Source organism: Eumetopias jubatus, unplaced genomic scaffold, assembly GCF_037043125.1.
Source record: "Eumetopias jubatus isolate StellerSeaLion01/CBP00866 unplaced genomic scaffold, mEumJub1_p1.0 scaffold_1, whole genome shotgun sequence".
NCBI classification, from domain to species: domain Eukaryota; kingdom Metazoa; phylum Chordata; class Mammalia; order Carnivora; family Otariidae; genus Eumetopias; species Eumetopias jubatus.
In genome coordinates this window covers 7,551,801-7,695,979 of record NW_028274807.1, presented here as the reverse complement: position 1 = coordinate 7,695,979, position 144,179 = coordinate 7,551,801, and the positions used below count along the sequence as shown (strand labels likewise).

At 43.8% G+C, this 144,179-nt stretch overlaps 2 protein-coding genes, 1 long non-coding RNA gene and 1 pseudogene across 6 annotated transcripts; 1 reads left to right on the top strand and 3 right to left on the bottom strand.

The window, feature by feature from the left end:
• The first annotated feature begins 44,558 nt into the window (after positions 1 to 44,558).
• Positions 44,559 to 124,277, top strand: KCNJ15 (potassium inwardly rectifying channel subfamily J member 15). 4 transcript variants are annotated; one of them, XM_088023877.1, is made up of 5 exons: positions 44,559 to 44,835; positions 56,659 to 56,712; positions 62,629 to 62,728; positions 114,530 to 114,629; positions 116,917 to 124,277. In XM_088023877.1, exon 5 carries the CDS (start codon positions 116,937 to 116,939, stop codon positions 118,062 to 118,064), a length of 1,128 nt encoding a protein of 375 aa, XP_087880003.1. In that variant the 5' UTR covers positions 44,559 to 44,835; positions 56,659 to 56,712; positions 62,629 to 62,728; positions 114,530 to 114,629; positions 116,917 to 116,936; the 3' UTR covers positions 118,065 to 124,277. The 4 variants fall into 4 exon arrangements, with proteins under 4 accessions (XP_087880003.1, XP_087880005.1, XP_027951181.1 ...); XM_088023879.1 differs by lacking the exon at positions 56,659 to 56,712; XM_028095380.2 differs by lacking the exons at positions 56,659 to 56,712; positions 62,629 to 62,728.
• LOC148164964 (uncharacterized) lies at positions 78,584 to 101,381 on the bottom strand. Its single transcript, XR_015768311.1, has 3 exons — positions 101,223 to 101,381; positions 89,861 to 90,040; positions 78,584 to 79,260 (listed from the first exon to the last, which is right to left on the bottom strand). It is a non-coding gene; the product is annotated as an uncharacterized LOC148164964 (long non-coding RNA).
• On the bottom strand, positions 96,151 to 96,299 carry LOC114202265 (U4 spliceosomal RNA; annotated as a pseudogene).
• A 16,593-nt stretch (positions 124,278 to 140,870) lies between the features above and the next one.
• Positions 140,871 to 142,436, bottom strand: LOC148164963 (uncharacterized). The gene is made up of 2 exons (XM_088021347.1): positions 141,607 to 142,436; positions 140,871 to 141,564 (listed from the first exon to the last, which is right to left on the bottom strand). The coding sequence occupies exons 1-2, from the start codon at positions 142,422 to 142,424 to the stop codon at positions 140,871 to 140,873; spliced, it is 1,512 nt and encodes a 503-aa protein (XP_087877473.1). The 5' UTR covers positions 142,425 to 142,436.
• Positions 142,437 to 144,179: the final 1,743 nt, after the last annotated feature.

Below are 144,179 nucleotides of genomic sequence, written 5' to 3'. Positions count from 1 at the left end.
TTGGCTGGACTCCCCAGGTCCCGGCACCGGCGTGATCTGCAGGGAGGTCAGGCTGGGGGATGGCCTGCCGCCCGGGTCTGGCCCTCCATGGGGACTGGCTGGCTTTATCTTTCGGGACCGGCTCCATGTGTGCCTTCGGCGGCTCCAGCCTTTCTTCTCCCTCCTTCTCCTGCTCTCTCTGCCTCCATCTCGAAACTTCTTGGTTGAGCAGTTCTGGTCCTGCTAGAAAAGGAGTGTTTTCACGCCAATCCTTCGTTCTTTTCCTCAGAAGTTGCTCTCCATCCTTCTCTGATGTTCGGAGGATGGGTTTTTCCCCGGTGACCTGGGGAAGGTCGAGAGGCTGGCTCTTCGGTGCCTTCTTCAGAAAGTTGACAGTGTCCCAAAGCACCAACCTGCTCAGGTGTGTGCTCATTGCTGACAAGCACAGGGCTTTTCTCGGGGGAGGACTGGCCACCACCCCGGGTGGCCTGAGGGCGGCCTCGGCTTGTGTGGTTGGGCCATTCTCCTCACGGCCTGCTCCACACACTTCGTGGCGGGCAGAGTCCCTGTGCCCCAAAGCCTTTGCGCTTCTTCGGGTGAGTCGTCTCTTCACTAGGAAAACCAGCAGCACAGTCCATACCAGCACTGCCCAGAACAACACGGGCCGACTTCCAGAAATCACCAGCAGCGCCCCCCACAGGTGCTCCAACAACAGCTGGCAAAGGGATCCGGGGGCCAACAGGGGGCCCACCATGGCTGCGTCGGGCTCCACAGCTCTGCCTCCGAGGGCCAGTGTCCTGTGGCCACAACTGACCACTCAGAACCCTGTGGAGACTTCCACCTCTGAGGTCAACCGGTGCCCGGCAACCAGGGCAGAGTAGGTGGGCCGGGGGAAGGGAGGCCACACGGGGGAGGGCAGCCAGGTTCCAGAAAACAGTTCTCCCTGATTTTGCTGTGAAGTAGAAAGTTGTCTCAATCACACAAGCCCTGGGGGAGGTGGGAAGGGCTGATGCCAGCCCTGAGCTCAGCCACTCTGGGCCCACCTGGCCCTGCAGCACACCTGGGGGGCTTGGCTGGGTCACGTCCGTCTGTGCACAGAAGAGAATCAGGGCACAGTGTTCAGGCCTCCTTCCCGGGCGAGGCCCGTTCTCCTGATCTTAAGTTTCCCTGGGCTGCAAGGACTCTGGTCCTGTCTGCAAAGGTCCCACGTGCTCCCTCCCTTAGGTTCCCTTCCTTCTCTGTGTGGTCACCGTGGGCTGGCAGGTCACTGTGGGTCTGAGACCGAGAGTGTCCCCAAAGCTATTACCTAAGAGAGCAGGATTCCAGTGCTAACAACTCAGGAGCAATCAACCGGAACCGGCCGGGTCTGACACCTCCGTGGACTCTGTGGAGCCAGCCTGTCCGTGTTCAATGCACGTGTTCCTGCAACGGGGTGACTCTGGTACAGGCGACCCAGTGACCCGGGCTGTTTCCCTCAGAGGGCCCTCCATCTACAGCCCGTGCCTTCCAAGGAGGGCCTGGGGGTGGAAATTTCATCAGCAGTGGGGACAGGAGAGAAAATCCAAAGAACACAACCAGCCCCAAATGGGCCACCATTGAAACGAAGGATAAAATTGCCCCCGTGAGCATTTGCCACGGTCGCTGACCAGAGGCTGGTGTGGGGGGCAGAGCGCAAAAGTGCCTCACGGAGGACAGGAGCAATCCATGGATCTGCTGACTGGGGCCCCTTTCCTTCAGGCTGGATAAGATTTTCGGGAGTCTGAGGATGGGGACGCCAGTCAGGGCCCACTTCCCTCTTCCCTCCTGGCCCTGCAGGGGTGCCCAGGGAAGAGACCGCGGGGCACGGGCAGCCATGTCTGTGCAGCCCCTTCGAGGCTCAGGCCCCCGACGTTCAGAACAGGCGAGGCCTCGGGTCTGGGGTTACAAGGCCCAGGAGGGAGCCTCGCTCAGAAATGCAGAGAGTCACTGCTGGGGCCGCAAAGGCCTGGGTCTTGCCCCGAAGCCTCCTTCTTCCCCAGGGCAGGGGTGGTACCTCTCAGAAGCTGACCCGGGAGGGAGGTGACCCTGCACACACAGGAGCTCGGGAACCCCAAGCCCAGGTTGGGTCAGCGGCCAACGAAGGGCCCTCAACTCATGCCCCCTGCTGTGTCCCCTGGGGAGCTTTGGAAGCAGAGCACAACAATGTCCCCACACCCACCCAGGGAGAGGGCAACTGTCATGGGCCGTGGGGGACCCCAGAGGGAGAAGGCCCTGCAATCCCAGAAACAGGGAAGCTTGTCACCGTCCTTATACTTGTCAGGTAGGCGCCCGAGTGTGGCCAACTGAACCTGTGAGCTGTCTCCTCTCGTCTGTTCTCAGGTGTTTGCTCAACAGCAGAATTGTTATAAAATAGAAACGATAGGATTCTTTCACGTGCAGGTTGCAGAAACTCATCTGCTTAAGGCTCAAAGGGGACTCAGGTTAGGTCCTTTCTGAGACTAGGAAAGAACCTGGGGAACAGCTGAATCAAGGGCCCAGGTATCAAGATTTTGTTCCTTGCTGTTTTTGGCTCTACCACTTTCTCCGCAGTGACTTAGTTCTCAAACAGAATATCTCCAAAAGGGACATCATGGCCTTTGGCACCCCGGCATTCCAGGATTCTTGGTGAGTGTGCTTTCAGAAGGAGAGAAGTCCCCTCTCTCTTAGTGCCTGTATTTTTCTGGGGAAGGGACCTGGGCCTGGTCCTGCTGGGGTCTCATGGCTGTCCGTGGACTGCGGGGTGGAGGTCATTCCCACGTTGAGGAGAGTGATTCCCAGAAGGCAGGAGAAGGGGGCAGAGATGCTGGGGGAACACACCATCAGCCTCCACTCCTGGATGTTTGCAGACCAGCCTCTCCGATGGGACGACATACGGAGGAACCTGGTGATAGCTTACACACAGGGACCAGCGGAGGCCGAGGAGCAATACCGACAGGGCGAAAAGAAAAAAAAAAAGAGCTTCTAAAAACCCCTGCACACCAACAACCTCACAACTCTGAAAATTTGAAAACGTTACCTAAATAGTGACAAGGAAGGGCTTGCACGTCCCTTTGCATCCAGAATAGGCTGTTACAGGAGAACCCAGAGCTTTCTCCAGGCTGCATCCTGCAGATTCATTTCAGATTTGACATTTCAAAGATCGTTCCGCCCATGTCTTTTGGCTGAGGCCTGAGAGTACCTGAGAACTTACTATTCAGGTGGAGAAATGGAACGCTTAGAAATGGAAGGCCTGTAAGGCTGGTCGCCTGGCTCGTGTTTCTTAGGAGAACAGCAAGGAAAACGAAGCAAAAGGCAGAATTCCTCTCTGACATCCTCACTGCCCACGAGGTTCCCAGCTGCGACGAAGCGTGAGTTCTCCCCGTCCAGACCCTGCTGCCTCAGGCTGGGGGGCCACCCAGAGCCCAGAGAAGTGGCTCCTCAAGGTCCGTGAGTGAACTTGGGTGGGAAAAGCTGTGTTTCTATTTTTTCACGAGCTTCCAGCTGGAGTCTAGCCTCTCCTTTCATTATGGAACAGAAGCAACAAACTACAGCAGCGTTAGGAGGCCCGGGGGTGTCCTCACCAGGGGAATCAGAGAAATGTCGTAGCACCTTGTTATTCTGGTGGGATCTGGAGCCTCTGTCCCTGCTCCTCTCTGCTCTGAAATCACAGCAGTCGTTAGAGCTGCCCCTGGATCTTACTACACATGCTTTATTAAAGATGCACATGCGTTGCTTTCTGCAATTATAATTCAATACCCATTTTGGTATTTGTGTGTTATTTGTCATCCTTCTGGATTTTACTTTAGGCATCTAAACATACAGTTCTGGGAAGGGGTCCGTGGGCCTCACTGGCCTGCTGAAGGGAGCCGCGGCTCTGCCTACCTGCTGGGCTGGGCCATGAGTCTGCCCTGTGCTTTTCAGGGAACGCTCACGACCACACCGTCAGGTCGCTCTTGACAATCCCCCCACTTACCAGATGGAAAGACGGAGGCTCGCAGAGGGGACACCTTGCCCCCGGGACGCAGAACAACCAGGGGCCGACTTGGACCTGAACCCCAGGAAACCTGCTCACCCCTTCCTCACCGTCCCACCCGCCAGCACGTCTTTAGACCCCCAAGAGGCCCCTCTCTCCGGAAGCCCCTCTCCCTGAATCCAGGCTGTGCAGGGTCTGTCAGAAATCTTGAAGTGAATGTCACCCGGAGCTAGAAACCCGCCAAAGAGAGATGAGTAAAGTGTTCCGCTCCCTTGATTTTTGAGGGGAAACACGGGGCGTTACCCTCTTTCGTGTTACTTAGCGAGGCTGTTGCAAGTGCTCCCGAGTGAGCGAGCACGTTCAGGTGTCCCTGAGTGCACAGCGCCGGCACCAGGCTCCGTCCGGGCCGGACTGGGTCGGGTTCTGGGCAGACAGGCGGGAAGAGGAGGCGAGGAAGGAAAGGGTGAGCGGGGTGGAGAGAGGAGAGGGCAGAGCAGGAGGCAGGAGGCCAGCGGAGACACGGCCCGTGCGTGGGCAAATCAGAGAAGGCAAGGGAACCTGACCCGCTCTTCTCTAGACGCGGGTTCCAATCCTGCTCTGGCCTCAACGGCTCTGTGAACCCTGCTCTGTGTCCCAGCCTTGGACTGGAGCCTTTGCGCCTGCCTCGGAAATGAGCGCGGGGTTGTCAACTCTGCGTTTGGCTCAGGTGGGCAGCCCGTCCACGGAGACACAGAGGATGTGGGCCTGGCGTCCTCTGGCACCTGAGCCGTTGCTGGCTTGGGCTTCAGGGACAGAACATACTCAGCGTCTTATCCCAGTCTGTGTGTCGCCACCGAAAAGCGCTCCCTGTTCTCCATCTGCTCTTCCCCTGACACCACCCCGTGCTGTGGACCGGACCACACGCCTGCCGCCTCCACGAGCCAGGCATCAGAACAGCAGCGGCGGAACGGGGCTCCCGAGAGCACCAGGGCGACCCAGCTGTGAGCCAGCAGCACCTCTCCTCCCTGGGGTTTTCGGCACAAGGAGCCCGTGCCCCTCAGCCTCTGTTGGCCCAGGCCCGCAGGGGTGACTTGTCATTCCCGCTCCTTCCGTGGGCATGCTCCGCATCCTGACAGTGACCCCCAAATAGTGGAGCGAGTCCAGAATTTCTGCACTTGTCTTCCCATCCCTGAGCTTGAACAACAGCTTGGGTTTCACATTTCACAGCGGCGCTGTCCTTTCCGAAAAAACCCGGCCCAACTCCGTCCCTAGCTGTCACTTCCCGGCAACCTCACTGACACAGCTTAAAACGACAAATAGCAAGTTCCTTTTCCAAACATCCTTTGGGAGAGTACGCACGGCCCTACAAACAAGGCTGAGCCACGTTGTGGGTGGAGCACCGTGAAATTGCCGCCTTGGTCTCCGATTCATGAGGACCTGACCCGGCCGCCTGGCCAGGTACAAATTCCCTGCCCTGAGTGTGGGGCCGGCCCTCTGATTTCCATGCTGGCGGGGACCAGGGCTGAAGAGCACGCCATCACCAGGAGCTCAGGAGGGAAGGCACACGGTTCCCCAGGCTGGTGGCCAGGGCACGGCGTCTTTCCTAGGTGACTCACCCAGACTCCAGGTGGGTCCCATGCTCACCAGGCAGCTGCTGGGCCCAGATGGCCAAGGGAGGAGGCAGGGTCTTCACACGGCTCCGCTCAGGATAGTTGCCGAAAGCCCCCCTGAGGCCCAGGGCATCCACGTCAGGAGGCTTGGCAGAGGCTCTCTTTCCAAAGGGACTTACCCAGGATTGCAGAAGGACGTGGCCTAACATTAAGATGTTTTATGACTCTGATTAACCAGGAGCAGGGAGCTGGAGAGAGGCGGTGATTAATCGTCCCACAGAGGAGCTGGACCCCATCATCCGCACGTGGACAGAGAGACTGGAGCAGCCGGAGGTGTTTGCTGTCGCCCCCCGCCGCGCCCGACGCCCCTCGAAGAAGAAGCCCAACTCCAGGCTACGGGTGAACCCCGGTTCCGCTGGGCGGGCGCTTTGCCTTTCTGAGCGGCCTGCACATTGCAGAGCCCAGTTCCTGCCCTCGGAGGGGGCGCTGCTGAGCACAGACAGACAGACAGACACCTCATGGAGGACAGAGGGGACCTGTGTGGTGGGGGGTGAGACCTGCGTGCTGGGAGCCCAGGGACCCGAAATCCCCCTAGCGAGGGCTGTCCCCGAGGGGTCCTGGATACCTCCTTTGAGATGGGTGTACGAAGGAATCACAGGAGGACACAGCCCGTGACGACCAGGGTCTCTGGTGTGGGCCCCACGGGAGGCTCTTTGACAGCCTAGTCCTGAGCAAGTCCCTCCTTCCTTCAGGAAGGGTGTTTTCTCCCTGGTTGGGTTTCTCTCTCTGCTGGGCCCAGAAAGCCGGGGCCAAATTTGGGAGCCAGGGTTTTGAGTTCTCGCATTCCCATAACGTATACAGAGCATCCTGAGTCCCCCTTGCCCGTCTTCCTGTCTTAGTTCTGTGCCCTGATCCCTCAGGCATTTGTGTTTCTGGTTTTCGGTTTTAGGGCACGCACCCCTGTGTGCATCTCCCATCCGCATGGAATGAGTGTAATAACGAGCTTGTCTGTCTGTCCTGCCCGGCTGGGGGTGTCTCCGCTGTGCCCACGCATGAGACTGTCCGTGGCCCAGAGGAAATCCTCTCTCAAATCCACCCAGAAAGAGACCGGGGGGGTCGGGCCCAGGGCACGCAGTTTTAGAAACCACCCGTCCGGCCCACAGGCGCTGGTAAAGGAGGTCTTCGTGTACAAGACTCTGTTTACTCTCCCAAAGGAATGAACTAGAGCTGCATCCATCAATGTGAATAATTCTCCAGAACAGACGACTGAGCCAAAAATCAAGTGGCAGAAGAACATGTACGAGACGATATTATTCAAAACCTTTTTCTGTTTGTTTGTTTTGTTTTTTTAATTTAAGTGGTGTTCAGCAGTTTGTTTGTCAGATGGCACTCTGGTCGCCAAAGTGAGGACGTGCGGCTTGTCAGAGGACCTGCCTTGAAGGACCCTCGTCCTTCCCATGTTTCCCATGGCTCACCTACATCTGTGGGAATTGACTACTGGGCTCAGGGACACAGACCGTGGTCTTAGCCAAGGCACCAAAAAGTCAGTGGATCTGGGTGGGAGCACAGGAAAGACCCCTTTTTGGAGTTCCATCAGGACAGAATGCTAATCCTTGAACAGAAATGGGACTTCTTCCTGGGCCACCCATGGGAGACAGGAAGCCGTGGCTGGGTGGGGTGAGGGACACCTCACCTCGGGGACAAAGTCTGAGAGGGTGTCCTCTTCAGGCCCATTCTGATGCTGTCATCGGAGAGCAAAAGCAGAAAGGAAAACGTGTCCATGAGAATGTGGAGAAACTGGGACCCTTGTGCCTTTGCCGGTGGGAATGTAAATGTGGTGGCCGCTGTGGGAAACAGGAGGGAGTTTCCTCAAAGAATCAAAGCTAGAGCGCCCATAGGAGCCGTGATTCTTTTTTTTTTTTAACATTTTCTTATTTTGTTATGTGAATCACCATACATTACATCATTAGTTTTTGATGTAGTGTTCCATGGTTCATTGTTTGAGTATAACAGCAGTGCCCCATGCAGTACGTGCCCTCTTTAATACCCATCACCAGGCTAACCCATCCCCCCACGCCCTCCCCTCTAGAACCCTCAGTTTGTTTCTCAGAGTCCATCGTCTCTCCTGGTGCGTCTCCCCCTCTGATTCCCCCCCCTTCATTTTTACTTCCTACTATCTTCTTTTTTTTTTTAACATATAATGTATTATTTGTTTCAGAGGTACAGGTCTGTGGCTCAACAGTCTTGCACACTTCACAGCACTCACCATAGCACAATCCCTCCCCAATATCTGTCATCAAGCCACCCCATCCCTCCCACCCCCCACCACTCCAGCAACCCTCAGTTTGTTTCCTGAGATTAAGAATTCCTCATATCATTGAGGGCAAAGGATACATGTCTTTCTCTGATTGACTTATTTCTCTCAGCATAATACCCTCCAGTTCCATCCACGTCATTGCAAATGGCAAGATCTCATTCCTTTTGATGGCTGCATAATAGTCCATTGTGTGTGTTGTGTGTGTGTGTGTGTGTGTGTATATATATATTTATATCACATCTTCTTTATCCATTTTTCTGTCGATAGGATCCCGTGATTCTGCCTCTGAGTTCACACTCCAAGGAACTGAAAGTCTGGAATCAAACAGATACCTGCACACCACTGTTCCATAGCGTTATTCCCATAACAGGAAGGGGCAAACAACCAAAATGTCCATTGATGCACACGTGAGTGAAAGAAATGTGGTCTTAGCCCCACACGGAATCTTATTGAGGCTTAAAAAAGAATGACATCCTGACGTTCTGACCCCTGCTACGGCATGGATGACCCCTCAAGTCATCACGCTCAGCACAACTGGCCAGGCCCAAAGGACGGACCCTGTGTGATCCCACTTAAATGAGGTGTCTGGAGCAGTCAGGCTCTTAGACACAGAAAGGAGGATAGAGGGTGCCACGGGCGGGGGGCAGCGGGGAGAGGAGAGTGTGTGTTTCCTGGGGGCAGAGGTTCAGTCTGGGAGGACGAAACAGTTCTGGCGGTGGATGGTGGGGGTGGTTGCACAACAACGGGAATGTGCTTCATGCCACTGAATTTTACACTTAAAAACAGGTAGGGGCGCCTGGCTGGCCCCGTCGGTTAAGCCTCCAACTCCTGGCTTCGGCTCTTGTCATGATCTCCGTGTCCTGGGATCCAGCCCGAGTTGGGCTCCAAGCTCAGTGGGGAGTCTGCTTCTCTGCTTCTGTCTCCCTCTCCCTCTGCCCCTCCCCTTACTCCCGCTCGCACACGCTCAGTCTCTAAAATAAATAAATGAATCTTTTTAAAAAATAGGTAAAATGCTAAATTATATATGTATATTTTATAATAATAAATAAATTTAAGGTATGCCAAGAAGACTCCATAATCAAGATAAATATTTGCATGCAATATTATTTTTAAGAATGAAAATTTATGCAGAAAACCCATGATGAGCACAATGGCAACATTTTACACAAAGAGGACTTGCATTTCAGGTTCTCCCTGCTGTGCCCGGGCTCCACAGCGGTGCGCCTGGCACCAAGTTACCCTCTTGGAGAACAACACAAGTGTGATTTCTCCCTTGGGCACAGCCCTGCATGGCCAGAATGATTTATTCTGGTTTCACATGCAAGTAAATGAGGCTCCTTGGACGAAAGTCATGTGGCCCCAGTCAATCCTGCGCCTTTGTCTTCTGCAAAGCTGCCTCCTCGTGCACACCGCTCTGGGCTCAGGGTGCGAGGAGCCGCTATCTATCGGACTCCTCCTGAGAAAGAAGGCTGAGGTCAGAGCCCGAGCTGGAGATTTCCAACCTGGAAGTCCTTCTTGGGAATTTTATAAGAACTGGGTGAATGCGTGGCTTCATCTATTTGTTTGTTTCCGTTGTTCCATCCGTGATGCGATTCTTCCGGCTCTGTAATCTGGTCTAATAAACCCAAATTATTAAAGTTTCCCTGACAGTGCTGTACTCCCTGGCTCCCGGGAACCCGAACCGGAGAGGGACCTTGGCACGGGGTCTTCGTCCTCCCGGGAAGGGCCTGGGTCACCAGCTGCCTCTTGCTCAAGGTCAACGCCTTCCGGCTGGGACCGTGTCTGTCGTGTTCTTAGCGGTACCCAAATGGGCCTGGTGCCTGGCACACAGAGAAGGCCCTTCATAAATCATTCCCGAGTGAGCAAGTGAGTGAATGAAAGATAAAAGTCTAACCAGCATATCACCCTTTACGAAGTACACACAGTCTTTTTGGCAGCTGTCCCTGAAACTTGTACCTGCGGGAATTGTCAAGGAGAATTTGCTGCTGGAAATGAGAAACCGTATCGATTTTGTGAGGCTTCAAAAACCATATTAAATATCTGTATTTCTACTGTTCAGTTTAGGTGAACAACAGTAAAATACATAATCTTTAACTGCAAAAGAGGTGAAAATATACCTTGTTACCAAATCCTTAGAAGATGTGTTTGCATTTGCTGTGTCCATAAGTGCACAGCCCATTGAGTTATCAGAAACCTGCTCAGGGGACAAATAAGGGTGTGTGTGTGTGTGTGTGTGCGCACGCGCGTGCACGTGTGGTGGGAAGGCGTTGACGTATTTTGAAGCTGAAGACTTTCCTTCTTTGCAGAGCTGTTGCTGTGCCTGAGCAAAGTGGTTCCTCCATGGCTGGCCTCCCCAAGAGGCATCTCAAGTCTATGGTTCATTGGGTTCCTCTGAAATGGGCATTGTTCCAGGGACAAGATTGCCCGTGAGGAGAGGAGCCCTGGACAGGGTAAGTGGGAACAGTACAGGTGCACAGGGTGTGCATCCATTCTGCCTCCCGCCCCCACCCTCCCAGCGTTGAGTTTCTGGGCTCCAGAAAGCGAACGGCACAACCTTGCCTTGCTCACCAGACTAGGCTGTTTTGTGCCCCGGGGCTTTGCCTATGATGGGCCTTTTGCCAGAAATGCCCTTGCCCCCCAACTGCCCCCACTCCGATTCCATCATCATGTAAGGATCCTGGCTACTCCCCGTCTGTTCCCAGCATAGACGGCACATGGGGGCCGAGCCGGGTCTCAGCTCCACGACCTGAGGAATCAGAATGTTTCTGGACAAGCTCTTCAAGTGATTCATATGAGCTTTCACTCTTTCTCTTTGTCTCTTTAAAATTTCTCTTTTGAAATTTGTCGTGGTTCCCACTGGTAGCCGCATTGGCTCCATCAGGTAGGACGTGCGCCCCCTTGGAAATCTTCCCCTGCACTCCAGACCCTCCCGAAGCTGCCCCCGGGGTCCCTGTTTTGGGAGCAGCTGGGAGGTGAGACCACCTGCTCAGGAGGACCATCGGGGACGGTGGCAACCTGGCGGGAGCCAGATGGACAGGCCTGCTCCACGCCGCACCCCTCAGAAAGCGGGCTCCCCACTGCGTGCAGTGGGTCCATGCCTTGCTGACTCTGCTCAGGGCCCCACGCAGAGATTTTTCTAAGGGTTCCTTGAGGACGCCCAGACAACACACAGCGATCTTACAGAAAGTGGGAGTCTTCCTTCCTGCCTCTCCTCTGACCCCCCCAACTGCCCAAACACAGCCCCGATCTGTCCTCCCCCTCCATCTCCATGATGACCACCCCAAGCCAGCCCCCAGTGCTCCGTGCAGACCCCGTGAGCCCCCTCCCAGAATCCAGCCCCGTCTCCCCCTCCCCTCGTTCCCTTGTCCCCAAAGCCACGCAGATCTGCGCAGAACACACATCACACCCGTACCCAGCCACCACCCCTGTCTCCAGGTCTACACCCGCCCCGGTGTCTCTACCCTGCACGAAGGAGAGCTCTGGGCAGGGCCCCTGCTGCCAGCCCCCTTCCCTGTCACCTGTGCCCTGTTTCCCCAGCCCCGGCAGCACAGCCCTGCCTCGGCCTTTATACTCCTGTGCTCCCTGCCTGGAACATTCTGTCCCCCTGCCCTCCCAGCCTACCTCCCGTGACCTTCATCTGAGCCGGAACGACCCTCTGGGTGTGGCCCCTGACCCCGGGAGCCGTCACCCTATTCGAATTCTCCGCTGAGCAGAGATTGCTCTTCCTTGTCCCCTTGCTCTGGATTCCCTGGCCTTGCCCCTCGCTAGGACGGAAGCCCTGGGGGTCCTCGGGCCTCGCCCTTCGCGGCAGGACAGTGCCACAGACATCGTAGGAGCTGCAGAGAATCTCACTACATATGTGGGTGCGAATGCAGGCAGTAACACACACAGGCACACTTTGGGTCAAATAGAGTTGTGTGTGTGGGTCCGTCTCCAAATTGCTTCTGGACCCTTTTCTGCCTGCCCTGTGCCCGAGGCGGACTCTCCTGTCTGCTCTCCAGGCCCTCTGGGGGCTGCCCTGCACCAGCAGTCCATGGGGGCCTGGAGGGCAGAGGGGGGCACTTTGCCCCATTCCAGGGACTGCCCCCCACTGGGCTCAGCAGATGCCACCTCCCTGGCCTCCCTGCAGGCCCAGGGGTGGGACCGCCTCCCCCTGTGGATGGAGGCTGGGAGCCCCCTCCTTGGTCCTGCCCTTCTCCCTGCTGCAGCTGGGGACTGTCCCCTGGCCTCCTCCTCCACCGCACCCTGTGTCGGAGAAGGGCTCCTTCCTGGGATCTTCCCTGGGGCATCGGGACACTCTGCTCTCTGTGCAGAACACTAAGGAGTCTTTCCTCTCTTTACACATTGCACACACACGTTTTTTTCCTTTCAGTAATTTATTTATCTACAAGCAATTAATGAAATTGTCAATTTTAGTTTTATATCTTCAGGTACTCACAAAGCAACTACAATAGTCTAGATTCTGCATCCTGGGGTGTGCGCGTGGGCCCACGCCCGCGTGCATGGGAGTGTATGCTTGTCATCGGGAGAAAACTTTGTATTTTGACTGCTTAAAATTCATAAATGTTAAACAATAAATACTATCTTACACAAAACAAAGATTAAGAAAAATCACAGAACAAGGAAGAAACGGTTGCAGATTCTTAAGCTTTCCTATCTATAAATTAAAGATTAAGCTAATCCCATGAATTTAGGACTAAAATAAGAATTAAGGACTAAAAGATGAGTTGAAGGCTAAAATTTGAATTTAGGACTAAAATTTGAATTTAGGACTAAAATCTGACTTTAGGACTAAAATATGAGTTAGGACTAAAATTTAATTTAGGACTACACTAACTATTTTAACAGTTTGAGTGGTATGTTGTTTTGTTTAAGTTTTTTCCTCTCTCTCTTTTTAAGGCAATCACATTTTATTCACATAAATACTGAGTCATTTCTCCGGAACTGTAACCCTAGTCCTAGAGCGCGGGAATGGTCTTGTTGAAAGTCTCTATCCATGTCCACGATCGAGGATGTCCTCAGGCCCAGTGGCATTAATTTAAATCCGAACACCATACCTAGAGCCTAGAGTTCTAAGGCGTCCGGCAGGAAGCTGTGTAGTCACGACAATGTGAACGAAGCTCTATGTGCACAGTCCGCGATGGGGTCACACGGCTCTCCCGCGGAGAGTCACTGTGGCGTCAGTTCCCGAAATAGTAGTCGTTTCACCGGAGAGAGAGCCGTCAGACCTTCTTCACAGAGCTCTGTGAAGATGCTGAGCCGGGCTGTGGCGGCTCAGAGCCCAGCTGCCCTGAGCCCAGTCAGCCCTGCAGGCGACCCGGGGCCCGGGGCCCTCACGGTGGGCCTTCCTTCCCCCCTGGGGGCCCGATGACCCCAGGGACACCCCGACCCTTCCCGGCCTGCGGGGGCTGTGGGCGGAGCACCCGGACCCGGAGGGTCCCTCGGGACCGGCCGGCAGCTGGACTCCGCACCGGCTAGCATCCGCCTCAAGCGATCATTCTCTTTCCTTAGCTCCTGGATCTCTCTCTCTCTGGACGCAGCTTCCATCCAGCTTTTTGTGGCTCTGTCCTGATGGAAGAGGACCACCTTGCGATAGTAGGAGGTGGTTCTCTCCAGCTCCTTGCCCAGGTCTTGAGCCATCTTCTTGTAGAGGTTGCGCATCTGGCACGTGAAGTTCATTTCTCTGTACACGCCGGCCAGTTTCTTCTTCATTTCCAAGCACTGAGCTTCCGCTTGAAACACTTTTCTGTGAAGTTGCAGGATGTATGGGTCCTGTTCATCCAGGGGGTTCTGAAGTTTCAGCCTCAGCTGCTGAATCGCCCTGTCCAGCTGGGAAGTTTCCTTCTGCAAAGACGCCTCCTGGGTTTGCAGGCTGTGGATTTGTGGTGTCAGCCCCGCGGTCTCTCGCCTTTCTGCCCGCAGTTGTCTGGCTCTGTCTTGCTGTTCCCCTTCGGGACTCGGAAGGGACCCGGGGCAGCCAGCACCCTCAGGGACGCCCTTCGGATCCACTGGTGCCCGATGGGCGGGCCCATCACCATTCCCTGCTGCCCTCTTTGGCTGGACTCCCCAGGTCCCGGCACCGGCGTGATCTGCAGGGAGGTCAGGCGGGGGGACGGCCTGCCGCCCGGGTCCGGCCCTCCACGGGGACTGGCTGGCTTTATCTTTTGGGACCGGCTCCATGCGTGCCTTCGGCGGCTCCAGCCTTTCTTCTCCCTCCTTCTCCTGCTCTTTCTGCCTCCATCTCGAAACTTCTTGGTTGAGCAGTTCTGGTCCTTCTGGAAAAGGAGTGTTTTCACGCCAATCCTTCGTTCTTTTCCTCAGAAGTTGCTCTCCATCCTTCTCTGATGTTCGGAGGATGGGTTTTTCCCCGGTGACCTGGGGAAGGTCGAGAGGCTGGCTCTTCGGTGCCTTCTTCAGAAAGTTGACAGTGTCCCAAAGCACCAACCTGCTCAGGTGTGTGCTCATTGCTGACAAGCACAGGGCTTTTCTCGGGGGAGGACTGGCCACCACCCCGGGTGGCCTGAGGGCGGCCTCGACTTGTGTGGTTGGGCCACTCTCCTCACGGCCTGTTCCACACACTTCGTGGCGGGCAGAGCCCCTGTGCCCCAAAGCCTTTGCGCTTCTTCGGGTGAGTCGTCTCTTCACTAGGAAAACCAGCAGCACAGTCCATACCAGCACCGCCCAGGACAACACGGGGAGACTTCCAGTAATCACCAACAGCGCCCCCCACAGGTGCTCCAACACCAGCTGCCAAAGGGATCCGGAGCCCGACGGGGGGCCCTCCATGGCTGCGTCGGGCTCCACAGCTCTGCCTCCGAGGGCCAGTGTCCTGTGGCCACAACTGACCACTCAGAACCCTGTGGAGAGTTCCACCTCTGAGGTCAACCGGTGCCCGGCAACCAGGGCAGAGTAGGTGGGCCGGGGGAGGGGCGGCCACCCGGGGGAGGCCAGCCAGGTTCCAGAAAACAGTTCTCCCTGACTTTGCTGTGAAGTAGAAAGTTGTCTCAATCAACCAAGCCCTGGGGGAGGTGGGAAGGGCTGATGCCAGCCCTGAGCTCAGCCACTCTGGGCCCACCTGGCCCTGCAGCAAACCTGGGAGCCTTGGCTGGGTCACGTCCGTCTGTGCACAGAAGAGAATCAGGGCACAGTGTTCAGGCCTCCTTCCCGGGTGAGGCCCGTTCTCCTGATCTGAAATTTCCCTGGGCTGCAAGGACTCTGGTCCTGTCTGCAAAGGTCCCACGTGCTCCCTCCCTGAGGCTCCCTTCCTCCTCTGTGTGGGCACTGTGGGCTGGAAGGTCACTGTGGGTCTGAGACCGAGGGTGTCCCCAAAGCTATTACCTAAGAGAGCAGGATTCCAGTGCTAACAACTCAGGAGCAATCAACCGGAACCGGCCGGGTCTGACACCTCCGTGGACTCTGTGGAGCCAGCCTGTCCGTGTTCAATCCACGTGTTCCTGCAATGGGGTGACTCTGGTACAGGTGACATAGTGAACCGGGCTGTTTCTCTCTTGGGACCCTCGTACAGCCTGTGTTCCCCAAGATGTCCGAGGAAAGTTCCCATTCCAGGGAATCATCTTCAGTAGTCGGCCTCAGGAGGGGAGAGTTCTTCTTTAGTCTCCACTTGCCACACTTTGTCTCTTAACCTGGAGGTGGTTCTTCTAATATACTTGTGACAGCACCTGGCTCTGAGCCCTTTGTCTATCTCCTGAGACTCTGCCCTCGAGTTTGCTCCCTAAACCCATTATTGGAGAGGGAACAAGGCAATGGTCATGGTGTTCTAGTGGGAGAGTCCTGGAGGGTGCCAAAGCAGAAGAACATCAGTGGACATAGAGTGTGTGGGTGGGCATTGGTGCCTCCCCGGTGAAGTCGGATCCCTTTCAGGACAGTGGAGCAAACTCTGCAAGTACAAGTGGTTGTGATATGGGATATCTGTGTCCTCAGATGGCCGACAGAGCCAGCGAGAGAGTCCCAGTCCTTGCCCCGGGGCCCTTCTGGGTTCTTCTCCCTGCCCCACTTCGCACACGCACCAGAAGTGTCAAGTATGCGGAAGTAGAAGTGTATAAATTACTCCCTTTGTTTGTGCTCGGGGCTCACACATTTGGAGACCACTCTCCTCTGAGCCTGCCGGCGTTAAATAAACCTCCTGTCCTCTAAGATCTCCGGGTGCCGCTTGGTTCTTCCGTCAGGGGATCCAGTCCAGGTTCCATAACAGTTGGTCTTTCGAAAGGGATGAAAATTGCTTAGAAAAAATGACAGTAGACTTCCAAATACCAGCCCTGAAAAAGGTGAAATAAAGTTAAACCTCTGACCCATGAAGAAGTCCAGGATATCTTGTGGCCTGAAGTAAGCAGGAGCAGAAGATATAGAGAGAGAGGACTCAGCGCATGTTGTGGAATATGGTAGCCCCTCCCCAATCCCCTTTTGTGGGGGGAATCTGAAGAAGCCTGGAGGAGGCTTTTCCCTCTTCTCTCCTCCGCTCCCTGCTGTGCTCCGTGCCCGTCTTGTCCTGTCTGCAGCTTCCTGTCCTCTCCTTTCCTCTGTTGTTCGGTCCTATTATTTCCTTTCTTTTTTTGGTGGTTTTTCAAATGTATTTTTCAAAGTTTTATCTTGTAAGTATAGACATATATAATCTGTTACTCTTCACAGTTTACACATTTCTAGGTTTGGGTCTGATCACCCAGATCATAGTGTCCCCTGAGGTCTTTCCCCATTGTCCCCTGCGTATGAGCTGTTCCCCGTGACCCCAGACAGAAGCAACCCCCCCATCAGCCCCAAACCCCTGCTCACAACACTTGGTGTATAGGCTCTATTTCCTCTTGGGTCTGCTGTGCTCAGGCAGCTCACAGTGTCCCCCACCTCCTTGCAGAGGGCTGCCTGCCTTTCTTTTTTTGGGGGGGGGTTGTTTTGATTCAAGTTAGTTAACATATATTTTATTATTAGGTTCAGGAGTAGAATTTAGTGATTCATCACTTGCATACAGCACCCAGGGCTCGCTACATCACATGCCCTCCTTAATGCCCTTCACCCAGTTACCCCATCCCCCATCCATCTCCCCTCCAGCAACCTTCAGCTTGTTTCCTGTAGTTAAAACTCTCTTATGGTTTTCCTCCCTCTCTGTTTTTGTCTTATTTTATTTTTTTCCCTTCCCCTATGTTCATATGTTTTGTTTCTTAAATTCCACATATGACTAAAATCATATGGTATTTGTCTTTCTCTGCCTGAATTATTTCACTTAGAATTATACCCCCAGCCCCATCCAAGACATTGCAAATGGTAAGATATCTGATGGCTGAGTAATATTCCAATGTATATATAAACCACATCTTCTTTATCCATTCATCAGTCGATGGACATCTAGGCTCTTTCCACAGTTTGGCTATTGTGGACATTGCTGCTATAAACATTGGGGTACAGGTGCCACTTTGACCACAAATCAGGCCTCAACCAATACAAAAAGACTGAGTCATACCGTTCATAGTTTCAGACCACAATGCGATAAAACTTGAAGTGAACCACAAGAAAAAAATTGGAAAGACCAAACATACATGGAGGTTAAAGAACGTCCTACTAAGGAATGAATGGGTCAACCAGGAAATTAAAGAAGAATTAAAAAAAAAAAATACATAGAAGCAAATGAAAATGGAAAGCCCACAGCCCAAAACCTTTGGGACACAGCAGAGGCAGTCCAAAGAGGAAAGTATATAGCAATACAGGCCTTCCTCAAGAAGCAAGAAAACTCTCAAATACACAGGCTAACCCTATACCTAAAGGAGCTATAAAAAGAACAGCAAATAAAGCCTAAATCCAGTAGGAGAAGGGAAATAAAGATTAGAGCAGAAATACAGGATATAGAAATCAAAACAGTAGAACAGATCAACAAAACTAGGAGCTGGTTCTTTGAAAGAATTAACAAGATTGATAAACCCCTGGCCACACTTATCAAAAAGAAAAGAGAAATGACCCAAACCAACAAAATCATGAATGAAAGAGATCACAACCAACACCAAAGAAATACAAACAATTCTAAGAACATATTATGAGCAACTCTATGCCAACAAATTAGATAACCTGGAAGAAATGGGTGCATTCCTAGAGATGTACCAACTACCAAAACTGAACCAGGAAGAAATAGAAAACCTGAACAGACCTATAACCCCTAAGGAAATTGAAGCAGTCATCAAAAATCTCCCAAGAAACAAAGGCCCAGGGCCAGATGGCTTCCCAGAGGAATTCTACCAAACATTTGAAGAATTAATACCTATTCTCCTGAAACTGTTCCAAAAAATAGAAATGGAAGGAAAACTTCCAAACTCGTTTTGTGAGGCCACCATTACCTTGATCTCCAAACCAGACAAAGACCCCATCAAAAAGGAGCATTAAAGACCAATATTCTTGATGAACATGGATGCAAAAATTCTCACCAAAATATTAGCCAATAGGATCCAATAGTACATTAAAAGGATTATTCACCATGACCAAGTGGGATTTATCCCTGGGCTGCAGGGTTGGTTCAACATCCGCAAATCAATCAACGTGATACAATACATTAACAAAAGAAAGAACAAGAATCATATGATCCTCTCAATAGATGCAGAAAAAGCATTTGACAAATGCTTTCTTTCTTGATCAAACTCTTCAGAGTATAGGGATAGAAGGTACATACCTCAATATCATAAAAGGTCTATGAAAAACCTACAGCGAATATCATTCCCAATGGGGAAAAGCTGAGAGCTTTCTCCCTAAGGTCAGGAATGCGGCAGGGATGTCCGCTATCACCACTGCTATTCAACAAAGTATTAGAAGTCCTGGCCACAGCAATCAGACAACAAAAAGAAATGAAAGGCATCCAAATTGGCAAACAGGAAGTCAAACTCTCACTCTTTGCAGATGATATGATACTTATGTGGAAAACCCAAAAGACTCCACCCCAAAACTGCTAGAACTCATACAGGAATTCCGTAAAGTGGCAGGATATAAAATCAATGCTCAGAAATCAGTGGCATTCCTATACACCACCAACAAGACAGAAGAAAGAGAAAATAAGGAGCCGATCCCATTTACAATTGCACCCAAAACCATAAGATACCTAGGAATAAATCTAACCAAAGAGGCAAAGGATCTGTACTCAGAAAACTATAAAAGACTCATGAAAGAAATTGAGGAAGACACAAAGAAATGGAAAAACGTTCCATGCTCATGGATTGGAAGAGCAAATATTGTGAAGATGTCAGTGCTACCTAGAGCCATCTACACTTTCAATGCAATCCCCATCAAAATACCATCCACTTTTTTCAAAGAAATGGAACAAATAATCCTAAAATTTGTATGGAACCAGAAAAGACCCCGAATAGCCAGAGGAATCTTGAAAAAGAAAAGCAAAGCTGGTGGCATCACAATTCCGGACTTCCAGCTCTATTACAAAGCTGTCATCATTAAGACAGTATGGTACTGGCTCAGAAACAGACACATAGATCAATGGAACAGAATAGAGAGCCCAGAAATGGACCCTCAACTCTATGGTCAACTCATCTTTGACAAAGCAGGAAAGAATGTCCAATGGCAAAAAGACAGTCTCTTCAACAAATGGTGTTGGGAAAATTGGACAGCCACATGCAGAAGAATGAAACTGGACCATTTCCTTACACCACACACACAAAAATAGACTCCAAATGGTTGAAAGACCTAAATGTGAGAAAGGAGTCCATCAAAATCCTAAAGGAGAACACAGGCAGCAACCTCTTCGACCTCAGCCACAGCAACATCTTCCTAGAAACATCGCCAAAGGCAAGGGAAGCAAGGGCAAAAATGAACTCTTGGGATTTCATCAAGGTAAAAAGCTTTTGCACAGCAAAAGAAACAGTCTACAAAACCAAAAGACAACCGACAGAATGGGAGAAGATATTTGCAAATGACATATCAGATAAAGGGCTAGTATCCAAAATCTCTAAAGAACTTATCAAACTCGACACCCAAAGAACAAATAATCCAATCAAGAAATGGGCAGAAGACATGAAGAGACATTTTTCCAAAGAAAACATCCAAATGGCCAACACACACATGAAAAAGTGCTCAACATTGCTTGGCGTCAGGGAAATCCAAATGAAAACCTCAATGAGATACCACCTCACACCCGTCAGAATGGCTAAAATTAACAAGTCAGGAAGTGACAGATGTTGGCGGGGATGCGGAAAAAGGGGAACCCTCCTACACTGTTGGTGGGAACGCAAGCTGGTGCAGCCACTCTGGAAAACGGTATGGAGGTTCCTCAAGAAGTTGAAAATAGAGCTATCCTATGACCTAGCAATTGCCACTACTGGGTATTTACCCCAAAGATACAAATGTAGGGATCCGAAGGGGAACGTGCACCCCATGTTTATAGCAGCAATGTCCACAATAGCCAAACTGTGGAAAGAGCCAAGATGTCCATTGACAGTTGAATGGATAAAGAAGAGGTGGTATATAAACACAATGGAATATTATGCAGCCATCAAAAGGAATGAGATCTTGCCATTTGCAACGACGTGGATGGAACTGGAGGGTGTTATGCTGAGTGAAATAAGTCAATCAGAGAAAGACATGTATCATATGACCTCACTGATATGAGGAATTCCTAATCTCAGGAAACAAACTGAGGGTTGCTGGAGTGGTGGGGGGTGGGAGGGATGGGGTGGCTGGGTGATAGACATTGGGGAGGGTATGTGCTATGGTGAGCGCTGTGAATTGTGCAAGACTGTTGAATCACAGACCTGTACCTCTGAAACAAATAATGCAAAATATGTTAAGGAAAAAAAAAAGAAGAAGAAGATGATAGCAGGAGGGGAAGAATGAAGGGGGGGAAATCGGAGGGGGAGATGAACCATGAGAGAGGATAGACTCTGAGAAACAAACCGAGGGTTCTAGAGGGGATGGGGGTGGGAGGATGGGTTAGCCTGGTGATGGGTATTAACGAGGGCATGTTCTGCGTGGAGCACTGGGTGTTATGCACAAACAATGAATCATGGAACACTACCTCAAAAACTAATGATATAATGTATGGTGATTAACATAACAATAAAAAATTTAAAAAAATAAAACACAATAAAAACATTTTTGCCAACAAAAAAATAAAAAATAAGAATATTAAGAAGTTATACAACAAATTTCAATAAGAACAATCATGGCATCCGTTAAATACTTGTAGCTAAACTAAAAAGAGAAAAATCTAATTCATTTTTAATAAGAGAAAATCCACGGAGATTTTGTGGCAGGGTGTGGCTCTTCAGGGCCCAGGTAAGTGCGGCTGAGTCACACCTGCAGGGGACCGCAATCCCTGTGCTTTCACAATGGGATTTCCCTCCTCCCTGGGGGCCAAATGACCCCAGGGTCCCCCTGACACTTCCTGGCCTCTGCAGGCAGAGCAGCAGAAAAGGGTCCCTCAGGACTCCATACGGGCTAGCATCTGCCTCATGCGATCATTTTCTTTCCTTAGCTCCTGGAACTTTCTCTCGCTGGACGCAGCTTCCCCCTAGCTTTTTGTGGTTCTGTCCTGATGGAAGAGGACCACCTTGCGATAATGGGAGGTGTTCTCTAGCTCTTTGCCCAGGTCTTGGGCCATCTTCTTGTAGAAATTTTGAATCTCACATATGGAGCTCATATTTCTTCACACAGTGGGGAGTTTCTTCTTGATTTCTAAGCAGAAAGAAACATAGTAACTTCATGAGGAAGTACGTAGTGCACACCTTCCTAGTCAAATGATAAAAGTTAATAGAACTAATATTGGTACAGGCCAACGTGATGTACCTCCTGACAGGAGGCACTGAAGAGAACACAACATTGCCTCTGTGGTTCTCTTGCCAAAAGTGCATAACTGGAATCTGATCTTGAAGAGATTCCAGACAAAGCTGAAGTGGGGAACATTCTGCAGAATGATTGGCCCATGCGCTTCAAACTTCTAACGGTTGCCAACGTCCAAGAAAGCCTGAGAAACCGTTTCAGATTCACGGAAACTGAGGAGACAGGATAACTAAATGCGAGGCATGATCCTGGATTAGATCCTGGGCCACAGGAAAGAAACAGTTAGAGGTGATAGTATTTGATAAATTGAAAAAAATGTGAATATGGACAGTGGATTAGATAAACATTGTGTCCATGCTAAATTCTAATTTTGGTCGTCGTACTATAGTGGGGATACACGCGAATGTCTAGGGGGTCAGGGGGCTTTATGGCTTCAACTTCGTCAAGATAAAGAGTCAGTCTTGTTTCTTCTTGATTCTAGATTTTACCTTCGCATATGGCTCTTTCCCTCCACCTATATCTCAGAGTCTCCCCCCTCCCAGGAAACTCCCCATTCTTCTTTCAGCTTCTTTCTGTATTCCACAGCCCCCCGTGACAGATATGCTCCTCCCATCCCCAACACTGGCTCCCACAGCCTGGGTGTATTAAACACAGCACGTGTTCCATGTGTGGCTTCTACATAGGATCCTGAAAAATGAAAGTTTTGTGTGGCCCTGTTTGTGAACGTTACAGTAGGGGCATGGTGGGTATGTCAGGGGGCCTGTTCCCAGGTTCTCTGCTCCTCACAGAGGACTAGGCCTTGCTGAGTTACTCAGAATCACTGCATTTTTCTGTTCAACCTCATTCTAGTTATTTTGGCTTTACGATAAAGAAAAGTTAATTACTTGCATATTTGATTAACTGGAAAAAAAATCCAGACTGTATATTTTGAGTCTTGATCAATTAGGACTACTTGCCCAGAGGAACCAAATTAATGGTTTTCACATTCAAGCTGCGTAGAAGAAATTCTGGCTGCCTTTCTCGTTGTACCTTCACAAAGGCCAGAGTTTGTAAAAACAATAATGATAGTAATAGTAACTCTGGTGCTTGGTAATCAACAAGTCTTTTCCAGGCTTGGCCTTAGGAGAACTTTGCACCATGAGATAAGGAGGGGCCAGCTTCGTGTACAGATGAGGAAATGGCCTGCTGCTTTGCCTCTTGCATGGGTCCTATACGTTTGTAGTTTGGGCACAGGTATGAACAATTTGCTCAGACCCTTGTTTAAGGCTCTCTAAAGGACAAAGAAGAGTCTTCAGAATTTAATCTTTCTGTAAAAGAAAACCATCTGTCTTGCCCAGTTAACTCTTCTCTTGCCTTTGTCCTTCTCTATTTAGAAGGCAAATTACAAACAAGGACAAGATAGCATGGTATGTAGAGTAGTTCAGGCTCCAGTACAAGCCTCGCTTGAATCTACTTCTGTCACCTACAAATATGAAGTCAGGCTCTTCCCTTAGTTTCTTGAGCCTCGGTTTGCTCACCTGTAATGTCAACCTCAAAGTCAAGTTGAGAGGTTTGAAGAAATGACGTGCATCATGCAGCAGGCTTGAAGCTTCTCACAGAGCAGATGTACCCAGAGGTAGCAGGCTTTCTCTCCCCTCTTGGGAGACTCTGATCTGGAAACAGGGTTGGCACCAGGCTCTGGTGGTAATGGTGTCATTACAGCAAATTTCAGGCCAGTGTGCAAGCACTCTGCTCAGCTGTGCTGGGTGGAGTGGGTGTGCTGCGGTACAAATGAGTGCCTGGGGAGAGACGGGGTGGGCTGTTCTCTAAACTGTCAAGCCTGACCATGCTCTGCCTCCCGGAAACTCACCTCTCATTTTGTGCTTCGATTCATGCCCTCCAAATGGAGGAAAATCATCTCTCTCATCATACCACTGTAAAAAATTGTTGAAAAACAGTCGTTCTAAAAAAATGTTTGAGACTAAAAAAGTTAAGTAATGACTATCAAAGCATTAGTCATAAATATCAATAAGGAGGTCTGTTTTTAGTTAGCAAGATCCCTAAGTAGGAGGGATTAAACAGCTCTCACAAAAGTGTGCATTATATAATTTTGTTACAAGCTGAAAGCCAGCATCTCTGCATCCGGCCCCGCACCAACATCTGAAATACCTTTTCCCTTAATCCCCATCATCCAAGAATAAACACTCTTAATGAAAGTCTTAAGAGGCGGTAAAAAGGAATTTGTTTTTCCAGTTGATTTTAACCATCTTTTCCAAAGTAGGAGGCTGTCTCTGGTGTTACCTTCCTTGTAATGCTTCAGTCAAATATGGCCACTGCCACTACTTCTAGCAAGTTCCCTGGGTGCAGAGAATCAGAACATGGCACCTAGCATTACAAACAGGCACCAGAATTTTAGGGTTCCAGCTAACTCATTTTTCTTCACTCTTTGAGTGAGCTCACATTTTACACTTTACCAAAGAGAGACATACCCTTGAACTCTGCAGTCTGTCCCACAGTGTGGAGAGCTTAAAAGAGATCAAACACTTATTTTGAAACACTAGAGCAATATTTCCAAGACTGCCTCAGAAAGTTACTTGGAATTAACATAGTTACTTACTATATGATGAAAAAGCCATGCATATATGAATGCTCTTTTAGCTAGAGGAGTGTTTGCTGAGAATAGTGCAAACAGAACTTGAGAGCCAGATCATAAGTGGGAGCATAATAACAGCTCTGAATATGGGTAGTGGTGTTCCCTGGTAGTTAGTATTGCTGAATCCTGAAGAGTTCTGCTCATGGTTTTACCAGGAGCTTGCAACATCATGTAGAAAATATATTTACAAATATAATTAAGTAAATACAAAACTGCATGGAAAATTTGGCAGGGAATTATATATTTTTCTGATTATGTAAGTAATATACATGCTTAGTGGAAAATATGAAAAATAAAAATATGGCATAGAGAAGAAAATAAAAATCACCCAAATTGCCCAATTCTACCATGAAAGACAACCATTTTCTGAGACATACATACACACACATATATATATATATATGATTTTTTCTTTTGCTACAACATTGCATTCACGCACTATACATGTTTGTCTTCTGCTTTTTCACTTAAATTAATTATATTTTTATGTTTTGATATCTGAGTGGCTGAATCCCTAGGACACCCATTGCAAACATAATATTTCTTTGAAATCTAGCGTTTTTTCTAAAACACATATTTGAATTTTGCAGTCTACTCTAAAACATACCTATATTTGTTTTAACATAAAATATGCAGTATATAAATATGAAATGTAAAATTTATTATAGGCAAATAAACATAATATACATAATATAAAATGTAATATATTTTATAAAATATAAAATATATAATATATAAAAGATATAAAACTAAAATATGCTCTGCTCTGTGTAAATGAAATCTGCTGTTTCCCTGTACTCTTTGACACTTCAGGTTATGCCATCTAAACACTTCTACTATAAAAAAAGCTAAAAATAATAAATAAATAAATAAATAAATAAACACACTTACCACACACCTAGGAATTTTTTTTTGTTTTTGCTTAATTTTAGATAGCATCTTTAAAATACTCTATGTCACTGGAAAAAACTCATTGGTAATTTTTATATGTAACCCCGTCCACCCTGCCAACAACATACACATGGGAGAACTAATATCCATTTAGGGATCCCTTGGCCATAATTTCAAGGCTTGGCAGAAATGGATTTCCTCAAGAAAAATGAATCTCCAGGCCAACTCTCGAGTTGGTCTGAGGTGTCCCTTCACTACACATAAATTTATCAATTTACAGGATAAAAAATAAAATCAATAGGTCACAACTTTTTACTTAAAATATTTTCTCCACTAAATGTCATGCAGTTTGGGCTTCTTTGGTTGCCTGCTGGCCTATGGGGAAATGAATCACCAAAATCACCATGGCAAAAGATGAGCCATGAATGTGTCACTCGTGCTTGACATGGCAACTTGCTGTCCTCATATTCTTCAGGTTGTTACATTATATTGCACATGATAAAGTTACATTCTCACCAGACACAGAGGCATGGCGTTTCGAAGATGGAATTAAATGTGTCAATATTTTATGACTCATTTCACAGAATGTCGTAACTCCCCATTGTGCCACTTGATCTAGACTGATAGTCACCATCGTAGGGACCACCCATATATTTGGGCGACTGAAAAACGTATGGAGAAACAACTCCCTACCCAATGACTTACAAATGAGCTCAGCCCAGCTGAGGAGCTATTGGAGGAGATGTCCCCACCATCCAACTCACCCAAGCTTAACATTCCACAGTTAGATCTTCATACCTTTGGCTTTAGACTGCTGAGGTTGTATTGCTTAAAAAATGCCGATGTCACAGAGGTAAAGCCATACACTTACATCAGTCATTTGCCACAGTGTTTCTCAAGAAGGGATGATCGAATTGCCTGTACCAGTAACCTAGGGGAGGGGAGGGGAGGGGAGGGGGAGAAGGGAGGATAGTTAATTAGAGATTTCTAAGCCCACCCCCAGAGATTCTGATTCTGTAGCTCTGTGGAGGGCTCTTAGAATCTGAACTCTAGCCCCCCAGGAGATATCTATGAACATTAGTATTTGAAAACCAATAATTATGACTGCAACTATGAATCTTTTCTGAGAGCAGAGGAGATACTTAATGATCTCTTGGGGTGATTCAGTGACCGCCACTAAGGGACAAAGGGGAGTCTGGACAGGGCACTGAATAAGCCCGATTTTTTGTGGAGTGGCCATCTATTAAGTGCTTTCTCAGAGAGGGTATAATAATTGTGTACTTTGAATAAATGCACTGTGAAAAGACAAAAACAAATATTTGGGTCTTTGTGTCCCCTTCTGTTCATCTAGGAAGGGGTTTACATGCCATAAATTAAGCCTTCCCACCCATACCAAGTTCCATCCTTCGCTCAGGCATGAGCCCCAACAGAGTGGCCCAGAACCAGCTGTTTTTAAGCCGATTTTGAGGGCACTGCCCTTGACCTCACCTCCCAGGCCAGACACTGATGCTGGGAGGATCTCATTGCTTCCTACGTTAATTGTGTGGGGCTGCCATAACAAAATACCTACAAACTAGGTGACTTGATAACAAGTTTATCATCTTACAGTTCTGGAAGTTTGTTGGAGATGAAGGGTGTCTGCCGGGTTGGTTCCTTCAGAGGGCCCTGAGGAACGATCTGTTCCAGGCCTCTCCCCCAGCTTCTGGTGGTCTTGGGCATTCCTTGGCTTGATGGTCATCTTCTCCCCGGGTCTTCACACTGTCTTCCCTCTGCTTGTCCCTGTCTCTGTGTCCAAATTTCCCATTTATAAGGACATCAGTCCTGTTGGTTTAGGGCCACCCTAAAGACTTCGTCTTAACCTGATCAACTGCCACCAAATGACTCTACATCCAAATAAGTTCACATTCACAGGTACTGGGGACTTCAACATCTTTTGGGGGCACAATTCAGTCTATAACCCTTTTCTCCCCTGGGTCTGTCTCAGCCATGCTTCTCTGTGCCCTTGATGGCTGACAACAGCACCTGGTCCTACACCTGTTTCTCTACTTTGTTCTGAGCAGCTGAGCAAACACCTCTCATTGGTACCCCCACAGCCCCACGAAGGATCCCGGTAACTCCTCAGTGACTTATGGAGGTCCAGTAAAGGCAGCTAATCACAGCAGGGACACAAAGAAATTAGAGCTCAACCCAGATGTTTGCAACCAGCTAGGAAATTGACAAGTGAGCCCAGATGGTCTTTCAGAGTCTAATTTCACCAGATTTCTCTGTAGTGTGACTTTTATTAAATTATTGTTATTATTATCATTATTATTATTGTGTCTGATCTTAGAAACAAATTATACTCATACCTCTGGAGGGATATTTAGATCTTGCCTCCAGGTCTTGCCCAATAAAAGGTTAAAATTCAAATACCCAATGATCAAAGAGTTCACTTTCCCCGTAGAACCATCTTTACCTAAAATGATAATGGTGACAGCAGCAATCATCCTTAAGATGCCATGATTTAATTTTTTAAAAAAAAATTTGTTTATGCCAAAAAAAAAGGAATTATCTACTTATCACCTCAGAGGAAACCAAAAGGAATATGATTCTTAGTCCTCACTGGGAGGTGAAGTTTCCCACTTATCATACAGTATCTGATCTACTTCCCATGAGTATTACTCTTCATTTCCAGGAATACTGAGCATCCTTCCTTTGAAGTCTTTCCCAGCGGGACTAGTTGATGAAGCCATTGATTCCTTCAGCATCAGGTCAGTATTGGCACCATAATGGACCTCCTCTGGCACTGCAAAGCCACAGCTCAACTCCTGGTAGCTTGGGGAAGGATGGGGTGTTCTCACTGCTCCAGGGCATTGCTGGAACAGATTTGGCAGCAAGGCCTTAAAGCAAGACATTAAGGTTAGGATTCTAATATGAGACTAAGTGCTTACTGTTGCCTAAATATTAGGAAACACTGCTCAGAATCAGTGGCATTAGATAGGTTCTCCAGGGCACACATTGAAATGTGATGGTCTCCACTCTGGATGAGCTCTCTTCACTTGAAACACTCTGGTTTACTGGAAAGACTCATTCCCAAGAAGTCACATTCATTGATTTCACCTGCCCAGTAATGTGAGGCTTCTTATCCAGACTCCTTGTGTGTGTGTGTGTGTGTGTGTGTGTGTGTGTGTGTGTGTGTGTGTACATGCCCGTGCACATGCATGTGTGCATCTGCACATACATTGATGGGAGGAAATAGCCCTGCATACAACCTGAATGTATCTGGAAACGAAACTTAGTTATTGTTCCTCCAGACCATCCAAGTCTTGGAAACAATCCAAACCTCAGGGAGAATTAGAAACTAAGCCCTGAGCCCCCTTGTGTGATGGCTCAGGGAGAGGTACCTGAGCTGAGCAGGCAGCCCAAAGGGACCAGGGTGTGAAGAGTCATTGTGTGTGCTGGTTCTACCCACTGACATGCTCAGAGTCAAGACAGGGAGGCAAAATATGTTCTAGGGGCACCTGGGTGGCGCAGTCAGTTAAGTTTCTGACTCTTGATTTCAGCTCAGGTCATGATCTCAGGGTCGTGGGATCGAGCCCCACATCAGGCTCTGCACTCACCATGGAGTCTGCTTGAGACTCGCTCTCCTTCACCCTTCATCCCTCGCCACCTGTGCTCATTCTCTCTCTCTGAAAAAATAAATAAAATAAAATTTAAATTAAAAATATATATATTCAGGATTTTTTCATGTGTCTGTTGGCCATTTATATGTCTTCTTTGGAGAAATGTCTGTTATGTCTTACTCAGCCATCAAAAAGAATGGGATCTTGCCATTTGCAGTGACGTGAATGGAACTAGGGGGTATTATGCTAAGTGAGATAAGTCAGGCAGAGAAAGACAAATACCATATGATTTTAGTCACATGTGGAATTTAAGAAACAAAACAGATGAACATAGGGGAAGGGAAGGGAAAATAAAATAAGATGAAAACAGAGAGGGAGACAAACTATAAGCAACTCTTAACTCTAGAAACAACTGAGGGTTGCTGGAGGGGAGGTGGGGGGGGATGGGGTAACTGGGTGATGGGCATTAAGGAGGGCACGTGATGGAATGAGCACTGGGTGTTATATGCAACTGAGGAATCACTGAATTCTACCTCTAGAACTAATAATACAGTATATGTTACTTAAATTGAATTTAAATAAAAAATTTAAATATATATATATGTTCTACAAATCTGGGTAACAAGTCTGGTGTCAGGAATGGGAACCTGCACTAAACAGCATTAGAAGCCCATGATGTTGGAGCATAAAGTTGAGTGATGGTAAAGCAAGAGGCACCTGGCAGTTGCCATGAATGGGCCTTATACCTGGTTAGTTCAAGCTTTCCACTTGTCCTGCAGCAAAATGTCTAGCCCATGGCCACCAGCGGTTATGAATAGAGGCCATTCCTGCAGGATTTAGGGCCTGGGTGGGTCTGTGGATCTTGGAAAGTACTCCACCCTTGTATTTAGAGGTTCCAAGGTCAGTCCTGGCTCTCCTGCTCTCAGTCTGCCTAATCACATGACTGCTGATTTCTGCTTTCTTAATCTGAAACTTGAGAAAATAAAATCTCCCTCATGGGAGGTGAGTGGCTGGCACATGTGAAGCACATAATTCATTTTCTCTTAAGTGAATTTAACTTTTATTTGTTGAGGCTTGAGATGACCTAGAAAGATGTACCTTTAAAAAGCCAGGAAAAGGGGACACTGTGCATTTGTTCATGTCTTGACTGTTTCTTGACTTCCTAACATCCCGACAATTGCACATTTCATACTTATATACAATTTTCTGTTTGCACTGAAAATTAGTAGTTGCTTATTCTTCTGTTTATGAAATAATATTAGAGGAAAACTGTGGGAAAATACAGAAATTTCTAAAGAAACATCTCCCAAATCACCTTGTAAAAATCACCATTTATGTTGAGATGTATTTCCTTTCAATGTACATTTAATTTATTAATTATTGATAAATTTATCAATTGATTGATTTAATAATTTCCCAAGGGTAGTTTCCTAGAGATATTAGTTTCAAGAGTGGTTTTAAGTCTTTGGGCTATAGTTAACTTTCTCTTTAGAAATATTGTGCCAATTTGTAGCCCTATGATCCCTGAGGGAGAGTTCAAGTTGTATCATGTTTTCCTTTGCATTAAATACATTATTTAAATCTTTGCTAATATGATAGGTAAAAATTGTAACATGGTTTTTCTTATTTACACTTCTTTGAGTTTTTAGGGAAGTTGAATGTATGTGCATTTTGGTCATTGACACTTCTTTTCCTATATTATTTTTTCGCCTATGCTTCTTATTTTCCTATTCAAGTTTTAGTGCTTTTCTTAGTGTTTGTATAAGCTCTCGATATTATAACTGTGTTTGTGATATACGATACAAATACTTTGTGTGGTCATTTAAAAATTATATGATTATATTAGTTACCTATTGCTTCATAATGAATTACCCCAAAACATGGAGATATAAAACAAGAAATATTTATTATTTCACAAGTTCTGTGGGTCAGAAATTCCAGAGCAGCTTGGCTGTTGGGTTCTAGTTTGGATCTCCGCAGAGCTTCAGTCAGGGTGCTGGCTGGCAGGACAGGCATCTGAAGGCTTGACAGGGGCTGGAGGCTCTGTTCCCAAGACAGTTCACCCACTCGGCTGTTGGCAGGAGGCCTCAGTTCACCACATAGACCTCTTCAGGCATAAGTTTTCTTGCGTGTCATCATGACACTCAAGGTGGCTTCACCCAGAATGAGGGATCCAAGGGTAAGTAAGAGGGAAGCCACATTGGTGTCTTTTATGAGTGATCATAAGGAAGTCACACAGTAACACTTTTGTAAATAAATTATCAGAATTGACTGAAAAGAAAATGTCAATAGATCTAGAACAATTAAAGAAATAAAATTGACTAGGACAAGTCTATATTGATTCTGTAAAACAACATTTTTTGAATATTTTCATAGAAAACTTTATTACTTCTATTTTGTACTAATTTTACCCCTTAGTGGCAATTAGCCCACCATGATATCATTGATCCAGTTCCAATGAACTCAACCTGTAAAAATGGTTTATGAAATATAGATTAAGATCTGTCCTCCCTGTAAATATATTTTCAAGTAAAACGTGAATCTAACAGAAAAAAAAGGAAATAAATAAAATCGATAGTGAGATTGTCTCCACACGAAAAAGGCTCATTATCCTGCAGTTCAACCTAAATCAACTTTTCAGGAAATAGATACTCCTATTCCACATCACATTTCCAGAAGACTAATGGACAGAGTAAATTTGACAACAAACTCTATGACACCACAAAACCAAACCAAACAAAACAAAACACCTGGATAACAAAGCCAGACAAGCACAGTACATGGAAGGAAATTATAAGACCCATATCACTAATAGAAATAAGCAACATTACATATGAAAATCTAAATAAGATATTAGCAAACCAAATAGAACTTGTATATAAACACATCATAATGAAATGGTATTTATACAGGAATTTATTAATGGTTTAACCTCAGAAAATCTATTATCTGATTCACCACATTATCAGATTTAAGCGAGAAAAACACGATCATCTTAATATATGTAGAAAATTAATTCAACAATCTAGTATTCGTTCATAAAAAATCTATTAATTAATATGAAAGGATAAAATCTAACAGAAATCTGATATTGATCATAAGCAAATATGATACTTAATAGTGAAATTTTTTTAAAGATTTTTTATTTATTTATTTGAGAGAGAGAATGAGATAGAGAGAGAGAGAGAGCAAGCATGAGAAGGGGGAGGGTCCGAGGGAGAAGCAGACTCACTGCTGAGCAGGGAGCCCTATGCGGGACTCGATCCCGGGACTCCAGGATCATGACCTGAGCCGAAGGCAGTCGCTTAACCAACTGAGCCACCCAGGCGCCCTTAATAGTGAAACTTTATAAGCATTTCCTATAAAACCAGGAAGGGTGCTCACTCTTTTCTGTTCAATATCGCATGGAAGATTTTAGAGAAAACACATTTTAGCAACCTTGCCAGGGAGAAAAATAGTGCAAAAAAGTAAATTGCATTCCTTTACGTAGGAAAGATTACATGAACTATTTAAAATATTTCGTTTAAATTTGTCAAAATATTCCTTTTACAAAACTATAAGATTCCCATAAATGTTTTTATTACATATATTTATAATTATACATATATATGTATTTGAGCATATTTTCACACAGTTGATACTAGTTATTCACAGTACTTACGTTCTATGAGGTCACCATGAACACTGAATTAGTCCATCTTGAGCCACTGCTCCTAGAGAAATACAAGTTAGGTCCTTGTAAGCCTCTGGTCACGATGTTCTCATCGATAGATATATGCATAAACTTGTTTTGTGTGTGCTTCTGTTTAAAGATACATAAATTTATATTTATTTAATATATATTATTTCATTAACATTAATCTGGTGGGGGGCACTTGGATGGCTCAGTCGGTTAAGCACCTGACTCTTGTTTTGTTTTTTTCTTAATTTAATTTTATTATGTTATGTTAGTCACCATACAGTACATCATTAGTTTTTGATGCAGTGTTCCATGATTCATTGTTTTCATATAACAGCCAGTGCTCCATGAAGTACTTGGTTTTGACTCAGGTTGTGATCTCATGGGTCCTGAGATCCAGCCCCACATCGGACTCTGCACTCAGCAAGAGTCTGCTTGGATATTCTCTCTCTCTGCCCCTTCATCCACTCATGCTCTCTCTCTCTCTCAAATAAATATATCTTAAAAAAAAAAAACCAAAACATTGAACTTGCGACCAACAGCACTGTAACTCTTATCTGAATGAAGTTTGTCTAACTCACATATACTCTTTACAAGGCACGTTACGGCCCTCTTGCATGTAGAAACACCAACCCAGCCAGCATTTCAGCACCATGCTAGGGGTGGGAGGCATTTTAAACAGACACCTACAGAAAGTACAAAAATGTGGAAAATGTCACACTAAATAGGTTGCAAGAAGGACACTTGTTTACAGTGCAAACAGTGAAGCAAAGAGGCAGGGCATTGCCTCACTTAGCCTCCACAGAGATCAAAACTGGACATCTCAGAATTTTCACTGATCTGTGCGTGCATGTCTGTAAATGACAGTGATGGCACCATGAATCTAGATTTGGGAGTTACAGATACATTTTAGAAGGTAGGCAAATTTACAAATATGGAATCTGTGAACAATGACGATCAATTCTGTATATATGCATATATATGTATGTATATAAATGTATGTATACAAACACACATTATATTTATAACATACACAGAAATAATACCTATATGTAATAAAAGACACTGAAGCACAGAGGTGCTTGTGGAAAAAGTAAAAAAACAAAACAAAACAAAAACCCACCAAGAGACGTACATAGGAATTCAAGGCAGAGAGACATGTCATGCTCACAAATGAGAAGACTTCATTTCTCGAAGGTGAGAATTCCCTGTTGATCTCTGAATTTAATCTGATTTCAGACAAAATCCAGCCAGGAGTTTTTTGTGGAAAATGACAAGCTGATCTCTGTTTCTCTGGAAGAGTTTGGGAATTATCAAGATAGTTAGAGTGAAAGAACAGAGGTCAAAAGTAGAAGGGGAGTTGATATTCACTCCACCAGATGTAAGAAAACACCTAAAATCAACTAAAAGCGGACAAATAGCTGATAAAACTTGGCAAATGCTTATAGGTAAATCACAGATGAACAACTTGAATGACTGAATGACATAGGGAAATGCTGTCTACCTTTCTAGATTGTTTAAAATGACAGTTTTATTGAACTTTATTCACCAAACCATCAAACGCACCCTTTTAAAACATATAGTTTATGGGTTTCGTTACATTCACAGGGTTGTGCAACCATTTGTTGCACTATTTAATTTTAGGATATTTTCATCTCTCTCCCTAAAAACTCTGTCCCCTTGGGGTGCCTGGGTGGCTCTGTCGTTAAGCGTCTGCCTTCAGCTCAGGTCATGATCCCAGCGTCCTGGGATTGAGCCCCGCATCGGGTTCCCTGCTCCGCGGGAAGCCTGCTTCTTCCTCTCCCACTCCCCCGGCTTGTGTTCCCTCTCTCGCTGTGTCTCTCTCTGTCAAATAAAAAAACAAAAAACAAAAACAAAACTCTGTCCCCACTAGCAGTCACCCCCCATTCCCCCCTGCCCTCACTTCCTAGGAAAACATGAATCTGCTTTTTGTTCCTATGAATTTGCCTATTCTGTACATTTCATATAAATGGAATCATACAGTACGTAGCTTTTTGTGATTGGCTTCTTCCACTTAGGGTCATGTTTTCAAAGTTCATCCATGCTGTGCCATATTATCAGTACTTCATTCATTTCTAAGCCTCAATAATATTCCATTTCAAGGATAGACCACATTTTATGGATCCATTCATCTATTGATGACTTTTTGGCTATTATGAATAATACTGCTATGAACATTTATGTACACATTTTTGGGTGAACATATATTTTGTTCCTCACGAGTATCTACCTAGAACTGAATTGCTGGGGGGTAATATGGTAACTCCATGTTAACATTTTGAAAAACTGCCAGAGATTTTTCCAAAGCAGCTACACCATTTTGCAATCACACCAGCAATGCATGGGGGTTCCAGTTTCTCCAAAACCCCACCAGCCCATGTCAGTGCCTGCCTTTGGACAATGAAGCATCCTCGAGGGCAAGTGACATTTTGTCATGGTTTCTACTTGATTTCCCCAGTAACTAATAAAGCTGTGTATGTCTTCATGTGTTTATTGGCTATTTCTATGCCTTCTTGGGAGAAATGTCTATTGACATCTTTTCTCCCTTTCTCAATTGCATTATTTATCATTTTAGTGTTGAATGGGAAGAGTTCTTTATAGAGGCTGGATACAAGTCAAGCTTTTCAAAATTTCTTGAAACAATTGAAGTAATAATGAGCTATTTATACCCATCCAATGGACAAAATTTAAAACACATGAGAAGCAAGTGAGAAACTGGTCCTAATTCCTCTTGGGCATGTAAATTGTTTCATGTACATTTCAGGGCAATTTAGTGATATCTGGTAAAAGCTACATGTCAATGGACCATGGGCCCAGCCATTCTCCATGTTCCTATATATAAGAGGGGACCTTTCTATATGTCTGAGGAGATCAGTTCAGATGCATTCTTTGCAGCATTGTTAGCAATAACCCGAAATTGGAAGCCATCCAGAGGCCTGTCGATAGTAGAATGCACACATAAATTGTGGGAAAGCCACACAACGGAATACTACATAGAAGGGAAATGAACAAACTCCATTTACACCCATCAGCATGGATAAAATGTAGAAGGTGTAATAAATAGTCAGTGAAAAAAAGAAGTTGTAGAATCATCCTTTAGCAGAAGCTGGCCCATTGCACACGAATCCCATTTCCCTTTCCTGACAAGCTGCATTTCTCAGCATCCTTGGCATAAATAAAGCCATGTTTCTGAGTTATAGCCAAAGAGATGGGGTTGGAAGTGATGCATGCAGCTTTTGGGCCTGGCTCCAAGACACCTATCGAACCCTCCTCTCTCTTTGCCTTGGATGTTGACTTTCAGGGGGGCCTTGCATCTGTGGCAGCCACAACCCTTGAATGACTGCAAGCAGTAGAGTCCTTCCTTCCCACCCCCAGCCCAGCTACCTCCTTACTGACCATCTGTGGACTATCTGTGAGATACCTTTCTATCACAGGAAGTCACAAGATTCCCAGGTTCACTTGTTACAGAGGCTGTCAATACCGGGAATGTAACAGTTAGAAAACAGGAGAAAGGCAGTACATTATTTATGTCATAAAACCATGGTCAGGAAGAAGCCTCTCAATTTGAAGGTACTATTTAGCCCTAAAGACTGACATCTTAGTGTGAACTTGGACAATTATCTAACTCAGGAGCCTACATGATTTTTCTGTAAAGGATCAACCAGAAAGTAGTATTTTAGGCTTTGTGGGCCATATGAAACTTTGTGGCAAGTACTCAGCTCTGCCAGTGTAGCATGAAAGCCGCCATAGGTAAGCAAATGGGTGTGGCCTGATCTGCCTGCAGGCTGCGGTTTGCCCACCTCTGATTTAACCTCTGGAGTCCTCAGTTTCTTCATCTGTAAAATGGGCATGATAATAATAGTAACTACCCAAAGTGGTTGTTCAAAGACTGAGTTAATGCATAGGAACTGTTTGGTATAGTACCTGCTATATAATATTCCATAAATATAATAATAACTATTATTGTTCCTTGTTATTATTTTTAATTTTTAATAATTTTAATAATAATATTTATTATTTTTATTATTAATCTTTATTACTTTCACTGATGCTGCTACCACATCTATGGAAGTAAGGGAGTGCGTATAATATGTAATGAGCACCAACAGCAAACTAAGAATATTGTGTCCCATAATTTCACCCACAGCAATCCTCAGGGAAAAGTATCATTATTATTTTACTTTCACTGATGAGAAAACTGACTTGTAGAGTAACTCATTAACTGGTAAGAAATAGAACTATGAACACAGGTCATTTCGGCATCTCTTCCAACTAATCTGTGTGTCCAGAAGATTCCACATGAGCATAATTTGAGTTGAGCATTTTGTTCATGCCTTTCATTTACTAATTCAGAATATGTGGTGTCATAAACACTTTTCTGGGTTTTGCGAGTTTACTTTCAAATGAAACCATTGATAATATCGCAAAGGGAATCTAGAGCAGTAGCAAGAGAAAAGATTGACCATAAAAGTGACTTGTTGGTGTAAGAATAAAATATTGTTTACCTATTGTGGTTGCCTCAGCTGTGCAACAAAAATCATAGAATAAGAGAGGTTCCTTAACGTGCAGCTGGGAGCATATGTCAGATGGTTGTCAGAAAAGAGAGAGTGGGACCTAAATTCTAGACGTGCCCCACGTGAGGGATCACTAAACATTCGGTGTGTTGAGCTCAACAATTTCTCCTGTTAATTTTTAAGCTCAGGGGTATTTCAAAGATAAATGAAACACAGCTTCTAACTTGTTTATGTGCATGTCATAAAAATGTTATTTTATATAAAAATCTCTTGGCTTTTAGAAGTATATCGAGCATATGCTATCAAAATAGGAAACTGCAGGGTGTGATGCAATCATTTCCAAAAAAACAGCTCAAAACTTCAGGCCAGTCTATAAAGAAATGCTCAAGGGTCAAGGGCAAAATGTGAGATATAAGAAAAATGTAATAATCTTTTATCACAGACATTTTTTCAGTTTATGTGACTTATCTTTTATTCTAACATAGTGTCCTCTCTCTCTCTATGTGTATATTTTCTGGTGTTAAAATATTCTTTTAACATAGTTGACGTTACTTACTTTTTCTTCATTTGCCATTGCATTATTTGGGGCTTTTAATTTTGTTTCTTGAGCAACATTTTTTATGGTTCGGTCTGTCCTTTTTCTAACTTCTCACACTGACTACAGAGCTCATTAAATTTAAGGCTTGCTCTTTTGTTCCCTAATGACTGTGATACATATTCCTACTGAAGTCGATATATTTCCTTCAAAATACTGCTCCATTTTTGGGATGTAGTGGTTGTATTTTCATGCATTTTTTAAATTTAATTTAATTTTTTAATTTAAATTCAATTAGCCAAGGTATAGCACATCAGTAGTTTTTGATATAATGTTCAGTGATTCATTAGGTCAGTATAACACCTAGTTCATGCGTTTCTAACCATCATCCACTTTGACCCGTTCTATAAGCCAGGTTTATTTAGAAGTGTGTTTTTAAATTTCCAAATGTTTAAAACATATGTTTTAAATTGATTCCAATAATTATTTTCTATTTTTAAAAATATTGTGCCAAAAAACATGGTCTCATTATAAAAGTTCTTTGGTGTTTTAAAGATTTGCTTTGTGACTTATTACAAGGTCAACTTTTGCATGTTCATGGATGCATAAAAGCTTTATGTTCTCTCATTATGATAGGGTTTCCATGGATGCTAACTAAGTCAAGTTATTAGTTCTCTCATTTAAAATGCTTTTTATACCTAATTATTTCTTTTATTTCATCTGTTTTTCTGAGATGGATGTGTTAAAATTTTCAGTTCTTCTTGCTGATGTTTCAGTTTTAACCTGATAATTTCTTCATCTTGACTGTTTTTATTTTCAGGCTAGGTAGTCTGATAACACAAAATTTCAGAATCCTTACATACTTTTTCTTGAATTATTCTTCTTTCATGATGTGGTGACCCTCTTGATTTCTGATAATATTTTTTGTCTTATTTTGTTTTTTGCCTTAAGGCCTATTTTGTCTGCCATGAATAACTACATTAGTTTTCTTCCATCTTTTTTATATCTTTACTTTTTTTTAGTTTAAACAGCATCGTTGGATATTTAAATCAAAATTGAAAATCCCTATCTTCTAATTGATAAACTCAGCCCATTTTGGTCAATTAAAAAATTAATTTTTACCATGTCCATTTAAGTTTTATACATATCATGATTATTTTGCTTCTTCTCTTGTCCTGCTTCCCTTTCTTTTAGAAATTAAGTTTTTTTTGTTTTATTTTTTCTAAAATTCCCACTTGTCTACTCTTGTAAGTTATATATTGTACTTCTGGTCTTTCACTGGTAACACTTAAATATTTAGTATGCATACTTAACTGGGTCCTAATGTTAATGATTGTCTCAGACATTCTCATGAACTGTAGAAACACAGGGGTTGATTTAAGTCCAGATCACTCCCTCCCACCTTCCATGCTGGGCTCATCTCCTGATTTAGCTGGGCCTCATCATTATGCTATATATTGATTTATTTTTTTAAATTTTTTATTGTTATGTTAATCACCATACATTACATCATTAGTTTTTGATGCAGTGTTCCATGATTCATTGTTTGTGCATAACACCCAGTGCTCCACGCAGATTGTGCCCTCTTTAATACCCACCACCAGGCTAACCCATCCCCCCACCCCCTCCCCTCTAGAACCCTCAGTTTGTTTTTCAGAGTCCATCGTCTCTCATGGTTCGTCTCCCCCTCCGACTTACTCCCCTTCATTCTTCCCCTCCTGCTATCTTCTTCTTTTTTTTTCTTAACATTTATTGCATTATTTGTTTCAGAAGTACAGATCTGTGATTCAACAGTCTTGCACAATTCACAGCGCTCACCATAGCACATAACCTCCCCAATGTCTATCACCCAGCCACCCCATCCCTCCCACCCCCCACCACTCCAGCAACCCTCAGTTTGTTTCCTGAGATTAAGAATTCCTCATATCAGTGAGGTCATATGATACATGTCTTTCTCTGACTGACTTATTTCACTTAGCATAACACCACCCAGTTCCATCCATGTCATTGCAAATGGTAAGATCTCATTCCTTTTGATGGCTGCATAATATTCCATTGTGTATATAGACCACATCTTCTATATCCATTCATCTGTCGATGGACATCTTGGCTCTTTCCACAGTTTGGCTATTGTGGACATTGCTGCTATAAACATCGGGGTGCACGTACCCCTTCGGATCCCTACATTTGTATCTTTGTGGTAAATACCCAGGAGTGCAATTGCTGGGTCGTATGGTAGCTCTATTTTCAACTGTTTCAGGAACCTCCATACTGTTTTCCAGAGGGGTTACACCAGCTTGCATTCGCACCAACAGTGTAGGAGGGTTCCCATTTCTCCACATCCCCGCCAATATCTGTCGTTTCCTGACTTGTTAATTCTAGCCATTCTGACGGGTGTGAGGTGGTATCTCATTGAGGTTTTCATTTGGATTTCCCTGATGCCGAGCGATGTTGAGCACTTTTTCATGTGTCTGTTGGCCATTTGGATGTCTTCTTTGGAAAAATGTCTCTTCATGTCTTCTGCCCATTTCTTGATTGGATTATTTGTTCTTTGGGTGTCGAGTTTGATAAGTTCTTTAGAGATTTTGGATACTAGCCCTTTATCTGATATGTCATTTGCAAATATTTTCTCCCATTCTGTCGGTTGTCTTTTGGTTTTGTGGACTGTTTCTTTTGCTGTGCAAAAGCTTTTTATCTTAATGAAATCCCAAGAGTTCATTTTTGCCCTTGCTTCCCTTGCCTTTGGCGATGTTTCTAGGAAGAAGTTGCTGCGGCTGAGGTCGAAGAGTTTGCTGCCTGTGTTCTCCTTTAGGATGCTGATGGACTCCTGTCTCACGTTTAGGTCTTTCAACTATTTGGAGTCTATTTTTGTGTGTGGTGTAAGGAAATGGTCCAGTTTCATTCTTCTGCATGTGGCTGTCCAATTTTCCCAACACCATTTGTTGAAGAGACTGTCTTTTGTCCATTGGACATTCTTTCCTGCTTTGTCAAAGATGAGTTGACCATAGAGTGGAGGGTCCATTTCTGGGCTCTCTATTCTGTTCCACTGAACTATGTGTCTGTTTTTGTGCCAGTACCATACTGTCTTGATGATGACAGCTTTGTAATAGAGCTGGAAGTCTGGAATTGTGATGCCGCCAGCTTTGCTTTTCTTTTTCAAGATTCCTCTGGCTATTCGGGGTCTCTTCTGGTTCCATACAAATTTTAGGATTATTTGTTCCATTTCTTTGAAAAAAGTGGATGGTATTTTGATGGGGATTGCATTGAATGTGTAGATGGCTCTAGGTTGCATTGACATCTTCACAATGTTTGTTCTTCCAATCCATGAGCATGGAACGTTTTTCCATTTCCTTGTGTCTTCTTCAATTTCTTTCATGAGTATTTTATAGTTTTCTGAGTACAGATCTTTTGCCTCTTTGGTTAAATTTATTCCCAGGTATCTTATGGTTTTGGGTGCAATTGTAAATGGGATCGACTCCTTGATTTGTCTCTCTTCTGTCTTGTTGCTGGTGTATAGGAATGCCACTGATTTCTGAGCATTGATTTTATATCCTGCCACTTTACGGAATTCCTGTATGAGTTCTAGCAGTTTTGGGCTGGAGTCTTTTGGGTTTTCCACATACAGTATTATATCATCTGCAAAGAGTGAGAGTTTGACTTTCTCCTTGCCGATTTGGATGCCTTTCATTTCTTTTTGTTGTCTGATTGCTGTGGCTAGGACTTCTAATACTAAGTTGAATAGCAGTGGTGATAGTGGTCATCCCTGCCGCGTTCCTGACCTTAGGGGGAAAGCTCTCACCTTTTCCCCATTGAGAATGATATTGGCTGTAGGTTTTTCATAGATGGCTTTTATGATCTTGAGGTATGTACCCTCTATCCCTATACTCTGAAGAGTTTTGATCAAGAAAGGATGCTGTACTTTGTCAAATGCTTTTTCTGCATCTATTGAGAGGATCATATGATTCTTGTTCTTTCTTTTGTTAATGTATTGTATCACGTTGATTGATTTGCGGATGTTGAACCAAACTTGCAGCCCAGGGATAAATCCCACTTGGTCATGGTGAATAATCCTTTTAATGTACTGTTGGATCCTATTGGCTAGTATTTTGGTGAGAATTTTTGCATCCATGTTCATCAAGAATATTGGTCTGTAATGCTCCTTTTTGGTGGGGTCTTTGTCTGGTTTTGGGATCAAGGTAATGGTAGCCTCATAAAAAGAGTTTGGAAGTTTTCCTTCCATTTCTATTTTTTGGAACAGTTTCAGGAGAATAGGTATTAATTCTTCTTGAAATGTTTGGTAGAATTCCCCTGGGAAGCCATCTGGCCCTGGACTTTTGTTTGTTGGGTGATTTTTGATGACTGCTTCAATTTCCTTAGGGGTTATAGGTCTGTTCAGGTTTTCTATTTCTTCCTGGTTCAATTTTGGTAGTTGATACATCTCTAGGAATGCACCCATTTCTTCCAGGTTATCTAATTTGCTGGCATAGAGTTGCTCATAATATGTTCTTAGAATTGTTTGTATTTCTTTGGTGTTGGTTGTGATCTCTCCTCTTTCATTCATGATTTTGTTGATTTGGGTCATTTCTCTTTTCTTTTTGATAAGTCTGGCCAGGGGTTTATCAATCTGGTTAATTCTTTCAAAGAACCAGCTCCTAGTTTCATTGATCTGTTCTACTGTTCTTTTGGTTTCTATTTCATTGATTTCTGCTCTGATCTTTATTATTTCTCTTCTCCTGCTGGGTTTAGGCTTTGAAATGTAATTGACATGCAATGTTGTATTAGTTCCAAGTGTGTAACATATTGATTTGACAATTCTGTACATTATTCAGTGCTCGCCCTGATGTCTGTCACCATACTTTATGACAATATTATTGACTTTATTTCTCATACTGTACCTTTCATCTTCATGACGTATTGATCTTGTAACTGGAAGTGTGTACCTCTTACTCCCCTTTACCTATTTTACCCATCCGTCCACCCACCTCCCCTCTGGTGACCATCAGTTTGTTCTCTATATTTGAGTTTGTGCTTCTGTGGTTGTTTGGTTGGTTGGTTTCTTGGATTCCACATATAAGTGAAATCATACCGTATTTGTCTTTCCTCTGTCTGCTTTAGAAAATTCTCAACAATCATTTCCTTGAATTTTGCATCTGCCTTACTTCTTCTATTTTCTTTCTGGGACATCTATACGATATATGTTAGAGTTATTTATCTTCTCATATTTCTCATTTCTTTCTCTCTCCCTGCTGCATTGTTAGTAATTTTCTCATATCTGTCTTCCAGTTCACTAATATTCTCTTCAGCCATATCTCTTCTGTTAACTTAGCCTGCCAACTGAGATTTTAATTTCAGTAACTGCGTTTTATTTCACAAAGCTATAGCTTGGTTTTTCCCAATCTGTTTTCCTTTTCACTAGCATTTTTTAACCTATATCTTTAATCATTTTAAACACACTTATCTTATATTCTCTTTCAATTGTCTTCTTATACCCTTGCTACTAGAATTCTAATTCTGATATTTAATATGTGCCTCCTCACCTCCTTATAGAGTGTATTGTGTCCTTGCATATTTTTTTTTTTTTAATGGGAACTAATCTTCATTGGGGTTTGCTTTTTGTTTCATGTGGTCTGGGTTATCAGAGTTTTTCTCAAGAGAGGGTTTTTTTGTTTTCGTTTTTGTTTGTTGTTGTTGTTTTGTTTTTTGTTTTCTGTTTTTTTTGCTTATCTCCTAAGATTCCAAAGGGATGCACTAGTCTGGAACAAGTTTTATGCTTATCTCATAGCTAGGGAATTCCTGGACAAAGTGGAGGACTGCAAATTTGAACCCTAACTTTGTGATTGGAAAGGGCTATGCTATTGGATTATTAAGGATATTTCTACCTCTGCATCCAAATCCAGACAGAAAGAGATAGTCTTCCTTGTCGTAACCCTGTCCTAATGTGTAGGTAATTTTCCAGTCCAGCTTTCACAGTCTGTTCCTAATGGGGTAATCTCAGTTCCTGCTCTTGCTTTGCCTGGTTCCAAGACCTCAACTTCTGTCCCTGTTTGGGTATTGGAGATTTAGTTTCCTGCATTTCCAAAACCAAAATCCACTCCACTCCCTCCCATCTGCTTTAGTAACAAATTGGATGTTTCTGGCACCTCTTTTGAGCTTTTTTTTTTTTTAATGCTATGAGGTATTTTTAAATATTTGGAGCACAATATTTACAACCTGACCTACATTATTATCCAACCTGGTCTCAGGGATGTCTCCTCAGATTCAACACAAAGAAAAACTGGAGAGTTAAAATATGGAACATATCCTCTTCTGGAAAAAAAAAAATACTTCTAAAAATAAAATTAACATCTCAGGTGTCCCTCTTGATGCTCTAAGTGATATATTACATATTTGTGTTTCCTAAATTGTTCATCATTGCTGAGACCTCTATTTTCTTGGAAGCATTGGGCACAAAACAAGGATACTATGGCTTGCAGCAGCAAATGCAGTTCCATCAACACTCAGTAGACGGCAAAAATATAACCATCCTCTCTGAGGCTCAGAATTGTAAGAGAACCATTTATCGTTAAAAGGAGAATTTTGATGGAGGGCTGGAGTTGTATGAAGTTTGAGGCAGTCAGGAAAGTTGATGTATTTTAATCTCTCCCAAACAACATAGGAAAATATGCCAGCACAACTCTATTTAAATTTTGTTCAACTTCCTCAAAAAAAAAAAAAAAAAGTAGTTGTCCCAACAGCAGAGCAGGAGGACAAAGAGGGGAAAATATCCAAAGTGGGGGAAAGTCTGCATTTTATGGAACATTTTAACCAGGTGATTCTTTCTTTGATGGTAACACGCTTTTTTTTTTCTTACTCAGGTTGATTAAAAGTGGAACGCCCCCAAATACAAAACAAACAAACAAAAAACCATGTTTTGTCAGTTTTGCCACAGCATGGACTTTCCTTTTCAGAAAAGGAACTTCAGGCCCTACTGAACTGGCAACCCCAACATTGAGGGAGAGTCCCGCCCTTAGATTGCCCAATGCGCTGGGTTGTGGTAAGACCAAGGCTTGTCCAATTCCTGTCAACTCCAAGACGTGGAAGAAATTCCTTGTGAGACTACAAAGTCTGCAGAGAAGAGCTTTAACATGCACGGCCCTGGTGCCTTCCTTTAGAGGACTGGAAGTTCTCATTCTACTTTGCACTCCACATGTAGCAACAGAGAGACACACGCAGGTGAGGGCTCACACACCCAGTGTTCACACACTGTCTGCGTGGAGGGCTTCCTCATCTTCTCCTGCCCTCAACACTGGAGTCCAGGATTTCCCAGAGGAACAAAAGAGGACCAGTCTGAGTGGTAAGTGTTAAAGCCAAGAAGGGTGCAGAATGGCTTTGCACGGCAGACAGCTTGGTGGCTAGACGCCTCCCGTTCTCCTAGCATGTGGCCATGGTCATTTGGGTTTTGGAACTGGAAGCTCAGCATGTGAGAGCGGGCAGAACTTTAAGATTAAAAAGTCCAGGATAAGATTTAGTCACAAGAAGAGGAAACAAGGTGATGCCAGGTTATTCAGATCAGGGTGTGAGTGTAAAGTTTAGGATGGGAGCACGACTTTGATGGTGTCCGTTTCTTTGAATCGCATAGATTGGAAAAAGAAATAAGCACAGGGTAAGGCAAGAAATCACTAACGCAAATGAGCTGGAAAATACTGGCTGAGCTCCTGGCTGATCCGGGGCAATGTGGAAAGGCAGAGGGCACTCCCCAGACCACCTGCCACCCACCCGCCCCCATCCTGATGTCCTTTCTAGACATCCGGGAGGACATGGTGGGGTATTGCATTAGCATGGGAGGTCAGCAGTGGAAAGACTGCATGATTTTGCTGTGGAGGGAAAGTCAGTCAATGTGAGACATCCAATTTTCATAGCATGAGGTGAGTACATGACGATGAGCATTACTACTCGGTGGTGAGTAATGTGTTTGTGAGGATGTGTGCATAAAACCGACACGTTTTCCCATTGCATTGGCTCTTGGCTTTCCTTATTTGTTTCTATTGCTGCAACTCGGTGAGGGAGTGACCCATTGCCTTTTATCAGTGACTGATTCAACACCCTCTTGTCACATTCATCACATTTTTCTCATTTTTTTTTTCCTCCCCAGGACTCACAGTTCTGATTCTGGCCTCTCCTGGGGTTTCAAGATGATTAATCTTTCTCATTCGTTCCTTTTAAGCTTTGTGTCAAGCAGTGGTAGAATCAATCACATGCCTTCTTGCTTTACTTGGAAATCAACTTTTGTGTTTTACAATCACTGGAGTTTTTGTGGGACTCGTTGAATACAGATTGAGAAGTTCACTTGGCTAAGTTGCCAGAAACAATTAAATTCAAGTGAAACATTTTTATTTAAATCTCCATGGAATCCTGCTTGTTTTTTTTTCTTACTTTGCATAGATATTCATGATATTTACTCTATAACCAATAATAGAATAAAAGATAAATGCATTTTTACTTTTCTAAATATTTTCTTATTTAAGAGGACTGTCTACTAAACGTGTGACAAGCAAATTTAGCATTTCATTAGACACAGGCTAAATTACAACCCCGAGTATAGCAGTTAAATAGAAACACAGTGCAGGCACCAATCTGTGGAAAGTTGTAATTGCACCTAGACCATTTTCCTCAATGGCTTCCCCTTGAGCTCCAGGACGAAAGTTGAAAGTAACAAAAACAATCTATTCTCTAGTTTTGTTGTGAGAAATAAAGGGTAAGTGTTTAAGGTTCTAGCAGCCTAAAGGGTTAGTAAGAGCTGAAATGTTGATTTTGTATAGTTACTGCTGTTAAGCACTCTGCACGGTTCTCAAATGGGAACAGTTTGCACCGCCCCCCCCCCCAGGGACATTTATCAATGTCAGAGGTAGTTTTGGTTGTCATACCTGGGGGAAGGGACATTGCTGGCTCCTGGTGGGTAGAGGCCAACCAAGGATACAACCAAACATCCTACAATGCACAGGACAAAGGGACACTCCCCAACGACAAATAATGACTTAGCCCAAAATGTCAACAGTGGCAACATGTCGAAAATGCTCCTGTAATAATTTTTCTAAGGAAACCAAACTCATACTACATGACTGATTTATATGGATTAGATTTTTAACACCTTTATTGAGATATCATTCCCATACCAAAAAAGGTACACATTTAGAGTGTGTCATTCAATGTTGTTTGTTCACAGACTTGTGCAATCATCACAATCTATTTTACATTTTGATGTAAAGTTGAAAAAGTTACACTTTCATACACTTTCATTGTCATGTCACTGCCCTTCCCACCCCATCTCTCCAAGCCCTAGACAATCAACAATCTACTTGCGCTCGCTACAGATTTCCCTGTTGTGTCTATTTCATATCAATGGAATTATATGGTATGTGACTTTTTGTGTCTGGTTTCTTTCACTTGGCCTCATGTTTCCAAGGTTCATCCATATTGTGGCAGGTGTCAGTAATTCATCCCTTTTTTACTGATGAATAACATGGAATATAAATAAACTATATCTCACTTATGCATTCATCGGTGGATGGCATTTGGGTTATTTCTACTCTTTGGCAATTTTGAATAGTGCTGCTTGAACATTCATGGACAAGTTCTTGTGTGAATTTGTGTTTTCATTTCTCTTGGGCCCATACCCAGGAATAGAATTACTAGATCATATAACTCCGTTTCCCATTTTGAGGAACTGCCAAACTGTTTTCACAAGCTGGTGCAACCACTCTGCATCACCACCAGGAACATAGGAGGTTCCAGTTTCTTCACATTTCATGTCTTTTTCATGATCATTATCCTAGTGGGTGCCAAGTGGTAACTCATCGTGGTTTTGATGTGCATTTCCCTAATGACTAATGATGCTGAGCATTTTTTCATGTGCTTATTGACCAGCTGCTTATCTTCTCTGAAGAAATGTCATTCAGATCAATCACCCATTTTTTAAATTCCGTTTTTTATTACTGAGTTGTTAAAAATATAGACACAAGTCCCTTATCAGATATGTGATTTGAAAATATTTTCTTTCATTCTGTGGGTTGTGTTTCCACTTTCTTGGTGTGATTTGCAACATAAAAGTTTTCAATTTTGCTAAGTTCCAATGTATCTATTTTTTCCTTTTGTTACTTATGGATTTTTTTACATGATATTTAAAGCCTTACTTTCATGTTTCCTCTCAAGAGTCATATAATTTTAGCTCTTGCATGTAGCTCTATAGTCTATTTTGAGTTAGTTTTTTGGTGTAGTGTAACAAAGGCATCCAACTTCATTTTTTTGCAAGTGGACATCCAGTTCTGCCAGCATGATTTGTCAAAAAGACTTTTCTGGCCCCATTGAACTATCATGACTGCTTGTTGAAACTAGCTGATCAAAAATGTGAGAGTTTATTTGGGGCCTCTATTCTATTTTATTGATCTGTCCTTATTCCAGTACTATACTGTCTTGTTTATTGCAGTTTTGTAACAGGTTTTGAAATCAGGAAGTATGAGTTCCTCAACTTTGGTCTTTTTTCAGTATTGTGCCAGCTATTCTTTGTCCTTTGGATTTTCATGTGAATTGTCAATTTCTGAAACACAACCAGCTGAGATTTTGATAGGTACTGCATTGAATCTGCAGATCAATTTGAGGAATATTGCCATTTTAACAATATAAAGTCTTTCAATCCATGAACATGAAATACTTTCTCATTTATTTTGCTTTTAATTCCTTTCAACGATTTTTTGTAGTTCTCAGTGTGTAAGTCTTATACTATTTTTGTTAAGTTTATTCCTAAATATTTTTGATGCTATCAAAAATGGAATTGCTTTCTTAATGTCATTTTCAAATTGTTCATTGCTAGCATATAGCAATAAAATTGATGTTTGTAAATTGATCTTTTATCCTGCAATCTTGCTGAACTCATGATTTTTTTAGTGGATTCTTTAGATTTTATACATACAAGATAATGCCATATGCAAATAGAGATAATTTTCCTTCTTCCTTTACAATCTAGATGGGTTTTCTTCCTTTTGCTTGCCTAATTTCTCAAGCTAGACCTTCCATTATAATGTCAAATACCCATGGTGAGAATGGACATGTTGGTATTATTCCCAGTCTTGGGGAAGAAGCATTCAATCTTTCATCATTAAGTATAATCTTATCTGTGGATTTTTTTTTATGTCCTTTATTGTGTTGAAGAGAGTTTAGTCTCTTCCTAGTTTGTTGAGTGTTTTATTTTTTTATCATGAATGGGTGTTAGGTTTTGTCAAATGCTTTTTCTGTTCTTTTGAAATGATCATATGGTTTTGTCCTTTATTTTATCAATATGGTGTGTTACATTGATTGATTGTTGGATGTTAAAGCAGCCTTACATTTTGGGGATATATTCCACTTGGTCATAGTGGATAATCTTTCTTATATGTTGTTGGATTCAGTTTGCTGGTATTTTGCTGAGGGTTTTTTTAGTCTGTATTCATAAAAGACATTGGTCTGTAGTTTTAAGAGTTGTCTTATGATGTATTTGTTTGGTTTTTGTATCTGTGTAATATTGATCCCATAGAATGAGTTGAAAATTGTTCCCTCCTTTTCTACTTGCTCAAATAATTTTTGGATAGTTGCTATTTATTCTTTTTTATTTTGGGGGGAGTAGGGGCAGAGGGAGAGACAGAATCTTAAGCAGGCTCCATACCCAGCGCAGACCCTGACGACATAGGGCTGGATTGTATAACCCTGAGATCATGATCTGAGCTGAAATCAAGAGTTGGATGCTTAACCGACTGAGCCACCTAGGTACCCCTTAAATAGTTGCTATTAATTTTTGTTTAAGTGTTTGGTAAAATGTACTAGTCAAGTCATCTGGGCCTGGGCCTTTCTTTGCAAGAAGCTTTTAAGTTAGTAATTTAATCTTTTTACTTGTTATATGTGTATTCTGATTTTGTTTCTTCTTGAGTCAATTGCAGTAGTTTGTGTTTTTCTAAGAACTTGTCCATGTCATATATGCCCATGACACAGAGCAGTTCATACTATTCCCTTATAATCATTTTTATTTCTATAAGATTGGTAATGATGACCAATCTGCTTTTCCATTCTTGATTTTAATAATTTGAGTTTTTAATTCTTTTTCTTAGTCAATCTAATCAAAGCATTGTCAATTTTGTTGGTCTTTTCAAGGAGCTAACTTTTGGTTTAATTAATTTTTACATGTTCTTTCTAATCTCCATTTCATTAATTTCCACTAATTTTTACTATTTACTCCTTATGCTTACTTCACCTTCAGTTTTCTCTTGTTTTTCCAGTGTCTTAAGGTGAAGTTTGGGTTATTGATTTGAGATCTTTCTTCCTTTTCAATGTAGGTGTTTATGGCAATGCATTTCCTTATAAGCATTGCTTTACTCGTATCCTGTTTTTTTTGATATGCTGTGTTTAGTTTTTATTCATCTCAAAGTATTTCTTATTTTCCTTTGTGATTTATTCTTTGGTTATTTAGGGATGTGCTGTTTAATTTCCAGATATTTGTTAATTTCTCAAATTACTTTTTATTTTAGATTTCTAATTTCACTCCATTATGGTTCAGAGAACATACTATACATGATTTCCAGCCTTTGAAATTTACTGAACCTAACATATGGTCTTTCTGGGAAAGTGTTCCCTGTGCACTTGAGAAAATTATATATTCTATTGTTAAGTAAAATGGTCTATAAATGTTTGTTAGTTCTTGTTTATTTATAGTGTTGTTCAAGTCCATATCCAATTTACATCTTCCATTTTCCTTTTTGCTTTCTGTAAGTCTCCTGTCACATTTTGTTCCTCTATTCCTCCTTTACTATTCTCTTTTGCATTAAATGCATATTTTAGCATAATAGTTTAATTCCTCCAATGACTTTTCAACTATATTTTTTAGTTATTTTCTTAGTGGCCTAGAGTAAGTTATTTTCTAGGGTTTATGGTATATGTCTTGACTTATGAAAATTGACTTTAGATTTATACTAACTTAATACCAGTGAGACATAGATACTTTTCTCTTACAAAGCCCTTCTTTCCCCTTTTTTGATAATATTATTGTTATACATATTATCTCTCTATATGTTACAAGCACAATAAATTGCTGTAATTATTACTTTCTAGAATTTTATATCTTTTAAGGAAGCTAAGATAAGAAGGGAAAGTATGTATCTAAGGACTTTGTTATATCAATCTTTGTATTTTTCATTTCTTATTCTCTTCATTTGTTCCTGTGGATGCAAGTTACCATCTGTGTCATCTCCTCACTGCAACACAGCTTTGTTCCCTTCTACCTCCCTTATGCTGTCATAGTAAGATATATTACATTAATATATGTAATAAACCCTGAATCATATTTTGAATAAAAGTTCTATACAATATGGTAAAGTGATTAGTTACTGCAGCCCTGGGTTCCACGTAGATGAAAAAGAAACACCCAAATGAAACTTCTTTCCAGCAAGATATAACAAAGGCAATTAAGGAACTTCATGACTTTTTGATCTCTTTGAAGGACTGACTAAGGCTAGGTCTAAAGATCTCCAATTCATGAAAGAGTGCTTCACTTTTGTGAACAGGCCAACAGTGCCCTGAAACCACAACCAAAGCTTCAATGTCTGATGTTCCTGTGGTTATAGAGACCCAGCTTGAGTGCTGTCATTAGTATATTATTATAGAGTTCCTTCTTGCCTATATAAACATTTCAATAAATGGGAGTTTATGCATAAAGACATCTGCTATTTGGAAAGCTGTAGTGAGTGACTGGTTTTTACAATGATCCATATTTCTGAATTTTAAAATTTGTTCAGCATCCCAAGTCTGACAAGTTTAGGAATGAAATAAAATGAAAGACGGACAACAGAGGTGTTTTCTGACTCATGAATAAGCCATCCAGGTAGAGGCAGTACCTGTCAGGCAGGTTGGGTGTGTTGCTAGATCACTTTCTCCACGCTTCAGCAGAGAGTGATGTCCAGACACCCACGTAAAGTAGTTTCCTGCTAAAATCAGGAAATGCTGGGAGTTTAACTGAGACCTTCACTTTCCAGAAAAAATCAATATGGTCAGAAATAGTTTCAGTAGATTTAACAGGTTTTTGGACGCAAAGACTCTGGTTTGGGGCTTTTCCTGAAGTAGTTTAGGAAGTTTCCTCCCTTTTCCTTTTGTCTTTGTTTGTTAGAAAATCTGTCAACAAACTGCTTCAGGTTTTGACTAAACTCTCTTCTTTTGCCCAAAGAGTTGAGCTGAAATTTGAGCTTATTTGTTACTCCTGCAAAAGAAGGTATAGACACTCCCACTGCTACCCCAGGCAGGGCTGTGATGGGAGCCTTGTAAGGGGAATTTTCCTCCTTGTTTTCTTTGATTGTGTGCTCATTCTATCAACAACATGAATGTTTATCATTTTATCTCTGACATATGGACTGTCAAAAATACTAAGATAGTGAGTACTTAAAATTACTTTTAAAAACTGCTTCACGTCAGTGGCTATTGGTCTGTGATGCACTCTGGAAGTTGTCTGTTAACTTTTACCAACAACAAAGAGAAATGTGAAGATAAAATACTTGGAACTTTGATGAGCTCCAGTCAGAGATGATTATCTCTGGAATAAATATGTCATTTTTGTAAAGACAGGTGATTTAGACTACGTTAACATTTCTATTCTGCAATTATATTGTTACTTCCTTTTGCCTATAAACTTGGTATTTACTCATTTCCTAAAAAAAAATAAATGCTGTGTTGTTTCTTGCTTATATGGAAAAACCACACCATCAGGGGGCCTGCCTCCAGCTATCTCCCCTTTCTGCATTATCTGCCAGGTCAGGATGGGACATACTATTTAGCTTATTGAGGGAAGTGATGGGGATCTAGCTTTAATCAGTTTCCTGTATCTGGCTCACATGGTTTTCTTCATCATCACTTGCACTGGCTTCTTGTGTCAATTTAGCCAAATCAAATTCTAATTATATTTGAAGAAGGCTGTTGTCATTCCCTTCAAGACCTTTTAGCATGCTTGCACTAACTCCTCCACCAAGTGTTAAGGGAAGGAAGCTTATACTCTCTTCTCTTTGCACATCTAACACATTACCAGCAAAAGAATTGGTACTCAGTAAGCAGTCCCCTTTCTTTCTGACACTTTGGTTCTCTTAGGTACATTCACAGTATGAGTTAGATATATGGGTGTCTTCCCAACCAAAACTCTTCGTTCTGAACTTCTCTCCAAATTCTACTGTAGACCAATTTCCGGACCATTTTCCAACTATGAAAATGGGTTCTCTCTGTGAGCTTACGTAGGCTTGTTTCTCCCTAAAGGAATCCAGCCCAGAAAAGATTCAGTGAATGCCCTTAGTTACAGGGACACTCCACTGAGAGTGACTTAGTCCTAGGTATTTCAAATATTTTGATATTCACCTGTTCACATCCTGGCAAAAGTACTAAGTTCCATTTATGAGGTCAAGACACAGCTCAGTCACAGTCCTATAGTTGGAAATGTCTTCAGCTACAAGCAACTGAACAAATTTGTCTTGTTTTCATGACTTGAGAGACTCAGAAGCAGGCAGTGTAGGGATGAGAGGGTAATTCAAAATGTCACCAGGGATGTAGGTTCCCTCTTTCTTTCTACTCAGCCATTCTTAACACAGGTTTGCTTCTCCGTATTGCAAGAGGGCTGGCTGTTATACCACCAGCAGGAATAGGGAAAGACTGAAGGGCAAGACTGACACATCCAGGTAAGTAAATTCTTGTAAAGAGGTCTTCCAGAGGTGGATGGACACCTTACCTGAAATTTGGTTCAGGCGTTGAAACTGATGATACCGTACATGCATCCACCAGGAGGGTATGGAAATGTTTACTACTGACATAATGAGGTTTTGTGGGGTGACGAAGGCAGGCTCTCAAGATGATCCAAAAACAGCTTAAGACAGCAGCAAAAGGAGACTGCTTTGTCTTTTATGGAAGGTAGGAGATTAAGCCAGGGTGAGATTTCCTGCATGTGGGTAGGAGCTTGTGGGATTGAAACTTTCCACCACATCAAAGGAGAGAGTACCCAGGCTTCCTTATCAGCTTCTTAGATGTGGGGCAGAAGAGGAAGGGAGGTGGGGGTTGAAAGCAGTCAGGTATCAGAAATGGAGTCAGACTCTTTATTATACCACCTCAGTAATCTTCTGCTTATTTCTCATAGGTGGCTGAGAAGTGTAGTGTTTTAGCTGCTATAATGGAGGCTTGATTCTTTGTGCATAAAGAGTTGAAGATGTTGGTGAACTTTAGGCAAGCGGCAGCCTCTTCCCTCCTATTGTCTTTATTCAACAATTATTGAAATAGTTCTTCCTGCTGTTCTTCATTTGGACATGGAAAGTGACCTTGGCTGCCCATCAAGATCAATGGTGTTCAGGCACTCTGCTCATTTTTGGTAGATGACCAGGTCCAGTGAACTACAGCAATTTGGGCTTTCCCAAGGCCCAGAGGAGCAACAGGGCAACTCTGAGAAGGGGGCTGATAGCTACCCTTTGGGCCATAGTTGGACCCACAGTGTGTGTTCAGTTATAAATACAAGCATATGAATACAGGCATCTTAAAGCTTGATCACAGTGATACCTCCTTTTGTTAATTGCAAAGACAAAATGAACACATGGTATTTAAAAACCAGCCTAATTATAATTTCCGGGTTGAAGGCTATAATGCTTTAAACCTGAGGAAGAAGTCCTCTGAAAGATTATTCATAAAAGGAAGAAAGTTTCCCCAGTGGAAAGAAAAGAGGAAAGAAATAGAATAATTAGATAAAAGTGTTTTCCAATACTATATCGTCCAGGGTTTGGTATGGAAAAGCAAGAGTGTGGGAGTAAAACATTTCTCCCTTTGGCTCTCTAAATCTCTTTACCTGTCTTTCCCTTACAAAGCATTTTTGTACTCAGAGGTCATTCCCTAATTAAAGACAGCTCTGCAACTGGAAGGCAAGTCCCTTGGGAAGGTCTGTAAGTTCAAACCTTAACAGTAAGTTCACAACTGTGACCATGGACATCTAGGGTGTTGCTGGATGAAGGTAACCAGCCACTTCCCACTGAACAACAGAGGGTGTGGTTCCTGGCTTGCTGATACAGGAGCAAGAAAAGACCTGTCCACATGGCATGGATGGAGAAGAATTCAGAACTAGTTTTCTTTTTGTTTTTGTTTTCGGTATTTCAGGGAGCCAGATGTTCCTGGAGGTATGTTCACACTTACTACTAAGAATTCAGCCAGAAATCTCCTTGATTTGACATTTACTTTACAACTTTGATATTTGTAGCCATTGCTCAGTTTCCACAAGATTGCTGTCTGACCAGCCCAAGGTCAAAACGCCACCAAGCCAGAAAGTACACTAAATTTAATAGCCACCTAGGACACTCAGTGAAGACATCCCGCTTTTCCCAGAGAACCCACGGGCAACCCACAGGCACTCCCTTGTCAGGGCATCTGAACACATGAGTTCTGAAAAACCTCTTCCGGGTCCTGATTTATTTTTAGGTTTCCCCCCCCCCCCACCACCACCGCCACTTTTTTCTTTTGAAGAGTTTCAAACAAAAATAATTTCCACCGTAGCTGGAAAAGCAGAAAAGGGACTTAACTCCAACCACATTTTTGGTACCCTATAAAAGCTAAATAAAAAATAATAGTTAAACAATGCACAGGGTACTGCATCGATGTGAAAGATATTTGCAGGCTAATGAGCAAACCAAAGGTATGAAAAAAGTCCGCTCCTCCAACCTTATCTCAAAATACAAATTAGAGCTACAAGGGAAACATCAGCAATGCTCACAGCACAGGAGCTTCCCTGGGGTCTCCTCTCAACTTGAGGTGAAAGCAGCAAACATTCTGTCATGGCCTGACAGTGGAAAAAGAACATTTTTGCTGTGACTATCATTCAATGCAGATGTTTGGCTCATGTCTCCTGATCTTGTCAGCAAAACTGACGCTAAAACATTGGTTTATGTATGTTTTCTTATGAAGTATAAATTTGCACATATGAGCATATGAGCATTATTTTACTGCAGTCCCTTGCAGAGCTTCTAGTTCTGGGGTATATTCCTTATTCTTTTTCCCTGTTATGAATAAATTTACTAGTCATTTCTACCTCCCCTCACTCTTGTATCTCCAAGACCACTGTCTTAAAATACATTTTTATCACAGGGATTGTTTGTCCACCCTCTTTTTAAACATCCATCAAGAAATGTAGACTCCCATCATGGCCTTGCCAATGGCTAACGTCTTGTGACCTCTAGATTTTTCAAGGTTGGCAAAAAGTTAAAACAATGGGGAATTCTCAAAGGTCATGGAGGCTAGACCTTCTTCAGAGGGCCTGACAACTGGATTGGCTGTACTCTGTCCAGTTTTCCTGCTTGAAAACAGTTAAAAAGTAGCTAGGAAGTTCTGAAAAATCAAAAGTGGTTACGATAACAAGTTAAGCATTAGCAAGGAAGTTTTTCTTGAGTGTGAGTCGTAATGCATGGTCTGGGCTTTACCAGTAATCTTACACCGGTTGTCTGTTTTCCTTTCGGAGGTGGGTGGGAAGTCATTCCCCAAATGCATCTGAGTTGTTGAATATCCATTATGTTACAGGGGAACCATTCCTTCTTCCAAAACAACTGTAATTTTTATGGAGTCTAAGTGAAAACAGGCACATTTATTTTCTTATGGGTAAAGTTCTTGGAATGCTCTATTACAAGGAGTTAGTACATTTTTTGACCAAATAACACTTCACCAAACATTGCTTTCACAATTGACTTCTCTTAAAAGAAAGAAAGAAAAAAAAAATATTTAAAAATGCAAGCATTTGGTCTGTAAACTCAAGAGTTTTCCAGGGACTCAGTTTCTAGAAAGACCCATCTCCCACAAAAGATTTCCATGGTGAACAGGTGGTACTAACCATCCGTGTATTGTTCACAATAAAGGTTACACATGTGTATTACTGTTGCTCTTGAATTTAATAAACACACCCAAACTCGTTAATTTGTTCGAACGATTGACAGATTTTCTGTGATTTACCAGGATTGATGAGTATGGCAAATGCAATTTAAAAAAAAGTCCAGGATAGACAGCATCATGGAACATATTGTACCTTATTGTAAAATAAAAATAGCTTTGGACAGCCCATGGAATGTGTTCTAGCAGCCTAATCAGTTCTTTACTGTGGTTTTCCTGCCAGGCGGGGAGCCCTGCGTCACAGAGAGTGGGTGCCAAGTGTCTGGTTTGCGCTTTGGTAAGACATGTTTTTCTTGCTGAAAATTTTCAGGTTTGCAATTTCCCCAATGCAAGGCAGCCAGGTCACCTTCCTATGCAGCAGGGCATGGCTTTAGTTCCTGGGGTCTCATCGAAGGTTGGGGTATTGGAGCTCAGCTAACCAGTGGGCAGCATGAGCCTGCAGCCTTTGCAGTGAGGCCTGCTGGACACCTCTCCATCCATGGTGAATGGCACAGACCAGGGTAGCCCAGTGGAATTTTCATCTTGTACAAATGAACTCGCTTTCCAGATCCAGACTCTCTGCTACAAATAGCAAATTTGTGACAATGTGTACAGTTGAGGTAACTTCCTAGATGAATTTGGGCAAAGCAATATGGGACTTTCACCCTCCATGGATTATCCCATTTTTTTAGTCTAAATGTTTCAAGAAAGACTGGCTCTCTTTTTCCCTTGGTCCCAGTGTTGTGTGTAAACTGCTTTCTTCTGTCCAGGGAGGGATTATCCTCAAGAGGCACAAGCGTACCTGGACCTGTGGTCACCTCTACCCGCCCCCCCCATGTGTGCATTGGTCATTTTGTTTTGTTCAGGCAACACCCAAATAGTGCATTTTCCATGCTCTTTTCTTTGTTCTTTACCCAAACAGAAAATGTAATCAGGGAGCCAGCACTACCGTAAGTGATGAGCTTCCCAAATTGACCCAAAGTTGCTCCGAAGTACATCCTGTCCCATTAATGCCTCTCTGATGCTTGTTTCTGCCACATGGACAGCGATCTGGGGATACCTGAGCACCAGCATTTCACATGGGGCTGCATGCAGAAAAGACCCCGTCCCCATACACACACACACACACACCAGCACACACATGGGAACATGCACCCTTTGAGTCCAAACCAAAAAATCACCCAGGGCAAGGATTTTAAAGAGAAAGGGCCCCATCCAACATTTGTTATCATTTTAAGTACCCAAGTAGCTTCGTTTCAAATTCTTACCATGCCTGCAGGCCCTACAAGGTTTCTTGCTCAGCCCTCATCCCCACGCCTCTCCTACCACATTGGCATCTTTGCTCCCCTGCACACACCCAAACCTTTCCTTCCCCGGCCTCCACTCTAGGACTCTCTCTATCTGCTCAGCCAACTCCTCCATCCTTGCAGGTCTCAGTCCAAACCTAGCCTTTTCAATGGCACGTTCCCGGCCTCCCAGCCCCCTCATTGATCCCCAGGACCTTTACTTACCTTGGTCTTCTTTTCCTCCTGACAAATGAGGCAAATGTATGCTCACTTGGACGCTCCAGGGAAAGGGGAAAGAAAATTCGACAGCACAAAGGGTCTGTTCTATTTATTGCTGTCTTCATAGCTGGTAGGAGAGTGCCTGGCCCATAGCAGGTGCTTCATTAAACTTGGTGAATGTTGAACAAACGAAATTGTCTAGCTAGATGCTGCGGTGTATGAGGAGGAAACAAAAGAGTTGAGATTCCATTCCCTGCCTCTCCACCTGGCTCTGTGACCTCAGCACAGCCTAAAAATGAAATAATAAAGGACTCAAGCTTGAGAGTCACTTAGCAAATCTTTATTCAAGTAACAAATGGCCAACAATGGAAATTTGGCTAAAACTATCTGACATAGCTTCTGTCTAATTCAGAAACATTGAAAGCCTCTTGTGTTTCTCTGTACCATTAGTGAGATTCGGGCTAAATTTTTAGAAAGTTAAGATTTTGGATGTTTTTCAAGTTACAACATTTTAGGACCATTTATCTTCCTTCTGACTTTTTCTACTGGACTGTAGGGTAGGATTATAAAGTGAACATCTTTTTATTCCCTTATATTCACAGCACAAACCCTGCACTTGGTGCTCAATAATTACTTATTGGAAAGAACCCCTTTTTTTTCTGGAGAGTTCCTGTACTTACTGTGACCAGGGAGGTTGTTTCAAATGCTTCATTTTATACTGTTTGATCTCCTGGATCAAGGGTTGGCAATTTTTTTTTCAAAAAGACCAGATAGTAAATATTTTCTGTTTTGTGGGCCATACTTCCTTGTCACAATTCTGTGAAACTGCCACTTTGGCATGAAAACAGCCATGAACAATTTGTAGACAAATGGGCATGGCTGCATTGCAATAAATCTTAATTATAAAAAACAGGTGGTGGGCCATATTTGACCTTCGGGCTGTGGTTTGCTGGTCCCTGAGCTAGACCATTCTTACCATAAAATAACCATTTGTAAAGCAAACTGTTTGGTTCTGTTGCATTGAATTGGACTTAAACTATGTGAGATCATTTTCGTTGCATTTCTATTGTTGTCGACTTGTTACTTGAATAAAGACTTGCTCAGTGACTCCCAAGCCTGAATCCTTATTTATCTCATTTTTAGATGGCATGAAGTTTGACCCATTTAAGAAACGCACCAAGGCACTGTCTTTTCTTTTTTCCTCCTTTTTCTTTTGAATAATACCCCATTTTTGTGACTACCTTGTTTACACAAACCCAACCTGAGACAGAATTCCTGGCGCTGCCTCCCTAAGCTCTTTGTGGTTAAACTGGTTTCTTACCCACCGGAGTCTGGGAGGGAGAAATAAAGGACTGTACCAGATTAGATGTATTTTGAGGAGGGATCGATATGTAATATAAACCAGACTACACCTCCTCATTCTCCCTGGGCCTAACAACAACTAGTTCTCATACACAAGTTGTACACAAGGGAGGACAAAGGGATGAACTTTGGTCCCTTAGTTGAGACCCTAAAAATACCAGGAAAGCAGAGATGAGTCCCCATTCTGGGTTTGACACAGAAACTCGACCTAAACCGAGCCTTAGGACCTGACCGTAGACCATTGTCCTTCCTCACCTCGTGGTTACCAAACCACCCTCTGCACAGCTGTGCCTTTCACTTCATCCAGATGCTGCATCTGTTTCATCTGGAGCAGACTGGAGATTGTCTGTAGAACTTTTGACTCCCCTGGCAGGAGGACACCCAGAGCCCCCTTGTCTCCAGCTGTCCCTTCTAAACAGATCTAAGCCCAACCAATAAGATCTTTACCTCTGGCTCCACCCCATCCCTACACAACCCAGAGCTCAAAATGACATAGGGAAGTAGGGGAAGAGGAACATTTTCCTTTGACCCCTGGAAAAGCTATGTCTCATCCAGGCCCTAGGGACAATGGCACTAGCAGCTAATGAGATAGTGGGAATTTGTCTTGTAGCTTTTTTTTTAGGATTTATTTATTTTTAGAGATTGAGATGTGGGGGAGGGGCAGAGGGAGAGAATCTTCAAGCAGATGCTCCGCTGAGCATGGAACCTCAGGCAGGGCTCAATTCCATAACCCTGAGATCATGACCTGAGCTGAAACCAAGACTTGGACACAACAGACTGAACCACCCAGGTGCCCCCGTCTTGTAACTTTTAAGGTATTTATTCTGCAGAACTAATTGGAACCAGTAGGCACTCCAGACTAAGAACAGCCTCCGTTGTTAAGAGGTCATCAAAGTAACCAGAGAGGTAGACTGGGAATAGACCAAAGGGCCAGCTAAGGGACTTGGACACATCAGGAGGCAGATGACCACAAGGACACTGTGGGTCTAAGATGCTATTTTCAAGGTTGGTCTAAGATGCTATTTTCAAGGTCAGGAAAAGCCTCTCAGTGGCCACAGAAGGGTTCTATACACAGCACCATCACAGGGAAGGTCTGAAAACAGGAGGAAGTCGCAGAGGGAGGTTCAGTGGGAAGAGATAGTGGGCTGGAAACCGGGACTGGAAATCTGAGTTTACCTCGGGCTGGGTCTGTGCCCAACATCTTCTCTCTGTCTGCCTCCCTGTTTCTCAACCCTGGTTTTATTCTCATCATCCCAGGATCATAAGCACAATATTGATGTCCAAGCTTCACCCCAGACCAATTAAATCAGATTCCCTTGGCCATTTAAAAAGTCTCTTTGGGTGATTCTAATGTATAGTCAGGATTGAGTACTGCTGTTCTATTTCATTATCATCACGATGCTAAAAATACTATCAGAAGGAAGTTACCAAAGACTACCATTTGCCCCATGGTTCCTTCACTTGAGAACCCCCTCATCTGAAACTAGGTTGTGAGATCACCTTGTAAATGATTCCACTTATATATTCTTTTAAAAAGATGAAGGTTGTATATAGCTAGAAATCAAACAGGACTCTGATCTGATGTTATGTGTTCATTTTTGGCCATTTCTGTCTTCATCATGGTGTGACCCATTACTGTAGCTCAGTCAACCCTGAGATGACCCACTTGGGTTGTGAATTCATGGGTGGCTGTACAATACAGTGATTCAGAGTGTGAGCTTTGAAGTGAGACCAAGATTTGCATCTCTGTGCCTCAAATTACTAGCTATTTGGTCTTGGGCAAGTGACTTAATCTAAGGCTTAGTTTTCTCATCTATAAAGTAAAAAGAATAATCTTTATCTTACAGACACTGATTTGTTAAATATGGCAGTAAATGTACTATTAGAATAAATAACTTAATAGTTAATAATAATTAAAGAAGATAGTGGCTATAAGACACCTAAATCAAATTCCTTATTCATGGTAATACTTCCACAAATGGCAATTTTTATGATTAAAACCAAAATGAATTGTGTGTCTGGCCCAGAGTCTCGATTTCTTGTCATATGGGATAATGGCTCCAGAATAAGAATCATGCCCACTAATAAAGTCTTGATTTTTCTTGAGCAGTGAGCTCCCTAGAGTTTGCTTGTGTTGCCAACTTCAGTCAGATCCAGGAGTATTGGTTACCGTTGGCATACAATGAAGACAAACATTTGGAGGGATATTTCTGCAGAATGAAAGCCAAAAATAAAAACTCCAGGGCTGCCTTTGATTTTCTTTGAATTCACAGAAACTCATATGAGGGATGAGGATATTTCCATATTCCCTACTATCTGCTGGGGGTTAAGAGATGAGTTGCAGTGACCTGAAAGGAGTGTTTCTAAAATCTTGGTTGAAATAAGTGTGAATCATTTAAGGCAAAGTATGAACCGCTCCAGTGCTTTCAATTATAAAAAACAAAAACAAAAACAAAAAAACAGAGCAGAACTATATTACAAAGCAAGTGAAGTTCCAACATAATCTTTAGGAGATAAATTATGTTTCATGTAACCCTACCTTATGACCACAATATTTGCTACCTGGCCAGTATGGGGTGTGTGTGTGTGTGTGTGTGTGTGTGTGTGTGTGTGTGTTGAAGGGGCATGTATTTACCTACTTCTCCTTCAGACTGGTAGAACCAGTCCTACAACACAAATTTCACGTCTGGGATTTGCTGTTCACCATAGTATAAATGCACGTTTGAGAACCAACCTTGAACTTAGTCGTTCTTTTTTTAATTTAATTTAATTTTTAATTTATTTTATTAGTCACCATACAATACATCATTAGTTTTTGATGTGGTGATCTACGGTTCATTGTTTTCGTATAACACCCAGTGCTCCATGCAGTACGTGCCCTCCTTCATAACCATCACTGGGCTAGTCCTTTTGACAGGAGACATTTAAAGTGGGAAGTTATCCTGAGCTTCAATTTAAAGAAAGAGAGAAAATTCCATCATAAAACCAGAAAATGAAGGACAAATGGGTGGATGGATAGGTAGATAGATAGACGATAGATTTCATACAACACTGGAGTTAAAAGAAATCCCTGTTATTCCGTACGCCATGCTCCCAACGTCACTGGTACACTTAGCCTCTCAGTGGAAAGATAATGTCACTGTTGTCATTCTTGTTCCATCTTGTGCTGGTTTCCCCATGTGCATCAGGAGCACGTGAACATGGTTTTGCATGTACAACTATAAAAGAAGCTTTCCATTACCTGCTACCCTCTCACCGCACTCTGAGGAGGGAACCCAACACCTAACAAACATCAGAAAGGACCTTGATGATGCAGGCTTCCCTCTTAACTGAAATTCCATCTCTAGGACTCCGAGAACTGACAAGCATCACTGTTTCCAGATTTGGTCCCTGCTGGCCCTGCCCACATGATTTCTACAGTCCAACATTTCCCTGGATACATTGCTGGTAAGAGCAAAGTGCATCATAAGGAACAGAAAACACCATCCATACACTCCCCACCCCTTAATCTGTGCCCCTCCTTGCTTACACACATCAGCAAGATGGTTGTATTTGATTCAGCATAAGGTGGAGTAAGCACTTCAGCAGCAAACAAGGAACAGAAAGGGTGTTTGGGCAATGTCAAATATTATCTATGTTTTATTTTATTTTTTTAATTTATTTTTTATTTTTTTATTGTTATGTTAATCACCATACATTACATCATTAGTTCTTGATGTAGTGTTCCATGATTCATTGTTTGTGCTTAAAACCCAGTGCTCCACGCAGAACGTGCCCTCTTTAATACCCATCACCAGGCTAACCCATCCCCCCACCCTCCTCCCCTCTAGAACCCTCAGTTTGTTCTTCAGAGTCCATCGTCTCTCATGGTTCGTCTCCTCCTCCAACTTACTCCCCTTCATTCTTCCCCCCCTGCTATCTTCTTCTTTTTCTTTTTTCTTAACATTTGTTGCATTATTTGTTTCAGAAGTACAGATCTGTGATTCAGCAGTCTTGCACACTTCACAGCACTCACCGTAGCACATACCCTCCCCAATGTCTATCACCCAACCACCCCATCCCTCCCACCCCCCACCACTCCAGCAACCCTCAGTTTGTTTCCTGAGATTAAGAATTCCTCATATCAGTGAGGTCATATGATACATGTCTTTCTCTGATTGACTTACTTCACTCAGCATAACACCCTCCAATTCCATCCATGTCGTTGCAAATGGCAAGATCTCATTCCTTTTGATGGCTGCATAATATTCCATTGTGTATATATACCACTGCTTCTTTATCCATTCATATGTCAATGGACATCTTGGCTCTTTCCACAGTTTGGCTAGTGTGGACATTGCTGCTATAAACATTGGGGTGCACGTACCCCTTCGGATCCCTACATTTGTATCTTTGTGGTAAATACCCAGGAGTGCAATTCCTGGATCATAGGGTAGCTCTATTTTCAACTATTTCAGGAACCTCCATACTGTTTTCCAGAGTGGCTGCACCAGCTTGCATTCCCACCAACAGTGTAGGAGGGTTCCCCTTTCTCCACATCCCCGCCAACATCTGTCGTTTTAATTTTAATTAAATTTTAGCCATTCTGACGGGTGTGAGGTGGTATCTCATTGAGGTTTTCATTTGGATTTCCCTGACGCCGAGCGATGTGGAGCACTTTTTCATGTGTCTGTTGGCCATTTGGAGGTCTTCTTTGGAAAAATGTCTGTTCATGTCTTCGGCCCATTTCTTGATTGGATTATTTTTTCTTTGGGTGTCGAGTTTGATAAGGTCTTTAGAGATTTTGGATACTAGCCCTTTATCTGATATGTCATTTGCAAATATTTTCTCCCATTTTGTCGGTTGTCTTTTGGTTTAGGGGACTGTTTCTTTTGCTGTGCAAAAGCTTTTTATCTTGATGAAATCCCAAGAGCTCATTTTTGCCCTTGCTTCCCTTGCCTTTGGCAATGTTTCTAGGAAGAAGTTGCTGCGGCTGAGGTCGAAGAGGTTGCTGCCTGTGTTCTCCTTTAGGATGTTGATGGACTCCTGTCTCACGTTTAGGTCTTTCAACCATCTGGAGTCTATTTTTGTGTGTGGTGTAAGGAAATGGTCCAGTTTCATTCTTCTGCATGTGGCTGTCCAATTTTCCCAACACCATTTGTTGAAGAGACTGTCTTTTTCCATTGGACATTCTTTCCTGCTTTGTCAAAGATGAATTGACCATAGAGTTGAGGGTCCATTTCTGGGCTCTCGATTCTGTTCCACTGAACTATGTGTCTGTTTTTGTGCCAGTACCATACTGTCTTGATGATGACAGCTTTGTAATAGAGCTGGAAGTCCGGAATTGTGATGCCACCAGCTTTGCTTTTCTTTTTCAATATTCCGCTGGCTATTCGGGGTCTCTTCTGGTTCCATACAAATTTTAGGATTATTTGTTCCATTTCTTTGAAAAAAGTGGATGGTACTTTGATGGGGATTGCATTGAATGTGTAGATGGTTCTAGGTAGCACTGACATCTTCACAATGTTTGTTCTTCCAATCCATGAGCATGGAACGTTTTTCCATTTCTTTGTGTCTTCCTCAATTTCTTTCATGAGTATTTTATAGTTTTCTGAGTACAGATCCTTTGCCTCTTTGGTTAAATTTATTCCTAGGTATCTTATGGTTTTGGGTGCAATTGTAAATGGGATTGACTCCTTGATTTGTCTCTCTTCTGTCTTGTTGCTGGTGTATAGGAATGCCACTGATTTCTGTGCATTGATTTTATATCCTGCTACTTGACTGAATTCCTGTATGAGTTCTAGCAGTTTTGGGGTGGAGTCTTTTGGGTTTTCCACATACAGTATCATATCATCTGCAAAGAGTGAAAGTTTGACTTCCTGTTTGCCAATTTGGATACCTTTCATTTCTTTTTGTTGTCTGATTGCTGTGGCTAGGACTTCTAATACTATATTGAATAGCAGTGGTGAGAGTGGACATCCCTGCCGCGTTCCTGACCTTAGGGGGAAAGCTCTCACCTTTTCCCCATTGAGAATGATATTGGCTGTAGGTTTTTCATAGATGGCTTTTATGATCTTGAGGTATGTACCCTCTATCCCTATACTCTGAAGAGTATTGATCAAGAAAGGATGCTGTACTTTGTCAAATCCTTTTTCTGCATCTATTGAGAGGATCATATGATTCTTGTTCTTTCTTTTGTTAATGTATTGTATCACGTTGATTGTTTTGCAGATGTTGAACCAGCCTTGCAGCCCAGGGATAAATCCCACTTGGTCATGGTGAATAATCCTTTTAATGTACTGTTCGATCCTATTGGCTAGTATTTTGGTGAAAATTTTTGCATCCATGTTCATCAAGGATATTGGTCTGTAGTTCTCCTTTTTGATGGGGTCTTTGTCTGGTTTGGGGATAAAGGTGATGGTGGCCTCATAAAACGAGTTTGGAAGTTTTCCTTCCATTTCTATTTTTTGGAACAGTATCAGGGAAAATAGGTATTAATTCTTCTTTAAATGTCTGATAGAATTCCCCTGGGAAGCCATCTGGCCTTGGGCTTTTGTTTGCTGGGAGATTTTTGATGACTGCTTCAATTTCCTTAGTGCGTATAGGTCTGTTCAGGTTTTCTATTTCTTCCTGATTCAGTTTTGGTAGTTGATACATCTCTAGGAATGCACCCATTTCTTCCAGGTTATCTAATTTGCTGGCATAGAGTTGCTCATAATATGTTCTTAGAATTGTTTGTATTTCTTTGGTGTTGGTTGTGATCTCTCCTCTTTCATTCATGATTTTGTTGATTTGGGTCATTTCTCTTTTCTTTTTGATAAGTCTGGCCAGGGTTTTATCAATCTGGTTAATTCATTGAAAGAACCAGCTCCTAGTTCCGTGGATCTGTTCTACTGTTCTTTTGGTTTCTATTTCATTGATTTCTGCTCTGATCTTTATTATTTCTCTTCTCCTGCTGGGTTTAGGCTTTATGTGCTGTTCTTTCTCCAGCTCCTTTAGGTGTAGGGTTAGGTTGTGTATTTGAGACCTTTCTTGTTTCTTGAGAAAGGCTTGTATTGCTATATACTTTCCTCTCAGGACTGCCTTTGCTGTATCCCAAAGATTTTGAACAGTTGTGTTTTCATTTTCATTGGTTTCCTTGAATTTTTTTTAATTCTTCTTTAATTTCCTGGTTGACCCATTCATTCCTTAGTAGGATGCTCTTTAGCCTCCATGTATTTGAGTTCTTTCCGACTTTCCTCTTGTGATTGAGTTCTAGTTTCAAAGCATTGTCGTCTGAAAATATGCAGGGAATGATCCCAATGTTTTGGTACTTGTTGAGACCTGATTTGTGACCTAGGATGTGATCAATTCTGGAGAATGTTCCATGGGCACTCGAGAAGAATGTGTATTCCGTTGCTTTGGGATGGAATGTTCTGAATATGTCTATGAAGTCCATTTGGTCCAGTGTGTCCTTTAAAGTCTTTATTTCCTTGTTGATCTTTTGCATAGATGATCTGTCCATTTCAGTCAGGGGGGTGTTAAAGTCCCCCGCTATTACTGTATTGCTGTCAATGTGTTTCTTCGCTTTTGTTATTAATTGCTTTCTATAATTGGCTGCTCCCATGTTAGGGGCATAGATATTTACAATTGTTAGATCTTCTTGTTGGATAGACCCTTTAAGTAGGATATAGTGTCCTTCTTCATCTCTTATTACAGTCTTTGGTTTAAAATCTAATTTGTCTGATATAAGGATTGCCACCCCAGCTTTCTTTTGGTGTCCATTAGCATGGTAAATGGTTTTCCACCCCCTCACTTTCAATCTGGGGGTGTCTTTGGGTCTAAAATGAGTCTCTTGCAGACAGCATATCGATGGGTCTTGTTTTTTAATCCAATCTGATAACCTGTGTCTTTTGATTGGGGCATTTAGCCCATTTACATTCAGGGTAACTATTGAAAGGTATGCATTTAGTGCCATTGTATTGCCTGTAAGGTGACTGTTACTGTATATTGTCTCTGTTCCTTTCTGATCTAGAGGACCCCTTTCAATATTTCTTGGAGGGCTGGTTTGGTGTTTGCAAATTCCTTTAATTTTTGTTTGTCCTGGAAGCTTTTTATCTCTCCTTCTATTTCCAATGACAGCCTAGCTGGATATAGTATTCTTGGCTGCATATTTTTCTCGTTTAGTGCTCTGAAGATATCTTGCCAGTCCTTTCTGGCCTGCCAGGTCTGTGTGGATAGGTCTGTTGCCAATCTAATATTTCTACCATTGTAGGTTACATATCTCTTCTCCCGAGCTGCTTTCAGGATTTTCTCTTTGTCTCTGAGACTCGTAAGTTTTACTATTAGATGTCGGGGTGTTGACCTATTTTTATTGATTTTGAGAGGGGTTCTCTGTGCCTCCTGGATTTTGATGCCTGTTTCCTTCCTCACATTAGGGAAGTTCTCTGCTATTATTTGCTCCAATATACCTTCTGCCCCTCTCTCTCTTTCTTCTTCTTCTGGGATCCCAATTATTCTACTGTTGTTTCGTCTTATCGTATCGCTTCTCTCTCGAATTCTGCCCTCGTGGTCCTGTAGTTGTTTCTCTCTCTTTTTCTCAGCCTCTCTATTTCCCATCATTTGGTCTTCTATATCGCTGATTCTCTCTTCTGCCTCATTTATCCTAGCAGTTAGTACCCCTATTTTTGATTGCACCTCATCAATAGCCTTTTTGATTTCGACTTGGTTAGATTTTAGTTCTTTTATTTCTCCAGAAAGGGTTTCTCTAATAACTTCCACGCTTTTATCAAGCCCAGCTACTATCTTTAAAGTCATGATTCTGAACTCTAGGTCTGACATCGTACTAATGTCCGTATTGAGTAGGTCTCTGGCTGACGGTACTATCTCTTGTTCTTTTTGCTGAGGTGATTTTTTTCGTCTTGTCATTTTGTCCAGAGGAGAATAGATGAATGAGAGAACAGAATGCTAACAGGTTAACAACGTCCGCAGCAAATATACTCTATACAAATCAGGAAAGACCTGAAACCAGGGGAAAAGAAAGGGAAAGAAAGAAAAAAGAAAGAGAAAAAAAAGAAAGAAAAAAAAAGAAAAAGATAAGAACAAAAACAGAACAATACAAAAATACCGAATATGATCAAATATGATCAGGCTAGTGCATAGATCAGTGCCACACACTAGATTTTTGGGCGTATTTTGGTCTGTTAGAAAAAAGTTCCTCCTAAAATTTTAAAGGAATAAAGACTTATATAAGTACAAAATAAGGGTTGATACAAGGAAGGGATGGAAGATGACTGGAAAGATGAAAATTATAAAAGATTTTATAAAAGGAATTGATACGATAAGAAGTTGTTTGAAAAAAGAAAGAAGAAGATTTAAAAAAAAAAAGGGAGAGAATGTGATCAGGCAGGAGACTAGAACAGAGCCATACACTAGTGATTTAGGGTATATTTTGATCTGTTAGAAGAAACTGTATCTTAAAATTTTAAAGAGAGAACAACTTATATATATATGCCAAAAATAAGGGTATCTACTATGAAGAGATAAAATATGACTCTAAAAATGAAAAATAAAAAATGTTTGTTTAAAAAAAGGGATTGATAAGATGTTGGTTGAAAAGGGGAAAAAGAAAAGTTAAAAAAAACAGTTAAAAAAATTAACTTTGTAAAACTAATGAATCATGGTAAAAAAAAAAGCCATGAATTCTATGTGCAGTATTCCCCTAGCGCTGGAGTTCTCCCGTTCTCCTTGATCGGTAAACTTGGTCTTGGCTTGCTGGCTGTTCGTGCTGATCTTCTGGGGGAGGGGCCTGTTGCCGTGGTTCCCAAATGTCTTTGCCGGAGGCGGAATTGCCCCGCCCTTGTCGGTCCGGGCTAAACAATCTGCTCGGGTTTGCTCTCAGGAGTTTTGTTCCCTGCAAGCTCCCGGTACAGCTTTGAAGGCCAGGGTGAAAATGGTGGCCTCCCAATCTCCACCCGGAGGAGCTGAGAACTCGGGGCCCCGCTCCTCAGTGCGCCCCCAGAGAAAAGCAGTCAATCACTCCCGTGTCCCCGGTCTCCGGCCGCACTCCGTGCTCACCCAGCCTGTGACCGAGCGTTTCTATCTCTGGCACCCGACGCCGTGTGGAGTCTCCAAACCCAGCAGATCCCTGCGGTGCGCTCCCGCGCCGCTCCTCCCGGGGGAGGAAGGGGAGTCTCCCCGGCTCTGCCGCTTGTTGGGTCCCTGCTGGAGGAGCAGTGGCCCGACTGGGCCGCGGATCACAGTTTATGGCCACCCCGAGCTGAGAGCCTGCGCCTCGGCTCCGTCTCTGCAGCCGGCTTCCCCGCTCCGATCCCTGGGAGCTCTGCCGCACTCAGGCTCCCCCGGTCTTTCTGTGACCCCGAGGGTCCTGAGGCCACACTGTCCCGCGAGGGTTCCACCCCCCGCTTAGCCACTGGAGCGACGTCCCTCAGCGGAGCCGACTTCTAAAAGGTCCGATTTTGTGCTCCGCGGCTCCATCACTTGCCAGAAGCGGCCGACGGAGGCCCCCTCCCCCGCCGTCTATCCTCCCGAATATCGCCTCGGATTCACTTCTCCGCACGTCCTACCTTCCAGTAAGTGGTCGCTTCTCTGTTCAGAGAGTTGTTGCTACTCTCCTCTTCGGTCTCCTGTTGAGTTCGTAGGTGCTCAGAATGGTTTGGTCCCTATTCAGCTGAATTCCTGAGACCAGACGAAAGCCACATCTCCTACTCCTCCGCCGTCTTGCTCCGCCACCTATCTTAGGTTTTATAACCAAGATAGGAGATAGATTCCCATGCTTGATTTCTGGGAATACTGATGTCCCATAAAAGTCAAGAAACAATGCTTAACTAAGTGGCATAAACCTTATAGCTAATCGTTGCAATGCAAGGCACTTCAGGAAAATTGGTGTGATAAAAGTCAAGGTTCCTAGGAATGAGCTAATTAAGTTCTATTTATTCAAGTAATCTAAACTATTTGACTACTCAAGTGGTTTTCGATAAAAAGAAAAGAGTAATACTCAGAAAACACTCAGACGTACATTGCTGCCCTTCGAAGAAGCAGGACTTCTAGGGAGTGCAAATCATTTAAGGTATTTTAAGCCAGCCTCAGGGTCCCTGCATAAGGACTGGTAAAAACACAGCCGATTTTAAAGGAATTGGAGTATCCAGTTTACCTGTCCCACAAATCAAACACAGAAAAAGAAAGGATAATCTAGGTATTGGAACAGGGATATGCACAGGACCATTAGTGGGCGTGAGTTCCGGCAAAACAAATGAGTATCCTGTCACAGTGGCCAAGCGCAATGGGCAGGAAGAGTGTCTTGATACCAGCCACCCTCACCATAGAACTGTGCTCCCCAGTGTCCCCTGACAGAGCACTCCTGTCAGGGGACATTGGGAATCAGACACTTCCCACCCCCTCCCCCATGTAAGCTGCACAAGAACCCAGGAGGTAAATCTGCTTCTCTCAGTTCACTCATGCAAAAACCAGCTCAGAGAAGTGAGTTACCTTACCCCCGGTCATGCTGTTAGTACAAAGCCATTCTAGAATCAAATCCACACCAGTCTGAGACTAAACCTATACTTTTCTCCATTAGATTGTACTGCTTGCCGGAAAGAAATAACATAATTCAGCATTCTGAGGCAAGGCTGACATTTTGCGTTCAATTCTTCTGTTAAGCCTCGCACTGTAAAGTGAGAACTGACAAGTAAGATAAGATATACCATTAAGCAATTTGAAAAACAAAACATGACGATGTTTGTCCAAGAGATCGATGTGAGTCTAAGCTGATAATCCCAGTACTTCGGTTGGTGTGCGTGCTTCACTGAGCGATAAGTGCTATTTACTGACTGATAGACCATAACGCTGCGCCTTTGGCATCACCGCTGCCTAGTAAGTACACACAGATTTCAGAAGGGAAGTGAGCTCAGGCAAGTTTTCAGTGATTAGCGGAAAGCCAACAACGGGAATAGTATGACAAGAAGCAAATCATCAGTCAGCGCTCAGTCTGGACGAGGGGGACCACAGTGATGAACCCAAGCTCGTGGGACAGAACAGATGATGGAGACAGAAATGTCCTCCAGCCTGTGGCCGAAAATAAATGCATGAAGGACAAATAACCCAAGGAATATTTCTTAGTGAGGGAGTAAAGCAAATCCAGTCAATGCCATTTCCAGCCTGGATAGGTCCTAGCAACCGCTGAGGAAGGTGAAGTTGGCACCGCCTGGCTTTCAGGAGGCCAGGCTTGCCTCAGAGTTCTCCAGATTCTCTTATTCAGGCTGGACCATCAAGGAGGAGAACAGTAAGAAAAAAAAAAAAAAGCATCCTTTTATTGGCTTTCTTTATCATCTCTTTGTTCTGCTGGTGACTCAGCTGTGTCTACAAGGGCACTTGATAAGATGAAGCGCCATGCAAGGACACGAGTGACCGTGGACAACCCTCCCCTTGGGCCCATTTTTTTGTTTAACACATGTGTGTAGCGTTGGGTAGAGCTGTACCTTCTCCAGGCAGGGTTTACCTAAGCAGCATGGACACTCTGCTGAGGCTGACAAGGAAAAGATGGGGTTCACAGCTGGTATTTTAGGAGTGCACAACACCCTCTTTCTACACTCATACTGCATCTTTGGTGTGAAGTCCTTCAGAGTTTATGACAACTCGGGTGGGATCTTGCACTTTGCATAATTTACCCAATTTGCATCACTCGCTTTTTCCACAATAACTAGAATATTTAGGTAAAGGTACAATTCTGCAATGGGAAAGATCCCAAAGTAAAAACCTTAGTTGTTTACCCAGCTCTGCTAATAGTAAATACCTAAAATGAGTCCTGAAAATTCTCCTAGGCCTTCCTGCATTTATGTCATGTAGAAATAGGGGTACTGAGGCAGAAGTAGAATGTTTTATGATATTATTTTGTGTGGCTACCAGAGATAGGGGCTATATGGGTTCATAGGGAAGTTATTCAGGGCATTACGAATGAAAGAGTTACAGCATAATAGTATCACTATCTGCTAAACAAAATAAAGGGCTGGAAAACATTCAATGTGCAACCAGTGGGCTGAGCTAAAGCCAGGGACTGAACTTGGGAGAAGTGGAAAAGGCTCTGTGTGTTCTCAGGAACCCAAATATCAGGTCAAGAAGTGTCAGAACAATGAGGCCTGTAGAGAGGGGACAGTTTGATGCAGAGTGGTGAGGAAGGGTAGTATCCGCAACAGCAGATGGAGTTGCACACCTTGCTTGTCCTTTGAAATCTCCAGCCCAAAAAGAAAGATGCACCATCAACCTGGTGCTTTTTTTTTTTTAAAGCTGAAGAATATAGCTTATCAATAACCAAGGAGCAGTCATTAAGTATGAAAACGGGGGAAATTAGAATAATTCACTGCTTTTGTCTTCCCCAATTGATCATTGAAATTATTCACGGTGATACTAGCATTTTTTTGTACTCTTCTATTTTAAATATTCTAAGTGTAGCTCTTGGAGTCTCAGACACAGATTCAACCTACCATGTATAAAATATTGTCTTTGGCCATCTAGTGGAGATAGGGTCCATGGCCATGCACCTATCACTGTCTGGTCTAGCAGATTACCTGTATAGTTGGTTCAGGATTAAACAACAATAAGATGGCAATAGAAGAAGTGAGTTAATGCATGTAACACATTGCCAGGTCAGTGATACTGTTAGGCTTTGAAAGGAAGGTGGCATCATATCAGTTGCAATGACCTGGAGATGGTAACTCTACCCTGTAGCTAGCTGGTGCATTTCTGTTTACCAATCCATATTCTCAACACTGAAAACCATACACTGCAATATACCTTTCACTGATGGGAACTGCCACTGTTCACTTAGTAAAAGTGGCTCTGAGGTGAACCAGAAACAAATTGTGTGTATTTAACCTGAAGTATAAGGTTGCACCAACAACAGCTAAAGCAATAAAGTCCAACTTGAATAAGGCAAGGGGAAACTGGACACTGCTGGGTTCATGTTGGTGATGCTCTATAACTCACGAACTCCCAAGCCATGTGACAGGTAGGGACGTATAATCACCAACTCACTCAGTGGAGGTTTAAAGGATGGTGTCCAGCCTTTATACAGAGTGGTGAGCATTTCTTATATCTGGCTTTTCTTGTATCACATTTTCCCGTTTGACAAAACTGGATTTTACACATGCCCTAGCAAAGGTCAGTTTGGTGCTAACAAATTAGGATATCATGCTTATATGAACACTTTTATTTCCAAACCAAGTATTAAGAATTTAGCAGTTGACTACAAAGGAGCTGAGGACACGTGTGGGAATAGGCTGATAAGCCATAGCAGTTTTTCTGGGACTGAGGGATTTTCCAGGACATGAGACTTTCAGACCTAAAACTCAGAGAAGCATCGGAAAACCGGGATGGTTGCTCACCCTTCAGAGCAATAGCTTGGAGATTACATTTCTGTTAAGTAACTTTTGCATTTTAGGATAAGTTTTGTGCTATTCCATTAAAGAAGCATGTTAAGAAAACCTCCGTGTTTTCCTGAGGGAGGAATTCTTTTTTGTTGGGAATGGTGGTGGGAAGATAGAGAAACCTCCAGTCACCACCTGGAGGTTGCTCTCAGTCCCATCTGCTTCTCCCCAAAGGACAAGGGAACAGGTAATTTTGGAAATCTGCTAGAAGAGTGAACAGGGCAAATGATCTACTAGTTGGAGGCGCTGTGTCCTATGGGACCTGGTTTAAAAGCCAGTACATGATAACAAGTTCAAGAACAACTGACCTTCCAAGTAATTCAGTGAGGGCCATCCACCTGTTCTATGCAAGAGGTCTTTCTTCCATCAGACAGGAGTAAGTGGCTTTGTCACAAGATCTGGGAAAACTACAAGGCCAGCTTTTCCATTAGGTTTACCGAAAAACTGTTGCTTTGCCTTACTCTTTCAGTCGGTAGCCTCTATGACTTGAGTAGTTGGCTTGTTAAGCTCCTTTTCAGAATTTGTTGTTCATGTTGATAATTTCAAAATCTCGCAGGTCCTTCATGGAACACAGAACAGCCACATTCCTCTAAATGATGCCCTAAAACTTGGCATGTTTGGTCATGATTGTATTCAACAGAAGAGGGCCAAACGTGTGTTTATCTGCTTCGCTATCTGTCTCAACCTCAATTAAGGAAAAAAAAAACTTGAGTGGCTTGTGAGTTCTGGGTTGAGGCAAGCTAGACAGGAGGAAGAAGTTAATGCCACAGGGACCTTGTTTGGGCCATATGCGTGTTATGGGAAGAAGGAGAAAAGAGAGAGAATGCTAGAACTGGTAACAATCCTTGAAAGGCAAAATGAGACTACTCTGAATCTTTGTATTCCTCAGAGGTATTATATGCGTCATCAATGATCAGCCATGGAAGCACCAAAAGCAAAGGGCAAGCTCTGGGACAAGGGCTGCCACCTGCTTCCATTTTGCATTAAATGCCTGAGGACACTACTTTGTTTCCAGCCTGATCTGGTGTAGTATCCACTAGGAGAACTTCTCATGCCCGCGTCTTTGGAGTAATTATTCTTATTGCTCTACTAACATTTCATCAGCTTGAGCCTCCAAGCCCATCAGCCAAATCTGGGGAGGGAATGAGTCAAAGGGCATGTTCTCACATCCTGACAACGTCGAACTGATACCCACATTTCTTTTAACACCAATACAAGCTTTGATGTGGGTTTCTGCCACTTGAATAAATTATATGTGCACAAACATGTAAAACTAGGGACTAACGTAGTATAGCACAGTGTATGAGGACCTTCAATGAGATGTTGGTGTAGATCCTGGGTTTTAGGCTCTGTGGACACTATGAAGGTCACTCTCTGGTCTTCAGAGTCTAACTCGAAATATTAAGAGACTGGTTGGGATGACCTGTTGGTTCCTTCGAGCTATAACTAAGCCTCTCTGATTCTTCTCTTTGCTTCCTTTTTGGAACATAACTGCTAGTAAAAGCTTCCCTCTCCCTCAGAGCCACAACATGAAGAGATATTCAGTGGACGAGGCAGGACTGCGAAGAGGAGAGATGAGGTGTTTAAGCACAGGACGGCCTGGAGAGCTGATGAGTTGCCCGGATAAAATGGGACTTATGGGGTTAGCTCTGGGCAAGCTCAGTTCTGCTTGGTGACTGAAATTTCCGAATGGAAGGCAGAAATGGTAGAGAACAAAAGTGAGCTCGAATCACTTAGCCACAAAAATTAATATCAACAAAATGTTAACTAAATAAAAATGTGGCCTTCATTCTTCAGAGGTTACTAAGGGAAGGGTAACTTTCAGGCTCATGAGGCGATACTAAGGCCAACTTGACCTATACATTTTCACACTCAGTGAAACACCCTAATGATTCTATAATGGAATCCTTTTTTTTTTTTTTTTTTTTTTTGTGGTTCTTGCTCTCTGGACAAGATTCCACGAGGCTAAGGTTAGAGCTGCATTTCTGAGATGTCCCAAGCGGGAGCTCAGTTGGCTTGATTCATCTTCACTGTTATTCGTTCTATTCCTTCTTTCTGTAATGCCTACAGCCCACTTTTTTCCCTGCCTATGAAAACCTTGTCAGTTGAACTCCATCATTCCCTCCTCCTGAAACTTACCTTTAAACTCCCAGGCAGAGTCCACTGCCCTTTCTGTGGGCTCCTAGAATATTTCCATCATACAGCACTTATCACACTGTTTATAGTCAGCTATTTCCCAATCTTTCTGCTGAACTGCCCTTTACTCCAGTCCTGGGAATGTGGGTCTTTGTAACCCAGCAAAGAGATTTAGTTATGAATCAAATTAGATTGATATGCTATCAGTAACAAAGTAGTCTAGAAGTGGTGCTAGAAGGCCCTGCTAGGATCCTCCCAGCACCTTGAGGAACTGCCCTTGTGCATAAAAAAAACCATGTGCATCTTAAGTCAAATTCCAAATTTTAGTGCTGAGATCCCCAATTTTATTATTTTTAATTTTTTTTAATTTATCTTTTTTAAAGATTTATTTATTCATTTGAGAGAGAATGAGTAAGTGCATGCATGTTGAGTTGGGGAAGGGGAGGTGGAGAAAATCTCAAGCAGAGTCCATGCTGAGCTTGGAGACCAATGGGGGTCTCGATCTCACAACACCAAGATCATCACCTGAGCTGAAACCAAGAGTCTGACACTTAATCAACTGAGCCACCCAGGGGCCTCCCTCCCCAATTCTGTTTTGAGTGGGGAAACTGATATAGTGGAGGAGGAGGGTAGGGGTTGCTGAGGGAGTGGGGGTTCACAGTAAGGGGAGAACCTGTACCCGCGGGAGGAACACTTCCAGTGTTCACAGGATGAGACTATGCTGCTGGTGGTCTGTCCAAATCCCCTCGGACCTCCTTCTCAGCTTCTGGGTGTGCATTCGCAGGCTTCCATAAGTACTATTTCTGATGCCCTGCAGCCACCCCCCCAACCCACTTCATAAGACTGCCCTTGGCTACTAGACCCACTTCCTTGCAGATACAGAAACCCAGAGCACCAGGGCAGTGGGATACCGTTAGCATTTCCACTCTTAGCAAAGGTGGCTGCGCGGGGGCGGGAAAGTCCAGCTCCCTCATCGAAGATGCAACTTTCACTCCATAAGCCCCTCCAGATTCAGGCAAGGAACTGGCCTGAGCCTAAAACTGCCCCCTTACTTAACTTCATCCCTCCCTTGCTGGCCCTCCCCTCCTCTCCCTCAGATTTCTCCCAGGAGCGCTTTAATAAATTGCACACACACACTTGTTGCAATAGCTTCTTCTAGAGAGCCACTCCAAGACAAGATTTCAACTTTGCGGCTTCCTGAGACAAGCCTCCCACTGGCAAGGTCAAAGGCAAGCAGGCCCCCAGCTCTGGCCTACAGAGTCTTGAAAGGATTGAGATGGGCATTCTTCATTTTCCATGGCTCATCTGCATTCAAACGGGAATGGGATGTTTTATGTATCTCCGGGTTAGGGGCTGTGGGAGCAAAGGAGGCACAGGACCAAATCCTGTCTGGCCTGTGGAGGACACTTGAAGCCGGTGGGGTCATAGGCGGCTTCCAGGAAGTTTTAAAAACTGACATAATCTTCTGTAAATAGTCCCATATCTAATGCAACTTAAATAAATCTAGTCAAAGGTAAAAATGTGCTTTTTCCCTCTTATCACACGGGAAGGTTTTTATGTCTCAGTTTAAGCCAAGATGGGAATTGGAAGCACTACAGCATTTTTTTTTTCTTTTTTGGAAATTATTCTTGGAAAATGGCTCTCTTAAAAGAGCTAGCTCTTGTGGTCTTTTCTGTCCAGTTTTCGGACATCGTATTAGAACTTTGGATAAAAATTCAGATTTTAGATGTATACTGTATTAAAATTTGACACATGTAAGAGTCTTGCTTTCAATTAACTAGGAAGGAAGGAAGGAAGGAAGGAAAGAAGGAAGGAAGGGAGGAAAGAAGGAAGATTTACTGAACATTCATTCATTTTTTTTTTTTAGGCTAAAAGATCAGTAACACTGACTATTTTCAGTTCCAAGATGATTAGCTATGTTTTTTGAAGTGATCTGATTGCAGATTCTGGACCCTCCTCCCTAGAAGTGGGTTGTAAAAGCAGATTCCACTCACTGGATGGGAGGGAGATTGGGTGACACAAAATGGTTTTTGTCAACATTAGTAATTTGTCCCATTTCTCTCTCTCATGTAGCATTGGAAATACTTAGATCATTCAGTTATTAAAACGTGCCAAGGAAAATCTGTCCCCTGTGACAGAAATCTCACAGATATTTTTCTAGAGTTTTCCCACTGAACGACTCAACACTTTTTAATGCCTCATCTCCTTTGTGAATTCTGTTGTATCTACAATCTCAACATCTGAGTGTTGATGGAGCCCCAGCTGATGCAAATGAACAAAAATGGTTAAACATCACCAACATAAAGCATATCGTCTTAACTGTTAAATGATTTCATGCATCCATACTATTTTAAACTCATTTTTTTCTGTCATCATTTTTAAGAGTGTGTCATGAAGGAATATGAGCTCGGCTGTGTACGATCTTTTAAGAACTAAACCTTGCCAGAGTATTAGACTGTGATTATCATTCATGTAGTGTATGACTTGATATATAAAGAAATTGACACATGCCTATGTATGCCCACAATAGACTAATTTGAGAAGAATGTAGCCTAATGAAAAATGCATGGACTGAGAGAGAAGAGCTGTTTTGAGCCTCACCCCTCACCCCCTTCCAGCTCTGTGACTCTGAGCACATCACTTAACCTCTCTGGCTCCCACTTCCTTGCCCTTAAACTAATCGTGCCTTTTTGGTCTGAGCATCAAATGAATAACATTTCTGAAAGAACTTTATAAACTGAGAAAAAGTATTCAAATGTTAGTTTACTAATTAGAGCTGAGACTGGAAACACTGATTAAAAGTAAGAAAATAAGAATTAAATTCAATCGTAACAAATCGTACTGTCCATTTATAATCTTTTATCAATCTACTTGACAATTGTCTTAGAGACTGTGATGTGCCAGGTGTCCCTTGAGGGACACATAGTGAACAAGACAGGTGCGGTAAAGTGCTAAATGAAACCGACAGCAAATGATAAAGAGTCGGGACAATTTAGACAGTACTAAATGGCATACAGACTAAAAGGGAGAAGTAGGGACCCAGTTGGGTTATGGCCATGTGAGATGGGGGCCCAGTCCCGCTGAAGAGGTGCCATTGGGCCAAGTCCTGACCGGGGTCATCTGGGCGAATGAAGATCTGAGGGAGAACATTCCAGGCCAATGGGACAGCCTGTACAAACCACCTGGGGTAGGATACAGTCAGGCCTTGAAGCTGGGTTTTCCCCTTCTTGTTATTTTGGACCTCTGTGTTTCCCTGTTTTATATGGGGCTCTCATCACATCCTCCTCTGACGGGCATCCGATTCCATGGTCTGGAGTAAGAGTGCCAGCTCGAAGACGCCTGCACCCCACATGTCTTCTTCGTTCTCTCCAGCCCTGAGCCCCCGGAGAGCCCAGCATCTTCTCCGAGGGGGCCACGCTACTCTCGCAGGCTGGCCCCTGCTCCCTGGGAAAGAGAAGGACGAAAGGGTGATGTACCGTTCCTATTGGCGAATAGGAAAAAAGGGCATGATTCATGCCAGTACTTGGAGTCAAGGGAGGGGGTTAGATAAAGTAGGCAGTTTCAGACTTTCCCCCTTTCACCCCTTCCTGCCCCCACTTAGTTTGAGCCCCCAGAGGGCAACAGCTGTACCCAGGTGAAGTGGAGTGGTGCACAGGAGTGTAGAACCCAGAACTCAGCGGAGGGGACATATCATTTGCTTCCAACAAATGGATTGAGTCACCCCCTCTTCTGTCCAGCCTAAAGCGGCTGTAGGGCCCTGACCCTGTCAAGGAATCTGTGCAGAGGACACATGAGTATGTCATCATCATCTTTGTGACAGAGACCTTTCGCTTCCCTGGGCGTTGCCTTTGGACCAGTGCAGGGGATCTCACCGGGGAAGGCACCTGTGGGAAAGCCATCCTTCCTCTGAGGGCTTGCCAGAGTCCGTGCGCACTCTGGCCACAGGAAGACTGGCCACCCACACAGGCCTTGGCATGATGGCCACAAGAAAGGGCTCGGTGTAGGGAGGACATACAGCTATATTCCAGAAGGAAACTCTGCCTCCATTTCCAGAGACAGTGACCTCCCCCTAGACTTCTGCTTCAAGGATGGTGGAAATCTGCGACTGAGTCTCATAAAAGCATGGACACTGGGGCACAAATGCTGGAAACCAGCCTCAATCCCAACTTCCACGATCCAGAAGAATCCAATTTTACCTGTATCTAACCAACTTCTTTATTTTTATTATTTATTTATTTTTATTTTTTTTTTTTGGTCAGGGAAAACGGAGGCTATAGGGAGATTGAGCTAAAAACACAGAGTTTTTCTCTGTGACATTTTGCTTCTATATATTTGATATGTGTATCATCTGTATGAGTTTGCTTTGCTTTTTCCCGAAGAAGTAGGGATTTTTGTTAACATTCATTTGCAGTGGGGGGAGGGAAGAGGAGGAGGGAACATGGGGTATAGGAGAGATCATCTGGTTATTTATTTATGGTCTATAGGCAAAGGGGCCTTATAAAAAAGGTTTTGATGAGAGCGGCCAAAGCTTCTTCAAAGATTAACTGGCTCTCTTCTTTAAAAGGGCACTAGTTTTCCTTCCTACAGGTGTTCAGAGAGCTCAGGACTGGGTGTCCACTAGAATTTTCTGCTGGTCTGTAGATTTCCTTAAGGCACATTGCTGACATCATGGAGCCCTCTCCCTCTCCTTCCCCCCTACTCCCTCCTCCCTTCTCGTCCCTCCTCCCTCTGCTCAATCTCTCCCAATCTCTTTCCTCCTCTCTTCAGTTCCTTCAGGTAAATCCTACTCAAACTTGTACCAACTTGTTTTTGACTGACAGCGAACAGGGAGAGACTTTTCTTCACTCTGAGAGAACCTGCACACCTCTCTTTCCTAAGGCAACCTGCATCGACCGATCATTTCTTTGCCTGGTCATAACTTCCCATCTAGGCAGGAGTCCGGTGCATCTGTCTCTGCAGGTAAGAGGTATGCGCTTCGGTCAACACCGTAGCCCTCAGCCGGCTAGGGAGATTTCTGAAAAACTTTACTCCCAGGCAATGAACGAGTGGTGATTCTCTTAAAACTCACTTAAAATCATTCAAAACTTCCAAGCTTATCTGGGGGAAATTTACAAGTGCTGTTTGCATGTGGAAAACGGGTTCTTTACTTAATGATGGGGCAAAAAAAAAAAGTGCTTTATTTTTGCCTGTGAAACAATATCCAGATGTTGTCTTGTTTGCTGTGGGTGTAAGTGATCTAGGTGGAGGAAAGGAACACTCTCACAGTGTCTGTCAGAGCAAGTTTGTTACTGATTTTCAGTGATTATAGAGTTCTTGGGTCTTTTTCTGGCAGTCAGTTTCCTTTGTCCGGGGAGAAGTCAGTGTAGGTTGCCGTAAGGCGAAACCTCATCGGAATATTTTAAAATCTGTTACCTATCCTTAGGAGAAAAAAAAAAAAAAGTTACGTAAGTTTCCGGGGTAGGTGGAAGGAAGGTAAACAATTCTGACTTTGGAAACATTATGAACCTTTGTTCACAACCTGTGGGTAATGTGTCTTAGAACCTGCGTATGATTTCCTGTGAGTTTAGACTGCTCTCGGCTAAGAAATGTTACTCTGGGTGGAATTTCCACGCAGCGCCCGTGAAGCTAGTTTTTTATCTCCTCTCTGCACTTCCGCGTTTAGTCGCCTGAAGGAAATAAGAATTTGTTGTTCAATGAGGTGTTTCTTGACCTCCCAACTTCTGAAAGCCACAGGTTGGGACACTGACAACAAATGCAATGCTCAACTTGGGAAAATTAAAGAGCAAAATGATCCGTCCTACTCAGTTCACACATGTAAGTTTATGTCTTCTGAATGGAAAATATTTTCATTCTTTTTTTCTTTAAACTAAAGGAAGAATTTTAGGAAAAAACATGACAACTGATTTGTAAAGTCCTTTCTTTGAAACCCCCAAATCACACTCCCTCTCTCACACACACGTACAATCAACTGTTATCCCCGATCTTACCCCATTTTGTCCTCTCTCATAAATGTTTAAAAAACCGTGTAACGATGAACAATAGCCTTAGGTGACAAATTCTCTCAGTTTAAAGTTGTCCAAAGAATTCAAAGAAAAGAGTCCATTGCAGCCATCCCTTTGTGGGCCAGGTCAGGAGGCTCGCAGTGGAACGGAGTGAGCACTTACTCATGCACGGCTCCCTCCGCTGTTCCTTCCCTGGGTTTTGGGGGCTTGTTATTTTTTGTTTGTTTGGTTGGTTTGGTTTTGATTTTTTAGCAGTTTTCCTACTTCTCTAGCTGGGAATATAGTCAGTGACCATGCAGGGAGCCACCCAGAGGTCACATGGCAAGTCTTCAGAAAAGGCTAGGAAAGTAGAAGAGTTTATCCAGATCAGGTAATCACATCTCCAGAAACGCTAATCAAATAACGGAGCTGACACGTCTTCACTGAGCTAAGGAAACGCCTAAGTACTTCGGGGGTTTGTTAGGAATAGACTTGGTTGAATGTTGTGATTCTGGTCGCTTAAGGAAAACACATTTTTAAAAAAGCCCTCCCACCCTTACCACTCCTTTCTCCACCAACAGCTGTGGTCATTTTACGGAAAGGGCTATTTCCCCAGTTTCCTCTCCTCACACTTAAACCCAGTGCAGACGGCCCGGTTTTTGGGGGGGAAGAGAGCGAGACCCCAGGCTTCCCATGCCAGCAGTCTTGAGAGCCAACCAAAGCAGGTCTGTCGGCTCCTTGACACAGGGCTCAGCACACTCCTGCTCTGCCCTGGTGTGGAGGAGATCTGGGAAGGGCGGTGCTTTCTTGTTTTGGGGGTGTGTGTGTGTGATTATATACCTGAAAGACAGCAACATGCTCGGTACAAGAAAAACCACCAATGTGTGGTACTGACTGTAGAGGCAAACGTTTACAGACGTAATCAGTAAATGTCAAGCATTTGAAATACCCTTTCCTGTCTCACCTCCTCCTTGGTTAGAGACATGGAGCAATCCTCTGACTTCCTCGCATGCCCCACTTCAGAGTCCAGAGGTGTTTGTGGACTATATTTGCCTGTTGTCCGCATCTGAATCTCAGAGCCAACACAGCAGTCCACGGACGAAGCCGTACACGTGGCGGGGCACAGATGACGAGCCCCTGCTCAGGACGAATCAACCTCCCTAATCATTTCCCACAGTCTTTAATATATAAGTAATTCAGCCACGGTCTGACTGCAACAACTTAAGCACCTCACGCTGGAGGAAATGGGGGTGTCTCCAAATGTGTTTTAATTCATCTTTCAAGTCAGAGTAACTTTCCTCCAAAAATAGTTAGGGAGCTATGGCCAGAGTTAATGTTAGTTTGTAGGTTTGCAAAGAAGAGGTTGTTGCGTATTAGTGGGTAAATGCAGGAGGCATATCAGGCAGAGGTTTTCATCCATCCTTCCCTCTCCCCTGCCTTTCACCTCTGTCTCATAGAGCCACCTGGGCTGTGGGATTGTTGGTGCAGCTGGAGAGTGCGGTGCGGCAGGGCTGGGGAGTGGGGTAGCAAACTGGGCCTTGCTCTGTGCCCCTCAAGGATGCAGTGCCCTGGCAGGGGACAGCTCTGACCCAACCCCCTGGCTCTTTGCTGCCGTTCAGGTAGCTTCCCTGTGCTGGTTTTACAGGCAGGTAAAGGGAACTGTGTGGTGGGAAATGAGCAGCCCTAGAAATGCCAAACCTTCTCTCAACTAAAAGAAAAAAAAAAAAATGTAGCCTGCTTCCCCACCTTGAAAGGGAGAAATGAGGGCACAGAATAAGAGAAAATAATGTAGAACCTGAAAGTTTTATTTTGTAAGTGTTACTTGGTTGAGATGAAAGGGGAAAAATGAGTAAATCCTTGGCGTGCCTGGGTGGCTCAATTGGTTAAGCGTCTGCCTTCGGCTCAGGTCATGATCCCAGGGTCTCAGGATCGAGCCCCACATCAGGCTCCCTGCTCAGCAGGGAGCCTGCTGGTCAAGAGCCACCAGGTTCCATTGGCCCCTTATGCCCCCATCCATGTTCCTGGGTTCTCCACCTGACCATGTCCCTGGGATCACAGATCACTGTGGGGCCGTGGGAATACACAGGGGACTCAGAGGGGGACCCCTGCAGTAGGTATCCAGTTCTCGGGCTGGTTGGAGGACCCAGGTAGTTAGGTTTGGGTTTCAATCTACATCCTGTTTCAGCTGAAGTTGCCCTGGTATCAGGATGATAACTATGAGATTCTTGTGTGTTTTCTCCAGGACCGCACTGGAGTCTGATCAAGATCATATGGGGCTTGAAAAATATACAATGGGGTTGGGGGAACACTTTAAGGAAAATGAATGCAAAATCATGACTAGAAAATTAGGTACAAAGCTTTGGAGAGGGCTGATATGGGTTATGGGTATAAGCAAGGCTCCCTGAAGCTTGATTTCATTACCTTCGTGATAAATCCACTCTGTGTCATACATAATAAAGGCCCAATACTTGCTTTTTGAAGGAATGGTTGCATCCACTTATGTAAATTTTAACTGCTGGCTGCCCTCTGAGTAACTGGAAAATGATAAGCAAAAATACTATCGTGCTTACACATACCTAAGATCAGTAATATATGGAAAATTGATCTGGGCGATATGTAGAATGTTTCTCATGCCACTGGCAGGTTGCCGTGAAATGTAGATCCTTGCACTGTGGCCAAACCTTTAGGCCATAACTGGGCCCAAGGGCAAGATGCTATCAAAGTTCTGTTTTTCCTACAGCCGACTGTGTGGGCACTGAATTTAATGGTGCACTTTTTCCATTTGAAAAGCCCTCACTCAAGTTAAAGCCAGAAGAACATCGTGCTAGTCATGAGCCTAGAAGCTAGCATGATATGAAAGGCATTGAGAATGTGCTTCTCTTCTAACAGGCTGGAGGGTTTGCCCCTGTGAAATGTCCATGAAACGTCCATGTGTCTGGCAAGGGACAGCCTCTTCCCTCTGTTTCTGTTAACACTGTTTCCAGGTCCGGCAGCCGGGTAACTGCCATTTCTCGGTACGAATGCTTGCAAAACCCATGCCTACCAGGCCAGATAACGCTTTCACTGCCTCCCACCTCCTCCGACTTCCTTACTACTATTATTTACTCCTCTGACTAATATTTCGTGCAGCCCCACTGGGGACACCTTTCCAGACTATGATTGCTATGGGGTGGCAAGGTGTCGTGCGCTCCAGGAAAGAACATGTTGTGATGTTCATGTGTCCCTTGGCTGTGAGTTGTACTTTCGGGACCTGCACTGTCCCTGCAGGTGACTGGCCGGCCTTCAGGATTGCAACATGACCAGAGATAGCCCCTAAGAATGTACTTACTTTTCATCTCTTTGTTTCTCTACCTCCATCTGATTCCCTCAGGATTTAAGTGGATTTTCAAAGGCACATCCACATACCCTCACACAAATACAACATGACATAAAAGTAGTTGAAAAAGAAAAAATATGGGTAAACCTCAAAGAGGTAATTTGATTAAATCATCTGCTTGCTTTATATGAGTTTTATCTATTAAAAAAAAAAAACCACAAACTCAATGTACACAGGCCCACAGTGGCAGAATCTTATTTGTGACTTCAGAATTAAATGTGAGTTGTAAATACACTTTATATTTGAACCAGGGAATCAATGAGGCCCTTGCTGGGTCTAGTCTTATCATACATCATATTTTATAATTCCTTTGAATTACATTGTCTATTCTCCCTCTTAGGATTTTTTTTTTTTTTTTTTTTTTTTTTTTTTTTTTTTTTAGTATCACTATGTCTGTAATTTGATTGTCCATAAACAAGGGGACAAGCATCCTCCACTGGTTTAGACTCAGGTCTGGCACGAGCACCAGGAAGCCATCTATGACCCACCACACCTCGGCTAGCAGCCCTGTGTAGACGTCCCTCCCCACCCTGGACTAGCTGGTTCCTACCACTTGGCCTCACATTATAAGAACCCATCTACTTGTCTCTTTCACCTACTGAATTGCAAGCTCCATGATGATGGAGATTTTATCTGATTCTTCCTCTACTCTCCCAGAGCTTGGCCCAAATAATTCCTCAGGTGATGCTTGTTGAATCAACACGCATTGACATGAAGGTGGGATTTTTGCCATAATTACATCTTCAGTTGAACCATGACCTGCATTTATGCCAACAGAGAACTTTTTATCCAAAGTGTTTTAAAAACACGTATATCTGAAAACTACAAACTGGTGCATTTTTTTTTCCCTTGCTGAACATTACAAAGTGATAGATCTACTGCTAGAATTGCTTCAGTGGGGTTATTATGGAAGGGAGACATATTTTTACAAGTTTCTACAGGGCACCTCATACCTACAACAAAGTAGTTGAGTAAACCGCATACAGGGAAAATAGGTGGCACGCAAAATATTTTGGAAAGAAGGAAATTGAAATAAAACTCCATGGCTTTGGCATGGGAGTGTGGACTGGAAGTTTGATTCTGGGGATGAAAACAAGGGAAAGAAAGAAGAGGAGGAATTTGCTGCAATCCCAGTGAAGAAGAGGGTGATTTTATCCCTGGTGTGGCCAATCCAGGAGACGAGGTCCTACCGTCACATCATTCGAGTTGCCCTCAAGTGCTCTGTTTTGATCTGGCCTGGGTTAGCATACCTGGGGAAATACGGGTATTTGGCTTGCAATATGTTTTAAATTTTAAGTTGAAGAGAATTTTCTAAGATTTCCAATATTAAGGATGAAATAGTCTAGGACTAAAACTTACAAGAGCCACCTTTCTGGGATCACCATCAAATGCATCTCCAACTGGGAGCAGTCTATGCCAGCACACGGCGTTTCAGAGTCTAAGGCTGTATGAGCATATGTATGTTCAAAAATAAATTTTATAACGATGAATATTAGCTTGTCTCGTCTAGTCTCCTGGGGATGTTTTCTAAACTATGCTTTTTGTAGCACACGCCGTTTAGTTTTCAATATCTGAAGAAACGGTCTATGACATTTCTATGACTAGCCCTAAAGTGGGTGGAAATGAATATTTAATGAGTTTTTAATCAAATCCAATCAGGATTTTGAATGGTTGGGCTCCAACCCCAGTCCCGTTCGCCCAGCACACGTGAACGGGCAGCTTGCTTGGCAGGAGCCTGGGTGGCTGAGGGAGAAGCCTCAGTCCTTGATCTCAAGGAGCCCCCAGTCTGCTTCTGTGAGGACATGTGGGTGGGAACAGAAGTGGAAAAATAGTAAAAAGTGCTCTAAGAGCAGAACATCCGTCGTGCCAGGCAGAACACAAGAACTGCTGGAGGAGCCATGGCAAACAGCTGGAGATAGTCAAGAGATAAGACCAGATGTGTCTGGGACAGTTGGGAAAGGCCTGGGGTATTCCAGAGAGCCTTGGAGAGTGAATAGGACTTTGAGAATCAGGAACGGAGGAGAAGCCATCAGAGTCAGAGGATGGCAGGGGCACCAGGGAGAGAAGGAGGCGCGGTACTGCCAGGAGTCAAGGTGATGATGCTGAGTGCTCCCTGAAGGCCACTTGGTTCTAGGTCCGCCTTAATCCTAACAACAACTGTTCATCCTATCCAGTAGGCTTTATTATGAGCCTTGTTTTTGAGAGGAAAACAGGGCACAGAGGTTATGTAACTTGCTTCAGAAGGGGTGAAGCCATCTTTGAAGCAAGGTCATTGGCCTCTAGAGACCATGCCCTTCAGTGCTGAGCCTCTGGAGATGAGATTCAAGAGCAGGCTGGTTGCCAAGGACTGTTTGGGGTTCAGTTTGCCAAGCAGTGAGGAATCACTGGAAGCTTTGGTTTTGGGGGTTCTGAGCTGCATTTAGGAGTACTGGTCTGGCAGTAAAGGCCATGTGACTTGCCAGAAGGGTGTTTTGAGAGGCCGGGAAAAGGCATGAAGACCTGGAGCCCAGAGTGACAGCAGAAGGGAAAAAGAAGGTGCTCGCTGGGTGCATTAGAAGGCAGGATCTCTGGGCTTGCACTAGATTATGTGGGACGGAAGGATTTTACAGACAGGCGGCGGGATGGGGATGCCATTGTTTGGAACCAAAAATCAGGAGGAGTAACTACGTTTAGGGAGAATGAATAATATGATTTCTGTTTGGGACAAGTCAGTTCTGGGCATTTTTCTAGGAAAGGTGTGCCAGGGGATGGTGAAAACAGAGTGGATCTCAGAAGAAGTGCTGTTGGTCAGCAGCAGTTAATGTGATGGGACCAAGAATGGTCAAGAGGGCTAGGTGGAGGACACAAGAGACGGTGTACAGAGAAATAAAGGAGGATGAGCATCGGACCCTGGGGAACATAACTGGCAAGGGCCTGGTTGGGGAAGAGGGAAAGTCTACCACGTAGAAAGAGAATGAATCATCAGAGAAGCAGATAGAGGACTAAAGTAGCAACCGACAGTTGGAACTTTCTGGAGACGCTCTTGCTGACACCACCTTGACTCATTTATCATAGCAGGTAAGAGCAGGTTTGGAAGCTGAGGGAAAGAAGCTGCTGGTGGTCTGATGGTGTCAACAAGAAAAGACGGGGGGAGGACCTGGTGGCCACTTCCCAACTCACGCCGCAGATAAAAAATCAGAGGATTGAGAGATTATCGTTTGGCTGGCAAATCAGGGTCCTCAGAGGCCTGCAGGGTGGCTCCTTCTGAGCCTGTTGATAGTGAGTTTCTTTCCCTCCATGCCCCGTTCTAAGGGTGGCTAGCCCATTCCTTTTCCTCCTGAAACTCAACCAAGTGATTCAAAAAAATTCACCTCTATCCCGATTTTCAAAGTATAGGCTTAGTGCAGAGGGGAGCTTACATGTGTTCCTGAAGGAAGATTCTAGCAACTCAGGCCCTTTCACACCTGGGTGACTACCTGGTTTTTCCAAGTTATGAGCTTCAGTTCTCCTGAGACTCTCTGGATAAATGACAAGCCCGTCTTGAATTCGAATGGGTTTCCAGTAAAAAGGGAAAGATAATGCAGTGTCTAAATTTGCTAATTACTGCAATGATTAAAGCAAGACTTTTCAAGTTTATTCTTTCATAAGATCAGTGACCTTTTGAACACAAGCAGGATCTGACAAAGACAGTCCTAACAAGGGAAAGAGAATGAGCAAGCCATGCCAGTTCCCTCGGAACAATTAGCTGCTGTTGGCATTGGACCTACAGCTTAAAGTTTGTTTTGCTGGGACTACCTTCTGGTTTCTTGGTGTTGTGCTGTGATTAAACAAAACTTCAGCAAAACATAAAGGACTGTATTATGGTCATTTTGAAAAATATATAGGGGGATTAAAAGAATGGAAGCTTTCGTTTTCTTAGCAAAAGTCAAGTGAGGAATATTTTGGAAACTTCTGGGTAGGAGAACATACAGTATGTGACAGGAGTTCTTCAAGCCCTACAGAAACAGAAGATGAGTGAGAACGAGCCTCTGGCAGGTAGTTGTTAAGAGAGGCAGGCTGATCTCATGACAAGAGACTCTGGACTTTGGAAGCCGACATTCCTGGATGTGAATTCCTGGCATGTAGACTCCCAGCCACAGAGCCCTTGGTTAAGGCCCAGTGACGTTCTGAGCCTCGGCATCTTTGCACATCTGGGGGCGCATGGGAAGCCATCAATCAGTAGAAACTGGTTCCTTCTGTTTCCATTCAAGGTCCCCACCTCCCGCGTGGATTCCTCAACATCCCGGCCGCCCCCCGCCCCAGCCCAAGGTGAACACAGGCTTTTCTTTAAGGTGGCTGGAGAGAAAAAGGGTAGATTTGGAGGCAGAAGTGCTAGATTGGAGGGCTGTGTGATCCTCCACCAGTTATCTAACTTCTCAGTTTCTCATCTGTAAACTTGGAGGAATTCCTGCCACAGGGATACCAGGGAGTTAAATGAGATGCTTTTTGTGACAGTGTCAGGAAGGCTGTTCCGTCTTCTCAGAATCAGTAGGATAACAAGCATTCTCCAAATGACCAGAACGAGCTTACTTTCCTCCCTAGGGACTTAATTCCCTTTTTATACAGTTCTGTTTTTTAAAAATTGACTTTATAAAAGAACTCAGAATTCCAGAGTCTAGGTCACCACCCTTAACAAAATCTTCAGATTTTTTAGTATTCTTTTACTTACAAAAAGGATTCTACCCCGGGGCGCCCGGGTGGCTCCGTCGTTGGGCGTCTGCCTTCGGCTCAGGTCGTGGTCCCGGGGTCCTGGGATCCAGCCCCCCGTCGGGCTCCCTGCTCCGCGGGAAGCCTGCTGCTCCCTCTCCCACTCCCCCTGCTTGCGTTCCCTCTCTCGCTGTGTCTCTCTCTGTCGAATAAATAAATAAAATCTTTAAAAAAAGGGAGATTATACCCCTATAGCTACTCCAACTTGGATGAACAAGATTTAGATTTTGCAGAAGCTGATTTACTGGGCTGTTCTCTTTGCAAATTCAATCAGAAATTACCCTTGTAATTGTTTTTGACTTCACATTTCCTTCATATTTGTTCTTGCTGACAAGAACACACAGAAACATTAAAAAGGTAGCTTTCTCCTAGGTTTTATAAGGAGAGGAGAGTGACAAAGAGAAATACTATGAACTTGGCGTACAAATGAACCATGCTCTGGAATTCGGGTGGGTCTAGGAAAAAGTACAGACTCCAGTGGAAAACATACATGGGTGTGTGAGAAATCCCTGTAAACTATAAATTGAGTACATACTGCACAGGCTGGTATGGAAAGAAACCACAAGACTCTCTAAAATCAGGGAAAAGGAGACAGAGAGGAAGTTTGGCACCAAAACACCAGGTGTCCCTGGGAGTTGGGGACGTTTGCAGTTAGGAGCGGTCTTGCTTGGATTTATGGAACCTGACTATCATAAGCATCAACCCGGGTATCTGTTAGCCAGCGTTCTCCACCACTGAGCTAAGTTTCTCACGCTCCTCTCCCACCTCTCCTTACGAAGCTAGCTACCCTCCTCAGAGTCCTGCTTTGCACCCTGTGTTGGGTGCGTTCAGCCGGCCGTTGGTGATCCTAGTTCTAATGCAAGGCAAGCTTTCTTATTTCCCTTTTCTGAAGGGAGGGTGCTGAAAATCAGGGAGACCAGATACTTGTCCGAAGTCACCAACCCAAGTACCTTCCACAGGGCATTTTCCCTTGTCCCCAGGATGCACCCATCAGGTGGGCCTTGGCCCAAGCTTTCAGACTTTAAGGACTTGCCCCTCACTGTCATACCGGAAGACCTGAGATTTGAACCCAAGTCTGTCTGGCTCCAACCCTATTCCTTTCCACTATATCATGCTGCTTCCCTATCACCAAAATGCTCAAGACGAAGCTGAGCGTGGAATAATATGCAACGAATATGTGGTGATTCATCCAATTTTGTCAAAATCAAGGGAAGATAACAAAAATCTGTAAATTGGACCAGAGCGTGTGTGTGTGTGTGTGTGTGTGTGTGTGTGTGTATACAGAGAGAGAGAGAGAGAAGAGAGAGGACGGGTTTAACACAGATGAACCATTCCTACTGTCCCTAAACTGTTGACATTGCTTAGTAGTTCCTTCCCTGAACTGTCATTCTTAAGGACGGTCCTATAAGGAAAATCCCTGAGGACTGAGCTGAGCACCGTTTCGGTATTTTTCTAGTCAGAAAGCAGTGAGCCCGTGCTATACCGCTTTCAGTGTGTAATCATCCACACCCTGGCAGCAGGCCTGGTCATTGCTATTCCATACAGATAGTCCACATCCTGTCCAGAGGTCGTTATGGGAGCAGATTGGCAGAGAAGAAACATCTGTGGAAATGCATGTGGAGGTCATGGAAAACGAAGGTGCATGAGGTCCATCCAATGTCGGAAATTTCTAGTGTGTTCCCATTTGTTTATTATAATTATCCACCACAGGGGCTGCTTCCTAGCCTGGTGTTTTAAAAAACAAGCCACAAAACTTGTGACCTAGCACCAGGATCGGGCCCATGACAGTGTGAGGCCCATGACAGCTTTGAGAGCTACTAAAATGTGATTCTTTGTTGTTGTTGTTGTTGTTGTTGTTGTTATTGTTGTTGTTTTAGATTCTATTTATTTATTTGAGAGAGAGAGAGAGAGAGAGAGAGAGAGAGCACAAGTTGGGGGGGGCAGAGGGAGAAGTAGACTCCCCGCTTAGCAGGGAAACCAACATGGGGCTCAATCCCAGGACCCTGAGATCATGACCTGAGCTGAAGGCAGATGCTTCACCAACTGAGCCACCCAGGCGTCCCCTAAAATGTGATTCTTGATCAGATAATTTTCCAAGGTTCTAGAGCCTTTGGAGAGGATTCAAGAGAGAGAAAGAATTTCTAGTGCCCCGCAGGACCTGTGAAGAATGAGAGAATGCCGTACTGACTTCCACATGGTAGTTCTGCTTGGCAGTTTCTGTTGCCAAATAGCTTTTAAAAAAAAATCAGATACAGATACCGTTTTTGGCAAAGGGGCTGTCATTTACCCATAAAAACCAAAGTCCTGTGCTGGGAGTCTTTGTGGCCCAAGGGCTCTGCTGTTCGTTCACCGCGGAAGTGGGTGAGGACAGCTCGAACGCCCAGCTTCTGCCTCCTGGGGTAGAGGACAGGTTCCCACCCATTCTCTCAGCTATCACGTGAGCACAGAGCCTAAGGTTTGGACTGCACACACCCTCCTGGAGCCCCAGGATTCTTTCCTGCAGAGCCAGGTCCAGTCATCACCACCCTGGATCTCCGGGACCTTCTGTTGAGCAGGGCCCTGGCACCCGGACTCGAGGTAAGACCCCCAAAGTGCTTCCCGCTGGTCTCCCAGGGTGGTACAGAAGGAAGGGAAAGATAAAACGCCCAAACCTCAAAAGACCAAGGAATTTCTGGAAGGTCCGACCAAAATGATTCATCTTGACCTCAGGCATATTTTTTTTCCCTACTCTCTCTTCTATTTCATTTCTACTAGTATGTGTCTTACTGATTTGAAGAAAACTTCCACTTTTGAAATTTCTAGTGCTTAAGTATGCATGAGCACAACTCTGTGAGATTGCAAATAAAATACAGCATTAACTTTGTTAGGAAAAAGAGTGAGTAATACTTGTACCCTATACTGTAAAGACTGAAATTCCAATTTACTTGCATAAACAAAAACTTTGGGTATCAAACTGTTAATAATGCATCAAGCATGCTTCTAAAAATAGCAATTAGCTATTAATTCAGATTAAATTTACAAATAAGTAACTTGCAGAATTAGTGCTGAGTTTTGAGCCTTAAAGACCTTGATCTCAAGGACACGGTATATGACAAATGCAGCTGTGTGAACAAGCACACATCCTTAGGTGTATTTCTTTCAATATCATGTATCATATTATTCACAAACTGCATTGCATGTGAAAAGTAATAAGATGTTTAAAATATTAAATGACAGTAGCTAGCTAGGAGCCCAGTTATCCTTATAGATTGACCCAATTTACCTTGGGCTTTTAGAACCTACTTAAGGCCTGAATAACTCTTACTCACAACTTTTGACAGTGAGGAAGATCCTACATATATTGCTATAAATTCATCTTATCTCTGAGAGACGACTTACATGTGTATAACTTTGTTTAATATCCCTAGCTATTTATTCTAATACTTGAAAAGCTCCTTTGCTTTTCTTCCTTCCTTTCTCCCACCTTCTCTTCCTTCCTTCCCTTCTTCCTCCCTCCCTTCCTTCCTTCCTTCCTTTCTTTCTTGATATCTTTTAACCAGTGTCTCCCCTTTTTCCAATATTAACAAAGCAATTTCCCCAGCTTGCAAATATTGGAACCTATTCATCTCTAATAATTCTCTAGTCAGTCTGTTCCAATGTCCTATCAATAACTTACCAATTACCCATGACACCTGAGATCTCTCCCACCAGAATTTAGGTTGTGAATTTTCACAGGGAAATTTATTCTTAAAACCAGGACGGTCCATAAGACCAAGGGCATAGTTAACCCAGAGCTGTGTTAGCCCTGCATCCGCGTTGTTGAGCACCAACAGCTACACATTCAATGTGCACGTTAAAGAAGTGAAGTTTCAGAATTTCGCGTGCGCTCTGATGTTCACCGCTGCCCATGCTGAAGAGAGCTTGGAGGCCATTTCGTCCAACCCTCTCATTTTACAGATGAGGAAAACAAGCCTAATTGATAGCTGGCAATACTAAATTATAGCCCTTCTAAAACTCAATAGCAGAGTTAGTAGGCTTCTTAATGTGCTCAATTACCATATGGATCCCACGAGCTGATGAGTGTGCTGTGACCTTGAGCATTTACATTCTGTGGTTTTCAGATGTTTATGTTTCTAACGTGGTATTTGTAATCCCAAGGCCCAGTAACCTTTTACCGCGGAGGCCTTGCCAGTCCCCGGTTCTGGGCACCTCCCTTCTTCCATACTCAGCCAGGGCTCCCAGGCTGCGCAGGATCTGCAAAGTCACAGCAGGTGCAGCCGAGAGACCAGGTCCTGTGTGAGGGCCTCATGGGCCCTGTGGCTGGTTGAACTCCTTTCTTCATCTCTTGTCTCCTCTCCTGGCCTCTAGGGATCCAGCCCAGATCCTTGCACCTCCTTCAGCCCTGCTCATCTTGCCCCCAAATGACCATAGCATCATTCCCTGGACTAAGAGCACAGTTCATCAAGCTTCATCCTCTACGGCGTAACATTTTTCTATAGCTTTTCCTATCTCTCTTTCCCGTCCCCTCAACTGGAACAGAAGCTTTATGAAAATAAGCATTTCACTTGTACACTGGTATCCCCCGTGTATGGAATAGTCTGGAAAAGAGTAGTTGCTCAATAAATACATGTGCAGTGGGTATGACCTTTCCTCTTTCCCTCCTGTCTTTGGGAAACAGGTGTCCCCCTCTTTTCTAGGACTTAACCTCTGGGAGCATCAGTGTCTCCTGTCAGCCCTCAAAACCTTGACCTCTAATTCATATCCTCTTTCCTGAAATCTTATTTCCTTAGTTGTCCACTCTGCTGAACTTACATTGCTGTCCAACCATCTGTCTGCCCTTTCTCCAGCTGCTTTGCTGCAAAGTCCTCTCTCCTTCTCCTCAATGTAGTCAGTCTCCAAGGTTCTACCCTCAGATGCCTTCGGCTCTTGGTATTTTTCTTTTATATAGATCTCTTTGACTCATGTGGTTAACTTTTCGAGTCTTCATCATGAGCCCCAAATTTATTTCCTAGAGATGAGCATCTCAATGCAAACATGATGAGAGCCAACCTCACAATGTTGCCTTCAATACTCTCTGCTTTTCATCTAAGTCTTCCTCTTCATCCAGGGACCAAACCCCAGAGACCTATCAGCTCCAGGTCCCCTGCCACCATCCCACATCTAATAGTTGTGTGGATTTACCCTGTTGGTAAGCCAAGGTGGTGATGCCCTTGAGTTCATGCATTGCTGAGTGAATTTAACAGCATCGCAAATAATGTCTCTATAGCTACTCTCCCCATCTCCACCTGTCTTGCTACATGAGCCTGGCTTCTTTTTACCTGTTGAAATGATTCAGTTTGATCTCCGTGGCCTTTTAAAATCTACTGCCAGTACAGCTTTCAATCTGTGTTCATACTAACTTTCTTGAGGGCCCACAGTGATTCTTAACCATCAATACACACTAGAAGCAAATAGGGAATTTTGAAAAAGTACCAAACCTCAAGCTCCAAATAATATGTCCCTCCTTTCCCTCCTCCTAATGAGAGATTCTGATTCAATTGACATGTGCGGAAGCCAAGGTACCAGGGCATTTAAAAAATTTCCCCAGATGTTTCTTAGATGCAGCCACAGTTGAGAATTATTGATATAACCTATAATCCAATCAAATGAACGTACTCAGGAAAGTACTTTACCTCACATCATACTTTTGCCTGGGCAATTCCCCTCACAGGCAATTCCCTTTCTTTTATTTCCTCTTCCTACAGAAAATGCATGAAGACTTCTCTGGTTCTTTCAGTTGGAAAGAATCAATCCTTTCCTGGAAGTTTCTGTATGTTTCTATATTTTACATTCATTCATGTCAGCTGGGAAGACACTGAGTTAGATAAAGACAGCAGAGAGTATTAGAATAAGACAAAGTCCCTGTCTTTACGCGGCTTACAGTGGGACAGGAGAAATACATGAGCCAGCAAATAACATGCGTTTTGTGATAGAAGTCTGTAAGTGTCCACAAGATAATGTGTAGCCATAAAGGATTCTATTCTGCTTGGTGTTATAACAATTCACGTATATGTCATCTCCTCTATCAGATGGTATAATTTGAGGACCAAGAGCAGACGTGAGACCACATTGTCTTATAATAGTGTTAAATGTTTGCTGAATAAGTGAGTGAGTGAGTGAGTGAGTGAGTGAGTGAGTGAGTGAATGAATGATATGCTGGTCATTAGGCATCACTGGGGAGTAGTAACAGCTTCCAGGAAATAGTGGCCGGGATGGAGGGGTTGTCACCGCTGGAGTTTAAAAACCATGTCATCATTTTTAATCCTAGGCTATGTGTGAGTTTTACAGTTTTCCTCAATCATCCTTTCCATAGTTTATTTAATTAGCAATAATCACGCCTCGGATAAACCTCATGGGCTATGATACTGCCACTGCACAAAGCTCCATAGTTTATTTAAAACGGTAATAGGAATAGCATTAGAAACTAGGTCCCATTTCTCATGACCGAGAAGAGGGTAATGGTCTGCCCAAAATAATAACTTAGCCCCTTTGGCTTTAATAAATAAATCCTAGAGATCAAATGTGATGGTTTGATGGATAAAGAGAAGAACTGGAGGAGATGAGAAGAAATAGCTGCCCACCCTATTGGTCCATGAGCCTTCCCTCCTTTCGTTCTGACCTTACCATGGTCTTCAAGTTAAGTCCTTGGGCCTCTTAACAAATATTGTTAATATCTTTAAGTTAATGAAGACAAATAGGATTCTGCAGCATCCAGGCTAATGTTGTGTATGTGTGTGTGTATGTGTGAATGTGTGTGTATGTGGTGTGCATGTGTGTGCATGTGTGTATGGGGTAGGCAGGGTAAATAAGGGAGGAACCAAAGCACTTGTGAAAGCAATTACACTTCTTTAGTGGAAACCTCTAATCCCTTGAGGAGCTATAGGTATGATTAATCATTCCCTAAAAAGGAAGCCATCCTCGGAGAGAAAAGCCATATCTGAACATCCATGTTCTCTTTAAGGTCACCCGTGAATCACAGTGTAAGGGTCATCAGCGGAGGAAGCTGAAATGGTCAGGCCAGCTTCCGGGAGCATCTGAGTCAGGACAGACAAAAGGAAGTGTTTCTTAACCCAGAGAATTGTAGCACGGTGGAAACTCACTTCCCACAGAGGTGGAACAATGTGTAACCATAAGTCACTTCAAAGAAGGAATTCAGAGAACATCACATGTACTGATAAATGGGTTGAAACTGCTCACGTGTTTTGGGTCATGTCTTTGACCTTTATTCATTCTTTAACTTATAGGTCAATTATTAATCCATTTATTGATTCATTTGTTGACTCATTTATAGAGTGATGAGTATAAGTCATCAAAACTTATTTTTTTTTTTTTTGAGCACCTACTATATACCCAGGACTGTGTTACTGGTGCGTACAAAGATGAACATGGCCCAATCCCTGCTCTCAAAGAACTCACCATCCGGAAGGGGAGTTGGACGCATTAAGAGAAAGTCATGATGCTGGAGTGAGGGTACTGCTAGTATGCGTTACAGTGGTGAAGGAGAGGCAGGGCCTTAAGTGAACCCTCAGTGGGAGGAGTTAGCCGGCTGAACCACAGGGGTTCAGCTAAGGGAATCTCACACTAGGATGGGCTTCTCAGGCAGCCGAGACACTAGGAAGGCAAAGGCAGCTAGAAAGGTGTGGGGCAGCACGCGGCATGCAGAGAAGTGAGAGCAGTTCATCATCACTGAAGCATGGACGATGGAGAGAACATCCAAGGGTGTCACCAAAATGGTAGCCAGGTGTTCTCACTTGGAAAACTCGGACATAGGGTAAAAAGCTTAAGACTTTATCACGTAAGAAATGAAAAACAATTTGAGGGCTGACACAGGGAACTGACATAGACATGTTCTCATTTTTTGAAAGGGAGATTGACTCTTAAGAGGGAGCCAGAGTGAAGAGGGGCCAAAAGGCAGCCAGGGACGCAGTGAGCAGGGTGAAGCCTTGAAAGGGCAGAGGAGCTGGGGATGGAAACGAGGACTGTTCTGGAGGCAGAACTGAAGACCATGGGTTGTGGCTATAAAGGAAGAGGGGAGGGGAGGCAGACTGGCACGAGGCTTGGGGGGCCGTGGAGCCTCTCACAGAAAGGACACAGGAGGAGGAGCACCCTCTGGGTGGGGTGCTGCATGGCAGCACCGTACACCTCCAGGGAGGCCGACTTCGTGGGCGGGATCCCTCCTGCATCTTCCGCCAGTACGCGGGGGGGTGTGTTACAGGCGACCAAGGCAAAGTAACCTTTTCTCCACTCAATTCATCAATACACCAGTACATAGGAGCATTCACTTTGAGACCCATGGCTGCTTTTTCTAGCATGGCCAGACTCTAAGCTGCCTTTCTTCCATAATTCGTTCATTCATTCATTCATTCATTCATTCGTCAACATTAAGCCCCTGCTGAAACTTTGGCATTAGCACCCTCACTATAAGGTATGACAGCTTATATTCCAATGAGGGGCAATGAAGTGTGATGCACAATGAGCTGGATTTTGAGTCAGACCAACCAGGATCTAAATACTGTCACCACTACTGATGGGTTGTGTGGTCTTAGGCGAACTTCCTACTTGTCTGAGCCCCTCATTTTCACCGGAGTTCTACCAGTTACTCCGCCATTTGGAGTTAAGGAGTAAGAACTGCCAACATAGTGCTGGTCACATGTATGTTCTCAGCTAATGGTTGTTGGTAATTTGATAAGTGTTACTGCAATGAGATATACATAAGGAAGCAAACAGTTCCACCACTGAGGTAAAAATTCTGAGAGACAGAAGCACAGGGGCTGACCGGGGAGCACGTAGGGAAATCAGGGGAACAGGGGAAGCACCTTCTAGAATGAGCAGTGTCTCAAAGGTAGGTAAGAGAAAACAGGTGGAGAAAGGGAGAGAGCTTTCTAGCAGTTGACCTGGGAGGTTTGGGAGCATTGGATCAATCAATAGAGGACCAACCCATTAGGGCAACTATGAGTCATTCAGCGTGGCTTGTGCAGGCTGAGGAGCGGCTGGTGACAAGGCAAAGGTAGGTGGCGCAGCTCCTGAAGGGCGCACACACCATGTGCAGAAGGTCAGGAGCCCAGGCCTTGGTTTGTAGATAACCTGGGTTCCTGAGCTGGGCAGTGGGGGAGCGCTTTCCGGAGATCACCAAGGCTGCACCCTGGGGAATGCTTTAGAGGGATGGCCACTGGAGACAGGGACCTGGTTATGAGCCTGCTTCGATCACCAAAGAAAGAAAGTATGTGCCTCCAACCTAAGGTGATGGTGGTAAGAAGGGAGAGGGGCAGCTTCAAGGTATCCCAAGCTTGGCCGTGTGATGCAAGGCATTCTCCTTAGCTGAATGTTTTGTCCCTCCCCACAACCCAAAGACAGCAATTTGGCCTTTCTCGTTCCGTGAGGGTTATTCACCAGTGATCACAAGGATACAAGAGTTGGCACACAGGGAACACAGGGGTACATTGCCCGGGCTTGGCAACCAGGGTCCCGTTCCCAGCTCCATTCTCTAAAAATGGGATCTTTCCTGGAAAATAGGGCTGAAGACAGATATCCAAGATAAAACATTAAGAATTGGCCTACTAGGTATAATTCAGGGGCCAACTCATGTCAAGGGGTCAACGTCGTCGTCCCTTAGAACTTCCTCTTTCATCCTCTCCACGATCCTTGTTAATCCCGAACACATGCTCCCGGGCATTGGGGTGTTCGACTCTGAGTCCTTTTGGGCTGCATTATGTTTGTGGGATGTGGGTCTAGATTCAGAGGAAGCATCGTCTTAATCACACGTCGCTTTTCCCTGACACCAGCCACACAGGATAGAAGATGCAGATATTTGAAAATGGGTTCGCAACTGCTATTGCAGAGTACAAGGTGGCTCAGAAATTGAGCTAAAGCTTGTGGTTCAAATTAGACCGAAGTAGTCTTTTTGAAGTTGTCCCGGGACACACTAACGTGAATGGCCAGCTACACTGTGTGAATTAGGAGAATCATTTTGTTTGTCAATAACGAGTGTGTGTGTTTTAACTCACAAATATTCATTGAGCACTCTATGTATTTTTCTCCTCTTCCTTTGGACAAAGAACATTGGTAACCCACTGACTCTCAACACCAGGGTCCCATCAGGGTGAGGGTATACAGAGGTAGCTCTTTCTAGTCAGAAACTTCTGACTTAGTTTTCTTCGACTTACCGTTAGCACCATGGGATCTTTGATGATAGGAGCTGTCAAAATGTTGGTTTCTAGCCATGCTTCTCATAAAGGGGGTTTCCAGATTTAAGCCAACAGGGGAAGAGAATTGCTGACTACAGGACTGGCCTACGATGCTCTTTAACGTTCTCTTTTTTTAAATGAAGCCAGCTAGTGACCTTGAACTTTCTCCCATAGGTAAAGCTCCTTTCGCAACAGAGTTGTGTAAGAGAAATCAGCCTTCCTGGCCCCCACAGCTGGTGACGGCCATCCACAGGGGAGAACAAAGTCCCCGAAATCATTTGCTGTGTTCTGTGTTTTGTCATTCAGATGAGGAACTGTGGTTGCACAATGCTGATTGCAACCCCAACTGCAGCTACTTCATTGCTGTGGAGCTTGCTAGAAAGGCAAATTCTCAGACCTCAGCCCAGAACTTCGAATCAGAATCTGTATTTTAACAGGAGCCACAGGGAATCTGTCTGCACATCAAGGTTTAATAAGCACTGGTCTAAAGCAAAGGATTGAAAAATGTACAGCCCCCCCTCCACACACACACACACACACACACACACACACACACACACACACACACACACACACGGACATTTTGGGACCTAAAGGCATGATACATATACTTTTTGTCCTGTAATAATATATTATGTACATTTTAAAATATACGCAACATATGAACACTGAAAAGGATGAAGTGAAAACTCAATTTGAATACTTCTATTCCTTCCTTGCTCATGGATTCCTGAGACACAAAATGTCAGAGACTCCCGTTCTAAGGAAACAAACGGAAAGCTATTGCTGAAAGGGATCTTAGAGCCTTCTATATATGATGGCCAGTGTGCTTGAAACCTCATGGAACGTGAAACCATAGGAAGTAATTTGTTAGGCTAAATCGAATATATTGATGCCTCTCATGCTTGTCAATTGCATCAGTGTAAGAAATATAAAACCCATTTTCTCTTCAAGGCCAGATCCTGTAGGGATATTCTTTGACCTATGACTCAAAATGGAAAGTCTAAACCTTCATTTCTAGTTCGGTGATTCAAGTCAGTGGTGTATTTCTACCCCTCTCCTTTCTGAGGTGCCTAGCTTTGGACTGGCCTCCCCTCCGACCTACGACGTCAGTTCTCATACCTTTAAACGAGCTTCATCAGTTACTAAATCCAGACAGCTGGGAGTTCACTTGCATGGCATCTTTGTCTGTCCCGTTCTTCCCTCAGACACGAAGTCCCTACATGTGGCAGGACTTGTGTTGGCTTTAGGGTTAAAAGATGAATTAACACTGAGCCTGGTTTAAGGAGAAACGGGTCGCAAACACATCACTATAGCAACTCTTAAATGTTATCTTGAGGTGGGAACAACTTGCAAAAGGCAGAGGGAAGAAGCAAGAGGAACTCTCCCAGGAAGCTGAAGGAGGTAATGTTTGAGCTGGGCCTTGGGGGATGAAAAGGGAGGTTGCCAGACACAGGGCACAGAAAAGGAATTTGGTGTAAAGGGACCTGCCTGAGCAAAGGCATTGGGCAGGAAACCTGCTTTATCAGCATGCCTCTTGAGTGAAATGCAAACTCTTCTAACCCACTCAATTAAAAGAAGCCTTAAGCTGACATGAAAAAATAACCCTGAACACTTACTGAACACTAGGTTCTTGGAGTTGTACTGTCTAAACATCTCTGAAAGTAAATTATTTCATACGGTTTGGCCACAGCAGTGTGTGGAAAGTTTCTCAGTAGGGCACAATAAGTACTTCTCATTTACAGTAAAATCTGGAATGTTTGGGAAAGGTCTGTACTAGGGAAATTGAATTTTCAGATTAACTCCACAAAAATGGAAAGTGTGGTTGAAAAACCTTCCTAATTTTGTTTTCCTTTAAAGAGATAACTGCTATTAACATTTTAGAGGCATTCAGTTTAATCTCACCTAGAGAGGGAAACACAGAGCAAATACACTATGTCCAGCTTTATCAAATACCTGTTTTTAATTGAACACGTTTAGCACTTTGCCATGGTTTTTAAAGACTGCACAGTATTTCAGCTTATAAATATTTTATAAATTTAAAATCATTTCTACTGTATTGGCGATGCAGTTTGATTTGAATGTTTCAATATCGTAACTAATGTAGAAGGCATTCTTGTACATAATCTCAATGCACATTTCTTATTAATTCTTAGACGTAAAGTCACTGGGTCAAGCAGTATAAATAAATTGCTTTAAACTTTGAGCATATTGTCAACTGGCACCAGAAAAAGCTACAGCAAATGACTCTCTCAAAAGCCGTATATGAAGCCATTCACCTCTGCGTGCTTGTCAGTATGAACCATTGACATGTCTTTAAAAATCTTTGTTGACCCGACCAGTAAAAAGCTGTGTTCCTTGGACCCGTGGTTCCCGGGTCTCCTACTCTGCCAGGCGCCTACGCTGCCCAAGGCTCAGACTGGGCCTGCTTCTCCCATACTCCATGTCTGGGAGAATCTCACCCACTTACATGTTTCAAATTCTGTTTGCAGCCTTCAACATTAAAGGCGGCCCTCCTGCCCAGCTCTCTCTTGTGAACATCAGCCCAGGCCCCAGGTCTTATCTTAGACCTGCCCTCTGCATCCCACAGAGCCCTCCCTCAGACCTCACCCCTGGAGGGCCCGGGCCCTCTTTCTGTATTGAGACTGTGTGCCAGAGTGAGCTCCACACACATAAAATATCAAAATGTTCGAAGAGCATGGGGTCTGACAACATATGAATGATTTTTAAATTCCAGCGGAAGATCCAGTGTCCTCTGCATCAGTATGTTCCCTTTAACCCCTCACCCCCATCCCATCCACCTCATTTTCATGCCAGGAGGGCAGGAGCCATTTTTGAGACCTCACCTACCCCCCCACCTGTTAGAGGTGTCGTTGACTATCTGGAACAGGTAACTCAGAGCCCCTGGCTCCTCTCAGTCCGCGGATGCTGTCCTTGTCCTGGCATCGGGACTTACATCTTGGATTGCTGAAAGCATCAGCTAACCAGACTTCCAGCATCTATGCTTGCGTCCTTCTACTTCATTCTGCATGTTGTGTCAGAAATGATGACTTTATTTTTTTAAGCTGCTATTTATTTATTGGACAGAGGGAGACACAGCGAGAGAGGGAACACAAGCAGGGGGCGTGGGAGAGGGAGACGCAGGCTTCCCGCGGAGCAGGGAGCCCGATGCGGGGCTCGATCCCAGGACCCTGCGATCATGACCTGAGCCGAAGGCAGACGCTTAATGACTGAGCCACCCAGGTGTCCCAGAAATGATGACTTTAAAAGCAAGTCTGACCCTCTCTTCCTTGATTGAAACCCTGAGATGCTTCTCGTTCCCTCAGGATGGGGCTGATGGCCCTGCATGGTGCAGCTTTGCTCCAAGCTCCTGCCGGACCCTGCTCTACTCCTCCTACTCAGTGTCCTTCCCTACTTCCCGGAGGTAAAAGCTCTGTGACGCCTGGGGCCTTTGCAAACGCCATGCATCCCTCTGCCCAGAACACTCATCTCACTCCTAGCCCGCCTCCTTAACCTGTCTAGTGCTCTGTATTCTTTATGTCTCCACTTTAATGCCTTCCTGAGATCCCAGACTAGGATGTATTACACACCCCATGTTCTATTTTCTCATCCATTCTTGAATGTCTCCCTAATTCTTCCCACAAATATCTTTAAAAATTCATCTAATGATTTATTTAATACCTCCCTTCCCTGCTCTACTATAAACTACACAAAAGCAAGGACCAAGCTCGTCTTATTCACTGCTGGATCTCCAACACCCAGTGCAGGGCCTAGCACATAACAGGTGCTCAGTAATTTCTTGGTGTGCAAATGAACGAACAAACACTGTCAAAATGTCTTCAGAGTTTCCAGGTTTTTCATTTTTTGAGGTGTATGTTTATAAAAGTTGCTGTTTTAGGGGCAATGGTTTTTTATTAACTTGCAAGAACTTTCTATAACCAAAATATTAACCCTCTGCTGTTATCATTGTTAAACATAATTCTTTTTGGTAAGTCATATATTGTATGTTTTGGTTCTTGCAAGCACAAAATGACAATAGCTCTTATATAATAATTAGCGGGAGGAGGCAGAGCGTTGTGGTGCTTTATGTATTATAACCTCACACCACCCTATCATGTGTAGGAATTCTTACTGTCACTATTCTGCAGGTGAGAAACTGAGGCACAGAGGGGTTAAGTAAGTTGTCGAAAGTCACACAGTTACTATTAACAGAAGGAGAACTCTGTACTCTTAACCTTTGTGATGTTTCTGAAGAAAGGCTTGTAGGTTTTTTTGTTTGTTTGTTTGTTTGTTTGTTTGTTTGTTTTTAAGTACCGAAGAGGTAATATTCAACCTGACTTTTAAAGTACAGATGGGAGTTAACGGAGAAGGGGGAATGAGAATCTTTAGGAAGGAATGGTGTATACAAGACTAGGAGCTCGGAGGGCACTGAGTACACAGGAAAAAGGCAAGTATGCACCCAGGCTACATCCGGAAGGGAACAAAGATAAAGAGGGAGTGGAGAGCCCGGGCTTAATCAAGTCTTTAGCTTTGCAGAGGTGGGCAGGACTGGTCCTGTCAGCAGTGAGGGCTGTTGGAGGATTTACAAAGGGGAGTGTTCTGGGGATAACTACTCTGTAGATGAGTAGCTTTCTTTCTTCCTGGTAAGAATGAGGAGGAAATCACAGTCAGATAAAGCTGGGTGCTACTGAAAGTATATTTGCTGTAAAAATCCAGCTTCACAATTCTGAGAAGTGCAATGTGGCAGGCTCTGAAGACAGAGGGTTGTGTGTGTGTCTGAGCTATCTTTTCCTCCTTTGGTTCCATGTAAGAAGAAACTGTACCATCGCTTCCGAGTCGGGGGTATTGGGTTGTCTACCCAGGGGTACTGCCGTTCCAGTCCCCATGCACTTGTGCATGGTCACTGCCAATGCTGGGCCATGCAGTGATGTCCTGCTGGAAAAGAATGAACTGTGGTTCTAATTGTTAGGGATCCTGGATATTCTTCTAAAAGAAACAAGGATTGCTAAAAATGTTAAGAGTGTCTATGGGGCAATCAGGCAAGGGGGATTCAAGATGTTGGCCTTATTTCTGTGACAGGATCAGAAGCACTACACTTCAGAGCCTCATTCACAACAGGGCTTAAACCCAGGTCCACGGAGCCTGGAGAGATTAGCGGCAGAACTAAGGGGTGTCCATGACCTAGGCTGGGGCAGGGGGAGGAGCGGTTTGTGGTCAATCACCTCTAACTAAAATTTATACTTTTTTTTTTTTTTTTTTTACTATGAACGGTGAACACACTGCAATCCTACCAGCCGCAACTGTGACTTGGACAGAGCAGGAGTCATGTTTTTCCACTTCACAATTCATTTGTTTCAGACATCTTGAAATAAGGTTTCTGTTCAGCACACCTTCAAAATACCAACACTTATTAATTAATGCTTAAAAGAGAAGCCCAGTTTGGGTTTTTTTAAAAGGCTTTAATGAGTGCATTTTAATATTACTGGTGTCTTTTGTAACCCCCTTTAGCTTATTTTTATCTATTTAAACCCATTCTGAGAAGGCAGTCCGACCCAAAGGACCACAACACAAAAATGGTCAAGGACCGCCCCCCCCCACCAAGCTGAAAGATTAAAAATGAGACTAGCTAGCTAGACTTTCTGACCGCTCTGGTGAGCCATGCATGAAATGGCCACACTCTCAACCCACAATGATTACATTTGTCTTTAGGGTTCCTAGTACTGGGAAAGTCTGGATGGTTGTTCTCCTAAGAATAATATCTGTACATGAAACCCCGTCTTTAAATTTTTTGACCTTCTGAGCTACTCTTGAGCATACATTTGCTCTTCCCTAAGGATGCCAGATTTAGCAAATAAAAATATAGTTCTTCTTGGAACTTCTGGGTGCCTCAGTCGGTTAAGAATCTGCCTTCGGCTCAGGTCATAATCCCAGGGTCCTGGGATCAAGTCCTGCATTGGACTCTTTGCTCAGCGGGGAGCTTGCTTCTCCCTCTGTCTGCCGTTCCCCCTGCTTGTGCTCTCTCTCTGACAAATAAATAAATAAAATCTTTAAAAAATACATAGATCTCCTTTATACTATATCTATATAGTACATATATACGGATTTTAGATAAAAACGAGTAATTTTTAGTATAAGTACATATCAAATATTGCATGGGACATAGTTATACTGGAAAATTATTATCCACCTGAAATTCAGTTTTGACTGGGCATCTCATATTTTACCTAGCAACCCTAAAAACACTGAAATTGGGCTGGTAGTCCTCCAGCTAACTAACTATAGATGGCTAGAAAGTGTCTCCTTACACTGTTTACTGATGGAGACTCGTTAACCACCAAAGGTCTCGGACTTTAATTGACTGGGAAGGGATTGTGAAGTTTGAGATTTTCTTATTATCACTCAGTGATCATAAGCATCTATGTTTTCAACTTTGGGACCAGTAGACAACTCAGAAATATGACCAGTTCTTCAAGTAAACTGACCAAAGATCCAAGAATCTGGGTATAAACTGTGTCCCCTTGAGATACCGTGATATCCAGTTTCTCTATCAGAGAATGTGGTCAAAGTTTAGACCGAGAGTGAAACTGAATTTCAAAACCTTTTGACACTTGTCCCATTGTTAAATAATCCAAATCAAGCAAAAGTCCTAATGTCCTTTGTCTGAGACAAGGTTCCAATCATGATAATAATGAGCGTGGAAATCACCAAGGACAAGAATTCCACTCTTGTGTCCAGGTGAATCACACCAAAGGCCATTAATCATCAACTGATAGAGACCAACAATTCCAAATTAATTCTAAGCAGAAGAAAAAGTAGTCAGCTTGCAGCTGGAAAAAGAAGCCAGCCTGCAATCGGTGTGTATATTTATAATGTGATACTTTTTCTATATTTCCATGCCTTTATTAGAGTTAAAATATTATAAATGTGAGGCAAAGCAAGATGTGAGTGGTTAAAGGTGGTAGATTCAATGTCTTGGTGAGTGACAGATTTATTAACGGGAAAATCAACTTGAAATTTTGCAAATTACGGGAAAATCAACTTGAAATTTTGCAAATTATATAATGATACATTATAACAACACAGTGCTCTAGTCTCAAGCAACTTCTCAAGCAGGGAGATAAAGGTTAGAGAAAACGAATGTCCTGGCTTGCTTCCCATTTTTCTCTTCTTCTTTTAATGCTCCACCTATGTTCAGTTTGAGTTTTATTAAACGGAATACACCAAATAAAATATTTGTTTCTCTACAAGCCCTGTCTGCAAAAACAGATGCCTTCCGTTCCGATTTATTCCAGGTTACGGTCAGACAAACCCAAATGCTCTGCATTTTCTTCTCCTTATCTGAAATCTGAAGGGGACAATTTTAAGCCACCTTCTCTGTGTTACATTTGAACCAATCCAGACAAGAATAGTAAGAGAGTGTCCATGAGCTAGTTAAAGAAATCTCTTCCCTGAAGAGAAAGTCGGGGGCAGTGTCGTTAGGGAGGCTACCGCAACACAATTCGCCTTGGGTTTTTTTTTTTCCCCCCTCAGACATAAATTTTCCTGTTTTACCAGTCATTCCACAACAATGCATGTCCAAGCCATGCTGTGATTAGAGGGGAGAGTATGCTTATTACCCAAGTTCTTCACATGTTGGAGCACGGAGAGATCAAGGGTGGTAAACCAAAGGAAATTTCCATTTGCTGTTTAGCTGCTGCACATTCTTACTCTATAGGAAAGTTAGCTGTTATTAAGTAATAACGTTCAGCTGAAGTTGGTCACTTGTAACAACAGACAGATGTATAATGTTTTATTTAGGTTAGCCAGCTCTTTCACAAATAAAGGCCTTGAAATTAAACTGTCCTTACAAAAATATTCTGCAAATGATACCTCTGCCTTATTCCAGTGCTCAGATTCTTTGCCATGGAAAATGGAAAATGAGTCTCCCGTTGAACCCTGTGCCTGTTTAAACTTGTTTTTGCCGAGTAGAGAAAAGTTGATGTTCTACAGAATGAAAAACATTTTAAAAAGAATCTGCATTGAGGAAGAAAGGGTATAACTATGCAAACCACATTTAGAGACAGAAAGGGATTTTTTTAGTACTTATGGAATTTGAAACAATAATAATGGAATGGAAACATAGGGAGAAGGCTAAATATTTGACCGCGGAGGCAAATTGGATCATCAGGCACTCACATGCAATGCAAAATGTGGGATTTGTCTTTAAAGGAGTAGTCGCTGGTTTCCAAAAGAAAGACATCGCCAACCCACCAAGCCATCACTGACAAACTCTGGCCACATAATCCTTTGGGAAGTTGGGTTCTTTTTAAGACAGGTTTTGGGTAGCACCTGCAGAGCTTCTGATTCAGTAGCTGAAGTGGGAAACTTAAGAATTGGCATTTCAAATGAGCTTCTAGGTGGTGCTGATGCTGCAATTGTTGGGGGGGATGGGTTCACCCACTTCTATGCTACTTTGTCATCAGTATCCAGTGAGTCGGGTAGTTCATCTCAAGATACTTTGTGACAACAAACACAGATACCTGCCTGTCAAACGGATTGAGAAGCACAAAGCCTTGCTTCCTCCCCTAATCCTGCCACTGGCTCAATGACCTTGAACAAGTCACGCAACTTTTTGATCCTCTTTTCGCCCAGTGCAAATTTAGACTGGACTAGCACTCTTCAAAGTGTTCTCAAATGTTACATAAATGCCAGATATAGTTCAGCAGGACTTCTCAGAAGCTGTAGTATACAGCCGTGAGGCGTCAGTCTCCAATGGGTGCAGACCATGAGCTGTTTGGATGTTTGGTAGGCAAATCTTCCCAAAATCATCTGAGTACAAATCCCTTTATTTGTGAAATGCCTGCACCATACACTTGGGGGAAAACATAACAAAGGACAGCTAAAGCCCTTCAGCTCCCGCTCACTCAGCCATAGAGTCCAAGTTCACTCTTTAGGCCTCCGACATTCTTGGCCAGTGAACCCTGAAATCCACTCCAGGATGATACCCACTATCCAGTGAAGAAACTTTTGGGCAATTTTCAACCAATTGCTTTCCTTTTCCCCTAAATTTCTCATTTTTCCCCACAATATTGTACTTAAATTTCTATCCCCTAGGACACTTCTGGCAATTGAAAACTCTACCGGACATCTACCGTACTTATATATTTAAACCCATTGACTTTCTCTTCTTTCTTACACCAAAGGGCCCATTCCTTTGTTTGAAAGTAGTGAGACTGAACTTTGAGATGACCCGATTTATGATTTATGTGCTTGTGAATTTCCTATGTATTTTTATAATTCATTAAGTGGTGCATAGTGCAGATCATCCTCTCAAAGTGTGGTCTCAATACCAGCAGAGTCAGCATCACCTGGGAACTCATTAGAAATGCAGATTCTCAGGCTCCCCTCCAGACCTACTGAATCAGAAACTCTGGGTGGGACCCAGCCATGTTTCAAGACCTCTGGGTGATTCTGATGGCCGCTGAAGTTAGAGAAGTCTTGGTTTAGAGATGAGAGACATGGGGTACAGGCTCAAGCAAATCTTGTGCTGTATCATAGTTTCCTAACCCGGAATCCTCAAACAATAGCAGTACCTCTTTCAGAATCGATGTGAGAATTAAATTAATATATGACACCTCTATAAGGTCTGGCACGGTATCAACAATAAATCAAATATAACTATTTATTCTGTAATGGATACTAACAGGTAGTGAGGAGGAACTTACCTTATGCTGCATCAAAGTTCATCATGAGTAGAGATGCTCTTTGTGAGTGGAATTTGATGACCAAGGGGCACAGTGGCTAGGTAGGAACTCAGCTATAGAAACAGATAGATCTGACTTGCCAACAAGGTCCTCCATGGATTAACTCTATGAACACGTGTGAATTATCTCATCTCTCTAAGCTTCGTTTCCTCATTTAGAAAATTGAGCAAATACTTTCTTCACAAGGTAAAAAGAAAGATTAAATACCATATTGTCTGTTGCTTTGGAAAGTTCCTGTTGCCTTTTAAGTACCCCCTACCCAAATGAAAGCTGTCAGTGATATAATGATAACGTGTGTCTCTCATCACCTTAACTAAGGGCTTCTTGTTCAACAGAATATTAGAGTGATAGCATCTAAGGCCCTTTTATCGCCCTGAAAAGTTGTCTTGTCAAGATAAACTTAAATGTTGATTTAGAAGCAATTTAACGAGAATTTATTTGCCTTTCCTATGTTGTCCTTAGAGGTCAAGCAAATCTTTCTTCCTACTTGAATCTTGTTAGATTTGGGTTTCTTTTTCTATTCTGTGTTTAGTCATAGACCAACATTCAGAGTTTACATTAGGGTATTTCAAGACTTTCCATATTTCCTTTAAATACCGTATCATTTAGGTCAGGCATATAATCCTAAGACACAAAAACATGTAGTAAGAGTGTCCCTGTGGTCAGGCTTTCACTAGATTTTGCCTCAGTAACAATCCCTTCCAAGAATCCAGTGGCTTAAGCAACCAGAGTTTTTTGTCACTTGTGTTGCAAGTCAGCTTTGGCTTAGCTGTAGCTGGGCTGCAGGTGCCCCCCTCTCCCCATTCCCCAGAAGAAGGAACAGCCCATCTGAGACCCACCTGAGACCCTGCCATGAGTCTGATGCCTCTCTTCAGGTGTGGTGTGAGTCACTGCAGCTCACACCCCATTGGCCAACACAGTCATGTGACTACATCTGACCCAAAAGGATGAAAACAGATTCTCCACCCCCATCCCCAGGGACAGGCCCAAGGAAGGATTCCTTATAGATGGACCCAGCAGAGAAGAGCAGCAAATACCTGGAAGCCACAATCAGCTATAAACAACCAAAAATGACCCTAGCTTTGTCAGTTTGGATCCAACTTCTTATCCTCAAAACACGGAGCAAGGTAGAGGAAACTCAGTTGCAAATTTCCCATCATCTCCACTGGTGCTTCCCCTCAGATCATTAAGATTCTTACGGACAGGAAGGACCAATTCTACAGCTTCCCAGAAACTGTCATTCTTCCTAACCATCCTCAGTCCCCAATGGTCTGATGGGAAAAATGGGTTTGCAGAAGGAAAAAGTCATTTCCCCGACAGATAAGAGCTATGGAGCCACCCTTTGGAATCTGCTGAGAGTCAACTTTGTCCACCTTCTTCTTTTTCAGTAGACATGCCCATTTCTGAGGTCACCTTGGCAAAGTCAACCATGTCCTCAGCTGACATGGATGGAATTGACGACTTCATAAAGAACAGTCAGACCAGCCACTGAAGCGAGTAGTAGACTACTTTGAAGAGCAGGGCAGAGTATGGCATGAGGCCAGAGCCAAAGGTCCCGGCACATGTATTTGTGTGGCCACAGTCACAGGATCCAAAGAAAGGATAGCCAAGCCTCGCTGATTTTATTTTCAATTATTTTTAAACCCTTTGAGTTCAGTGAACCCCAAGTACATTCTTGTCGAGCATTTCTTTTTCTACTTACTAGTTAAACGCATGGTTCCTTAATGTGAAATTTAATCCAGGTATTTTGGATTCATAGCTAAGAGATCATGCAAAAACTGTTTTGTTAGAAATACTTGCTGTCCAAAGAAGCTTTTTAAGCAACTTTTCCTACAAACAGGAAACTGTTTTGATAGAGCTTTAAAGTCAGATACCCTCAAATTGCAATTTTCATCTGGAAATCCAAAGTTATAGCTTGATTTGGATTTCATTACTTCATGCCTCCCCATCCCCTTTGAAGTTACGTGGAATAACGTCACTTGAGCTTTGGCTGAAGGACTCTGCCTCCTCCCTATTTTGTTATTAGCTATTTTTCTGTAGATGAAAGTTGGTTATTTTTCTGCCCACCAGGGAACACAGAATGAAGTTTTTATCATGATGGGCAAATTGAAAACTCCCAAAATTTGACTCAACGGAGCACTAAGTTTTTAGAAGGAATCAGTGTTGTACTAACTAGGAGGGGGAAAAAATCATTCTTTAATGCTTTAAAAAATCAGTACTTATCATTGGCCCACTAGGTAATTGGCATTCATCTATGAGGATGGTGGAGATAGGACATTTCTGAAAACGAACAACCAGACGTTTTCACTACCTGTGTGCAACAGTGTTATTTTAGAATGTTCCGGGGAAGTGAGGGGATAAGGGTCTTCATCAAGAAGAGAAAAGCTATTGATGTCATTTGAACTGTATATCATATTGTGGTAGTTAGATGACATAGTGTGGTATTAGATCTGCGAGCTGTTAGATGTGCAAATTCTTGGGCTCCGTCCCAAACCTACTGATATCAGAAACTCTGACCCTTCCAGGTGATTCTGATGCAGCTAAAACTCGAGCACCTTTGTCAAGGGGCAGAGAGGGTAGGCATGGGGGCTTCACATTGTGCAGCTGTTGGGAACTTAGGTGAGTCGCTTAACCTTTTTGTGCCTGTTTCCTCCTCATGGGGATAATGATGGCACTTGCCTCATGATGTTGGTATGAGGGTTAATTAAGTTCATGTATGGAAGGCATGAGAACAATGATTACAGTGCTGTAGTGTTAACTATTTATGATGATGATTATAACTTACCTGAATCTTTATTTTATTATTGTCCTTGTTATTATTTATCTGCATCTTTCCCACATTGGACAACTTCTGACTCTATTCTGACTCTATTCATGCTTATTATTTGCATACATATTTCTTCTAATTGGTCAGTGGCTTTCTGGTCATTTATAGATTGGTTTCTCTCTGATAGGACAGGGTGTTCCAGCTCAGTGCGGCTGATTTCTTTGATCATCCATTCTCCTAAGACCCTCTTTCTTTGACAGAATTTTGTCCTCCCTGAGGAAATGATGGGAACTCCCTTTCATATTTCCATTCTCATTGTTTTGTCCCCAAGACTGGATGTGTAGTTCTTCATATAGCTAAATACCTTTTTCAATGTGCTTACTCTTTCGTTCTGCTTCAAAAATATGTTTTTCTTTCCTTTATCTTCAGAAAACAAATGCTCCACGGCATAGGCAAAATGACTTCATTCCATGTGTGTGTTATTGGCTTGAAGTAGGAGAGGAATGTTGCCCTCTCCATTCAGTAGTTTCAAGGACTTCACCTCAATAAAGATAACACCGTTCTAAGATTACAATCCCAACCCACGGGCTGGAACAATATAGTGAAAACTGGAGAAATAAATACAATTTCCAGAGACTAAAGAAAACTATAATGGTTTCTAGGGAATATTGCTTATTTGTGGGATTAGGAGAGGGGAATTTAGAGAATATCTTTTAGTGTTGTTTCCAAACTTAGCTTTTGGAAACTGCTCTTATTTCTTAACATTTTAGAAGTGAAGCCAAGTAGATTGCAGAATCACTAAGGAAAAAAAATCTAAGGTAGTGACATAAAATTATATGAAATGAATGTGTATAAACAATGAAGTAGACTTCACGAAGAAAGTCTGCTGCAGAATACAATACCGTATATTCAGAGCATATGATGAAGTGTAAATGATAAAGCATACAGGTAAGATTGATGAGTACAAAGAAGGAGATGCTGGATCTTCGCAGATGATGATTACAGTGATAATAGTTGCAGATGCAAATGGATAAGAAATCGTTTGCCAAACACTGCAAACACACTGGGGGAATCTAGTGTGCGAGAGGCTATCCAGGTTGATAACGGGGATTATTGGCATGATCAGAGAGTACTTATTGTAACTATTTACAGTAACTGGTGGATCAGAAAGGAAGTGTGAAGGGTATGTATACACCTGGGTGTAAGACAGACAAAAATGTGGAGAGATCTACAGATATATATCTTAGGAAGAAGAACTCCAGAAAAGCAGGAGGCGAAAGAACCCTTTGAATTTAGAACAGATTATGTTAAACTTTGGAGGCTAAAGAGGCATTTGTGGTGTACTGACAAGAACTCCAGTCTAGCTTTTAAAGACTTTGGACATTTTTCTTTCTGCCATGAACCATCTTTGTGATGCAGACCAGTCAACCTCCAGATTTATCTCTTTGTTTGAAAAATGCGTGTCAGATGCCTCGGGTTTGACAATATTTTCAGCTCTGATGTTCTGTGACTCAACAGTAATAATGCATTTCCACAGGCGGTAAAAATATTCTAGACTCTTCCCTTCCAATGCTCACTGTTTACTTCCTCTGCACTTCCCCTTCCTGCCTCCCTGTTTGCTGGCCAGTTGATAGTGGGCCTCAATGGGGGTGAGTTAACCCACTCTTTCCAGGGTGTTTTACTATTAAGCTCCCTCCAGAGGGTGGGAATTCTATAGGGAAGGCAGTGATTGGGGCTTCAATTTAATTCTTAAAACATTCCTTGAGCCTTTGGTCTATTCTGGGCACCATGCCAGATGATCAGGGATTGTAAGGTGAATGTTAGGGCTCTAGCCCTGGGGGGACCAGTTAAGGGTCGGTTTCACTGGGTCAGTCTCTTTGTAAACACCTGTGAACTCCACGCGTACCTCTTTCTTTCAGGCAGAAGCAGAATCTCATGTAGCCAGGTGGGTGAAGGGGAGCGAGGACGTCCCACCTGCCTTGAAGAAGACGCCTTCTGACCTGCTGAGGGAGTGACCAGGTAGTAAACAGTCTGAGGGCACAGGGCGTTGAGAGGGAGGGAAAAGGTGTTTACTCTTTGAGTGTGGTCCACCAGCCACTCTTTTCCACAATGAGATGCTAAAACCGAGACCCCCCCACCCCAGAGGTTCTAGGTCCTTGTTCCCCCTTTAAGACCACCAATCTCGGGTGGCTATTGGTGTCCTTATCTCCAACACTGGATATGCAGAAATGTAACAAAAGAGCTTTTAGCAGAAAGAGGGAAAGAATCCAGCTCATCCCAAAGCCTGGCCCATTGCCCCTTTTAAAGAGAGGTTAAAACAGAAGCTTCATGGCATTGCCTTCATGTAAACAGGGCCAAGTTTTTTAGAATCTGGCAGCCAATTGAACTTGGAGCTTCGCTCATGCCCGCAGGACACTTGTATGTCACTCACACTTGAAAACTTATGCCTCTGTTTTTATTTCAGTGGATTGAATGGCATGACTTTCTTCTAGCAGTTTCTCTCTCTCTTTCTTTTTAAAGTGCATGTGTTTACTTGTACATAAGCTGCATTTGTTTTTGGCAGTGCTCGTGATCTGAGCTTGACTAGGTGTTTGGGCATGGTGGCATGGCGTTTGGTTCCCAGTCCTTCGTGGTGGTCACTTTCCTCTTGGTTACTGAGAAGTGCCACTGAGGAGCTGATAAAGCCTATGCTCATCAGTTATATCCTGTATTTTTCTTCTAAACTGATCTCCAAATAAGTGGAATAGGCTTCAACAAGAAAATAAATTCTCAATAGCTTAGGGTGCTTCTTTGCAATGAAAATGAAAAAGTAACTTTCCTTTCCAAGAAAAAAAAAATCATTTCAAGGGCAATTCAGTAAATGACACGCTCTTAATATAACAGGAAAATTAAAAAGCACAACAACTCCCTGCATCCTCAACAAGTGTTAGCCTCTGATGGATGGTTTCAGTTTCCTTGAAAAAGTTTGCCCAGAAGATTGCTTCCAAAACTTCTATTGAGATAATGCTGCTCTAACAGCAAAGGTTATTGCATGAATCACAGACCACTGTATCCAGGTCCTTTTGAAAGAAGGAATTTTTCCTTTATCCTTAAAATGCCAATGAGGTGGGAAAAAAGATGCCAACCAGGTAGAGTTACCCTGTAATCACTCACATTATCTTTTCCAAGGAATGTAGGGTGACTGATTTCAGTCACCAGGCAGGTAGTATAAGATGCCATATGGCCTCACACCCAGCTTGTTCCGGTCTGTTGATGCAGAGGGGAGCGTTCCCTGGGACTTAGCATGGAAGTCCAGCTTCTAAGTGGGTCTGTTCTGCCACAATGTTGGGTGCCTATACTTACCTACTTGTTTTTAGCTTTTTTTCAAGAGATTCCTATGTTGGTTCTAGTCAGTTCTAAAGGAGTAAAGCAGAAATTTTGTGACATTCCTAAATGTCATACCTAATATGACATTTTGATAAGCAGCATATCAACCAACTACTAATAAAGTCTAATTATTCACTATGTGTTTGTTGTTCGTTGGTTGGTAAGTTAGTCCTTTCCAATGTCATCAAGAACTAAGAGAGGTCATGGATTCTAAATTATTCATTGGATTGGGGGGAAAATGAATTTCCGTTGCAGAGAATGTCACACAAAAGGGTAAGTTTTTAAAAGTTTTATTAATATTACCAAAGTTTTTTAAAGTTTTATTAATATTACCAAAGTTTTTAAGACAGGTATTAATATTCTCTATTGCTATATCAAAACTATCTTATAGATGGTACATTTTCGTTATATCAGTACTGACCCTATGCTCAGTCAAATTATGTTTAAATTTTCTAGAATTGGAAATCTGTGCTAGTTGACGATACATGTATATTCATAATACTCAGTGGGGTAGATGCATGTGAGTGTGATTTCATGAGAAGATTGGCATCATTTTTTGAGCATAAGGCTTTGTTTTGGCACTTTCTAGTTATTATCTCATTTAACCATCACAAAAACCTGAGGAGTAAGTTGTGTTCCCATTTTATAGATTAGGGAGCTGAGATCCAGAGAAGGTAAATAGCTTGCCCAAGGTCACACAGCAAATAAACTGGAGAGTTGGCATTTAGCCCAGGTTTGCTTGTCTCCAGTGTCCATGCTCCTCACTCCACCCTACTGTCTTCTTCAAGTACTAGTAGACTAGTCTTGCCTTCCAAATTCTCCTTTCTTATATACGTCTATATGCATTCCTACATATTTCACACGGTTATCCTATTTCTGTTCTCTGGATGTTCTACCACATGTGACAGTAAGGGAATGTCTTTCTTTGCCATTTCCTTAGGTGGTTTCAACAGCCTGACAATGGACGCCATTCACATCAGCATGTCCAGTGGTCCCCTGGTGAAGCACGCTGCAGGGGCTGGACCCAAGACCAACAGACCCCGAGTCATGTCCAAGAGTGGGCACAGCAATGTGAGAATTGACAAAGTGGATGGCATATACTTACTCTACCTTCAAGACTTGTGGACGACCGTCATTGACATGAAGTGGAGATACAAGCTCACCCTGTTTGCCGCCACATTTGTGATGACCTGGTTCCTTTTTGGAGTGATCTACTATGCCATTGCATTTATTCACGGGGATTTAGAACCGAGGGAGGATGTTTCGAATCACACCCCCTGCATCATGAAAGTGGACTCTCTCACTGGAGCGTTTCTCTTTTCCCTGGAATCCCAGACAACCATTGGCTATGGAGTCCGTTCCATCACGGAGGAATGCCCTCATGCCATTTTTCTGTTGGTTGCTCAGTTGGTCATCACAACCTTGATTGAGATCTTCATCACAGGCACCTTTCTGGCCAAGATCGCCAGACCCAAAAAGCGGGCAGAGACCATCAAGTTCAGCCACTGCGCAGTCATCACCAAGCAGAACGGGAAGTTGTGCTTGGTGATTCAGGTGGCCAACATGAGGAAGAGCCTCCTGATTCAGTGCCAGCTCTCTGGTAAACTCCTCCAGACCCACGTCACTAAAGAAGGGGAGCAGATTCTGCTCAACCAAGCCACCGTCAAATTCCATGTGGACTCCTCTTCGGAGAGCCCCTTCCTCATTTTGCCCATGACATTCTACCACGTACTGGATGAGACGAGTCCCCTGAGAGATCTCACACCCCAAAACCTGAAGGAGAAGGAGTTTGAACTTGTGGTCCTCCTCAATGCCACCGTGGAATCCACCAGCGCAGTCTGCCAGAGCCGCACATCTTATATTCCAGAGGAGATCTTCTGGGGCTTTGAATTTGTGCCTGTGGTTTCTCTCTCAAAAAATGGAAAGTATGTGGCTGATTTCAGTCAGTTTGAACAGATCCGAAAGAGCCCAGATTGCACCTTTTACTGCGCAGATTCTGAGAAGCAAAAACTTGAGGAGAAGTACAGGCAGGAGGATCAGAGGGAAAGGGAACTGAGAACTCTTTTGTTACAACAGAGCAACGTCTGATGGCAGCGGTCACCTCAGGTTTAACTCTGTGAGCTGTTTCCACATCTGAGCTCCCTTTGAATGCAAAGGTCACTGTGAAAATGAAAATGTGTGGATTCATTCTAAAAAACTATACAGACATACAAAATCCATTTTTTTTCCTTTGATCTGGCACCTAAGCAAACATTTCCACATTTGAGAAAGTTCCTTTTTAAAATGCTTTGTCTGAAGCAAACTCTCAAAATTCCTATTTTCTAAAATGGGGCTATCTTTCCAAAAACGTGGTGTAGGACAATTGAAATAATGTTGTGCTGGGTGGACAGACATTTAGCAATGCTGGTGTTGAAAGGAAATGCATTTCTATACAGGATATCAGCTATAACTTAAGGTATTTATTCAAAACAAGTATCAAAGACGTTGGGCTGAGAGTTGAAATGTGGTTCAGTATTCCTTTATGCCATTGCTTTACAACACCCTCTTTTCGAGCAGAGAAAATGTTATCTTTATTGGAAGCTATCTGGCAAGTCAAGGGGACTCTGTACTCACAAAAATAATAAAATTATAATAATTCCATTCTTACTTGTTTTCATCAGATTTAATTGTACAGAGTGAAATTGAACAAATCAGGAGTTAACAGTTGTGAAAACAGACACGAATGGAGTTGACTCTTTTGTTCACAGTAATTTTTTTTGTTGGAACCTTCTAGCCATTTTCTATTCAAAATGTAGCTCACAAACCAGCAGCATCAGCACCATCTGGGAGTTTATTAGCAATATAGACTCTCAGGCCCCACCCAGACTTAGAGAAACCAGAGACTGTAATTTCATAAGACCTCCAAGTCATTTCAGACAAATGAAAGTCTGAAAAATGTCCACTCAAGAAAGTGTTCAAGGGAACTTTCTGAAGCCACAGCACCCTCAGGGTCCCAAACCCACATGGCCTCCAGACCTGTCCTGCTTTCTTCAGCTTATTATTATGGGCCAATATTCTTGTCAGCCACTTCATTCCTTGTCTATTAAAATACCTTGTTTGCCAAGGAACTGCCACTGATATCCCAAGATTGAAAAAAGTTGCTTGAGAGTAATGGTTGTCTCACTCATGCTAAGCACATGCTTGTTGACTATCGTTAACACAAAAGGAAAATGAAGCCGCATTACAATTGGAAATTTGCTCAGATGTTGAAGTCCACAAGGTTGGATGGGACCATGAGGAACAAGAAGACCTGAGGATAATGAATTCATATACAGATGACTCCTTGAAGCATGAACGAAATTTGATAATCTGATGATATGTAAAGAATGCCCTCAGTATTTAAATAAATCTCATGCAACCGAGTGGTATGGGGTAACATTTTGCTCTTGGCAGAACTTGGGGGCCAGGAACCACATTTTGGTGGGCAAAGGATATACATGGGCGGGGATTGGCTGAATGTGCAAAAGGTGAATTCTCATTTCATTCAAACCAGGACAGACTTGTGTATTCACTCAAGAAGAATGTGACTGTAGGTAGGTAGGCACTGCATAGGCGTACACGTGAACCCACATACATGTACACACAGGCACGCACACACACATGCAGGCACATCCTGGCTTTTCGAGCATACTTGTGGAAATTGAAAGATGTTTGCAATTAAGACAGCAAGTCGTCAACAAGTGTGCTCACATATGCTTTGTTCTATAAAAATGGGGACACAGGGGCTCAGAGAAAAAGGGGAAATTAATCTGGATTCGGGTTATCAGTGAAATGATGCTATGGATTACAGAAAATGTGGTCATATCTTTATGCTACCACATTTTCAAATGTCCTTCCGTAGAAGAGAAGATGTAGCTGAAACCTCTGACCTGGAGCCAAACATCTAACACAGATGTAAGAATAACAGGGGTAAAGTTAGTTCTAGAAGTTTAAGGGGCAATTTCAATGCACAAGAGGCTTTTTCTTTTATTATTCAGAAATGTTTTCTCTCTTTCTGTTGATAATTTAATGACAGATTGTTTTAATTTCTTTAAAAAATTACATTAGTTTAGTTAGACATTAGCTCTTTTAGTTATTATATGTGGTTTTTTTATTGTCTATTGTGCTATAATCGACAGGAAAATAATGCCACAGGCATGTTTACAGGTTTTCTGTTGCACTATTAAATTCTTTACACAGGATTTACATCAGTACTAATTTGAATGTGATCAAGATTAGGAATCTTGCATACTTACATTGTATTTGATACACTGATGTAGTGTGAGATGGAGAAATCTTTTGTTTATTCATTTAGTATATCTATTTCAGCCAAATCTGGAGGACTTGATCACTTGATCTTTTGCAGTATACACAAAACAAATATGCAGTATCTTAAAAGCCAATACTTGTACAAGTCAATAAACCATACTGTAATATAATATTCTGTAAATAGTTCTAAACTTGCATCTGGTTTGAAAGTTAGCATTTCCTTACTTATTATTACTTTGTACACAATACTCTGGTGTTAACATACTAACAAAAGATGTTAGGTGGCAAACTTATTTGATTAAATCTGGATAGTCTTTTGACTGAAACAGATTTATGCTCAACACCTAAGAAGTAATCAAACTAATGGAATGTTGTTGACCCAAAAAGGCTTTTGCATTTTGAAACTTTTCCAACGCATCAGGCCTTCTCAGTGAGACCATTCAAAAATGTCATGTTCCGTTTGAAAAACCACAAAGTAAATAGCAGTAAATCAGTGTAATCCGCAAGCTGTGTCTTATTTCAATAAGAAAATATACTGTACGTGCGTGGTATCTGGTAGTCAATGGTCCCAGACAGCATAGCCAAGATTCACTCATTGATCCTCCCAAGGAGCCACCTTTGGAGTTGGGGTGGAGTCGCACATTGGTTCCCTTTCTCATGCAGAGGGATATTAACAGCGCCAGACGAGACTCCAGAAATGTAAAATAACTGGCTAAAAGTGAAAAATGCCATGAACAAGTGGACCAGGTTTTGAGATGACTCTAAACAATGATTCATTTGACTTTTTTTTAATTGAATTTTCTATTTTAATTAATGGTGATTTTGATACCATTAAATGTAAATTAAAATCTATAAATAAGTGACACTTCTACTCCTGTATGAGTCTTTCTCTCTTCCTTGGATCCTCAGCACTCAGATCATCTGGAGAAAGAAGGAAAGAGAGACAAAAAGCAAAGAAGGCCCTAGGCCTTTGCATTGGTAGCTCAGTAAAGGATCATCCTCACCTTCGGGCTTGGTTCTGTATTTTGTCACTATAGTCAAAGGGTCAGACATTTGACCGTGTGGCAGCATGAAGACTGCTAGTCTCTCAATCTTGGTTTTTCATTCTTGCTAGACTTTTCTTTGCCTGCTAAACATTTGAAGCAAGTAATTTTGAATGCAGGTTGTTTTATCAAAGCTTGCTGGGATGGTATTTTTTAAATGAAATGTTAGTATTTCAAGTCCTGATTTCCATGTTCTGTGGCGTGCACTCGAATTCCAGCATTTGACTCTAGATAGGTCCAAGATGCACTTAGTTTTCTTCCTCTGGGAAGACACACTTGAATGTCTAAAGTTTAACATTTCACTCCTAATTGATTAATTACCTACATTTAAACCTCTGTAAACTTCAGTTTATCTTTCATCAGAATGGGCTGCTCACCCCTCCTCGGGCCTGTGGACAGCAATTTTCTTAGCCTTTAAGAAACACTGATGGCTTAAGTCCAACTTTTTCCCCGAAATTTTCTGCTAAATACTTAATGAAAAAGAAACAGGAGGCAGAAATAAGGCTTCAGCCAGTTCATCTCATCTTCATCTTCTGTCAGTTCTGCTGAGCTCAATTTCCTTTCTATTTAACACGTGCTTCACTGGCTCTTCTTCATCTTTGTTATCTACTCTATTAAGTCAAATTATCCTGTGGGTTAAAAAGAGTTAACTCAGATTAGTAATTTGGGGATATTTAGATGGCCAAAATTTGGGGACAGGGATTTTTATTTTTCAATTGGTATGTTGCTGGTGTATAAGAAATAGAAAACCAAGGGGCACCTGGGTGGCTCAGTTGGTTAAGCATCTGCCTTCAGCTCAGGTCATGATCCCAGGGTCCTGGGATTGAGCCCCACATCAGGCTCCCTGTTCGGCGGGAAGCCTGCTTCTATCTCTCTCCCCCTGCTTGTGTTCCTTCTTTCTCTCTCTGTCTCTGTCAAATAAATAAATAAAATCTTAAAAAAAGAAAAAAAATAGAAAACCAAGAGACAGCTGGTAATTGCAGTTTATAGTTAATTCCTAAATTACAATAATTGATTGTGGAAGTCAAAGGACATAATTGACATAGGAGTATAAAAGCCAAACATGTCATATGTGTAGGTAAATCCATATAACTCTGAATAGTAATGATAATACCAGAGTGAAGAATGCCAGGCATGCTGTGTCTACAGGATGTGTCTCGTATTTAATGATTTTTGTCCTTCATCCTGTATGGACTTTATTAAGATGTTGTAAATGTTCTGTATTCATTTTTCCCCAAAAAAATTACAAAACTGCACAGCCAATTAGAAAAATCTTTCAAACTTAATGTCTTGTATTTTTATTTGCTAAATCTGACAGCCCTGCAGAGAGTACTCACTTAATCCCAAGCTATGCCCATCGCTAGAAGAGCAACAAACAAACGTCCCTTCATTTGGAAGCAACAGGTTTCATACAACAGGCAACAAAGAAAGGGAGTATTCCAGAAGGATATTTCCCTGGTTTGCCCCATTAGTAAAAGTAAATTTCAGCAAAACCTGAAACATTCTGTGTAACCCTGATACATTCTGTGCAGTGCAAAATGGCATGTTCTTCGAGGCTGTCTATCAAGGAAAGGCCTAGAATGGTGGGTTCAAAGTCCTCTGCCACATGGCATACAGGAATCCTGGTTCCCAATCCCCATCAGAGAATCAGGCTGATGGTTAGGGTGGATTCCCAATGAAAGCCAAAGATGGAGAAGTCAACCGAAGAGTCCATCACCAAGCTTTTGCTTAGTAGCTCCCACTTCATGATGGTGTACTTCACTGCACCGGGGGCTTATCTTCATTCAAGGTCAAACCATATCTAGTATCCAGGCATTCCCAGCCCCTGAAGATACCCAGTTTCACCCCTCAAAAATGTAAAGGTAGAACCCACTCAAAATTAGACTCCAAGGAAGGTACCACAATTGATTAGAGAGTACCTATTCCCTAAAATAATAACAATAACAATAATAATAATATAATAAATCAGAAGTTGTTGACTCTCAGCAAGGAAATATGACCTCTTAGCTTATCATTACTATTATTGTTATTATTGCAAATGTCCTTAATATTATGGAAAAAGTAAAAAACTTCCAAGAAGGTGATTGGAGGGGAATTCAAAGGAGTGATTTTTTTCATTCACTGTAATTTAACTATGTTCTTTCATCTGCAATCAAATCTTAAGATTAAGGATGTTGTATTAAATCAAATCATTACAGGAAGTATGACTATATCAGGGGCTTTTTACAAAAACAAACTTCCAGATCACCAGAGGAAGCTGTGTTTGTGTGCTGACAGAGTATTAAATAGCAAGCAGGACAGGAAGGCAGGATAACAGCCAACTTGGATCTATTTTGGAAGAATTATTTCTGTAGGGTGTCATGGAATTGTAAGTTACAAAAAGTATGCTTTGGTAAACAGACATCTCCATTCCAAAAGGACCCACTCCAAAATACCACTTAATCAAATTCACGATAATATTATGGAGATCAAAATTCCAAATAACATGCAGATTTTACAAGCTAACAGTCCCACTACTTATAAACCCTGGCAGCATGTGCATAGCAAAATCTTGATTACACCTCAGTCTCTTGCTACATACAGCACTATTCTGATTGCTATACTGTGCCACAAGATGAGTGTCCTGCTTCCCTCTGACTTTTGAACGGGTTTTATGCTTGGATTTGCCTAAGCAGAATCATGACTTGCATTTCTTAATATTGAGTTACTATTGGTAGATGTTGGAAATCTCACACTAACAGATACGTATGTTATGCTGTATGTATGACATATGCTATGTCACCACCAAGCCCAATCAGACTATGACCAATCAGCTTGAAATATGTACTTTCATGTTCTACAAACCTGCACCTCTATTCATCAAGGCATTTCTTGTTTTTATAGGTATCTCCTCCTTTTCCTGTTTATATAATGAATCCATCTACTCTGTGAAACAATAGCAAATACAATAAAGCTCATTTTACGGTCTTGAGTTTCTTTGTATTTCATTGGAATGGTAATGGTGTCACAGTGGCCTTCTAGTAGAGAGGAATCAGAGCTCAGAGACTGTTTCCAATGACAGCAACTACAATAATTTGGGGCTGAGTAGGTTCTAAAACCTTGTAGAGATGGGATTATCTGTCAGGGACTGAAAGAATGTATTTTTCCTTCCATTTTAATCAAAGAAAAGGAAATGAGACCCTGTCTCATCTCTTTCTTTTTCCTTAATGCTCTAGCAATCATTTCATTTTCGTCACTGATTAAGGAATAGAGTAACTATTCAACAACATCCTTTCGGCACCTCATCCCTTACCAAAGTCCTTCATGTTCCATTGCTTTTTTACTTTGATGGATTAAAACAAAGAAAACACATGGTTACGTAACCCTTAAAGGCATCAGTCTGGGTGTAACTATGGAACAACACAACTATTTAAAAGCCACACAGCCGAGATAGGCACTGGGGACAGCTGTTGTCCTGGGAGCACCTTGCTGAGGAAACCATACACACACACAACAGAATAGCAGCCATAGCTCCAAGCCTACAACAAGTGTCTCTTTGGAACCTTATCTTTTGGAATCTTGGCTCATCCACTGCAATGTTCTCAGTGGTGGCAAGACTCTGTTCTTTGAGCGAGAATGTGACAGGTGGAAATAAAGAAGGCTGGTGCCTATAGTAAGAAGTCAAATTTGAGGATGCTGTCTGGGCAAGAAAACAGAATGTTTTCCAAAAACTGCACAGTAATTTGGAACACAATAATGAGGCTTGGGAGCAGGAAACATTTCATTAATTTCAATTTGCACTGAATTTCTCCGACCCATATTTTTTTCTACCCCATTATCTCAAGAATCTGCTTGCCCTTGTAGGGTCACCTTGGCCAAGAATTGAGCTCTCCATGTCCAAGACATAAGATAGCCTTCACCACACTATATCCCTGGGGCAGTGAATATGGGCATTTGTCACAGCAGCGCGGGAAGCCTTGCTTCTGGGCTAGAAACAAGGCATCCTGGCAGCTGTCATTTCTCTTCTCAGAAATCCTGGGTTTTGGTAACCTGCCTTCAAAAATGTCAGACAAACAAGTTTAAGGGTTTAATGTTTCATGCAAAAGTCCATGCAAAAGTCCTGGAAATTCTTATTCATTTGAGTTGTTTTGCCAAATTTTCTATATCTTTACTTGAATTTAACATATCCCTTATAGGGCCTAGCCTGTAGTATATCTGAGGGTCCCAAATGTGTTTTCACCCAAGGACCACTCTCTGTACTTCTTAGTTAGCCTTTCTGAGTCTGTCAGAAACTCTTGCTCTTGACAGCACACATTCCGAAAAACTCCCTTTACATGTGATTTAAAGATCTACCATAAGTCTGCTACAAACAACAGACTCACAGTTTTACACCAATATAGCACATTGTGTGCTTTTCCTTACCTCTCCACCCAGTGCATCTGGCTGACCTGCTACATGTGAAGCATGTTGTAGCATGTTCTATTGCCAGTACCCTTCTTCTGCTCATACAACACATACACACACACACACACACACACACACACACACATGCTTCAAGACTTCTGGCCACATGTTGAATTTGCAGAGGACAAAACCATACTACGCTTGTAGGGTTCTGAACACTTCAACAATGTCGAACATTTACTAGTCCATTATATACCTAGTGTGAAGGAGGTGGGACATGTCTGATCATCTCTACTTTACAAGAGAAGGACTGTTCACCGAGGTGCAGTGCCTCACCCAGTAGGAAGCCAGTTCAGCCATCTACAGCTTTCCTTCCTGCTCTTGTGTACATTCCCCTAAATTTACAACATGGAATGTCATTATGGAGCTGATTTCAATGTGACATAGGTCAAAATTGGGCAGAATGGATCACCCAGGGAAAGCATAAGGCTGGAAGTCTGGATGAACTCCATTAGGGCCTATTATTCAGGAGCTGAGCACACAGGATAAGAATCAGGAAGGCAGAAAGGACATGCAGCAATCACCCTGGAAGGAAAGGACAGAAGGGTACGAATGCCACTCACCAAGATTGAAACAGAATTCACAGCCCTGCTGCTCATCCAAGTAGGGACAAATAGCCAAAGAATAGATGTGGGAGTGGCCAGGATTAAGAAATCCTGAAAGAAGGTCATAGTGACCAAGAAAACGTACCTCATTTGGTTCAAAGTTCTTTATATTCATTGTCCTAATGAATAATTACATCAGATCTCCTTCACATGGGTAAGCATTGTTAGGATCCCCATTTTACAGAAGATAAAACTGAGGCTCAGAGGAATTAAGTAACTTGCCCAAAGTTACATAGCTAGTAAGTGGTAGAGCCAGGAGTAAAACCCAGGACTGACCAAAATGAAAGCCTGTCTTCTTCCCCAGGCTCTATCCTACATCCCGGGTGGGCCCTTACACAAGGCATCCAAAGGAACTTAGGGGATTTAGCGGTTGATGTTTTTGGAGCAAAGCAGCATTTGCTTGACCCTCAAGTGTTTTCGCCAAGTGAAAACAAAAGCATGGTTGAGTTGCTGTGTCACCACAGACCTGGCCCATGAGTGCTGAATTAATCTTGAATAACAGCAACACAAATAATCAAGGATTTTGCTCGAGAGTTGCCTACTGTGGATGGGGTGGTATGTTTCCAACTGGTTGTTTTGCTGAATTCTAACAACCTGAGTTGCAAGGATTGATACTGAGATCTTCAGTGAAACTGTAAGGTGGGTAATCACTTCAAGATTTGGCTGATTGAGGAGAGACAAAGAGAGCTTTGTAGGTATAAGCAAACACTATAGAATCAGCAGAACTCTCTGAAATCTGATACTCAGTATTTGGGGCCTGTCAGGGGCAAGTGAGTGGCCCCAGCACACACCATCCCTGCAGTAATAACGACCAGGGCTGGAGTGGGAGTGATCAGGACCCAGACACCAAGAAAAGGTAGAGACACAAAATCACAAGGGAGTCCTTCGAAGCAGACTGTGGAGGGAAGTTCCGATGGACCAGTCCTGATACCAGGGGAGACAGGTCTGCAAATCTTCCCATTTCATGGGCAAATGGGAGGGAAGGGTGGTCTGAATTCACAACAGAGGATGAGATCAAGGGAGTGAAGTTTCAGAAGCAGGCCCCCAATCCCAGGTTCTTCAAATCAGGAATAGAACCCTGTCCCTAGGAGGGAGTCAGTGAAGAAGAAAAGCAACAGAGCTCATGCTTCAGAGCTCCCAAAGGCAAAGCTGGGAGGCCAGGAAGCCAGCCGCACCCTTCCAGATATGGTGTGTCATTTACTGTGGTTCCTTGCTTCACTTAATATTTGCTCAGCAAAGCCAGACACTTTAATAATCACCTGATTACAAAGCCACGTCCTTGGAGTGCTATGACCTCCACATTAGTATTGATTTGGCAACATTCCTTGCACTAAGGAGTTAACAGCAGATTCCTGAAAGAGCCACGCTATTTGTATTCTTTTCCTAGGGCTGCTGTAACAAATCGTCATAAACTTGGTGGCTTAGAACAACAGAAATTTGTTGTCTCGGTTCTGGAGGCCAGAGTCTGAGATCAGTTGTCAGGACCATGCTCCCTCTGTAACCTGTTAGGACAGGTTCCTTCCTGACCTCTTCCAGCTTCTGGGAGCCCCAGACATTCCTTAGTTTGTGACTGCATCTGTCCAACCTCTGCCCTGTCCTCACGTGGCCTCTCCCTGTGTCTTCATATGGTCTCTTCTCTATGTGTGTCTTTCCCTTTTCTTTAAGGACACAAGTTATATTGAATTAGGGACCACTTAATGAGCTCATTTTGATTTGATTACCTTTGTAAAGACCTTGTTTCCAAATAAGGTCACATTCTGAGGTACTAAGAGTTAGGACCTCCACATATCTTATTATTATATTTTTTTGGCAAAGGTATTTTATTTATTTGGAGGAAGCTCATGGAAATCATGCATTCTGGAATGTAAGCCTTGGGTTAATTTAGACTGTCATTTCCACATATCTTTTTGAAGGGACAATTCAACCTGTAACCCTATTCTTCCTTATCGACTTCATCACCAGCTTCTCTACACTCAGCCCCCATCTTATCCCCCTCTTTGGGTAAGGTAAAGTCTCCCCTCCATTATAGTGACTGTCCTGGATCTCCCAGTGCTGCATAGTGGACAGACAAAGCAGACCTCTACCAGATGTTCTGTGGTGATTTGATCATAGCTGTGTGCAAGCCAAGGCAGGGGACACTCCTAGACACTCCTTCTGAGAGAGTTTCTGGTTCTCAGTGTAGACAACAAAAAATCTTCTTCCCGGGAAGCCTCTCCACTGCTTCATATACAGGAAGACTTTTTGACACTGGTTTTCAAATACTCAGAGGCTAGTTGTAGCCTCTACAAGTTCATCATATACTGGGCCCTCCACCACCCCAACTGCTATCACGAAGAGCTTGCCGATTTCCCAAGACTTGAAAGTACTTGATTTTTAGATGCATTTCATAGTTCCATGTCTGTAATTTTTTGGCATTTTGTGTCTCCTACTACAAAGGTTAGGAAAAACCCTCCTTTCAGTTAAGGCATGCTTAATGGAGGCAGCTCTGCAGGGACCACTAGCTTAGAAGCTAAGGGACACCTGCTGGGTTCTTGCCCTTGCATCATTTTGCTGAATCAAGTGGCATCACATGTTCTGAGACTGATGACCTTATACATTGTTTCATCTCCAAACCATCTCCACCCCCAGTGCTGGAAACCTGAGACCCACCTTGCTTCTCCCACCTCCCTCCACCAGCATCTAATCCATTAACAGTCCCTGCCCAGGGCACCTCTGACATGACGCTCATCCTGTCACTCCGCCCTTTGCTCAGCCACCGTCTTCCTTCATCTGGTTTTTCCCAAAAGTTTTGCAGTGGCTGTACTGTCTCTCGTCTCTTTCCCTTCTAATCCACCCACCACGCTGTACTCTGGGGGGTTGTTCTAGAATGGATGACAGTAAAATCTGATCATATTACATCCTCACACCAAACCTGGCTCTTCAAAATAAAGGCCAAGCGTCCTAGCATGGGATTGAGAGCTTTCTGAGGTCTGGCTCCTGATAACTTCCTCCATTGTCATCCCTTTGCTTTGCACTCTGTCTTCAAACTTCCTGAACCATTCTCAATTCCCTGAATGCTGCCTCCTCTTTCCAGCCTCTAGGCTTTTGGTTATGCTTCTCCCTCTGTCTGGGATGTCCCTGGCCAAGTCCTGCTAGGTTGGCTCACTGCCTTGTATGAACGGCTTTCTTGACAATGTCTATGGTATCTCTGGCCACTCTATTGACTCCCCATAATGCATAGTTTCCATCTCTCAGAAGGTTTCCCTGACCCCTGACTGAACTCACATGTCTCTAGGTAACAGTCCACAACCGCCCAGCTATATCTCCAGAGCCAAGCCTTACAACTGGGGCTGTTCCTAGGCCTTGGGTCACTTAGGTAAGTGATTCAACATGGGTTCTTCTGATAAAACTGGGGGGGGTGAGGTAAGATAATGAGACATTTGCCTTGGGTGCTAAATGTAAGGAGTGCTGAAAAGCTAAGTAATCTAGACTAATATTTTGAAACAGTGTTTCTTAAAATCAAAATTAATACAAAAAGTCCACGATGGACAAACTATCAAAAATTTAAACAAAGATAGGATCGGTAAGAGTGCTCAAAGGAAATTCTATAGCTTTAGGTCTTTATTTTAGAGAAGAAAGGTCTTAAATCAATGATTTAAGCTCTAGCCTCAAGAAGCTAGAAAAAGAATAGTAAATTGAACCCAAAATAAATGGAAGGAAGGAAATATCAAAAACAAGACAGAAATCAATGAAATAAAAAATACACAAACAGTAGTTCTATTTGAGGTAACAAATTCAACCTCCCACAGATAACAGCTATATATGCTGGGAAAAAAATACATAAAATCAATTACCCAAGGAGTCTACAGAGTGAACCCAAGCACGTAAACTCTTGAAGAGAGTTGAAACTCACAGGAAGCAACAAACATGGGGGAAGTTCCCATCCTTTCTGCCTTGCCCTAAGGCAATTGCTGTTGTGATGTATCATAGGTGAACTAAAACTCCTATAAAAAGTCACCATTAGTCTGGCTCAGGAGAAGAGAAGGTGCCCAGGGCAACCAGGGTTACTGGAGGGTGGCAAAAATCTAAGAAAGGAGGGAGCATGGAATGGGAATCCCTATTTCTGTGCATAAAATCTAGAAAAGTCTGTGGGTGACCACTGAACCATTCACATATGGGGCAGACTGCAAAGTCCAAACTGAGAACATAGGTACAGGTGAGATCAAGTTTGAAATTTAATCTTAGCCAAGTTGTTGCCTGTTAAAAGAAAAGCATTAGCACACTTTATACTTTATAAGAAGAACACAGAAATTCAGAGTCTCTACTACATGTCCTTTGCAATGTTCAGGATACAGTCCAAAATTAAATGACATAAGAAGAACCAGGAAAAAAAATGTGACCTAGACTCAAGAGAAAAGACAATTACCAGAGGTTGATCCTGAGATGACTCAAAATGTTAAAACTGCTCAATGAAGTAGAGAAAATACAATGGTGATGAATGATAAAATAAGAAACCCTCTAGTGATATAGAATATATAAATAAGAACCAAGTTGAAATTTTGGAACTAAAAAAATGAAATATCTGAAATAACAAATTTACTAATGGCTTGAATAGCAGAATGGAAGTGAAAAAGGAAAGGATAGGTAAACTTGAATATATCAGAACTATCCAAACTAAAGAAAAGAGAGAAAAAAGACTTTAAAAAGTTAACAAAAACCAGGGACCTGCGGGATGATGTTAAATGCCTAATGTACAGGCAAGCAGAGACCCAGTCATTCCATTTTTAAGCATTACCCAAGTGAAATGAAAACCTATATCCACTATACATATACATCATTGTTCATAGAAGCTTTATTTATAATAGCCAGAAAATCTGTGGACAGCCTAAATGTTAATCATTAGGTGAGTGGGTTAACAAAATGTGATCTACCTGTACAATGGAATACAATAAAAATTAATGATCTACTGATGACGACAACAATATAGATGGATCTCAAAGACATTATGATGAGCAAAAGAAGCCAAATAAAGAGAATACATACTGTTTTATTTCATATAAAATTCTAAAATATCCCAAATAATCTATAGTAACATAAAGATAATCAGATACTGCCTGGGGTCAAAGGTGGAGAAAGAAACATAAAGCAAAAGGGCATGAGAAAACTCTTGGGGGTGATGGAAATGTTCAGAATTTTTGTTGTGTTGATGGCTCATAGTCTTTATGGCTCAGAACTAAGTCTTAGAGGTTTGCTGTGTGACATAGTACCTATAATTAACAATACACTATTCTGAAATTTATAATATGTTATGAGGATAGATCTCATATTAAGTGCTCTCACAAAAAATCTCCATAAAATAGGACATAAGGAAATTTTTCGAAATAATGGATATGTTTAAAACTTTGGCTGTGGTGATGGTATCGTGTGTGTGCACATGTTCAAACTCATGAAGATGTATGCATTAAATGTGTGCTGTTTTGTATGTCAATTATATCTCAATAAGCTAAATACACACACACACGCGCGCGCACGCGCGCACACACACACATGGCACACACACACACACACACACACACACCCCCACCAGGACAATTTAAATGAATGAAGTTATTATATCTTAATTTTGCCACAATAAATAAGATTAAAGAATTAGTGTGCATGTTAACTGCTAGGGAGCTAGTTGAAATGAAAATCCTGATTCACTAGACTTGGGGTGGGTCCTGAGATTTTCCATTTGTAACAAGCTCCCAGGTGATACTGACGCTGGTAGTCCAATTCTACACTTAAGAGAGCCTGAGACTATATGACTAAATCTAGATGAGATACTGCCAAGGAGCATTTTATAAATCCTTTTCCCATGTGTGATTAGCATCATCTATTCCATTCTTATAGAGCTCTGACATGTCCCACAACTTCTCCTATATAATCTCATCAATCTGTGAGACTCTAATAGCAATAATAATCATATTTGGCATTAATTAGGCACATACTAAGTGTTGGATACTGTTCTCACAGTTGTACAGGAATTTACTCATTTAATCCTCAGTGCAAAGCAGGTACTATTCTCATCCCTTAACAACTAATGTCAAGACCAAAGCACAGAAGAGTTTAAAGTACTTGCTCAAGATCACCCAGCTGATACCCAGAGGAGGCAGACTCAGCCCCAGGCATTGCTCACGTAATCATTGTGTTTTATGGCTTCTCCTCAAAAGAATTATCATCTTCCAAGTGTGGCAGGTTCTGGCCTGAAAGTCAGAGTGGCTGATCCGTGCCAAGAATCTTCCCACTTTGCCATTCCTTATGGAGCCTTTACTATTTCACCATCAAATATTTATCGAGCACTTGCCATACGTCAGGCTTTATCCACAAAATGGTGGTGATCTTGGCATGTTACCCTGAAAGTATGGCATCCGTTGGCAGTTTGCTCTTTGAGCAGTTTGCTGAGAATTCCCACTGGCATTCCTTACCCCTCTTCCATTCTCCTAGTTTTGGTGTTGTGTCAGAGCAGAATCAGCACCACGCTTTTCCCTAGTGTCTCCTCGGACCAGAGTCCAGGTTGTGGGAGAGCCATGATAGGAGCTTCTGGGGACTTGGGCTGCCCTTTTGATCCCTACTAGCAAGGGAAAGGAGTGTTGATCAGATAGCCCTTCTGTAAGGGAGACTGTTAGGTGAGATAGAAGGCAGGGAAAACTCTGGATTTTCTTCCTAGAGGCCAATCAAATATTTCCAACCAGTCAGTTTCTAGGGAAAGAGCTGACACCCTGGGCTCATCATCCATCCTCCAAGAAGTCCCCTGATTGTAAATTCTTAAAACTTCCTGTTTTCCTATTGTCTCAATATAACCACAAATATGCTGTGAGTACCTCACCCAAGAGACCAGGTGTACCAGGGTGATAAGGCTGTCCACTGCCACAAGTTCCCTTCCTTGTCCTCCCTGACTATGACCTACTGACATTCAAATACAGCAGTAAAACCCCCTCATGCCTTTTGCTGGTGTACTCCATCTGACCCCACTAAAGGCATTAATCCATGGGTGTCATTCCCTCTGAGCTCCCCACCTGCCTGGTTGAGCCCACTCCCTGGGGGTTCTGCCCATGTGGCCCCTGCATGCTGGGCCATGCCACGCCTCCCTCCTCCAGGACCTGCAAATATAATCAATCCTTTTTACTTGCATATACCTCTCTGTTGTATTATTTTGTGTCCACCCAGATCAGTCACCAAAGAAACCCATTTTAAGTAACATAACAATTCCTTATAATACATGGTTCTTCTCCTGCCTGGACTGAGGGTAAGAGAGTCCAAGTTCCCAGGGTGAGCCTCTAGCAGCAAAGCCTGTAGAAGTTGGGAACTGGGGGCGGTGTCCAAGGACATCTGAGTGAAGCATTGACAGTGTCCAGTACAGCACAGCAGCCTTTCAGGGCAGCTGGAAGGAGGCATTTCCTGAAGGGCAAGGTTGTTGTTGATATGTACAGATTAGCAAGGAAGACAGAACGAAACTGGAGTAACAAGGGCTCTAACGGTAGATCTTCCCGGAGGCAGGGACCTCATCTGTTGACCTCTCCAAGCCCTCACATTTCTATGAGTCTACCTCAGAGAGTTTTGAGTCTGTTAGGACTTTGTGGGTTCCACAAAGTGGCATATCAGCCACCAAAGAAGCCAGTCCAAGGGGACATTGGCCAGGCCCACTTCCCAGCTGAGAACATGGCTTAAAAACAGCCTAGGCAGCTTCCTGGTAGTCCTGTCGCTCTTACGGAACAGTATTTTGGTGAGCTGAGTGTAAATGTATGAAAAACACATGGATTTAATTTCCCTTGAAATTAGGGATGGGTGAGCCCAGCCACAGTTTGGAATTACTGAATGTCTCAAACTATTTTGTTCAAGTGCTTTTGGTTCAGAAAAACCAACACCATGGTTCTGTAAAGCATGTTTCTCCTCATTTATATGAGCCTTCATGTATTTTAAAGAAATTTGATCTGCATATTTCAGCTTCTTTATACTCCACTTATCAATATGTTTAATAAAATTTCTTGGAAGTCTGAGAAATACTTTATAACTTTTATTTTCAAACATCTAACTTAGGTAAAGGAAAAAATGCGGGAAGTTTGGGGGAAATTATATGCCAGAAAAATGTGGGTTGGGGTTAAAGTTCACACTTTTAGGTAGTTCTAGGGCCCAGAATTACATACCCATTAGATGCACAGTCATAATGTGTGAAAGGAATATATTCAAAAACCTTTTGGACAGTTCAGGGAAACATGGGTAAGTTCAATAAGGACAAGCTTGGAAGAGACTGGAAAGTGTGGTGTCAGATCACTCCAGGTTCCCTCATCTCTAGCTGTCAGGCTGTATATCCCTAACAATAAGACATGTAAGAAAAGAGTTGCTTGTGGACTGCTTAGGAGTGGATGCATGACCAGGGATGGTGGGAGAAATGTGTTACAGGCAGTGGGTGTAGAGGTGGATGAGTGCACGGGGAATGCCAGCATCATTTTTGTTTCAGAGATGTGGCTCCAACCAAAGACTCACAAGTCCTAAAGATCTGTTTTCATCTAAAGCTCAACTTGAGGTTCCAAGAGACCAAGTAAAACACAAAGGGGAGAGAGGCAGTTGTCTCCCCTTTCATGGAACAGTCTGTTTACCTTCTAGTGGAAACATAGTACTCACTAAGCCCTAATGGACCTACTTCTGTTCATAGTGGCATGGGCAGATCGTGCAGTGCTGGATGCTGACCAGTAGGAGAAAGGAAGGAATTGACAGACTCCTTGGGTATCTGATAAAGTTTGTCTCAAGTGCCTGGGGAATTCTCAGAAAAACAATTTGTGGTGGGGACTTTATACAGGAAAAAATAAAATTACTGACAAAATCCAAAGAATAAGATAATAAGATTTATTATGCTTAATATGTCCCCCATTTTATTTTTCTCTTTTTTTTTATTATGTTATGTTAATCCCCATACATTACATCATTAGTTTTTGATGTAGTGTTCCATGGTTCATTGTTTGTGCATAACACCCAGTGCTCCACGCAGAACATGCCCTCTTTAATACCCATCACCAGGCTAACCCATCCCCCCACCGACCTCCCCTCTAGAACCCTCACTTTGATTTTCAGAGTCCATCACCTCTCATGGTTCATCTCCCCTCCGATTTCCCCCCTTCATTCTTTCCCTCCTGCTATCTTCTTCTTTTTTTTTAAACATATAATGTATTATTTGTTTCAGAGGTACAGATCTGTGATTCAACAGTCTTGCACACTTCACAGCACTCACCATAGCACATACCCTCCCCAATGTCTATCACCCAGCCACCCCCTCCCTCCCACCCCCCACCACTCCAGCAACCCTCAGTTTGTTTCCTGAGATGAAGAATTCCTCATATCAGTGAGGTCATAGGATACAAGTCTTTCTCTGATTGACTTATTTCGCTCAGCATAATACCCTCCAGTTCCATCCATGTCATTGTAAATGGCAAGACCTCCTTCCTTTTGATGGCTGCATAATATTCCACTGTATGTGTGTTGTGTGTGTGTGTGTGTGTGTGTGTGTATATATATATATTTATATCACATCTTCTTTATCCATTCATCTGTCGATAGGATCCCGTGAATCTGATTCTGAGTTCACACCCCAAGGAACTGAAAGTCTGGACTCAAACAGATACCTGCACACCACTGTTCCAGGGCTTCCCAGAAACGGGAAGGGGCAAACAACCAAAATGTCTGTCGATGCACACGTGGGTGAAAGAAAAGTGGCTCTAGCCCCACACGGAATCTTATTGTGGCTTAAAAAAGAATGCCATCCTGACATTCTGACCCCTGCTACGGCGTGGATGACCCCTCAAGTCATCACACTCAGCACAACTGGCCAGGCCCAAAGGACGGACCCTGTGTGATCCCACTTAAATGAGGTGTCTGGAGCAGTCAGGCTCTTAGACACAGAAAGGAGGAGAGAGGGTGCCAGGGGCGGGGGGCAGCAGGGAGAGGAGAGTGTGTGTTTCCTGGGGGCAGAGGTTCAGTCTGGGAGGACGAAACAGTTCTGGCGGTGGATGGTGGGGGTGGTTGCACAACAACGGGAATGTGCTTCATGCCACTGAATTTTGCACTTAAAAACAGGTAGGGGCGCCTGGCTGGCCCCGTCGGTTAAGCCTCCAACTCTTGGCTTCGGCTCACGTCATGATCTCCGTGTCCTGGGATCCAGCCCGAGCTGGGCTCCATGCTCAGTGGGGAGTCTGCTTCTCTGCTTCTGTCTCCCTCTCCCTCTGCCCCTCCCCTTACTCCCGCTCGCATGCGCTCACTCTCTAAAATAAATAAATGAATCTTTAAAAAAATAGGTAAAATGGTAAATTATATATGTGTATTTTATAATAATAAAAAAATTTAAGGTATGCCAAGAAGACTCCGTAATCAAGATAAATATTTGCATGCAATATTATTTTTAAGAATGAAAATTTATGCAGAAAACCCATGATGAGCACAATGGCAACATTTTACACAAAGAGGACTTGCATTTCTGGTTCTCCCTGCTGTGCCCGGGCTCCACAGCGGTGCGCCTGGCACCAAGTTACCCTCTTGGAGAACAACACAAGTGTGATTTCTCCCTTGGGCGCAAGCCTGCATGGCCAGAATGATTTATTCTGGTTTCACATGCAAGTAAATGAGGCTCCTTGGACGAAAGTCATATGGCCCCAGTCAATCCTGTGCCTTTGGCCTCTGCGAAGCTGCCTCCTCGTGCACACCGCTCTGGGCTCAGGGTGCGAGGAGCCGCGATCGATCGGACTCCTCCTGAGAAAGAAGCCTGAGGTCAGAGCCCGAGCTGGAGATTTCCATCCTGGAAGTCTTTCTTGGGAATTCTATAAGAACTGGGTGAATGTGTGGCTTCATCTATTTGTTTGTTTCCATTGTTCTATCCGTGATGCGATTCTTCCGGCTCTGTAATCTGGTCTAACAAACCCTAATTAGTAAAGTTTCCCTAACAGTGCTGACTCCCTGGCTCCCGGGAACCCGAACCGGAGAGGGACCTTGGCACGGGGTCTTTGTCCTCCCGGGAAGGGCCTGGGGCACCAGCTGCGTCTTCCTCAAGGTCAACGCCTTCAGGCTGGGACCTTGTCTGTCGTGTTCTTAGCGGTACCCAAATCGGCCTGGTGCCTGGCACACACAGAAGGCCCTTCATAAATCATTCCCGAGTGAGCAAATGAGTGAATGAAAGATAAAAGTCTAACAAGCATATCACCCTTTACGAAGTACACACAGTTTTTTTGGCAGCTGTCCCTGAAACTTGTACCTGCGGGAATTGTCAAGGAGAATTTGCTGCTTGAAATGAGAAAGCGTATAGATTTTATGAGGCTTCAAAAACCGTATTAAATATCTGTATTTCTACTCTTCAGTTGAGGTGGACAACAGTAAAATACATATTCTTTAAGCCCAAAAGAGGTGAAAATATACCTTGTTACCAAATTCTTAGAAGCAGTGTTTGCATTTGCTGTGTCCGTAAGTGCACAGTCCATTGAGTTATCAGAAACCTGCTCAGGGGACAAATGAGGGTGTGTGTGTGTGTGTGTGTGGTATGAAGGCGTTGAGGCATCTTCAAGCTGAAGAGTTTCCTTCTTTGCAGAGCTGTTGCTGTGTCTGGGCAAAGTGGTTCCTCCATGGCTGGCCTCCCCAAGAGGCATCTCAAGTCTATGGTTCATTGGGTTCCTCTGAAATGGGCATTGTTCCAGGGACAAGATTGCCCGTGAAGACAGGAGCCCTGGACAGGGTAAGTGGGAACAGTACAGGTGCACAGGGTGTGCATCTCTTCTGCCTCCTGCCCCCACCCTCCCAGCGTTGAGTTTCTGGGCTCCAGAAACCTAACTGCACAAACTTGCCTTGCTCACCAGACTAGGCTGTTTTGTGCCCCGGGGCTTTCCCTGTGATGGGCCTTTTGCCAGAAATGCCCTTGCCCCCCGACTGCCCCCACTCCGATCCCATCATCATGTAAGGATCCTGGCTACTCCCCATCTGTTCCCAGCATAGACGGCACATGGGGGCCGAGCAGGGTCTCAGCTCCAGGACCTGAGGAATCCAAATCTTCTGTGACAAGGTCTTCAAGTGATTCATATGCACTTTCGATCTTTCTCTTTTTCTCTTTTTTAAAATTTCTCTTTTGAAATTTGTCGTGGTTCCCACGGGTAGCCTCGTTGGCTCCATCAGGTAGGACGTGCGCCCCCTTGGAAATCCTCCCCTGCACTCCAGCCCCTCCCGAAGCTGCCCCCGGGGTCCCTGTTGTGGGAGCAGCTGGGAGGTGAGACCACCTGCTCAGGAGGGCCATCGGGGACGGTGGAAACCAGGCGGGAGCCCAGATGGACAGGCCTGCTCCACGCCGCACCCCTCAGAAAGCGGGCTCCCCACTGCGTGCAGTGGGTCCATGCCTTGCTGAGTCTCCTCAGGGCCCCACGCAGAGATTTTTCTAAGGGTTCCTTGAGGACGCCCAGACAACACACAGCGATCTTACAGAAGGTGGGAGTCTTCCTTCCTGCCTCTCCTCTGACCCCCCAACTGCCCAAACACAGCCCCGATCTGTCCTCCCCCTCCATCTCCATGACGACCACCCCAGTGCCAGCCCCCAGTGCCCCCTGCAGACCCTGTGAGCCCCCTCCCAGGACCCAGCCCCCTCTCCCCCTCCGCTCGTTCCCTTGTCCCCAAAGCCACGCAGATCTGTGCAGAACACACATCACACCCGTGCCCAGCCACCACCCCTGTCTCCAGGTCTACACCTGCCCCGGTGTCTCTACCCTGCACGAAGGAGAGCTCTGGGCAGGGCCCCTGCTGCCTGCCCCCTTCCCTGTCACCTGTGCCCTGTTTCCCCAGCCCCGGCAGCACAGCCCTGCCTCGGCCTTTATACTCCTGTGCTCCCTGCCTGGAACATTCTGCCCCCCTGCCCTCCCAGCCTACCTCCCGTGACCTTCATCTCATCCGGAACGACCCTCTGGGTGTGGCCCCTGACCCCGGTAGCCGTCACCCTATTCGAATTCTCCGCTGAGCAGATTGCTATTCCTTGTCCCCTTGCTCTGGATTCCCTGGCCTTGCCCCTCGCTAGGACGGAAGCCCTGGGGGTCCTCGGGCCTCGCCCCTCGCAGCAGGACAGCGCCAGAGACATCGTAGGAGCTGCAGAGATTCTCACTACATATGTGGGTGCGAATGCAGGCAGTAACACACACAGGCACACTTTGGGTCAAATAGAGTTGTGTGTGTGGGTCCGTCTCCAAATTGCTCCTGGACCCTTTTCTGCCTGCCCTGTGCCCGAGGCGGACTCTCCTGTCTGCTCTCCAGGCCCTCTGGGGGCTGCCCTGCACCAGCAGTCCATGGGGGCCTGGAGGGCAGAGGGCGGCATTTTGCCCCATTCCCGGGACTGCCCCCCACTGGGCTCAGCAGATGCCACCTCCCTGGCCTCCCTGCAGGCCCAGGGGTGGGACCGCCTCCCCCTGTGGATGGAGGCTGGGAGCCCCCTCCTTGGTCCTGCCCTTCTCCCTGCCGCAGCTGGGGACTGTCCCCTGGCCTCCTCCTCCGCCGCACCCCGTGTGGGAGAAGCGCTCCTGCCTGAGATCTTCCCTGGTCCATCGGGACACTCTGCTCTCTGTGCAGAACATCAAGGAGACTGTCCTCTCTTTACACATTGCACACACACGTTTTTTTCCTTTCAGTAATTTATTTATCTACAAGCAATTAATGAAATTGTCAATTCTAGTTTTACATCTTCAGGTACTCACAAAGCAACTACAATAGTCTGGATTCTGCATCCTGGGGTGCGCGCGTGTGCCCGCGCCCATGTGCATGGGAGTGTATGCTTGTCATCGGGAGAAAACTTTGTATTTTGACTGCTTAAAATTCATAAATGTTAAACAATAAATAGTATCTTAAACAAAACATAAAGATTAAGAAAAAACATCACAGAACAAGGAGGAATGGTTGCAGATTCTTAAGCTTTGCTATCTATAAATTTAAGATTAAACTAATCCCATGAATTTAGGACTAAAATAAGATTTAAGGACTAAAATATGAGTGGAGGGCTAAAATTTGAATTTAGGACTAAAATTTATATTTAGGACTAAAATCTGACTTCAGGACTAAAGTATGAGTAGGACTAAAATTTGTTTTAGGACTACACTAACTATTTTATACAGTTTGAGTGGGATGTTTAAGTTTTTTTCTCTCTCTCTTTTTTCTCTCTCTCTTTTTAAGGCAATCACATTTTATTCACATAAATCTCTGCGGAACTGTAACCCTAATCCTAGAGCGCGGAAAAGGTCTTATTGAATGTCTATATCCATGTCCACGATAGAGGATGTCTTCGGGCCCAGTGGCATTAATTTAAATCCGAACACCATACCTAGAGCCTAGAGTTCTAAGGCGTCCGGCGGGAAGCTGTGTAGTCACGACAATGTGAACGAAGCTCTATGTGCACAGTCCGCGATGGGGTCACACGGCTCTCCCGCGGAGAGTCACTGTGGCGTCAGTTCCGAAATAGTAGCCGTTTCACCGGAGAGAGAGCCGTCAGACCTTCTTCACAGGGCTCTGTGCAGATGCTGGGCCGGGCTGTGGCGGCTCAGAGCCCAGCTGCCCTGAGCCCAGTCAGCCCTGCAGGCGACCCCGGGGCCTGGGGCTCTCACGGTGGGCCTTCCCTCCCCCCTGGGGGCCCGATGACCCCAGGGACCCCCCGGCATTTCCCGGCCTGCGGGGGCTGTGGACGGAGCAGCCGGACCCGGAGGGTCCCTCGGGACGGGCCGGCAGCTGGACTCCGCACCGGCTAGCATCCGCCTCAAGCGATCATTCTCTTTCCTTAGCTCATGGAACTCTCTCTCTCTGGACGCAGCTTCCATCCAGCTTTTTGTGGCTCTGTCCTGATGGAAGAGGACCACCTTGCGATAGTAGGAGTTGGTTCTCTCCAGCTCCTTGCCCAGGTCTTGGGCCATCTTCTTGTAGAGGTTGCGCATCTGGCACGTGAAGTTCATTTCTCTGTACACGCCGGCCAGTTTCTTCTTCACTTCCAAGCACTGAGCTTCCGCCTGAAACACTTTTCTGTGAAGTTGCAGGATGTATGGGTCCTGTTCATCCAGGGGGTTCTGAAGTTTCAGCCTCAGCTGCTGAATCGCCCTGTCCAGCTGGGAAGTTTCCTTCTGCAAAGACGCCTCCTGGGTTTGCAGGCTGTGGATTTGTCGTGTCAGCCCCGTGGTCTCTCGCCTTTCTGCCCGCAGTTGTCTGGCTCCGTCTTGCTGTTCCCCTTCGGGACTCGGAGGGGACCCGGGGCAGCCAGCACCCTCAGGGACCCCCTTCAGATCCACGGGTGCCCGATGGGCGGGCCCATCGCCATTCCCTGCTCCCCTCTTTGGCTGGACTCCCCAGGTCCCGACACCGGCGTGATCTGCAGGCAGGTCAGGCGGGGGGACGGCCTGCCGCCCGGGTCCGGCCCTCCACGGGGACTGGCTGGCTTGATCTTTCGGGACCGGCTCCATGCGTGCCTTCGACGGCTCCAGCCTTTCTTCTCCCTCCTTCTCCTGCTCTTTCTGCCTCCATCTCGAAATTTCTTGGTTGAGCAGTTCTGGTCCTTCTGGAAAAGGGGTGTTTTCACGCCCATCCTTCGTTCTTTTCCTCAGAAGTTGCTCTCCATCCTTCTCTGATGTTCGGAGGATGGGTTTTTCCCCGGTGACCTGGGGAAGGTCGAGAGGCTGGCTCTTCGGTACCTTCTTCAGAAAGTTGACAGTGTCCCAAAGCACCAACCTGCTCAGGTGTGTGCTCATTGCTGACAAGCACAGGGCTTTTCTCGGGGGAGGACTGGCCACCACCCCGGGTGGCCTGAGGGCGGCCTCGGCTTGTGTGGTTGGGCCACTCTCCTCACGGCCTGCTCCACACACTTCGTGGCGGGCAGAGCCCCTGTGCCCCAAAGCCTTTGCGCTTCTTCGGGTGAGTCGTCTCTTCACTAGGAAAACCAGCAGCACAGTCCATACCAGCACCGCCCAGGACAACACGGGGAGACTTCCAGAAATCACCAGCAGCGCCTCCCACAGGTGCTCCAACACCAGCTGGCAAAGGGATCCGGAGGCCGACGGGGGGCCCTCCATGGCTGCGTCGGGCTCCACAGCTCTGCCTCCGAGGGCCAGTGTCCTATGGCCGCAACTGACCACCCAGAACCCTGTGGAGAGTTCCAGCTGTGAGGTCAACCGGTGCCCGGCAACCAGGGCAGAGTAGGTGGGCCGGGGGAGGGGCGGCCCCCCGGGGGAGGCCAGCCAGGTTCCAGAAAACAGTTCTCCCTGACTTTGCTGTGAAGTAGAAAGTTGTCTCAATCACACAAGCCCTGGGGGAGGTGGGAAGGGCTGATGCCAGCCCTGAGCTCAGCCACTCTGGGCCCACCTGGCCCTGCAGCAAACCTGGGGGGTTTGGCTGGGTCACGTCCGTCTGTGCACAGAAGAGAATCAGGGCAGTGTGTTCAGGCCTCCTTCCCGGGCGAGGCCCGTTCTCCTGAAGTTTCCCTGGGCTGCAGGGACTCTGGTCCTGTCTGCAAAGGCCCCAGGTGCTCCCTCCCTGAGGCTCCCTCCCTCCTCTGTGTGGTCACTGTGGGCTGGCAGGTCACTGTGGGTCTGAGACCGAGGGTGTCCCCAAAGCTATTACCTAAGAGAGCAGGATTCCAGTGCTAACAACTCAGGAGCAATCAACCGGAACCGGCCGGGCCTGACACCTCCGTGGACTCTTTGGAACCAGCCTGTCCGTGTTCAATGCACGTGTTCCTGCAACGGGGTGACTCTGGTACAGGCGACGCAGTGACCCGGGCTGTTTCCCTCAGGGGGCCCTCCATCTACAGCCCATGCCTCCGAAAGCCCAGGGCAACGTTCCCATTCCAGGGAGTCATCTTCAGAAGTGGGTCTCTGGGGAGGGAACAGTTTGACTTTATTTCTGTTTGCCACCTTTTATTTCTTTAAACTGCAGGTGGTTCTCCCCTTATCTCTCTGAGAGAGCCTGGCTCTGAGCCTCCTTATCCATTCCCTGGGATTCGGCCGCTGGAGGTCTCTCCCCAGCCCCTTCCTCTGTGAGGGAAAAGAGAGCACCCAGCGAGGCCCATCTGGCGTCCTGAGGATCCAGACTTAGGCTGCAGGGATGGAGAGAATAGATGCTCTGATGAGGCTTATTCGTGAGGGAGGAGGTGGCCCATGGTCTGAAGTGATAGTTGCCTCCTTTTGATTTTTAATTAGACTTTATTTTTCCCCCTTTAAATTTTTTTATTGTTATGTTAATCCCCATACATTACATCATTAGTTTTTGATGTAGTGTTCCATGGTTCATTGTTTGTGCATAACACCCAGTGCTCCACGCAGAACGTGCCCTCTTTAATACCCATCACCAGGCTAACCCATCCCCCCACCCCCCTCCCCTCTAGAACCCTCAGTTTGTTTCTCAGAGTCCATCGTCTCTCCTGGTTCATCTCCCCCTCCGACTGCCCCCTTCATTTTTCCCTCCCTGCTATCTTCTTCTTCTTCTTTTTTTTAACATATAATGTATTATTTGTTTCAGAGGTACAGATCTGTGACTCAACAGTCTTGCACACTTCACAGCACTCACCGTAGCACACACCCTCCCCAATGTCTATCACCCAGCCACCCCATCCCTCCCACCCCCCACCACTCCAGCAACCCTCAGTTTGTTTCCTGAGATTAAGAATTCCTCATATCAGTGAGGTCATAGGATACATGTCTTTCTCTGATTGACTTACTTCACTCAGCATAACACCCTCCAGTTCCATCTACATCGTTGCAAATGGCAAGATCTCATTCGTTTTGATGGCTGCATAATATTCCATTGTGTGTGTGTGTGTGTGTGTGTGT

Bases quoted from the DNA above. Each gene is read 5' to 3' on its own strand.
- LOC148164963 (XM_088021347.1), bottom strand. From the start codon at position 142,424: ATGGAGGGCCCCCCGTCGGCCTCCGGATCCCTTTGCCAGCTGGTGTTG. The intron at 141,565-141,606 runs GTCCCCTCCGAG...AGACGGAGCCAG, and splicing joins GAGGGTGCTGGCTGCCCCGG to ACAACTGCGGGCAGAAAGGC.
- KCNJ15 (XM_028095380.2), top strand. From the start codon at position 116,937: ATGGACGCCATTCACATCAGCATGTCCAGTGGTCCCCTGGTGAAGCAC.